The sequence below is a fragment of the Sceloporus occidentalis genome, unplaced genomic scaffold (assembly GCF_023333645.1).
Source record: "Sceloporus occidentalis isolate IW3139 unplaced genomic scaffold, rSceOcc1.0.p SCAF_207, whole genome shotgun sequence".
In the NCBI taxonomy this organism is placed as follows: domain Eukaryota; kingdom Metazoa; phylum Chordata; class Lepidosauria; order Squamata; family Phrynosomatidae; genus Sceloporus; species Sceloporus occidentalis.
In genome coordinates this window covers 1,000,587-1,144,619 of record NW_028317187.1, presented here as the reverse complement: position 1 = coordinate 1,144,619, position 144,033 = coordinate 1,000,587, and the positions used below count along the sequence as shown (strand labels likewise).

Sequence of the window (144,033 nt, the reverse complement as noted above, 5' to 3'; positions counted from 1 at the left end):
CAACAACCTCTGGTTCTGGTTCTGGTTCTAGCAAAAACTCATCAGTCATACTCGTTCTTCCACGAATAGCCCACTAAAACTATTCCCACTTGTACAGAATTCTTGACTTACTAATTAATTGCTTACCTTGTGACTTCCCATGATTACGGATCTCAGATCTTCATATATTTCTCATCATAGTACCTATCGGAACTTAACCATAAATTGTTTTACAAGCAGAACGGTGGTTCATATGGAAGGAGGTCCTACATCCCAGGCAACCATTGAGTTGGATGGGTTTAAAGTGGTGTAAGCTGCTATGTATGCATCTGCAATGCAATATTTTCTGTTGAATACGATTAATGGCTGACCCTAACTATTTTACAGTTATGAATCCAAAATTGTGTATTTACTGGTATTTTAAATGTGTTTCTTTGTTGTTTTATGCAAAGAAGCCTACAGAGAATACTGGTTAGTTCAACACTGTCTGGTCACCAATTAAATCGTATTCTCATGCAGTGTTATTATATGACATTTTCTAAGTATCAGCAACACAATTATTATTTACTTAAACATTATGCATGTTATTTTAATACATTTACCCTGGGCCCTAGAGATTTTAAAAAAACGTACTGGGGGAGCGATAGAATCAATTTGTAAACTTTAGTGGGTCCAAGTACCTTCCATTCATTTATATAACTACTCATTAATATATATAATTTAACCCCAGTTTAAGGTATCTTTTTTTTTTTCTTTGCTCTTTATCTAATGTATCGGTTTTGTCAGACCCTTTAAATGTATGTACTGTAAGAACCACTGCTTATATTGTTGGGGTTACATAAATAAAACCTATTAAAAACTGAAAAAGGGGAATGCTAATGGACTTTTGAATATCTTGTTCTCAGCATCAGTTTTATTATCAATTTGTAGCAATCTCTCCCAGCCAGTAGATGGCAGGGGTTAACCATTCCTGTCCAGTATCTTTCGACAGTAAAAGTTAGTATTAAATCAAAGGGGGATTTTAAATGGACAATCTCAGCTCGTAAATGAAAAAATGCTGAGTCGGCCATTAGTGATCATGGTCAGATAAGTGTGATCTAATGATTGCATCAGGGTATTCTACAATGGACAAACTGATTGGAGTTGTCTTTTTTTCACCTTGTTAACTATGTAACCTTGGGTATTAAGTAAAGTGAACTTGGATGCAATATTGAACACCGAGGCAACCCTATAATATAAAGAACTAAGAACTATTAGCAGTGGTAGAGTTTGATGGGAACTCAAAACTTAGCTTTTAGCAACTTGGAGTTTCGTAAAGACCCAAACACAACTCAGTGAGGCAGGTCTTTGGAATCACGGGGCTCAATGTGTAGAGTTCCTGAATGTTACACCAAATTGAGGGTCTGTTTCCTAATTCATTCCAAAGTAGAATGTGATACTGTTGACCGATGTTCTTCGAGTAAAAAATAATCACATACGTTTTTAAGACCTCAAACATCAAAACAAGCAGAATAGATGGGCTAAAACGGTTCTTATCTGCCATTACATTCTATGTTTCTATAAGCTTATGTAACTGTGAATGTTAGTCCATTCAAACGTATCATAAATCTCTTTGGTCCATGGGACCTATATGGTTAAATATCCATATTTTGCATGAGCTCATTTGATTATTCATAGTACCTTCACAAACTTTCAGAAGACCATCTTAGCAGCCATTTTGAATTCACGTACGGTAAATCGATTCCTCTAATTTCAGAACAATAATTAATGTTATATTGTTGTTTGATTTATTTGATTTTAGTAAAATATCTTGTACTTAATCATCATTTAATAACTTAACAGAATGATTGGACCATTGCTGCTTGAGAAAATACTGGGCTTATTAGGCAAAGTCTGGCATGTTAAAACATCTTATTTCATCATAGAGTATATACCAGTGTAGCCATGATGCGTTTTACAAGTGAATTAAGGAAAAAATCATGGAGTATGAATTTACATTTTCCACTAAACCACATCTTTTATGGATTCATTATTTGTATATTGTTTTTTCATTTTCTATGGCTGCTAATTACACCAGCGTTAATTGAAAGAAAAAAAGTAGAGGCAAACAAAATATAGCAGCTAACATAAGCATTTAAACAGATTGAGAATAAAATTAATTTTTACACCAGATAGAAATAGTGGAAACATTTTTTCTAAGGAAACCAATTACATTTGTGATATTAAGTAAACTCGCTCTCAGTGGCAGTATGAGCAGATTTGACTGCTAGGGTTAATGGTTTCTGGGTGAGACATACCAGTACTACTTGACTTTTACTCTTTAAGGACTAAATGTGGTTTAAGAAGTCTACAGTCTTGGTCTTTAAACCCCTATGGGGCTGCTCTGTTTGGTGGCTGGGGTAGGGGTCGGCCGGAGGAGGTCAGGCTAGTTACCCAGGGTACATGGCTAGTCATTAGTTGGAGAAGTGGAACCAGGATGTGGTAGGGACCAAAGGACGCTTATTATTTTTAAGTATAGAATTATGGTCACGTTTATGGGCCACTAGAGATATATGCCCCCCCAATATAATGTCAATTTAACGGGGTGTTTTTTATAGTCTCAAGAAAAGGGTGTAGAGGGTGATAAAATATTAACCCTACATGGGAGTAAAAGCCCACATATAAATTATGAGATTATTGGGGGTAAAATGCAAATCCCATGCCTGGTGAGATAGGGGGCGTAGGTGGCAATAACCCCCTGAGGATGTGAGTTTGTTACATTGGTAACTCACGGGTTAATTAATCCATGCATTGTCAATTAGACAGCCCTGCAGTCCAGTGTTATTTATTGTGAATGAAAGTTTCCAGTAGTAAATACAGAAGTTTGCTTTTGCAAATGTACATGTACCTTACGTTCATTGAATGGACCTCTTGCAGAGGTGGTGGAATGAAGTTAAACATATTTAGGATAGAGCGATAGATAAATGTAACAGCCTCCCAGTAGAAGCGGTAGAGGTTAATACTGAATCTAAAGTGAGACAAAGGGCTGATTAAGGTCTGAAAAAAACGACTTAATGGGCTGAATGGTTCTGATCTGCCAGCAAAGTCTATGTTTTTTAAAAACTTTATCTAGGGAAGGAGATAAAATCAGAGAGGAAGGCTGTTTCTGGCGAGGGCAAATTGTTTCTTGAATGCCGTTAAAAACTTAAAATCTACATTCCAGCCACAGGAGTGGGTGGCTAAGCATCATGAGAGTTGTAGTACAGGAGTCCCAAATGTTACCAGAAACCCCCCAAAAAGACCCATGGTGCCAGGGTCCATTAAAACCCGCGTGTAAGTGTGCTTGTGTACACATAAACACGCATGTATATGTAATTACTGTATATACAGCGTGTTGAAGCTTGGAAGAGTTATTAATGTAAGTACACATTGAGATGTCTGTCTCCCGGCACTGCAATACTTTACATGATTGCCTACTTCCCAATTAACAGTGACATAACATTAAACAGGAAAGGGGTCAAGTTTCCAAACGCTGCATCGCAGACCACCCGCCGTGCATCCAATAGCTGCATCATTGTGGCAATTAAATGAAAACAAAGCCCTGCTGGGCTAATTACTTGCACTGGGACTCCCCATATGGATCATCTGATACTATGCAGGGCAAATCATTGCTCACAGAAATGCTTTTGTTTTACTTAACACCCCACAGAGTGTTACAGGGCCCTTTAACACAGCGCTGGTTAACCCCTTGTGCTAGAGGTCAGGAGTTGGGTGATGGTGCATGTAGGAAAGGCAATTGCCCTGTGGGCTGGTGGGGGTTGAGTGATCACCAAGAGAGGCTAATTGTAAAGTAGAAGCCTGTACCATAAATATGTTTAATTGAGAAGACATGAAGAACATAAAACTAGGCTATTTTAATACTGACTGTTTCCCTCGCTGTAGTGAGTTATGGTGTAAATCGCATGCTCTCTATTTGTTTTTCTGGGAAGGATTGCCCTCTCAAACAATCTGCCCCTCTGCTGCGACGCTACTCAATGGCCAGGTTACAAGGGGATCTGTGATATCCCCAACCGGCCCATTTACACTATAAATGTGATGCATTAAATAGAACTTTGCATCTTTAAAACACAGAGCATATGATGTCATTTCCCGGCACTCCACAATACGAACGGCAGCCGTGGCGGGGCAGCTGGAGGTGCTGCCCTTAGCCAGGCCATACCTGGGAACTTTATGGCTCCGGCTACCCTGAGCAACTACCTAGTTGGGACAGGAAGTCCTGCTGACAACAGTGGGCGGTCCTTATGACATCGCGGGACGCGCCACTGTTCAAGGGAGAAATAGGGGGGAGTGGGGCGTGCCAAAACACCACTGCCGCAACCTGGAGTTTTTCGGTGGTGACCCGGAGAATCGACACCTCTCACGGAGTTCCCAGGCATGGGTGGGAGCTATGGCAGCCCCCATCGTAAATATGCCCCTGCTCTATACACTTGTTTAAGTCATTGATATTCTCCTGTGAGTTTATGCATTCTACATACTGCAGGGAAGTACTTTATACACGTAGTCCGCAACCTCTATTGATTTCACACCAGGATAGGACCGTCAGCCCGTGACCCTCATTGCCCGCAAAAGTGGACATTGGGGCAGCTCTTCAAGATGGTGAGATGGTGCCCAAAAATCAAGACTCTCCTGCGAAAAACAGGATGGTTGGGAAGTACTCTGTTGGCTGTGCAATAAGCGAAGGGGTGCCCTGCCCGAGGCCCTATAAGAATCTTAATCTCTCTCTCCCCTAACAGCTCAGATTTAATTAGAAACGGAAAGTAGATTGCAAGAAAATATATCTTGAAAGCTATGAGTAAAGTCTTAAATTATAGCCCTTTGACAGCTTGTTATTTTTTATAATTGCTGTAGGCGTAGGCTTTGCCTTCTCTTTTATGTGTTTACATAGGTCTAAACCTTTCCTATTTCATTCCCAGTGGTGACAAGGCTTGCGAAAGTATGTGGTGTGTATATAAATAATTTAATTAAATCAAATAGTGAATTATGGAAAAGTGGAAAGCGGGACTGTGTCTCCTAAATATGGACACCCGGTAGGTATGATTTAGCTATACTTAGCCTTTCCTTCAAGGCCAAAAGAAACCAACCAGTAACGACAGACCTCAAGGCGCACAGCCTTCTGGCACTGAAGGGGTTAACTAAAACCCTATCTCCTTCCTTATCCTCCCAAGGTAATCTTATCTCAGAGCCAATCTGTTTTATAACTCAACAAAACTCAATATCCCATTCCGCAATCCATTGTAAATAAAATCGTTAAGGTCAATGTGCAAAAATATTCACTTTTACATCCAAAAGGCTTTTCTTTAATAAAAAAAACTAAACATTTAATTGGTCTAAAACCTTTCACATGTTTGCTTTTATCTCGTTAATGTCATAAACTTTATTACACCTTTAGAGTAGAAGTGCAGTTGATAAGTTATAACACACAACGATGCCTTTGTTTCATTTAAAGCAGAGTTGAACCAAAAAGGTCACATGAATTAAACTTTGGGGTCACTTAGAAATGTCCTTGAGTTTGAAAGAAAAACAAATTGTGTCCGTTAAAATAACATGAAATGGATGAGAAATCCAACACAGACGGGGTTAATGTTGTAAATGACTACTGTAGCTGAAAACGGCTGTTTTTTAATGTAATCTCTTCATCGGCAGCGTAGAGAGACCCTTTATCACTCTCATCACTCCTGTGTTCCAGTGGCCCTTTATCACTCCCATCACTCCTGTGTTCCAATGGCCCTTTATCACTCCCATCACTCCTGTGTTCCAATGGCCCTTTATCACTCCCATCACTCCTGTGTTCCAATGGCCCTTTATCACTCCCATCACTCCGGTGTTCCAATGGCCCTTTATCACTCCCATCACTCCTGTGTTCCAATGGCAAGTTGAGTTCACTGATCCAAGTTTAACTTTAAAAGGCTAATTTATTGCAAGAACACCCTTTTGCAATTATGTTACAGCCAGAAATGTCCTAATTTTCCATGAAAACAGTTAAGTGACCCCAAAAATGGATCATAAATAGTAAGATGGCTGAGCAAGAGTTACATATAAGCCCTCACATAGTTAATGGCTGATCAGACCCGTTTGGCTAAGTAACCACTGCGATTCCCACCATGGTCAGGGAAGGACTGGGTCAAAATCCCAGTTAAAATGGAAAACAGAGTCACATAAAGGGAAGGTTATATTCAACCTGGCTTTTGTAAATCCTAATCTCTATATCGTGCATTACTTGTTATGTCCAGCGATGGCGCTATATACATATATATACATATATATACATATATCTATGTATATAGCTATATAGATATAATTTAATGACATTTTTCCGCGGGATGAATCAAAGCACTCTATAAGGTTTTAATACATACAGTGACTACGTTACATAGTGTCTAAATGACTTTACCCAAATAAAAAAATGTTGATTTGGAACTATAATTAAGGAATAACGTTTTGGGGAGCAATTCTGGGTCAAATAGAAATGAGGGCAGAAAGTCTCAATAAGGGACATAGACCTAATAAAAATATGCTGTTATGCTAAAATTGTAATATTTACCATGGCTGAGCTAGCGGTACGTATACCAGGAGTCGAGTTTGGCTTAACACACCTCCTGCATGGCAACTAAAGGGGGGAGGACAAGAAACGGGGCAAATGTATATGGAGGGATTCTGCAAAAGGGGCAGACTCTGTAAATTTAAAGGGACCATGCAGCCACCATCAGCATGAAAGTGGCTGGGGTTTCCCTATAATGCTTTGTAGAGCTGATGAAAAACATTAATCAATTACAGACAGATTCAGGAAGACCAAAAATAGCACACAGATTCTCACCATTCACCGATTTAGCAAAAATATTTGTTTCATTCTCTGGATAGGTTACATTTTTCTCACAGATTTGGTTGCGAAAGAATTATGTGGAACGGTGTGGCCAGAACTGCAGAACAAAAGCAAAGGCTGGGTTGATAAGAATGCAAAAGAGAACAAAGTTCAGCAGCTGCAAGAGAAATCGATATGGTATAGATCTAGTTCACCGGCTCTAGTTCACCGGCTCTGGCTTTATCTGGTGGCAGTTTTATTGAACTGATGCTGGTGAACATTAACCAGCGCTGATCTCCAGTTAAACGCTGAAAATAACTTGCCCTGTTGCATGCAATGGTCATGCGTGAGTAAAAGTGTTCTGGTTCATGAGAAATGGGAGTATTAGGATTATGTGATTTATTGGGAAAATATGGGCAAAGCTACCTATATAGGTATTCCAACAAGTGATGTGCAGAAGTAAGTAGGATTTGCATGAATCACATACAATCAGCATACCTGGGTTTCATCCCTACTCTCTGGGTAAAGTGCGGCTTCTCCGGGACTCCGGTTTAGTATATTCATTCTTCAGGCAGTCGACTTGTGCTTGGTCATCCCAACTCCCCACCCAGCTTCTGCCCATCTACTCTTAAGCACTTCCCGTTCTCTGGTTGATGCCACATCCCAAGGAAATGTGGAGTTCTCAGCAGGGAACCCTTGGAAAATAGACATGCCCAGACAGCCTTTATGTGGTAGAGAGTGGGAGAGAAATGAGTGGAGAGTAGGCGAGGAGCAGGCATGGTCAAATGCCACCCAACAAAAAAAAAAAAAGAGACTATGGGTCAGGTTCGGAGGGCTCCCAGTTATCCCAATGTCAACATTCAAATTAAATTTGACATTAAAGGTGCTGTCCCACCTCGATATTTTCTATTTATTTAAGGCACAGATGTCTTCCATACTATCAACTCTACCGATTGGCTCATATGGCAGCCAATGAGTCAAATTTCATATTTTGATACGAAATTGTGAGTTCAGTTTGATCCCACAATTGCTTTGTCTGGCCCCTTATTCTTAGCAGCGCAAATTAAATTACATAAATAGCCAGCGTCCATGGTTCTGATTTTTTTTTTATTACAAAACACTGCAGAAATATGACATTCAATTTTAGCTTTGGGCACACAAAGCATGCGATTATCATTCGAGTTTCACCTTACAAAAAAGGATTAGCGAAACTGTTGACAGATGGTCAAAATTTGAGTCCGAAGCTACAATTATGGTATCAATACGCATCAACACTGCTGTCAGTTCTGGACTTTTGTTTTTGAAAGAGATGCTTGAATTCCCCAACAAAAGAAAAAAATGTAACTGAAGCTGCGTGCTAGAAATATGGAAATAAATATGTTATTATACTGCGTCCAGATTTTAGGTTAAAAGCCAAACAAAAGACTTTTCACAAGACTTGGACAGAAAGCATTTCTACCAAACAGAATGAAATTACGTTATCTGCATTAACTCTTTAGTTACTATTGGTTTTGGATTTATTTTAGTATTTTTTTTCTTAATATATTCATTAAACGGGTAGTATTAGGAAATCTTTAAATGCGTGTATAGAATATTTTTGATGTTTTCAACTCCAAAATTTTCCTAAAAATAAGAAGAATAATTAACCTGACAAAATGTCTTTCTAACAAGCTCAACCTAGACTGGGGAAAGTGGCCAATGGTAACCGTCCTTAACAATCTGTAAAGGGAATTTGCCCTGGATTTGTTGGGACCCCATCACTGTTTGAGACTTTTTAATGCTAAAAACCTTCTTATTCACCCTGTAAATGAACTAAAAACTATTGAGGCCATTTGAGACATGCCTGTTAATAGCAGATTACCAGATGACCTATGTTAAGGGCCCACTTGGGAACATCTCTATGTCCCTTCAATGGACTCCAGAGACTGTGTGTGTTGGACAACAGAGATGAGCATGCCCTGGAGAATGGGGTATCGGTGTTGGACAGGGGTTGAAATTCAGCCCTGGCTCTTTAAGGCCAGCCACCTCTAAGTAACATCATAGGGACCAGACATGCCACATGAGCAGCAGTAACAGTAAGTATGCGACACCACTATCTTTCCCAGATGGCCAGTGTGGATCTGTTGCATATATTTTTTAATGAAGGCATTACAAAAATTACACTATTGATAGAAATGTTTATTTTGTTGTGTTATCATTTGAGTAAGTAACAAAATAAAGCATTTTGGCCAAGTTTTTAGTGATCCAATATATTATGACATTTTTTTCCACTTGTGGGCGACAGATGTTTACCCAGTTCACCAAAAAAGGATGCAGGTGCCGAGGACAATAAAACTATGTATGCTTATGGTCAATGGGCACATACATATAAACGTATGACCTATTTCCTATAGAATATCCCTACAGGAAAAACAATTCATTTCATTCTGAGCGTGTAAAGTGTTATAATTGGCATAAAGACGTCGGACGTTAACGAGATCCACAAAAGCCATATTTATATGTAACAAGATGACTGTTCGGCCAGCTTTTTACTTTTTAAATGTAACACGTGCCCTAAGGGGCGTGCAGGTGCACTGTGAATGGGAGCAGTTGCATTGCGGTTAGATATAAGGTATGAACGGAAACAGAGGAAGGAAATATTTCAGAAAGCAGGATATGTTATGCCTTCCCCTGAGAGACCGTAAAGCATGTGGGAAGTCGGAACCTGGTCTTTTAGCAGGAAACGGACACAGGAACAGAAAATGCATTTCAAATTTTTCTAACCAAAAAAAAACGTATATTCAAGTTATAGTAGCTGTTGATAGATAAATATAAAAAAAAAAAATAAGATCTATATTTCCAATTTTTTTTTTCTTTCAATATTAAGTTTCTGGAATATGTCCTGAACTCGAAGCATTTTAACCTCTGTTTATTCCTTTTCCCTTTTTGAGAACTTTAGAACATTAGGCATTCCTGAAACATTTTATAAATAAAATAATAGGGGGTTTTTTGTCTCTGTAAAGTAATCTAAAACACAATTTCGGAAAGTGTGTTAGACAGCCACTCTATATTACCATTTCCAATGTTTCTAGATTCTCAGTTGTTTTGAGAAACTTATTAGAAGAGCAAAGCTGCGTCTAAACTATGCAGACAGCTGTCTGCTTTAGCAACAGCTGTATATTGCCTTGCTGTATTGTGACAATGTCCATTAATTATCATGGCTGCTAATACACTAAATGTTTTAATATTCTCACCAAAACCATTGTAAATAACACAACTTCTCATAATGTTTTAGAGGCATTTAGAGGCGAAGGAGTGGACTAGTGATTGCCAGCACAAAGAACCCCTGTATTCTAAAGAGTAATTGTTGGGTGCATGGCCCTCAGAGCAGAATGACATCATACAATTATTATGTGATTACACATTTTTGCTGTATTCTATTTTTTACCATCATGTAGATAATACCTCGTCTGTGTAAAGCTGACCTGGGGAGTCGTTTATTTTAATAATGTTTTCCATATTGGTATTGGCAGCTGGAATTTAAAATCCTGCAAAAAAGGAGCAATTAGGGGATAGTACTCCATACTAAAAGTTAGAACTGTGTGGACACTTAATCAGAAGCAAGTAAAAACTGGGGCCCATTAGGCCTATTTTCTGAATTTGGGGTGGGGGGGTTGGTGTCGTGATTACTGGGCCACTTGGATAGGTTTACCCAAATACCTGTAGGATGTCAACCCTCTCCTGGTCAAGGTCTTTGTAGGTGATTTAATCAAAGAGTAGAAGACAGATTACTTGTGAGGCAACGTAGGAAGCTGTGTGAACCCCAGTAGCCCCAGACACAGGGCTCCAATGACCATTCTAGGCTAGAGAGAGATTTCCCCAAACGACACACACTGAGCCCATTTCTCCCTTCTGCACAGAACTCATCTATCGCACATATCAGAAGAGTTGGCATATGATGAAGAAGCCGTGAAAGAGGTCAGTCTTAAAGAAGACATAGAACTCATGCTCCAGAGTCAACAGAGAAGGGCCTCACTTTTAGTTTTTAGGGGAATCTTAGCAGGGCATTCAGTTTAAGATACTGTAGAACCCCATTCTTTCACTATGACAAGGAGCCTGTAGTATCGTCATGTAGCTATTGCAATAACTACTAGAACAATTTATTATCTAACCTTACATTATTCTTTTCCAAGAGATCCCCTCTAGGTAATACAAAGACGTTTTCACCAATGTTTTTGTGTCAGCCGCTATGTCTGGGTGGTCCATACATTTGACATTTTGATACAAAGTACACACAACTTGAAAAAAAAAAAAGAAACAAGTCTAATAACAAATGCCAAAACACTTGGAACACGCAGGTTTTAAACAAAATCGTGATCAGATAAATTTAAAAACATTGGCATGTATCATAATCAGCCGCGGGCCACGATTTCTGAAACCTATGTATATTTTCTTATGTCATGGCTGTGAATTTCATTCCTGGATACCACTCTTTCTGTTTTGCCCACGGTAAACATGTGCTAATCATGTTAAGCGCCTGAATGGTACATTGGAAAATAGTGTTTAGAATGATTCATATAAAAATCTAAGGCATGTTTTACTTCCAATTTCGAGGCTTTTTCCTGCCACGTGGAAAAGTTTGGTGCTAATGCAATGGCAATACGTGTCCTTCTAACACGAAAACTTTACCACACACCATTGCGGTACTGGAAAGGTATTCGCTAGACTTGTGCATGTGTATTCGGGAGAACATGAAAACGAACACGAATGTTTGTGGTCCAAACAGAATTAAACTAAGATGGAGGCAGATAAAGAATCTTTGTTTCTTCGTGCTCGTAAATATATTAGGCTAGCCTATTAGTTATGACAAAATCCCTAAATATCTCCTAGCTAATCTCCCTGGTCCCTTCCCCAATACAAGTCACTGCCTGTAGCTTAAATCTTCCGTAGTATAGCAGGGGTTAATACAGCAATCCATAGGATTGTGCCAGGATTTAAAGGACTTTAAGATAGATCATAAATCTGAAACAACCTCTCTGAGCAACCTGGCCTGGGAGGAACAGGGATTTTTGTTCCCCTGGCAAAGGGCAGGGGAAGGTACACCTCAGAGCAACTTAGCCTAGGGAGACCAATGGCTTTGGCGCCAGTATTTAAATTTCTGTAAGAGAGACCCTTCATTGGTTGATGCCAGATGAGCCCCCTGCCGGGTGACCAATAGAGTCGCTCTTACGTACCTTTAAATCCTACAGATTCCTGATAACCCCTGCTATGCTATGGAAGTCTTAGGCTAGAAAACAGGCAGAAAATGAAGAGAACAATTAATACGAAGAATGTATATGTATATTTGTCCAAAGCGCAGACTTTGCCGGCGCCCAAGTCTACTGTTCACCTTGGTTCCACAAGCATTATTTTTGATCCTCCACCTTCTGGTGTAGCCAGAATGTTCCTCATATGTCATGCCCCATTTACTATGAGATGTTCTGATCTAGCATGCTTCTAATCTTACACTTTTATGACTCGTCGTTGACTATTGTTGTTGTTTAATCATTTATTTATTTTTTTTATTGTACAAACCTTAGTAATTTTTTTCCTTTGTGCATGTCTTGTGGCAGGCTAATGCTTGTTTCCATTACATCACCACCTTTCCCACATAAATCAAGAAGCCCAGACGAGGAAGACTTCCAAAACCAAGAATCACATTTGCAGATTATGAAATTGTTCTTAATCCTTTTCACTTAATGATATGAACATTTTATTACTATGCTCTGTCCCGAGTCAGAATAATCCCTTTTTGAATGTTGGGCAATGGCTTGTAAAAGAACAGATTATTTGCTGATAGTAGAATATCCATTTGTACTATTTAGGATAATTAATTTTGGTTGGGGCCACGAAAAAGGCCTCTAAATCCATGTTTTTAGAAAGTATTGACAATTTTCCTTTTGACCTATGACTTTATATTCTGTACCACCCAGCTTGATTATTGACCCCACAAAAACAAGTAAAAAGATTTTTTAAGTCAGGATACTTACTATAAAGTGATATATTTTTAAGCATATTAGGGACAGGTTTATCTTCAAAACTGTTATCTCAAATAAAAATATTATAAGCCTTCAACAACGATGCTTGCTAAACAGGCGTTAACTGGTTTTCTCCTCCCAAAGAAATAGCTATCTCCGCCATTAGGCAGGCCAACAGATTGGGCTCGATCAGGGCCGGCCTTAGGGGTGTGCGACCTGTGCGACCGCACAGGGCGCCATGGTTGCAGGGGCGCCTGACCGGGACTTAGATTAAAGCATCAGTTTTTTTTTTGTGTTTTTTTTTTTAAACTTTATTTAACATCATTCATGTTAAATAAAGTTTAAAAAAAAAACGATGCTTAAATCTAAGTCCCGGTCAGGGGCGCCGAGCGGTTGCTCGTGAAGTTCTCGGCAACCGCTCGGCGCCCCTTACTCTCCGTGACTCCGTCGCTGTGCCGGCATCTCATGTTGAGCGCCGGACTATTCCGGCTCTCAACATGAAATGCCGGCACCGCAGCAGAGCGAGAAGACGGATGCCTCCCGCTCTCACCGCAGGACTCCGGCAACAAGGTAAGTGGGGGGGGTGTAGTTTGAAGGGGCAGAGGGGGGGTGTAGTTTGAAGGGGCAGAGGGGGGGTGTAGTTTGAAGGGGCAGGGGGGGGTGTAGTTTGAAGGGGCAGAGGGAGGGGGGTGTAGTTTGAAGGGGCAGAGGGAGGGGGTGTAGTTTGAAGGGGCAGAGGGAGGGGGGTGTAGTTTGAAGGGGCAGAGGGAGGGGGGTGTAGTTTGAAGGGGCAGAGGGGGGTGTAGTTTGAAGGGGCAGAGGGGGGGTGTAGTTTGAATGGGCAGGGGGGGTAGTTTGAGGGGCGGTAGTTTGAAGGGGCATGGGGGGGTAGTTTGAAGGGGCAGAGAGGGCGGGTAGTTTGAAGGGGGGGCGCCAGAGGAGTAGTCCGCACAGGGCGCCACAACGCCTAAGGCCGGCTCTGGGCTCGATATATTGGAACTCCAGTAAGAGGATGGAAGAATTGTTGGCCTAAGAAGAAAAAGCCCTCCCTGGAAAGGTCTTTAGTGGACTGCAAGGGCTGCACTGAGCACCATTAAGCCCTCTAGTGTGCATTTTTCAAAGCTATGGGCTTCAGGGGACACAAAGGCCCTCAGAATATAGAATGGTTTTGACCACATAGAACATCATTTGCACACCATGGAAGCTGGTTCTAGGAATTCAGCTACTGCTACAGAAATTCTAGGTCAGTCCTTCTCTCTGTAGGCCGTTCTGTAGCAGCAGATGTTATTCAGTTTGAGGGATTAGTAATTTTCTAACATTCAGTAGAAGTGAATGGCCAGCCGGCTTTGAGGTAATGGCCAAGTAGGCTTAGTACGCTAGAGTGGTGATAATTCTCTGCTAATAGTACAAGAAATATAACCTTGGGTATTCACTAAATTTAGCCTGTGTCTGACTTGGGTAAACTTGCCAGCAGAACTCAGCACTTGGGACCCTGGTGTGTTTAATGGCATGTGCTTTGAGAGTTGCTCCAACTAGCAGAACCTTGGATAAAACTCACTTCCAACATATCAATTGCCGTATTCCCCAAAGGAACCATGAGTAACATCCTGCCATCTGGGCTTCTCTGATACTGCTGACTCCATGTCCGTATTAACTATTGCCGAAATCTGGTCATGAGTAATGTGGTGTGACCTCACCACGATGGCATTCGTCTTAGCACATGTAGCGAGGATAGGGGGCTAAATGTTCCTACTAATTGTCTTAGTATAAGGGCTAACTGCATTTTCCCCAACGAGAGGTGGTAACCCTTAAATGAAGCCCCTTTGATGAAGTTAGCTGGTTGTTCTGGAATACTGAAGGATAACCGCCTCTAACAATGGGTTAACCAGAAAGTACAACAGAAGCATGTGGAAGACATCATGCTCACAATTTTCAGCATAAGCAGGACTAATAGACTTCTCCTATTGCCAGGCACAGCCCCCTGTAGCTCTACAAATTAGTTCTAAGCCCCTGGGAGCTGTCCATCAGCAGCTGCTCCACAGATGGATAGGCCAAAATTAAGGAACATCCATCCGAGCAAATTTGCAATTAACCCTTTGCCTCTTGGAATATGATGCCTGGCTGGTCTTGGACTTCAGAATTCTCTTTTTCATCAGCCTGCCAACTAACAAGGGTTAAACGTGTGGGTGAAATTGAAAATATTCATTGGGGGTAATATTAAACAAATAGAGAATAGAAATACCTTACAATGTCACTGAATGTTCTTTTTTTGCCCAGAACATTGAAATAACATACTCATAACCATGTCAGAGTCAGCAACCTACATAGATAGGCTAGACGGCTTAATAGATCTAAAGAATTCTATTGGTGAGGACTATACTGAATCTACACAAAGGGACTCTATTGAAGAAACCCTTGTCTCTACCAGGTGCATCCCACAAATAAAAATTCAGGAGTACCTAGCAATAATCAGCTTAATTATTTACCATATCGATCTCCGACACACCTCTCTGAAACAGAACTTCCCCGGCTCCCTCCGTAATTGTTGGTAATGTTTATGGTGAGCTGCCTCGGAAAGATGAATTCACTAGGATCTTCTCAAGTTTCAACTGGAAACCCACTTATGCTTGGAAGTTGATTGGGATTTTTTCCAGCAGATACCAGCAAGATCTTCATTCTGAGATGTTTCTGAGTTACAGCAAAGATTGGGCAACCTAAATGTACTTAGTAAATACAGCCCCTGGGGGTGAGCAATCAGCTGTTGTAGGACTAAGATCTACTTGGTTTAAGTGTTAGGCGTTAACATCGTAGACATTCTGCAGGTCACATTCTGGCCACCTACCACCGAAACCTTCGAGCCTATCTTATCATCCGTTAATGAAATAAAAAAAGGTATAAACGCCAACGTAACCCTTTTCAAGCTTTCTGAACATTGGGCTGTGGCTTTATAAAATATGATACATTTCTTGGTACCAATTATCCCAGTTTGTGGATTAAGATGGGGAGATTCTCAAATAAATATATGAATTGTGCAACCGATCCCTACATAGAAACACAAAAGTTGGTGGTGGAAAAGACCCAATCCGCCAGTATTTTCCTGAAATAAACACTTAAACATTAATCAGTCCTTGGTCTTGTCTTAGAATTCCCTCACTGTATTTGCCATTACCACTTCTGCTGGGAGGCTGTTCCACTTTTCCAAGTATTTTTAAGCAATAAGATTTACAATCTAAAACAGAAGGATCCCTAAGGAAGGATTCAGAACAACCATGAGTTTAACCCCTTAATGACAAAGCCCATACATGTACGAGCTCAAAATGCATTGTCTTCAATGGGTTTAGGGACCTCCCATTGTCCTTAAGGTGTTAATAGCGTGTTATTATACAATGTGCAAGGTAGATAGGCTTTTCAATACATTGCACACCCCTGATGTCACTGAAAGGGTTAAACGTGTGCTTCAGGAAGTCTTAATTGAAATTTAAAAATGGGAAACAATAAAGACCAGAGGTGTTGTTTCTTTGGTGTCGGATTGTGTGGGTGGTGAGGTTTATTTAACAATCCACTAATCTGCATCATTGTATGTCAAAGGAATTAATTTGATACCGTTTTGGAGGAACAAAAGGGAAAGCCAAAAAAATAAAGAAAGCAGCCGCTACTTGGTACAATTGATCAACATATAGTATGAAACCTAATACAGGCGCGCAGACACATGGCATCAGGGGATCAGATCATATTACCTCTGATGCCTCACAAACTACCTGAAGCAGAAAATCAAGATGTTTATCGCCAATAACTCTACCGTTGCTAATATGAATAGCAGGGAATTTTTTTGTTCTAGACTGTTGTGGCCTCTTTCTGTAAGTGACAGGTTCTAGGAAAATGTTCAGTGGTATGTTGGACGAGGCGAGGAACGGTGATGAGATCAGAAATATAAATAATATATTGAGTATTAGTGCCATAGTTATGGGGGATGCCTTAAAGCCTGGTTGCTTAAACTGCTCCCACAGACCAACAAAGCGGCAGAGGACCTTCTCCTCTTCTTGTTGAGTTCCAGCATATGATGTCATATCCCTGTTCTCCAAATGAGTTCATGTGCTTCTTTAGTACACCTTGGTCAGTTTCTAGTTTGCTACCCTAGAAAGCCTTGGTCGGAATATGCTACTGGTCATCCCATCACCAAGAAGTGGGAGTAGAAAACTATAACCAGGGGAAGACAGGGGTAGAAAAACAGCCCTGGCACTTTAAGGCCAGCAGTCACTACGTTACGTGCACAAGGCCGTGCCTGCTGCCACACATTTAAGGTAGCTGTAGCAATGGTAAGTGACCAACGTTATGTGGCACCGGACATTTACCTGGCTTGCCAGATGACCAGTCCGGAACTAATTACAACAGAATATCCCACTCATGGGGTCACTGATAAATTCTGTTCTAGATTGCAGGCACAAGATGTTGGTAAATATGTGTTTGATCTAATTAGTGGGCTTCAAAGGATTTCCTAATGGCCACCAGTCTGATTGCCAACCTATAACCTCCGTTCTATCACATCATTGAAGAACTTTACTCATACATGACTTAGATTAAGGATACTAGTTTTCTGCCTATCACAAGCAAGTTTAAATTCCCTTATTGGATTAACCTCTACCATCTCTGCTGGGAGGCTGTTCCATTTATCTACCACCCCCTTGACAAAGTAAAATTCCCTTACATTACATCTAAATTTATAATCCTCCAATTTTAGACTATGGCCTCTTGTTCTAAAATGAAGGCTCTTTTAACTAAATGCCCTATTAGAAACACCATTCCTAGCTCCATTTAATGAAATACACTTCCCCAAGACAATGTAATTTTTTAAATTTGTATTTGTAATTGCAGCTTGCACCTAGGGGCTCCTGAGTTGCTTGCTTAAATTTTCTTATCAAAAGACCCATCTCTATAAAGCAGTTTCAGGACATAGTGAACAAGATGTTGATGCTCGGTATTTTTGTTTATTTTTTTTAAGTGGTTTCATCTGAATGTCAAAAATGTGTCCTTTGTGCGGTCATTGTTGCTATAAGTCCATAAACGGAGTTATTTTTAACCTACAATTATATGTTTTAAAGCCCAGACTTTACATTTAATGGCTATATATGTAGAGGGCCCCATTCATTAAAATCTGTGGCTGGCCACGATATTCACATGATGGTGGAAGACAAAATACAGCCCAAAAAAAGAAACTATGACTTAAATCTATTAAAAGGGAAACTATCACGCTTTTAGTACCCTATTTACCTTTAAACACAGCTTTAGAAGAAGTAAAATAGTTCTGGTCAGCGCCAAATAGATGACAATTTGAAGAAAATTGTATGTTCCTGAAGGCTCAATTGTTTACAAATTGGTTTGATTATGGATCATATTTTTCTAAAACAAAAAATGTCTTATTTTGCTTTCAATCTGTGTATATCTCTCAAAGTTCAGTGCTCAGTTAGTGGCATGAGAAGAAAGCCATCATCCCCAGGATGTTCACATGTACAGTTCAGCTAGTGCATGTCTTCGAAAAAGAAAATAAATATACATTAAACTGGTATCAGTTCAGTGATGAAAATCTGGGTGGACACCACTAAATAGAGTTACTAACTTGCTTGTACCCGCCCACGAGGAACATTATTCTTGCTTCTGTGGAGCAAATTAGGCAACATTCCAGTAAATATGTCAAATCTGTTAAAATAGTTTGCTCTTAAATCTTAATCTCCTAATAACCTTGAAATGAGCCACTTAATGCTATTTGACTCTAAAGCTTTGTAATGGCTTCACCAATGTTATTTTTATATTTGATCTAGGGCCCATTGCCATACTGGGAATGACTAAGCAACTCCGGCACTTTACGGATAGCAGCTGCCAAATGATGTACGTGTGGCTGCTGGCAAAATATATGTGGACACCAGCTTAATTCACATGGTCGCATTTTACACCCAGTGTGTCAGATGACCAGTCCGGGCCTGCTGAGGCCTAATGTATAGTGAGATCAATGTGCGTGCACCAAATATCTTTGGGACCACAATGATAATGGGGTATTCCCAGTACCTACTAGTCCAACATATGCCATCCAACTTCAAAAATAAATTGTGGGTGGAGCATAAGCAGGATGGGTTTAAGTGGGTGTGGACTGGCATAAGCGGGGGAGGTTTACTTTTAGCCACTCCCATTTGTCTCCAGCATTTCGACTCAACACAACTTTTATAGGGAAGTGTTTACTTTGTGAAGTGCACAAATAATGGCAATTAGCTTTCAAATAATCGAGTCTCTGTGGCCTTAAGTAAAAAAAAAGTACTGATTAAAATGTATTTAAGAATCAATTTTAAAAAAATGTACTCCATCGCAAAGAGGTCCTGAGAACTAGAACACTAACCCGGCTGAACAATGAGTGTCTTGTCCTCTCCGGTGCTAAATGGCCACATAGTGAATTGTCGACATTGTGAATGGTGTCCGTATAGAGTGACTCGGTTGACACCTGGCCTCTGCTGCTTCGCTACTATGAAACCAATATAAAAACGCAATGAAGAAAACATTTGTCTCCTGCTTGGTAACGGCGATAACCCACCGCCGACACAATAGGTTTGTTTCATATTTCCTCTCGTTTGGGGAGAGAGAGAGCATTAGGAGAAACAATGTTTCATTGTGTTCCGTTACTGCTTCTCTCTGCCCTGAATATGTGCAGATCACTAGGGGACAGGCAAATCCTGCTGCTGTGGACTATAATTCTCATGATGCCCAGGCAGCCCAAAACTCGGGGGGAAAAGTAAACGTAAAATAGTTGTTGAAGGAGTTTAATTTCAATCTCAGGGTCACACACTCTGAAATGTTGCGGTACATATGTTTGGATTGCACGCACAGCCCATGTTGGTGACAGTACACGACATATAATAAAGTAGGAATACAGATATGACATACATATGATGTCATATCCCAGCACTCTGCATTAGTTCCCATGGAAACGACACTAACGTACAACTGGGCAGATCAAAGCCCAACCATCCCGTTGGGATCAGGGGTGCTCAAGTGAGGCCAGCAGCCCAATAGATGAAAGGACCGAGGGGCTGCCGCCATAGGCCTAGGCCGCTAAACCGAACCCCACTAAGGCCTTCACTTGGGAATTCCAATTTCTTTCATTCTGTAGAATTTTGTTTTTGGAAAGTTTTGAAAAGTTTATCAGATATGTTATTATTCCTGGAACAAAAAAAAACCCCTCAATACCCTTAGAAGCTAGAGAACGCTTACGGAAGAACAAGACCCTTTAATAGTTTTCGCTAGCTGGTGTTTATCCGTCTGGATTTGCTGAACTGCCGTGATCTATAGTGGCTCTTGTTTGAAACCGAGTAGTTTTGTCTGGCCTGGATCCAAAGAATTAAAATCCCCGTCCGAAGCCTATGAAAACAATTTAAATTTCAGGCCGTGCCTCTCTCCCCATGATCGGTAGAAATTGCATATTTGCCAGCAGGAAGCCATTTTCCAAAAACACCTTATTTTTCGATGCTAATACAGTATCCTTTATACATTAAACTGTCCTCTCTTAACAGTATCCTTTGAGTTCATTTCTTTAGAAGTCTTTCTTTAGACTTGGCCAAGGGCAAAATTAAATGTATACGGAAAAAAAACTCATGCCAGTGTTTACTACCGAAAAGGGAGTTAATTTATTCCACGCCGGGTACTTCTGATCCCTGCAGAATGAGTATGGCCTTTGTGTTCGTAAGTGATGATTCTTGCAAACCATATTATTTACCTTGTAATGAATTGGACTGGATAGTTTTTTTTCCCCATCTGTTGGATTATTCATGAATGTTTGTGTATAAGTAGGACACTGTTCTAGTCATAATGATCCAACTGTGAATACACTACTGTATTTCTTAGTATGTTGTGCTGGAACGGGTCTGCTTTTTCCATATGTCTACACAAAAATGCGTTTGTGATCGTGGCAAAGCTTAAAGTCCAGCTGAATTCATTATGGTGCCTGATTACCATTAAAATTCGGAGTAAACCCCCTAAACACCATTAGAATGTGAAACTAGGTGGCTCTTAAAGTGTCTAGTCCCTAATTTATTGTTAACGCATATTGAAGTCCGTTTTACGTGGACGTCAGCGCATTTTAGTACATGAAAATTGGTGCATGCAGCTTTTTCTATTGAAGTTTGGAAATGGGACTTATTTTCCTACCCGTGCTGCCTGCTTCTACAGAAAGCAAGAGGTGGACCTCCGCCTGATTTTATATTTCCAACAGCAAAAGAATGCAAGTATCAGTTTGCATGCAGTAAAATGCATTGGGGTCCATGCAAAATTACTTATATATATATATATATATATATGTTTTATTTAAATATCCCGTATGTACTTTACATGTATACTGAGCTGTATAATAACCTTCTCAATGGCTCTTGGACTCACATCTCCAGTGGGCATTTATGGCTCCTTGAAAGTAACGTACATGGGGTGAGGCATCTATATATATATATAACATCTGGAGAAATATGCCCCTTACTGCGATATCAAACATCATTGAATATCATATAAAGGACCGTAACATGGCAAAAACGGAGCTCAGACTAAGCTATTAATCGGAGCCCGTGCACAAGTCAACTAATTTATCCTCTAAGGCTCTGCGAAGGTCCAGCAGCAGTTTATCCTTGTCAACAGTATAAAATCTTTCTAGATTCAGGTGCCAACATCATGACCGGTTGTGGCAGACAGGCCGGGACTTGGCATCTGATCTCCTGGGCAAATGCCCACTGGGCCGGTGCACAAAGCCACCACTCACCCTGTCTGCAAGACTGTAAGAGCGTAGCAAGGGCTGCATGTCTTACTGGTCGCTGCCCTGAAAGCCGTCACCATCTAATGCTTAACCATCAATCATTTCTAATATATTTTTTTGGGTGATTTTACCTAGTTTGGCTGATATTTCTGGACAATAGTATCTGCAGCTTTTACAAGAAATGTGCACACCTTTCAACCGGCATTTTAATTTAACTGCAATGCTGATAGGCTGAGTTGTCCTGGTTTTATTTATTAGTTTTACAGTCCTCCCGGATTTTTCTGCTTGGCTAAGCTACTGTATAAAAAAAAGATAATCTCCGCTTTTAGGAGACTCCACAAAATGAGAATCAGATGAGCTCAGTAGCTTAGCTGTTGGCAGGCATATCCAAAAAATGTTCCAAGACACATTTTTCCAGATTTGTTTTTGCAGGACTATGTGCGAATTTGGGACTTTTTGAAACTTGACATCTACATTTAATTGCCAGAAGCAGGAATGTAACTTATAATTTAGCCAAAGGCAATTTGTTTACAGTTATTTTAATACGGTTATACCTGTTTCAGTAACTTTATATGGCGCTTACTTGTATGTTTTATGGGATGCCTCTATGACGTTTATAGGTCTGTGACACCTTCTCTGACAGTTTAGTACCTTTGGAATACAAATAAGGGTTAAAAAAATAGACCTCACTCAAACAGGGACGGGCAAAACAGAGTAAAAATCTCCACCAGCACATCTCATCCATCTAGGCAGTCCAGATCGGAAATTTAGGGTAGCCTTAAACTGCGGCTTTTGTTAGTTTAGGCATGGTAGCAGAGGCATAACAATCATGGTAGCAGGGGTCACAACTGCAACCAGGCCCACCAATCTAGGGGGCTCGGTGACCCTGGTGATAGCGCCTTTAAAAGATGCTAATTGCTGGTAACACATGCTGGATCAGTTTGGGGGCTAAGATGGAACAGGGAAGCTATTTGAGGCTAAGATTGCTCAGGCAAGCTGGGGACAAAAATGGCACAGACAGGCTGTTTGGGGGCTATGAAGGCACAGACAAGATGCTTGGGGGCTAAAATGGGACAGAGAAGTGGCTTGGGGACAAAGTTGGCACTGACAAGCTGTTTGGGGACAAAGCTGGCACTGTGGGATATGTTGCTTGGTGAAGTTGGGGAAGAGGGGGGCACACTTTTGCAGTAGTGCTCTGTGGTTTTTAGTTATGTCCCCTGCATAGTAGGTATCCTTCTAGGCACAGTGAGGAAGTAGATCCACCTTTCCAGGGGAAGTTCTAAAGTGCTCCACAAGCAAAATAAAAGTGAATACATTGAAAGACAAATACAAACTCCAATATTGTACCATCTGAGAACAGGCAAAGCTTAATATTGCCTCCGCAGAACCCCAACATAGCTTCTTACACATATTTACACTAATTTGGCATTACAAGGAAAAATATTTCCATCAACATTTCAGAATGTTCTCAACTGAAATGTCAATGCAAACCCCCAAAACAAACCAAATGTCATCAGCATGAGGAAACAACCACAGACACGTTTGCTTGGACTCCATCTTTGAGGTATTGCTGATCTTTCTCTAGGTAGTCGTCTGGACTACTCTTTTACGAAATATCCTAAGACCTAGGCTCAGACACATTTCTATGGTTAAGCAATGTAAAATGGTGTGGTTGTAAATGGTGAAGGACTAAGCTCTGAGAGACTGTAAGAACGTAGTGTATGGCTGCTCATATCTAGTAAATCGTGAGTCTCATGAGTGAACATGAGGCCATCCCTGTTCATATTAAGCTTCTAACATGTATCTGTAGATTCGAACATACCAATAAGGTAACAGTTCGGTTCAAGAACACAGGAAATGGAAGGGTTTCCATAAAGTATAATATAAATCATACATAGTAGAAATTCTCCTTTTTTTACATAATCCCATGTTTAAATATCATGTTTATTTGTCCTGAGACTATAACACCCTTTTGATGGACTCCCCCGGTTCAGCAGCAATGCCTTTAAGATTGCGTATAGGGCACACCTCGGTATAAACATAGGTGATCTTTTTTCCAATGTATGCATGGCAAATACCGAAGTATTATTAGTACTGTTGCTCCCCCACAGTGTTTATTTAACCTTTTTACCACTACAAAAGAGAATAGATTAAAAGGTGCATCTAGTAATCTTGAAATCCCTCGTCATTTCACAGTTTGCTGTTGTACTTAAAACCAACGTGCTTTGGCACCTGAGCAAGTATCCTAAAGATGCTAGCTTAATATGAATCACATCATTCTTAGTTCCTTCCAGACCACCTTCAAAGGTGTAACAGAAATAGGCTGGTACGATTTAGCAACCCCATGCATACCGGAATAATATTATGTTTGTCTAATGATCTAATTATCAGAGTACATGGTGCCTAAATTTAAAACAAAACATAAAAACAAAAAAAACCCAGAGAAAGTGATAAGATAAACACTTACTGCTTAATCTAAAAAAGACAGAAGGAAGAGATAATGATATACAGAAGAGGGACTTATAACAAATATTATAAGTGGGGAAGGGGAAGAATGTCTGATCTATTCACTAAAATCTAAGTTATCTTTTGAGATAACTGGCCTACATCAACAGCACTTAGCAAACCAAACTCAAATGCTAACTTGTCTATTCCCCACGAGTCTAGCAACTGTGAAATGGAGTTTCTCGGAAGTTGCAATTTAAGTTTCTCACAAGTTGAGTCCAGCAGCAACTAAGTCAAGTTGGTCAGTTAGGTAGGAAAGTTGCTCCAACGCAACATCAAAATCCAACTTGACTCGTCACGAACTAGCCTAGAACTGGTTAAACTCTTGATAAATCAAACAGATTAATGGAAAACTATATAAATATATTAATTTTATAAAATAAGAATTAGGAAACAAACACCATTTGTATGTAATTACCCCTGCTAGACTTATATCATTCTCCCAGAGGCAATGGTCATTTCACAATCTCCTTTTAATATTTTGTTTTTTGACAGGTTTAGGCCAACTCAACTTCTCTTGACGAGTTAAATCAACTTAACTGCCAGCTCATCTGTTGAATATCTAAAATGCAATGCTTAACCATTAAAACTCCACAGAAGTCGAACTGGGGTCAAATTTACTTTACCGAGCCAACTCAATATGGCTTCTAACTCAACTCAACCTTTAGTTGAGATGGTATCAATAAAAGGACAGGTTCTAATTGAATGAACTATTGGGTTTTTTATATTTACGTGCATATATCTCTAAAACATTATACGATTTGTATCAGATATACAAACATATATGGAAAAACACAATATAGATACAGCGGTTTTACAAAAAGTTCATCTAAAAATGTTCACAACACCACCAAACTGCTGAACGAACTGAATCAAATTTGGGAAATATGATTATTCATACTGACACTCATACGAGGTAGTAGTTAATATGATTAAACACACCTAAATTTACCAAAATCCTTTGAAAAGGAATGTGTAACAGAAGGTGGGACAGCAGAAACCATCACTGATTTGCAACGTATGAGATAGATGATAGGTCTCCTAATCTTCTTAAATATTTTAATCCTGAAGCATTAGTTCTTTGAAGCGGTGCTGAAGGAGCCGTATCAATGCTATATAAAAAATAAAACACACCCAAACCACCTGAAATAACAAAAATAGACAGGCCCTTAAGACATATTTGTTTATCCTGGATAACTATGAAAGAAGTCAGCACTTTTGTTCCGGAGGAGATTACAAAAAAGGGGGAATCATTTCAAAACACCAACTTTCCGACACTTTAGAAAGAATAGCCTTATGGACCATTAGTGATTTTTTATATGCTCATCTTCATTGCTTTTTAATTATAAATTGTTGTTTTTTAATTTAACAATTATTTCTTTATAGTTTTCTTTTTTGTACAGTTATTTAATGAACTTTTAGCTGCAACAAGGTGAAAAGTGCAACATGTAAGCATTACATAGGTCTCAGAGGGTCTTGTTGTAGGAGACCCTCAATAATTACATTTCAAATGTCAGCTCGCAGGACGTCACTTACAGCTTCATAGTTTAGTGAATAATACAGTTGTAATTAGTAAGAAATTGGGCGAAGGAATTGAATTAAACACACTTTTGGGGGTTTATTCACTTAAAATCATGTTCCTTTAACTACACATTATAGACATATAATATTTTATAAATTCAGTATCACAAACTTGTTGGGGTTCTTCCTACAAACTGTGTTGAGGATCCTCCTTATCAGTATCCTGAAATGTATCTAAATGGTTGTATCTTGGAACACCTCCATCCCTCAAGATTGTAAGCTTGACCCCAAATCTCATTGTTTTTGCCTTGACCTGATGGTCTGAGCGGGAAGAGGCAGGTTCTCGGGGCCACACAGCCTGGAGCTGACTCCTTCCTATTCTCTCATATATAAGATTCTCAATTGATTATTTTGCTACCAGTATGTTATGGTTGATATTACTGCTTGCATGCAGGTGACTCAATTAAGTGTATCTATAATTAATTGCAAGTCATGGTTTCCATTGGGACCAGTATAAGAGCCGGTTATAACACTACATATGGGCTAATAAAGGGTTGCCATTTCAAGAGACTCAAGGTCAGCTCATTCTCAGGTATTGCGCATTTGTGCCACTGATATTCCTTTTGGAGGTTATATATATACAGAAAGTAGTAACTTTGCATAAAGACTGTTCTATTATAGCAAATATGATATGCATTGCATACTATGTAGTAAATAAATATATATTGTACGTTAGTAGAAGGAGATGTCTTCTTAGTGCCATTGCCTGGAGAGCTCACAAATCCAGGGGGCAAAAGAAAAGCGACCTTCCAGTTTCCCTACTGTTGTAGAGACCAAGAGCGCAAACTGCAAGCAGAAGCCCAACCAACATACAGTAGAAACCTTATATTGAGGAGACATCCTTTTGTTCCAAGACTATAACCACTGACGACCACAAGTCACAAATTGAATTTTAGCTTTACGACCTGGCTATAGGTAGCAAAATCCCCGAAAACAAGCAACTACACATGTATGATGCTGGCATTGGTATGATCAAAGGAGCTGGAATAAACATCATGAGATCATGGATAACTTCGCTAGACGTTCTGCCAAGTCCCTGCCCAACTCGGGTATAAAGGCTTGTTTTATCTGTTCTTTAATTTGTTTGACACATTATGTGAACTATTTTACTAATATTTACAAATACTCATTGATCCGTAGCACAATCGTTCCACTTTAAAGTCATCAGTCATGATTAATTCCGTAATTCACCGGCTGCACCATCTCAGCCACCTCACCAGTTTGAGAAACCACTATATGACTTACCTCCGGGGCAAGTTCCCATGTTTACAAGAAAGGATTTGGCTGCTATTAGAAAAGGTTTACATGCCATAACTGCACATTTTTCTTCATGGCTATTAAATGTTTCCTTTTCGACCAAGTTACATAAAATTGAAACAAAACAGGGGTCCATCTTCTTCAGCTTTTTCCCTAATTAAATCGATCCTGATGAAAAGGGACTAAGCTCATTCCTAAATTTACCTTGTAGGCTCAGGGGGTTTAGCAAATGTTGGAAAAACGAGAAACATTTTTTACCTAAAATTACCCCAATCCACATTGTCCTCAGGGCGTTCACACAAAACAGACAAGTGACGTGTAAAAAAAAAAAAAAAGACACTTTTATAGAGGATCAGGCTCCTCTTTCTCTCTTGGGATTAACTAAAATCATATTTGTCATATACCCTTTACTGTACAGCTTGTTCTTTTGCTAATAATGAAACCACATAGCGGTGCGTACTTTATTTAGTAGAAAGACTGAGATTGCAAACAATTATTTTCACAAAATTCTAAAATAATAAATTATAATATTTAAAATTAAATGTGCTTCCTTTCAGCTAGAAGGTACGCTTCTACCGTGGAGTTTTTCTTGGCAATGTTCTTGAGCACTCATCAGGTAAATAGAATATAAGAGGAAAGACATTTTTTTAAAAATCACAAATGTATTTTTGTCTTTTTTTAAAAAAATATTCTTCAAATATTCAATATTGTATTTTTAAAACGTTTCTCAAAATAATTAAACATTTACAAATATGTGTACTAAAAAAAAATTAAAATGATAATCGTTTTTAAATGTTTTGAGCAGCTTTCGTTAAAAACATCTGGACTCGGGCAGCTGCGAAAGCACTGTATGCTTTATGATTTTTGGATAATCCCTAACATCCACCCATCCCATAAACCCTGTTTATAGGAATTAATTTTTTTTTTGGGGAACAGGAAAAGTCTCAAATACACCAAAAACAGCACCCCAGGGAATATAAGCAGCTGTTCCCAAAAAAAATAAACCACAGAGAAGCTTACATTCTTATTACAGCCTTCAGAATAGATTATCTTCATATTCGCTTCATCGAGCGAAATTCGTCGGTATGGATAAAACAAAACACACCTGGAATTTCACTCTAAAGAGAAAAAAAGTAGGTAAAGAGAATCGGCCTAAAGCAATCAGTCTCACCTATGAGAGCCGGTAACAAGGTATGGTGATAAATATTATTTCTCTCCCGGTGAAATTATTTATTGGCTGCCATACGCTTTGCGTGTGCATGAAATCTTAATCGTATCTTAGTCTGCTAAATAAACCTAGCGTTATATTGTTGAACTGTAGGAAACATTAGAGCAACTCAAGAGACCTTTATACTATAGCACGTTACAATCCGGCATTAACTCGCCGCGGCGGCAAATCCACGGTGGGCCGACGCGTTTTCCTGTAGCGTCTCACGACCCTGAAATACTAAATGTCTGTGCTTTCTATAGCCGGTTAAGACGGACTGGCGGAATAGGAACCCCAAGGATACTAGTCATTAAATAATGAAGGTTGCTATTACCGTAATTGTATATATCACCATTTAACAAACGTACCTTGGAGATATGTCAAATATCATAGAATGGCATTAAGAAATCAATATGATGTGTGATTATTACATAGAATACCATGTAATATGTGATACCAGATGAGGCCTGTTCAGTCTGCCCATGTTTTCCTTTCTCATAGAGTTTACACTCTTTTAAATGGGCAATCTGGAAATCTGTTGCCGCAATAGTAGCCATCGGCAAACCATTATGTGAATTTATAGAGTGCCGGATGATTCTGTGTTGCTATTAAGATGGTGGGACGGTGAAAATTAACATTTAGGTTAAAACGGACAACATTAACGCACAATAAGATATCCTGGTACAGAAGGGGGGAGAGAGTTCTGCTCTAGTGAGCTTACCATCTATTAGACAGAAAGCCATGGTATAATGTCAAACCTGTTTCATGTCATTTCAAACACCGACGTTGGAGCCAAAGTCCTCATAGCTTATTTTATATATGGGGCATTTCATTGTCTTTTTTGCCCAAAGTAATAGTTGTCTGAAACGAATTCTGTCTACATGGGTCCCATGCACAGAAACAAGTCATTTTTTCCAGATCCTCGCCATTAGAGAGACTTTGCTGGATTTTATTTTAAGGAACACTGCAATAAAGGCATTGCAAGAAGAAAAAAAAAGGGTTGGGGGAATTAGGAATCATTGAGGTCGGGCGAAGGGAATAAGGGCAGATGATGAAGGCTCAGCGTTAACCACCTGATCTCATTGTACGGCTTGCTGTGAGACGCTTGCGCTCTGTATATTCCTGTATATACCGGGCTGTTGATGTATGTGTTCTGTGTTGCGTCACATTAAGCCTTGTAAATAATAAACTCAAGGAAGACATTGAAGCAGCGGTATGAAGGCGGCACTCTCAGGGTCATCCACTTCCAACCCTCAGTCATATGGAAACGAAGAAGCTCGTGGAAGCATGTGTAAGGAACCCAAACGGGACACACTTTTGTCTTTGTGTGCAGGTCTCAGCCTTAGACATGTACAGATTGGCACAAGCATTCTTGTATTCAGTAGACAGAAAACTTCTCTTCTTTGACAGAATCCGACCTACTGTCCTTCAGGGCAAATCTAGCAATCAATGCGTTGTCAGAGCAGTGGTGTGATTAATAGGCACTTTCTCTAAATGCCAGATACAAAATATTAACGAGAAAAAAAACAAGGGATAGTTAGAGACTTTGCTCAGAGAGAGAGAGAGGCGAGTCAAAAAAAAATCTAACGTAAACAATGCCTGAAGCGAAGATTGTCGGTGACCAAATAGGAGATGAGATCATGGACATACACTATTTGCTTAGACACGGACATTGATTATTATGGTGACGTGCAATAATAATCCATCAGTCACACTGACAAATTAAAAGCATTCCAAAACAAGCCATGTTTAGCATAAGCAGCCACTGTACCTTCAGAGATACCCGACGATAGCTGCTTTGGTTATTTGATATGTTGTTTATAGCAGCGACATTTTAGAGACATTGTGTTCATCAGAAAGGATTACCAAGCACAAAGAAACTTACCTACTTAAAGGAAAGTAAGGATTTACAGATTGTTTCCCCAGCTTTGGATGAGGGTGTCAGAAGAATGTATTCTTCATTCTCCATTTATTACCCCAGTGTAAATTAGACTCGTTGGCCTATGATGTTACATTTGGTACCTTGCATTAATATGATCAACTATTTATTTTGAGGTTTCAAATTCTGTCCAACTTATTTAATATTTATATACGTTTAAGTAGCAACAATAGAAAACAAGAAAAAATAAATTGTTGAAAGATTCAAATTCAATCTGTTTTTATTGAACAGATATTTTGTAACAAAAAAATATAAAAAAGGCACTTGATATACATTAGATTTACAATAAGGTCAATAAAACACTGCATCCTTTAAAAAAAAAAAAAAATCATTTTGCTTCAAGTTCACATTTAAATTTCAAATATTGCCAAACTTTTAGTGTAGAAAAAAAGATTCGCTAAAAACAATACTAAAAATGAGTAAAAATCGTGTTAAAAGCAACATATGGTTTAAAATGGAAACACAAAGGATAATGAAACTGAATGTTTTATATAAATATATATATACGCATGGCTGGAAAAATAATTCGACCTATTCTGGTTAGGTGCTTTTTGTAAGTAACTTTTTTCCTTGAGAATAGTACATTTTGGGTTTTTTAGGCTTTGATCATTTAAGTTCAGCATAGAGTTTAGGTTGAAGATTAGAAAGCCATCTTACATCTTATAAGGGTTCACATAATAGCCAGCGAGGTTCTCATCACAGTGTTGGTGCTCAGTATTCACAGACTGATATTAGGAATCGATGGAGTGAGGTTTCTATGACTGCCAGGACTTGCCACCGTCAAACTCATCTGTTCTGATTAAGGCTCATCTTTTGAACAACCCTCCTCCTACACGGAGATTGTCCTTGGGTTTACAGGGTGGGACAGAGTTTGGTCGATAGAGCTGGCTGGATACAGGTTTCTTTTTCTTCTTCCTAGATGGATCTTGGGCTCCTTCCTTTTGAGGTGGTGGCACGTGAATTGGTTTCCATGGAACGGGATTATAGAAGCCTGGGGCAGGATAGGAGCATCCGTCATAGTATCCTGAATAAACAAAGAATGCATGATTTGAGGAAACCACAGTGTGGTTTTTACACCGGGACCTGCGTGCAAGGAGTGAAAATCAAGGCAAAGCCTCTATAAGAAAAACTTTTGCTAAGAAGAAAGTGTAGATCTGTTTGGATATGACCTTATCGACTGTTACTACAGAATACACGAGTGCAACTAATAGTTTCTTTTAACATGTGCCTGTTACACAAAAGTTTAGCTGACCTGTTAACTTGACATTTGGTTACAATACAAAATAGGTATCTAGAATTAGGGGGATTACACGCATTAAATGCTGTTCTAGCCTCAATATTTTTCTAATGTTAAAACAAGTGTGTGGATCAGAAATTAATAGCCAGTGCAGTGTTTGTTATTTTGGTGGCTGGGGCATAAAGAAGGGAGACCCCAATCCCAAATAGTATTACAATACTTGTACATCCGAGTGTCTTAAATAAAATCTTTTCCCAAGACACAGGCTCCATGTCTAGGGTGACATCTCCAACGTTACAAAGCGGACTATCTTCATTATGTACAGGAGATCTGAGCCTCTCTCCCCACCGTAATGTTGGTGATGGCCTCTCACACACAAAAAGGTCATCTCTAACATCACCCAAGTCATGGAAACTAAGAATTTCAGAAGTCTTTAGAAGAGTATTTATTTAATAGACGTCTAAACTTTAATACATGTCCCTCTCCATATTTATATAATGCATACAAACACGTAAAGATTATTCCCTTTTAGTAATAAGCTTCCCCCGGCGTGGCACATATTCATCCCGCAGACCAAACCGCCCTTCCCCTAAGCATTCACAGCATCGCGCTGACCATCGGCATTCTCATGCACAGATACCCAGACGCTGGCTGACAGCAGGAATGTGTTAACCTCGCAATAACAATACCCTTCGCACATCGGGACACTGCGCCAAATAGATCAGCAGACCTGAATGCAAGAGCTCTGGTGTTTGTCATGCTGTATACGGGGCAAAGTGTTCGAGACATCAGTGAAAACTGTCAGCAGGTCATGAGCTCCTAACAAAGGCATGAGAAATATGCTCGTAACTCACAGCTATGTATACACTTGCTATACATAATATATATATATATATATATATATATATATATATATATATATAATTATTTAGGACAGTAGATTTAATTTCCCTTTAAAACCATTTTCTATAATAATAATAAATTAAAAAAGTGTGGTGTGCCTAAAATTGTACACCAGGAAAGACATGGAAATAAGCCGAAAGGAAATTAAACAAATCCATATGCTTGAACGTAAACAATATAACCTGAAACTGGAGACTATAATGGAAACGCACGTTGCTTTAGGCCATGGCTAGAGGGGAAATGTTAAAGGCAACCGATCAGTGAATGTAAAACACCTTTCAATCCCGATATTTTATTAATTGAGCCCTGCTACGCTAACTTCGCAATAATGATTTGCTGAAAAAAAGTGGGGTGTTATTTATTATACTCCGTATTTCACCCTCTTCAGAGTAATTGGCTGCTTTTATACATAAAGAATAGAATTTGATGGCAGATAAGAACCATTACAGCTATCCAGTCCGCTACCTTTTTTGTTTTTGCTGTAAAACCTTCAAAGTTGTGTTATATTCAGGATAACCATATATCTACGCCATGCATTTTCAAATTCCCTCAACATGACATCATGCAATTACACCATCTACTTTATTGGGGAGAAAAAACACGATCCATGCATGTTTAAGGTCTGCCCGTAAAACAGGCATGGTACTTGTAAAGCTGGCAACAATCCCGAAAGAGGAGGCTCGGGACTTCTGTCAACTCTTACATAAGATAATTTGCATGGACTGGCTGTTTTAGGACTCCTAAAAAATGTTGGATAAAGGCAATGATCTCTAGTACTTTCATCTCCAACCAAAACAACGCTACCTACCTATGTATACATGTCTTTACCCACGTGCAAAGTCTTCAGCTAAACACTATCTCACTTTAATCAGGACAATTACACAAATACGGTTTGTTATTTGTTAGCGACACAGGACAATCTGAAACTACATAAGGATGCACTGAAGTTACGAGTGTAACGAACTACAAATTCGAGCATGTTTTGCAAAAACTTTAACACAAACGACTAACATTTATTTTCAAACAAAACGCAATACATGGTATCACAAACCTGTTAGCTTGCCGTTTGCGTAACCATAGCTGTTTAACGGGGCCCGGGGTCTGGTCTTTGCCCGTTCCACCCATTCTTTAAACGTCATCTCTGCCTTCTCTCTCTTTTCTTTCTGCTCGGCTAACCGTTTCTCCTCTTCCTCCTGAAATAACACAATGGATTTCAGTTTGCTACTTTTCTCCTTTCTAGTCGCCTAACACTAAAGAAAAGTTGGGGACTCTATTTTTAGAGGCAAAGGAGCAAGTGACATTTAGTGGCAGACGTGCAAATGTCTTAAGAACGTGATTCAATCAAGAGATCGATCTGTCAACTGTGGTCCCCTATGCTGTTCGGTAATTACAGATGTTCGTACAGCTTGCACAGATGTAAATCAACTCTCTAAAAAAGCCCACCTCTACCCCATTATTCCCTAAAAGGACAGTATGAGTAATACAAAAACATAAATTACAAAAATTCCAACCTTCTCTTTTCGTTTGCGTTCCTGTTCCTCCTCTCTCTTTTTCCTTAACCATTCCTGATACTTCTCTCTGCTCTTTTCTTGTATTGTAATTTTCTGCATTTCTTCCAGTTCCTTTTTCCTTTGTGCCCTTAGGAGCTGCTGCTCTTTTTCCTTTTTTTCCTGGTGAAAATAAAGAAGAGACTCGGTAAATCACATTTTCTGCCACACAGCAAAAGCGTTAACGACTACTTTGGTCAAAAAAAATAGCCACTATGATCCTTATAGTGCCAAGCCAAAAACAAGAGTACAGCTGAGGCACAGGTCCCAACTAAATCTTGAGACGCGTTGTCACTCTTGGCTAGGTTTCACCAGAAGTTTATGGTCAGACGGTATGGTTGTCTGAACGCGTTAGGGACTCCTGGATGCCTGGTCTCCACCAGCTGTTTCATATGAAAACTAAGAGGGCCATTTGGACTGGTGGTTCCAGCCAGTAACATCTGCAGAGCACAAACTAAAAGGGAGCGTTAACAGGAGAGTTGTGGTTCCATATTCTAGACTTCAAAACAAAACTATCAATGTCCAACCCTACTGAGCTTTTTTTTTTTTTTTAAAGTCTCCTCAGACATGGACGTTATACAGGGACAGCTCGGGCCTTCTTTCTGGCCAAACTTGCCATCGCGGACCTTTCATAATGAATAGTGAAGTGAGAGAGTTAAAATGACAACTCTCCTGACAACTCTCCCTTTAGTGAATAGACCCCAGATGGTAGCAAATTTAGCGAGGCAACACAGACAAATTCTGGCCCTTCCATAAGATTTACGGTAATTCCAGAATGCCCACAATTGGGATATAGCTGTTAAAGGTGAAATTAAGTCAATGCCTAAGGATATGCTGTTTAATTTCCTACAGTTTTAGTTCCATTAAACATTAATGTACCGTGCCTTACTTCTTCTCACTTTCCCGGGACAGCATTACCACAGGCTTGCATGCTCAGTACATACATCATGTTAGAAGCTTATTATAGGGGCTTTCTGGATTGACAAGCTATCAGCTAGTCCCTATAGGTATAATAAAACTATAGTGTGTTTGGTGATACACAACAAGGAAAAACATCCATCCTCATCCCAACGCTTTACTAAGGATAGCCTCTGTAGACACCTGGGACCTGCAAAAACCGGAACGGTCCTCTTTGCTGATCTTCCGTCTTGATGGCTTAAGTCTCTTGGGTCTTAAATAAATATCTTGAGTTGGACTTCTTTATAAAAGTCGTGCGCATGCTTTGGAGACTTTAGTATCCCTTTAACAGGGAAACGTTAGACCAGATGGGCTCCTGTACCGAGAAAGAGACCACAGATCGGGGGCCAGAAGCCCCATTCAAAATCTAAAGCCTACGCCATCATATTAACTACTCTCGGCAGTTACCGTTAGCGTCCTTGAAATGATTTCCCTTGTATGAGTTACACAGAGTTTTGCACTTTCCGCTACGCCCACAGATGAAAAAAAAGACAAAAAAGGGAAAGAACAAAAAAAAAAAAAATGTCATGTTTCCATTCAATAAGCATTTAGTGTATATTTACCCTGACTCAGGACTCAACTATTGCATGCGTCCTCGTAATCCCTCATTTCCTTTTTATTTGTCCTCCTGCTTTCATTTTAGGAGAACTAGAAGAGTTTTATGATGTTGACTGATTTGCTAATTATACCTTTACAAATGGCCCCGCCGGTTTCTTGGAGCCACATTAACGATTAGCAGACTCTTTTTCCCGACAAGAGATAATTGTGCTTCTTTCAGTGTTAAACCAGCATTAAAAAGGCCTTAAACTGGAAATCCGTATAAAACAATCATTTACATTCCTTCTACGTTTAGAAAGAAGACTCTCTTCATGGTGCTATAATCCATAAGAGCATTATATATATATATATGTCCTGATGAAAGTCAGTAATGACTGAAACGTCGACTTGACTTTGAATAAAATGAAATTGTTTATTTAAAGACCTGGAGTGCTGACCATCTTTTTGAAAGTGTTTTTATATATATTATATATATATTATATATATATATATGCAAATACCCAGACAGATCCACTGATGTATAGGAAGCAATGGGAGCGCTTGCAGCTTATGCGCACGGTGGAATCGTTGGACTTTCTACCCAGCGCGTTTACAGAGTCAGCGATGGAGCCGACTGCCAATAAGTATTTCACCAGCAAGGAGAATAGCTGGGGGGGGGCAAGCAAATGCAGACCCCCCCCCATGCATTTGGAATGGGGGACACTGCGCACATTTAAAGGGACCTCTCAGCTTCCATATGCATTAAAATACATTTGGAGGCTGAAGTGTCCCTTTAACTACATTCCCTATGGTTCATCGGGCAGCTGTAGAGCTACAAGTTTATTCGCCCTGACCGGATGGGACCAAAGTCCAAATGCTTTTCTTTATTTTGTTTCCATGGAAAAGGTTAATTTTTACAAGGTTTACAGATATGCAAAATATCACAAGGTCCCTTTGCTCAGATTTCCTCGTCTACAGCATGCGCAGAAGTAGTTTTACAATTTGCTGCCCTAAACGAGTTTTGGCATCTATCTACAATTCATTACAAAAAAGGAAACAGCCAAAGCCGCCATTTTTGTCATACACAATTACAATTTCCTCAATAATTTTCTACAGCTGCTTCCTTTTAAAGGGAAATCACATCAATCAAAGTAAACTGCCCTTAATTAACAAAAAAAGGTTATTTTTAAGCGTTTCCCATGGATCCGATCTTTTAAAACACACATTACTGCCTCACCATTGAAAAAATGGTAGTAGCTCTTTATGTGTTTTTTTAATGAAAACATAGACAAAAAAAGTTACAATTACAATGTTACGATTTTAAATTCATAGCAAAAAGCATGTCTATATCTGCATTTTTAAACAAATCAAAGCAATGATGATTATTATAAATATATTTATATACACACATTTTAAAGAGAACGTAATGCTCTTGAAGGTGCTGTTCCACAAACATTAATTAACCTTTCTAGCCTTTTAAGCAAATAAACCTTAGCAGATCCTTAATTTTTAATCATATTAAACAAACAACACTTTTACGGTTCTATGGCAACAACCTATCAGTGCCTCTGTTCCTATCTTATGGCAATTAAGCATTCCCTGGGGGAAAGAAAAATACGAGTGAGGAAAAGACTTATTTCCACGAAAGGTTTGGATATTCACCAGTACTATGAAGGATATTTACGATATTTCCAATAAAGTGGTGTTATCTCGTCGGTTAGCCATTCACTTATTACTTTCATAATTCAATTATATGTAAATCAATGTAATATTTTATTGCTATGATTTAAAATTGACTTTTTAATCACCGTTTAAAGAGTTAAACAAGTGATTTACATTATTTCTTGTTCCGCTGCAAAATATATATAAATCATAGCTTTTATACAAATGACATCAGTCCTAGATTGTAAGCTTGTTTGAACAGGGCCCTCCTTACCTCTTGTTTTCGTAAGTCCAATTGTCATATTATTCGCTACTCTTTTACCTGCTTACCCATTGTACAGAGCTGCGGAATATGATGGCGCTATATAAAACAATACGCATAGAAATTAGGGAAACAAGAAGGAGCAAAAAGCGTTAATTAGATCACGTACAGTAACTATCGCCACAGGTCCTGTCGGCAAACTGATGATGGCAAGTGAATCCGACAAGTGCGAGCCCAGCACCTTCTGGCTGTAATACTCTAGGTTTCCACTGGATCTGCTTGTACGAGGATATTTAAAAAACATCTGGAACGACGATCTATGGCAGGGGCGTCCAACCTGCGGCCCTCCAGCTGCTGCATGACTACATCTCCCATAATGCTCTTTGAGCTAAAGGGCTGGCTGAGGAGAATGGGAGATGTAGTCCTGCAGCAGCTGGAGGGCCACAGGTTGGACGCCACTGATCTATGGAAAGGCTGCGGTACAGCGAATAGTCTGTGAGAACAAAGTACAGGAGGGAAGATTATTTCAAAAGAGGAGAGATGGTAGAACAAATCTGAAACTAGAGGTTCAGAAGCTTAGATGGAATGATAAAGTTTTACTTTGTTGAAATGGTGGTAGATTAGTGGAACAACCTCCCAAAAGAAGCGGTAGAAGCTAAAACAGTGAGACAGTGTAAAAAAATACACGGGTTAGGCAAATGGTTCCTGAATCTATGACGATATCAAGAAGTGATTAAGGTTTGAGTCTTTAGAGCAAGTAAAACGGGCAGACTAGACGGGGCCGAATGGGTCTTCAATCTTTACGGCTTGGATTGCATGCTCTGCTGTCACAGGTCTTGGAAGCAGAATTTAAGGTTGGGTCAGAATAATCGCTAGCACAAAACCAATCTTCCAGGCACTATGCATTCTGTAAATCATGTAAGTAATTGTCTGCATATCAGGAACACGGCAGCTGAACAATGGCTTTAGTTAACCTACAACCAGATTACCTCTCTGCACAAAGCTGGCACCTACTTCTATAGCATTGTTTCCAAGTACACGAGGGGCCGGGGCCGTCTAATAACGCCGTCACACCTTCACATACCGAGGCTCTGTTTAAACACGCAGCATACAGCTCATAAAACACTACTGGGACGGCGATACTTCAGCTTCTGCCAACTCAAACATCAGCTTCATACTCCATCGAGACCATTTGAGCAGGGCAAGATGTAGAGTATTACTAAGTGCAATGGAGCGGTACCTATGCCTGCCAGGCCTAATATTTCCCAATGATCTATAGGTTTAAAAATCAAAGGATCAGTAAAGCTATGTTTTGCTTTTAAATAGAAGGTATAATTCAACCTACAGGTTCTGTTCGCTGAATCCCCCATATGCCAAAAGACTCCTGTCTTAGATGAGGATAAGTTGGCGCTGCGTTCTTCCAGCGTCCAAGATAAAACAGCGCTACGTAATTTGATGGCACTATATAAAACAATAAATAATAAGAATAAAGGGGATCTGAATCGGTGACAGAACCCTGGAGTGGGGAACACATAAGGAGAGCTTATGACGTTATTGAAAGCTATGTTTCCCCCCTTGTTGATGGTCTGTGCTCCATGTTCATACCCAAAACGCATTACAATAGTACTCCAAGCACGTGATCTATTCAACTATCTATTCAATATGTATATTTATTTCTCCATGTGTGTGCTAGTTATATTTGTAGCCCAGTGGATAGATAAAGCAATATACTGTACCTAGAGAGGATCATGTCTGAAGGACAGAAGAGGATGATGTGTCTTGCTAATTCAAATCGAAAGCTACAATCTGGATTGGTTTCTGATAGACTGGACATTTTGGGGTTATATTGTATCAAGGACAGCTTTTCCCAATTCTTTCACATATACCTCATACAACTGTCCATGATGCAGAGGAGTAAACAAGGAATAGGAAGGTGGTAAGTCAAGGTCTCGTATAATTACTCTGCACCACAATATACTATCCAGACGACAGAACAACTACAAATGGATGAACCAGTTTTGTGAGAAATGTCACCAAAGGACTCTTTTCTTAATAGTTTTTGAGACAGGAAAATGCAGTTCAGAATTTTTAGACCTGAAACACAACTCAACTATGGTGTGGAAAAGGTGTTTTTGAAAATTCTCCAGTATAGACTCCAGAGAAAAAGAAAACGTGTAAAATAATAAAGAGGCGTTTGACATAAAGGCGCAGTTTGTGAGAGCAGAAATGTTTCAAGATGTATGGCCAAACTTGGAAAAGGTACCAACGCAAAGTGGAGATAGAAGCGAGGGAGCGAAGGGCAAAGTAAGGAGAAAGGAGTAAAAGGAGGGGGTAACGGCAACCAGAGGGAAAGGGAGAGTACTGAGTAAAGTTAACCGGTGGGGGAACGAGATGGGTAGGAGCTACCAGGGGAAGGGGAGCGGTGGGGAAAAGGGTGACTGATCGGAGCAAAGAAAAATAAATTGGAGACAAGGTGGCAGAAGGTAAGAAAACCTGACGGAAAGCCAATAACAGACGTGGATAAAATTACACAGGACATTGAAACTGTCTGTATGCCAAGTATGACTTATACGGCAGACATGTTTACCTCATTACGGTAAAAGATGGCAGCTCCATCAGCAACTACACAACAGAGATAGATTGTCCACGACATGAAAACAAACATTCCAAGTATGAAACATACATACCTTAAAGCAGTACATATATAATAAGAGAGAAACAGAGTTACTGTGCTGCAAAGAAATCTCTCACTTCATACTTGAGTGTAAGAGTTAAAAAAAAAAAAAAAAACAGTATTTCTTTACCTGTTCTAGTTTTTTCTGGACCCACTGCTTGTGTTGCTCCTCGGCCAGTAACTTTTTCATTTCTTTTTCCTGTTGCAGTTTTAATCTTTCTTCCTCTTGTTTTAGTTTCTGTACAAATAAAGTAGACATAGAGATTGTTTTCGCCTTTGGTAGGGAATACTAAATACAATAAAAACATCCATTTGCTTCTATGTTATTAAAACCACTGAAGAACTTTGCTCCTGGTGAGGAGAGCCTAAGCTCCTCTCTGTCTAATGGGACCAACGGGTTTGATTCCAGGCTGACAGATCAAAACGCAACCAGAAGGAAACAATGTTTAAATAGCCAAACCTTATAAACCAAGTAACCCCACTACAATCACTCAAAGGGTCTCAAAAAAAGTACTGACCCATGGGTCTGTTTAATACGTAGTAGTAGGCATGTAGGTCATCTGGACCACTGATAGCTTGTTAGGTTATTCCAACTCAGAAGGTAGAGGTTTCAACTTTCACCTTCTGTAAATATTATATACATATGTAAGGGTATTACTCCGAATCTTAAGATCCAGTTGAGAAGATTTTAAATTACATGACTTAGTAGCACCTGTGTGAAAAATCCTCCTATGGAACAATGTATTGAACTCTGTGAAAGGTTAATTGTATTTAAAGGGACGGACTAGCGTCCTGTACAGCCTTTCCAACCGTTGAATGAATATTAAATGACTCTGTAAGTGCTGAAGCTGACTGGCGGTGCGTAAGAGTCCATGTGCCTTCAGCCAAACACATATCTTACAATATAAAGCAATTGAGCAACAAAGAAAGAGAACTCATAAAGGGCATTCTGATGAATCCTTCTATGCATTTCTGTGCAAAAATAAATAATATAAACATGACACTCAACTATCTTTTGTATTCATGTGCATATGATGGGTGGTTCGTCCCTTTAACATAAAGGGGTTTATTCATTAAATTTGGAGCTGGCGGGAGAGATGTGGCTGTGACCGCCTGAATTCACTAAGCATTATAATGGGCAATCCCTGAAGAATTTATCTGCGAGAAGAGCGGCGCTGACCCTACATGATGCATAGTTTAATCAGAGTGTTGGTATTGGTATTCATTTAAATATGCTTTATATAAGGCAATCCATGCTATTTTTCGGGACAGCCTCACTGGGGTTGGTCCCTCATAATGTATTGAAGCCAGTGAGATGACTCTAACTCTCCTACCAACTCCCTTTTTAGTGAATAAACCCAATACAGTGGTCTCATTCCAAATACACAGGATCAATGCTAATGTAACCACCATACATTTTTTAAGGTTTTTTTTTAAAGGCACATAGCTAGCTTATAAGGCATTTCAGGAACTATATTTATTCCCTATTTTTACCTCTGATAATTTATTTTCCAACTCAATGCGCATTTGTTTTTCTTTGCAAATAATCCATGTCTCCCAGGGAGTAAGATTCAACTCTTGCTGCGATAATTCTGAGGCCTTGCTGTGTGTTCCATTATCTTGGCAATCTGGAGACCTAAATAATAATAACAATAATAAAATACAATAATATAGTATGGTCTTAGATGACTGATTTAGCAAATGGTGACGCAGTTTACAATTTGTGTGAAATAAACAAGCAATCTTTTGTAAAGTTACTGGCGATCTGAGCTTTTTTTTAACGTGTATTTACTTTCTTGTATTGAACCTTTTTTTATTATTTAGGTTGTTAAGATAAAGAATGCATAATTTCAAATGTCATTTCATCTCCAGATGTCCACATCCTGGAACCATCACTGAAGAGCTTCTGTATGGTCAATGTCCTACCTAAAAATCTCATCAGTTCTATTACATTACTCTATTAATACTGTTCAGCTCTCACACTATACATCAGTATGACAGGCTATACACGTATTAAAAAAAGATGGAAAACATAATTTAGCAGCAGCAGCTGTTCTTTCGCAGTGAGATCAAGGCTAATTTATTAACTGGCCTAGCTGATGAGAAGAGGAGACACACAAGCTGGCCGCTCCTCTTCGATGATGCCTTCTGCGCAACCACAATTGGCGAGTATGGCTTGGTTAGCCACAATTCCAGTAAACAGGGATCAAGGCCTGGCTTTGATTGAGCCACGCTTGAAGGATTCAAAAGTATTCTCAAGTTAATAAGCATTTTTACCCTAAATACTTTTTCCCAACTAGCTGAATAACGTATGGGATGATGTGACCCCTAAAACATTTTGCATAACATTATCACCTCCATCCCCATTACATGGCATTCTATGTTAACTGTGAAATGAACAATGGTGCAGTTAGATGCCCACTAAACATTACCTTGGTTCTTCATCTTTAGATCTATCTGTCGTTACATCCTGCTCCAAAGCTTGATCCTCGTCACTACTCTCAAAGCTGTCATGGTAGATGGGTGACAGCAAGGAGTAAGTAGAGTGAATTGAACTGTTGAGGTTATGGGTCTTGGATCCAGTTTTGCTTTGCTTACGAGGAGTGGAATGAGAGCGCCTTCTGCCAGAGCGTTCACAGCTTGAGGTGAGAGACATGTTTTACCTTCCCAGCAACTAGAAAAAGAGAGCTCAGTATAATAAATCCACATTTATTACGGTATTCCCATCAAATGTCATTATGGCTTTTGGATACTTTGGCCCTAAGTTACTGATTAGGATTTGGTTTAAGTAATATGTGAACGCTTATCGAAGGTTAAATAAATATGATTTATTTTTAGGAAAATAATAATTTTAACGTTAAAAATTATTATGATATTCCAACCCCCCCCCCCATTAATCTTGTTATTTACGCAGACTCTTTTGAGCTTTATAATTAAATGTAAATTGATAATGCTTCTGGGTTAATCTATAAAGAAAATTAATCTGAAAAATGATAACGATTTATTTCTTAAATAATTATTTCTTCTTGATTGGCTTTTTCCATGTATTAGAAGCAGGATCACCTCCAACTGCAATAATCGCCCGTTTGCAATAAACAGCTGCAGACATCTGGGTTCCTGATACGTGTAAAAATATATTCTTTCATTTTTATTTATTTATAACGCTTACATTCATAAATGTGGGAGTTTTTTGTGTACAATAACTGTGTTTTCATTGAGATGAACTCATTTGGTCTTGTAGATTATATATATATATATATATACATATATATATATAATCTACAAGACCAAATGAGATCATCTCAATGAAAACAGTTATTGTACACAAAAAACTCCCACATTTATGAATAATGTGGGATATATATATATATATATATATATATATATATATACAGACGCATATACAGACATATATAGTCCCTGTTCCAAACTTAAGTGTATATATGAAATATGTAACACTTTACTGTGTAGAGATAATATATAATATATATATGAACCAATAGTGTTCATTTCCTCACTAGTATCACAGTATAAATTATTTTTATGTGCTACATGACAAATAGATGATATATTATTCCCACAGACCTGTTTTCTGGGCATATATTATACACAGGAGCTACACACTGGGTTTACCTCAGACTTCTGACATAAGACTGGGACATACACACACACATATATAATGGTGCATTTTACTCGTTGGTGATATGAGCGCCGTATCTACCTCATATTTCCCTCTTTTATATATCTTAGTCCCCGCTACCTACCTGGTCTTTGCCCACACTGAGGAGTCTTCATCAGAAAACCGTCAGAAACAAACAACAAAAAGACAGAAGCCAGAATGCAACATGGCCGCGCAGGAACCGGATCCCGTCTGTCCTTGCGAGAGCAAGCCAATCAGAAGGCGCGTTTTCACGCTGCACACCGCCCCTCCCAGAGCTACCCGAGGAAAAGAAGCAACCGTCGGGACGTTTCCATAGCAACGTGTAATGCTGCCGGAGCGCGGCTCTATGGCAACTGGCGGCTGATGGAGTCGGTGGCGCTGTGTGCGGGGAGGGAGGGCAGACAGGCAGACAGGCAGACAGGCAGGCAGAGGGCTGGGGGCTGGGGGCTGGGGGCTGGGGGCTGGGGGCTGGGGGCTGGGGGCAAGGGCAGACAAGCAGCAGGTGCGCACTGGCCTGCCCTTATTTTGCATCTCCTTTAGTGCTCACATTCCATTATATAAACAAATTCTTGGTGCTCTAAATGGTCACCATTAATCCTGAATGATGTATATAATTTATATACATTTTATATATTATACACATACATACATATATTTATATATATGCCACCTACACACACACAAAAAGTTTAAAAAAAAAATAACATTTATTACTTGAATAATATCAGAAATTATATACATTAACCCATTATACTTGTCAGATTAATAATTTGTAGCAATGTCGTTCAATTGGTCAACAGTCAAAAATCTATAATTTCAAGATTTCCCTTTTACAATAAAATTGTAATTATTCTTGTCCCAAAATAGCTTAATATTCTGCTGTCATGGTAACTACAATAACTTTAGGTTCTCTCAATACAAATATTTACTTAAATTGTTGTTCTTTTTTGTCCTACAAGAACATTTTAACAATGCGCCTGTAGCTTTTTCATTTGTTCTTAAAGGCAATAAAACCTGTAACGCAGAATAGATTATAATATAAAAATCAGTAATGTGCATGTTCTAACAGTTTTTCTGTGACAAATTGTTTAAGGTCCTCTTGGGATAACCAGGGGATCAGTGATAAATCCTATGCTAGGTTTCCTATTAAATGTGATAATCTTTTAAGTAGGATTCCCACAAGAATGAATATGCTGGAATATCTCACAACAATTAGTTCGACGGTTGAACAATGTTATATTTATTTATCAAGGAACTTAACAAAAGGCGCTAATCACACTGGCGCCGCAGTTAGAATACCTAAAATCCCTTTGGGTGTGTAGAGCAATTTGTGTGATGAGTCTTGGTGAAAGATACTGTAATCAAGGGAACTTGATTGCAAATCCAGAAATAAGAATATCGCAATATTTCTACAGAAACTCAATTCATAAGCGCATCCCTTAAAGGAACAGTTACGCATTTTTTAAGGACTCCTCCTTGATGTGTCCTCATGGTGGGAAGAATGTATGTGAAACACTATGTGGAGCTTCCCGACTCTACCCTTTTCAATCTGATCCGTAGGCTAGCATGAGATCATGCAAGACAGATCCAGTCCTGAACTCTAAGCAATGTCCTGCCTTAAGGTTTTATACCTCATCCTAAGGGACATATTAACCTTGGGAGCTGCCTTAGGTCTGGTCAAGGGCAGCACCCCCAGTTTCCCTCTCTATGGTTGTAGTCCTCGTGTGGAGCAGCGGGATATTCACGTCACGTTCTGGAGCTCCATGCCTTTGTAATGAATCCTGCAGTGTAAATATGCCAGTTTGGACTGAGTAGTGGCGCATCCTAGGGGCAGACCACCCAAGAGAGCGTTTGCAGCAATGGGACTGCACCGTCCTAGGTTCTAAATACATCACTGCTCAGCCTTACAAAATATTATTATATATTGTTTAATATAGCACTATTATATTCCATAGCACTGTACAATGGGTAGGAAGGACAAGTAGTACAGTGAAGGAAAAAAAAATATTTGATCCACTGCTGATTTTGTACGTTTGCCCACTCACAAAGACATAATCAGTCTATAATTTTAATGGTAGGTGAACAGTGAGAAACAGAATAACAACAAAAAATCCAGAATAACGCGTTTCAAATAAATTATACATTAATCTGCATTTTACTCAGTGAAATAAGTATTTGATCCCCTATCAATCAGCAAGAGGTCTGGCTCCCAGGTGTCTTTTATACAGGTAACGAGCTGAAGTTAGAAGCACTCTCTTAAAAAAGTGCATCTAATCTCAGCTTGTTACCGCTATAAAAGACACTTGTCAACAGAAGCAATCAATCAGATTCCAAACTCTCCACCATGGCCATGACTAAGGAGCTGTCCAAGGATGTCAAGGACAAGATTGTAGATCTACACAAGGCTGGAATGGGCTAAAAGACCATCACCAAGCAGCTTGGTGAGAAGGTGACAAAAGTTGGTGTGATTATTCGCAAATGGAAAAAACACAAAATAACTAACTGTTAATCTCCCTCTGTCTGGGGCTCCATGCAAGATCTCACCTCGTGGAGTTTCAATGATCATGAGAACTGTGAGAAATCAGCTCAGAACTACACGGGAGGATCTTGTCAATGATCTCAAGGCAGCTGGGACCACAGTCACCAAGAAAACAATTGGTAACACACTATGCCATGAAGGACTGAAATCCTGCAGCCCCGCAAGGTGCCCCCGGCTCAAGAAAGCACAAGTACAGGCCCGTCTGAAGTTTGCCAATGAACATCTGAATGATTCAGAGGAGAACTGGGTGAAAGTGTTGTGGTCAGATGAGACCAAAATCGAGCTATTTGGCATCAACTCAACTCGCCATGTTTGGGGGAGGAGGAATGCTGCCTATGACCCCAAGAACACCATCCTCACCATCAAACATGGAGTGGCTCAAGAAGCACATTTAGGTCATGGAGTGGCCTAGCCAACAACATGAGTGAATGATTCTGTATTTACAGCTCAATTTAAATGTGTTGGTAAACAGGACAAAGTAATTTTCTGTTCACCATACTAGAGGATCAATTGGGGGTTATTTTGCCACTGAACATCTTAATTTCACACATTAAGTGAGTTTGTATTTTTTTCAGTATGTATAAGCACATGGGCTGATTCACATCCCAGTTTTATGTTGTTTCAAACTGGATTCCACATGGATTTGTTCACCTCCTTCCATCTCATTGGCCACTAGAGCTGGCTGAAATTTATTTTCTTTATCTGCAGCAGTGTTGAGGTTTTCCTACTTCTTTATATCCACTGAGAACTATACCTTAGTGTCCCTTTTGAAGAGGAACAGTTTCTATTTTGAACCAGCGACTCTTTCCTGATGTTATTCAAAATCGTTGGCAGACTTATTTAAGTCACTATTGGCAGGAGTAGTTCCAGAAGACTGGAAGTTGGCATCAGTAGGTACTGCACAAAAAAGGTAGCAGAGAAGACTCGGCCAACTACACACATTACTTCAGTGATTGGAAAATTATGGGAACCATGCTAAAGGAAAGTATAAGATAATAGATCAGAGAGGAGCTGTTAATATCACCTATCTAGATTTTAGTAAGGTATTCAACGGTGTCCCCCATAGTCTTTGGGTTTAGATGTCAAATTAGTTGCATGGATAAGGCAATGTTTAAGTGATAGGAGGCAGAATGTTGTAGTTAATGGTGTATATTCAGAGGGAGGACTTGTTACTAGTGGGGTACCTCAGGGATCAGTATTGGGACCTGTACTTTTTAATATTTTTACTAGTGATATTACCAGAAGGTCTTAATGGTAAGGTAGGTCTTTTTGCAGGTGATACAAAGATCTGCAACAGGGTAGATCTTTCAGATGGAACAAGTCAAATTACATATCATTTGACTAGTTTAGTATGATGGTCCAGAATCTGGTAGCTTCAGTTTACGGTTGCTAAATGTAAAGTAATGCACTTGGGACATAAAACTCCTAAGGCAGAATGTAGCATCGGGGCACTGTTCTGTCAGGGATGTAGAAGTAAACAGACAATGCAATAGAGTGTTGGAAAAAGTAAGGAGGAGCAATGCTAGAACAAGATGTCATAGTCTAAAACTAGAGCGTCAGAGGCTTAGAGGTAATGTAAGAAATTTCTACTTTACTGAGATAGTAGTAAATAAATGGAACAGTCTCCCAGGGGAAGTGGTGGAGGCTAATACAGTGAGGCATGTGATAAAGCTATCCTAACTATGGGACCAGACCAAGGTTTGAATCTCTTACATAAGGAAAAATGAGCAGACTCGATGGGCCAAATAGTTTTTATCTGTCATCACAGATAAACACAAATACCCTCATTAAGTGGGGAATCGAGCCCCACAGAACAGATGAAAATCACCTGGAAGCTTTTATTCTAGAAAATCACAGCTAAATGATTCAATCTACACAGGTTTCTTGTTTTTTTTTTTCTGTTTTGTTTAAGAGATAATTGCTACATATGCACCTGCTCCACATTCATTGTTGACTGAAAAATGCTTAACCATTGACCAGGTGGAATTGAGCCAAGGTCAGCATGGTTGATAACACACAAGAAAGTGAATATGAACAAAACAACCTACAAAAACACATCTAACGCAGGTCAGTAATTGCTTTAAAAGTCAGGAGCTGACATTCCCTGGAATGTCGTTTCTGAAATGCCATGGCATGATTTTTTAAGATGATCATGCGTTGCTACATTGTGTAGGGTGGCACAGGTTCAAAACAGGAAAATGTCCTATAAATATCAATACATATCACATTATGCTTTCCTGGTTATGCACAAACCATCAGTTGTGTCGGTAGTCAAGACTGCTAGTAACCTCACATTTATATAATATTATGTATAAAACAGGACAAGATACAAACAAAATAACTGGGGTTGGGGCATTATAAGGGTCAATACTGGCTTCTCCAGCGAAGAGGACTGACTTTGCCTTGAATAATGCATAGTTCAATGGATAGAGAATCACACTGAATTAACCATGCATCATGCAGGACCAACCAAGGCCATCTTGCAGGAGACACACACTGGGGTTGACCCATCTTAATGCAGCAAATTAAATGGTTACTGCAAACCTCTCCATTTAGTGCATAAACCTTTCTGCTATGGGCATTTTCATATTCACGTCCAGCATGTATTCACAGCTTCATGTTTTCCCCACCCAAACAACACATAGGCTGCCCCTTTTGTCTACTGATTGAGGGGTTGTTTGTGCCTGAGCTGCAATGAATTGACACATTAAACTGAAAAATGAATCAGTTTCACTCAACTTTTGAGAATCGAAGATAAGCTATTATGTCAGGGCCAGACTGGGAATGACAGGGTGGTCTTGGCACTTTAAGCCGATGGATGACATAATGATGATGGCTGAATACGAGCTACCGCATGCTACGCTTTTATACTCATGCAGCTGTGCCCATCAACCCACAAAGTTCATGCTTCGATATGGCTCTCAGAGCTTGGCACTTTTTGCATGTACTCATAATTCATTAAAAGTAGAAGGTGAGTTGACGAGGTGAGTCGTGTTTGAACCTTGCAGGGTGAGTGTCATTGATTTTGTAAACCTTTTGGCGAGAGGACGTCACTAAATGTGCCACCATATCGTCCTGAGTTCAAGTTTGGGCAAAACTACTGTGCTTTCGGTGACATCCTCTCCCCCAAAGTTGACGAAGATTGAAGAGGGGGGACAATATAAAAAAGACAGAAGATGAAGAATGAGATGCAGAAGTGGTTGGGGGAAAATGTATTGAAACAAAGAATGGGAACGAGTGTGAGTGAATGAGAGCCCCACATATTTTGTACGAAAATTCTGAGCTTTTTGCCACATTTTCATCCGTTTCATATGGGTGTTGGGCCTCGCTTTCATGGCTTTGTACAAATCGCCAAATACCCTCAAAATTTGGTATATTTGCAATTTGTATGAATCCGAATGCAAAAGTCTAGTAGAGGTTAAAAGGGAAGATGAGTGGGATACAAATCAAAATAGATTGTAGAAAAGACAATGGACATATCAAAATGTATGTATAAAATAAATTCTGGCATGTTTGTCATCCCAGACACCTCTCTTTAATAGCAATTTTTTTTTTAATCAGCTTCGATATATGGAGCTTGCATGACACACTTAATATTTTACTTATATCCTTGGAAGTTATCTGACCTCTTGGTTATGTTGGTCAACGTAAGCCAACATCCCCAAGGTTACTTCGGCATAAGTATTATGTAAAACAAGCAGATTGGCCAGATTTATATTGTAAACAATTTTGTGGCGACGGCAGACTAAACAAATGGTTCTTATGTACCAACAAAGTAAGTGTTACTGTGTATATGATGCCAAGGCTTTCTATATTCAAACTCCATTTATCACGGAGTGCCACCTGCAAAAAAAGTCATATCAGAGCAAACTCATCCAAAGCCACTTTAATACACAAAAAATTATTTACTTGTTAATATTCTGTCATATAAAAAAAAATTACAATATACAGAGTATAAACCCCTCCCATGATTGATATACAACAATTTTTTTATCACAGAGATAATGTACAACAGGGTTTATTTACAACGCAAAAAAAAAAAAATGTATATCAACAAAATTTATTTTGCTACTGGCAGCCATTATAGTTTTAGGAGGTAGCTTTCATTGACAAAATAAACCGAAGCCATTTATCCCACCAGGCGCGCTCTCGAATAATTTACAGTACAATATAAAAAAAGTATATACAGCTGAATTTGTAAAACCATATTCTAGCTTCACTTTTAGGAAGGAATGTCTCTAGAGGAAAAACAGGCATGTGGAAAAAAAAAAATCAATAAATTGTGCTTCATTCGTACATTGACTTCTTACATTCAACCGATCTGGCAGTTAGAGAAAAATTGTAAGCGCTATTATTGGATTTGTCATTTACAGGTCCCGAAGTGAAGAGATTGTAAACGAAAAAAAAAAATGAAGTATAGAATTTACCTTATTGCTAACATTCAAAGCTTGGTTCTGGTATAGAAAATACCGGATATGCAGTTAAGTGCTCATAAAATGAAATAACTGTATGAAATTTAGATTAGTATTTATCACACAAACCACGGATAAAAGAGACCGGAATTGTGAGGTTTATAGATGTACATATAACCAAGATGATCTATATGGTCCTTTTAGACCCCAATTTTTTTTTCCAATGTTATATGAACACCCTTGGCACAACAAGAGTAGTAATCTACATCAGATGGATTTGTTCCTGACTATATCAACAAAGAAAGATCAGAAACAAAACTATTTCATATTTTAAAGAGGTTGTAAATTTAGCAGAAGATGGTAACTTTTAGGACACGGCTGTGGTAAGCGTGACTAACTGGCAGATATAAATCATTGAAAAGGAATGGCTTTTAAATGGTTAAAAGCTAGCGGAGGTTGACTATAGTTGTAGATTTTTCCAGGATTCCCTCTCAATGTTAGGAACTGTAGTTCATATGGTAACATATGGAAAGATTGGCGTAACATATTCATACACGCAGATGCATCACTGTAATTCTCTGTAGCACACTATTTAAACATAAGTTATAATTCGATATCAAGGAGCTTTTGACAGTGTATATAACATATGCCTGCATATATGGCCACATGCATCTGTATTATGATGCAGCCAAGCCCTTGATACTGTTACAGTCCAGATAAGATACTTTCTGTCCCCATTCAATCCCTCGGATGAGGGTTAGTGTCTACTGCGTAGACTAGAAAGCGTGAACTGATCATTTTACTAAGCCAGCGTGCCAAATTTATATTTGTGCCTACATACTTCCAAACCTATTGGCTGAACTTGCCTCCTGACTTCACAGGCCATTTCGTGAATACGATCCAAGATATTAGTTATAAAGTTAGGAAGATAAAAGGTTCATATCCGCTGCCCGACTGTAATAATGTATGATCCGTGTCCTGTTAGCCACTTGGCCGAAGGACTCTATGCCGCTATCCAGAGGGTTTGTAACCCGTTAATGACAAACGTACACGTACGGGCTCAAAATGCATTGTTTCCAATGGGTTTAGGGAGCGCCCATTGTCCTTAAAGGGTTAATACAACTCCTCCAACCTTATAATTGTATTTCTCATTGTAGTTGTCAGCTCGTGTGACATAAAATACTAGATCACTTGTACTCTGCTTCTGCCGTTTGTTTTGTATTGTTTTCCTTATTCTGTATTGTGCAGGTCAACGCAGCCCGTGTATTCTCAGGTTTTGTTTATATGGTGCTAAGACAAACCAGACATCTGATCACACTATCACGACTAAGGGAATATTCCGGTTTGCTTTTAGGCTTGCAGTATATTACCTGAGTTACTAAACAAGAAAAGAACATGTCTGATAATTTGCTGTATCAAAATACAGCATTCTAAAAATAATAACTGATGCTACATTGCAAGAAAATGACAAAATATCCCTCGGAACAAAGCTACATTACGAGACAAGACACACATAAAATGACATGATTCTGTATAAAAATAAAGGCACCAAACACTGCCTTAAACAGATTAGAAGGCAGATTTAGGTACAAATTTTGGTTTACAAGTTATTTCTAGTAGGGGCAAACACTGTTTTATCTGTCCACGTCCCTGCAAGCATCCGGCTGGCAGGGTACGGTGCAATGCCCACCGCGCACCTCACGGAAACAGGAAGTTTAGCTTAGAAGTTCCAGAATCCTTCTTATAAGAGACGTGCTTATAAAAGTGCTCCCTTGCCTTTAGGTCATGACTAAGTTGTGCTCTTTCAGGATTGCTATACTCTTCACAGAATTAAGTGCAGAAAGGTGGGTTCAGTCTTTCATCCTTGGTATGTTATATGCATATCGAACCAACGGAAAACCCCGGCTCTGATAAAAACAAGCCCGACCACAGGCTTGTACCTGATCTGAACTGTCCGACACAAAAGAATCTTCCTCGTCTGCACAATCTGAGTGAGCGGACTGCGTGCCGAAGTCTGACCAACAGTTCTCAGGTCGTTGGTAGGGTACAACTGCCAGGGTTGGACAGCTTTGAGATTTGATCAAGTGTTTACAAGTAGGAGAGATCTTTAGGAGACAAGACTCGCAGTAGTCACATACTGCGAAATTGCCTTGTAGGTGTGTGTACATGCCAAAGTCATAGTAAAAATCTTGAGTGACCCTCTGAGCATTTGTGGAAACAGTGACCGAACCACTTTTCTTAGTCAAGTGCCATCTCAATAGCTTCCAGTCTTCCTTAAATTTGGGGTTGAAGAAAACATATAACACTGGATTGAGGCAAGCAGGCAAAGGAAAAAATATCATGGTGACAGACTTCATGATTTCAGGACTAATGGAGATTGCAGTTATCAGTGGAGCGAAGGAGAAAAATGCCACCGGGCAAAAGAAGATGCAGTTGGTGAAGATCAGCCAAGCAACATGCTTTATCATGCTGGACTCTGCATTCTCAGAGAGGTCTTCTTTCTCTAGGGAGCAGTACAGTTTCATGTAGGTTATCACCATGATGAGAAAAGCACACGAGTTAAGAAGAACTAGAGTTACAGTAAATCCTAAAGAAGGATTTTCCCCTGTAGGGAAAGGCAGACAAAGAGGAGAAGCGGAGAACTCTCCAACATGAAATAATGGCAGGCAGCCAGCAGCTACAGCAAGCAGGAACGCCACAAGTGAAGCCACCTTAAATTTCTTTAAATGTTGGCTCTTCTCTTTCTTAATGATATCCTTGGCAGATAAACTCCGTTCAATGGCTGCCAGGGTCAGGAAGAAGATGGCACTCTCTGAAGCAAAGATTGCAAGGAATCCAGCCACTTTGCAACCATTGCCCGTCTCCCACCATATGCCAAATTCTGCAAAGCGTCCCCAAGAAACTGTATCCAGTACGGTCAAGATACCAGTGTATACTCCCATGAAAAGATTGGAGATGGATATCAGGCCAATGAGGAGCATGGACGAGGACAACGAAGAGCAAAAGGAAAATATAGTCAGGATGACAATGAAATTGAAGATCACAGCGCAAAGGAAGATGAACCACACAGTAAGTCTGATCATCCAGCTACCGAGGAGGTATTCACATGGTTTAAAGGCACCTGAAATGAAAGAAAATTCAATTATACATTTTCAGAAATTATATGACATTATTTGAACAGAAACTGTAAGAATACAGAGCAAAATCACACATTTGCTATTCAAATCACCTGTGGATGGATTACAGTGAATAACTGTTTGAACGTGTTCTTTATCATCTTCTGTGCCGATGTAATCTGGATCAATTGTACCTATTGAAGAAAATAATTGTTAGAGATCCACGGGTTTTTCTGCCAACCATCAAAAGCTTTTATGATTAATTATGCCTTGTAATAGAGTTAAACCAAGGAGAAACCAACACTCCAACTTCATATCCAGTATTATCATGTGAAGTAATCCCTTACAATACTTCACGCGTTCAACAGAACACTTGATTTTACCAGAAGTGGAATCTTTAAGTTCATTTACAGAATCCAGTACAGTTTAGCCCAACATCACAATGGTATATTTCCATATTATGGTTTGTAAAGGTCCCACACCCTTTAGCTATGATTTTGGGAGAAAGCTCGATGCAACTTAGGCTAAATCCCTTCGTCGTTTACTCTTGCTTTCATGTCAATGTTTGAGTTAAAAAAAAAAAAAAAAAAATGCTTTCAAAAGGGAGGAAAAGACAGAAAACTGTGCCTCGCTATTCACAAAAATATTCCAGATTGAAATGAGCTTTAAATCCTTTTATTGCCAAGGATGCATGCCCTTCAGCATAAATGTGCTCAGCAAACATGCTGTCACACCCAGTGTTCAAACGATGATCAAAAAAAGAGTGACATGAAAGAAAATCAATGTACCTTGAGCAGAATTAAACAGAAATCAAACATAATTTAACGTTACATGATATCACTCTTATATAAGTAAATATGTTTCTGGCTCTACAGTTGTGTAGCTGGAATCTGGTGTATGTACATATACTGAGCCTTTGGACGCCACCTGCTCAACACCGTGTTACACGTTATGCTAAATATCTACAAGACAATGACAACCTCATTGGCCCAGAAACCAAGGCCACTGCGCACAAAATGCTTACTTGTTACATAACCTGGCTTTCAGTTCCAGCAGAATAAGTAATATTACAGAAGTATTATTATTATTATTATTTTTTTTTATTTTTTTTTTTAATTACCCAAGAGATCTGAAAGAGGGTTCTTCACGTTTTCAGCTTTGCACACAACATCAAAAGGCAGGGTAGAAAAATGGAACACGTTAATGGTCTACTTATCGAAAGGCCAAAATAGTTTGGGTTCCATCTTCTAGTATTTACTAAAATGGTTAAATGACCAAAATCTGAGCCTTCCGGGTAAAACTTGCCACGCTAACTAATATAAAAGCTTCAGCATAACAAGCTCCCTGTGAGTTTAACGAGGTGTCAGCTCTGGGCAAAATACGTGTTCTCCTGAAGATTCATTTTATAATGCCTTGGACGTGAAGGTTTATTTTTAAACACAAAAAAGAAGTCACCCTCTCCATATTTGAGAAATACCTTTCTCATGGTCCAACAGAAGCCTCTGATACTTGGAGGCATCATCATCAGTAGCCAAGTTCAAGTAGGCATCACAGCCAGAAAACGCACAACACTGATAGGCATATGGGACAGATACAGAACTACAAAAAAAGTGAGAAAAAAATATTGTAAAACTGTAATCAATTTTCTAATGATATGAAATGTTAAAATAAAAATGCAAACTCCAGTATAAGACGGCCAGATGGTTTTATGGACCCTAACATCAAACCGAAGCAAGAAAATCACACCAGCAGTTAAGTCGTCACCGTCGTAAAGAGACACATCTTAGATCCAGAAAGTCATTTTTACAAGCCTTGTTATTATGCCTGTAGCACGTCTGTGCATTTTTAACCACAGTTTCAAGGAAACTGTATTGCCAGCGTCATATGACTTCCCGCGGAGTCCTTTTAAACTACAGTATAATTTTGTAACAGTTAAAACAGAAATTTCATTTTATGGGATAGTAAAGCCTTCCATTATCAAGTTATTCTTTGACGCTGGCAGCGTTCCAGAAAGTTCAGACAAACTAGTCTTGAATTTCATTTTTTTTTAGCTGCCTTTAAAAATAAATGGCATATTAAAAGCTACCCCCCAATGCGCTAGAATGTGGGTACAAACTTTGTCCTCAAACTGTACCGAGGCCAAAACCTGCTCAGATAACTCTCGTACATTTTTTTTCTCCCTAAGAGGTAATGTTAACCCAAAAATGACATGTTAAAGAGCAGTCATTGTATCCCAGCCAGGGCCTGACTGGGGATGACGAGGCGGCCCTGGGACTATAAGGCCAATGGCCGCCAAAGTGCCGGATACGCGGAGCCCCATGTTACGTTTCTATGGTCGCAGTCAGGCATATCCCAGCCAGCAACGTATCTGCCACTGGAGCTGCACATCTGCCCTTGGAGACAGATGGCCAGTCCGGGCCTGATCTTAGCCGTTTGTAAATCCACCAACTTTAACACTTTACTATCTATCCCTTTTAGAGAGGGATACAAGCCATACAAATGGATGGACAGAAATTGAACACACGTCTTAAAGATGGAATTTTAACCACGTTACAAAATGCAATATTAACTTAAAATATACTATAACTTTATATGGGCCCATATAAAGATCTAAAGACCGTTTACCGTAGTTTCAACAAGTTCTTAGACGCCAGAGATTCTTTTAACTTGGAGTTTCCCGTCAGTTTCAGCTGGTTCAGTCCATGGAGTCCTTCGGTTGGAAACGATGTCAGGTCATTAAAACTAAGGTCTCTGGAAAGATCAATAAAACGATAGTCATTGCGACAGTATCTTCAGTCTAATCCCTCCTTTATTGTTTAATTAATTGAAATAACCAAGGAGAGAGTCTGGGTTGTGTTTAGAGTCTCTGTTCACCAAATGTTTGGTCTAAGCTCCTAGAAAAAAGGGGCAATTAGGGGGGAAAAAGAGGGACGAAAAACACATATCTCTAGAATCTCTGTAAATGTTACATACTCTTCAGACTAAACCAATTTTAAACCTTCAATTGTCATTCTAACGTCAATTACTATACTTTCGAGATATTGTACCCAGAGGGATCTTCGGAATTACGAAATACTTTCAGAAAGTAATCCTCTTAACGAAAAAAAAAAAATGACTCCACAGTAATTTCATCAAATTACAGACCCTATTCCTCGGCTGAAGAGGCCATAAGAGGGGGGGGGGGGAGAAATTACTTACAGATTCATTATTGATGTGAGTGTGATGAAGGCTTCATTGTGAATTGTTTGGATCAAATTTCGACTTAGATCTCTGCAATTATTAAGAAAAAATAAATCACTCATTAGTACAGCGATATCGGTTACAATATCTCAACTACTTGCTCTGCTTCCTTAATCTAATACAATTTCAAGTAATTTTCAATGGCTCAAGACCAAGCATCTCAATATCTTGTTTCTTAATAGTGTAGTTGTGTTTTTTCTAAATATTTAAAAAGATAACTCCGAGCAGAACTCGGAGCGGAATGATTTTATACAATTGAACATTTCTAGTATACAATATGATTAATAATAAAGAAGTATTCACTATTTCAAATGACCAGTATTTTACAGCGCAGCTAGAAGAAATTTTAAAAACTATAACGTTGAGGCTAAACCAAAATTTGAATTTTTGACTGATCGGTTTGGATAACTTCACAAAAAAAAAAAAGGTTTTGGGATTATTTGAGTTAAATATTCCAGCCACCCATCTTTACATTTCTTAAAAACTCTTAATAACCAAAGGATTTGTACTTACAGTATACGCAGAGATGTAAGGCCTTGCAGTGACTTGTTCAGAATTTCTTTGATTTGATTATGCTGAAGATAACTAATTAATTCAGAAAGAGGGGAAAAAAAAAAATACAAATAAAAATTAACACCCAACACGCTATTATTCCCTATATTTTTATAGAGTAAAAGCAGAATAAATATATGAACAACATACTTGGAAACTCTGTATTTGGCCCAAATTATTAGGCATTTTTTACTTTAATCTTTATGGGGCAATTAATGCCGAGATGTGCAATTAAATCAGCAGTTAATGGTATCGCTTTTGGGAAACACAATTAGTATACTTACACCTCCTTTAAGGCATTGCAACCTTCAAACCCATGGAGCTCGGTGATCTCATTATAGGACAGGTCCCTGAAGGGGGGAAAAGCAGGGTTTTCTTATTCTTCAAGTACAGCGTGGCTGTACCTACATATCACATTATAAGAAATAATGTCTAGCACGTATCACACAGATAATAATGCATGGGAAAGTTACCAGGTGGTTTTAAATGTAATTTTTTTGTTGCCAATGTTGAGCAGATAAGACCTTCACAGATCCTCTACTTCCTGAATCACCAAGAGTTGAAGGTCTTGCTGGCCCTGACAGTTTTCGCTAGCTTTGTACAGGAATCACCATCATAGATGTTCCAAAGTTCAATGTTGTGACTTTGTCCATGGTGTTCTCTATCTAAAATCAAGTCTACCACCTTGCCTGTCCATTATCCCTGAAGGAAAGACTCAGATCGCCTTGATCTCGTCTTAGATTCAGGAGCCATCTGATGCATGTATTAGCCTCTACTACTTCTGATGGGAGGCTGTTTCATTTATCTACCTCCCTCTCAGTAAAGTGCAAGATGAATTACAGAAAAGGTGTTAGAATTCTATCTAAATATTAAATACTGTGGAAAATACCTTAAATTCAGGAAGTGAACAAAATTGCTAAAATCTCCTCAAACTAAAAAAAAGTTTTGCCTTATGCCCTCTGAATTTTGTTTTACTACAAAAATTTAGCAAGAGGAATGAAAAGTGGAAGCAAGAGGATTATATGTGAACTTACAAAGTTCGAAGCATCTTCTGCTCTTGGCAAAGCTTCAGTGGAATACTCCTTATCTTTGTGCCTGTCAAGGTCCTGTAAAACATATCAGACGTGTATATTTAAACAAGATGGAATGATAACAAGTAGAAGGATGCAGTGCAGATCTGCTGTGATTTCATGCTGACTGCTCCATTAATATGATGACAAAACACAAGCATTCAGACAAGTGAATGACATCAGATTTTAAGTGGATGACAAAATCCCTACATGGGAACTTCTCAGGTTTGACTTGGAGTCTCCAGGTGAAGCTCTGCTTCCCCGGGGTCTTCCCTCTTCCTCTAAGCAGGACAGCAGGGCTTGGTCACGCCACTTCTCCTCCTACTCCCAGCCCATTTAAAGCTGCCTGAGGCTAGTCCCACCCATGTGCATGGGTAGCCCGCCTCCATGCTCTGCTAGCCCTGCCCCCTTGGGAAGCCATTGCCCTAGAAGTGTAGCCTACTCTGGGACAGATCACAGCTAAACGTTTACAGCTAGAATATACTTTTACCAATGTATTTACTACCAAATGACCTCATTTATCTCGCTTGATGACACATTAGCATGCCTTGGGGAGAATGTACTGGGATAGAGTGCTTGCCATGGCCTTGTACACCTGGTGGTGCCGACTGACAAAAATGTAAATGAGTGCAGCACAGCTTAGTTTACTAAAAGAAAGTGCACAAAAGTTAGGGGGAAAAAATTTGGCTTTGCAGCCTCTTTAATAAACTTACAGACTTTCTAGGTTAACAGTTCCTGTCAAGTTGGGAAACCAGTGAACATTACTTGCTCCTCGAATGACCCTAAAAGACAATTTATTAGAATCAGCCTTGAAAACACGCATAGTTAGGAAAGAAGATTCTGTCAGGCCAACATCTCACTCACATCATTCAACAACAAATGACAAGATATGAATACTGAAAAATGAAAAAAAGCGTAACATTAAAAATGTGGTTGAAACAAGTTATCATCCAGAAGACACGCTGCCTAAGCTGATCTACCATAATGACATTTTCCTCAACCTTTCGAAGGTCATTGGTTCACCCTGGAGTTAAGCAACTTAATTATAGAAAGTAGACTGCTGTGTCAAGTACCTCACTTCACACATTGTAGAAAAGGGTAGACAAGTACTTACAAGAAGTGGAGGTCTGATAAGTTCCGAAACGCTGAATTCCCAACGAAAGACAAAGGATTATCATACAAATGTCTGAAAAAAAGTCAAAAGAACAGTTCATTAATGGAATGGCTCTACAACAGTAAGCAGGATATCCTGGCAGGAGTGAGCATGACCAAAGAAGTCTACTAGTCAATGCTTGATTCAATTGAGAACCTTCTCAAAATGAATGAGATACATTTTTGAACCCATTAAATTTGATTTCTTAGAATACTGCCAAAACACGTACATATACTTTTATAATAAATATAGAGTTCAGCTGATGTCATTAGTCTCACTTACATAGTTTTCAACAATGGATTTCTCTCAAATGCTCCATCAGGGATGGTTGTTATGGAATTACTGTGGAAGCTCCTAAATAAAACAATTTGGGAAAATAAATTTAAACAACGCACCAAAAACATTTTCACAAACAGCTTATATATAGTATATAGTCAACATCAATTAAACCATTAGTACAATATTGCTAAATTGCCCCCTTGTCCACACCCCTTGCCCCCCCCCCCAAAAAAAACCAGCAGTACTTACAATTCCTTCAAATTGTGCAGCGACTTGATGGCATCAGGGAAATCAACAAGGTTGTTATAATTGAGGTCCCTACAACAAAATTAAGAAAGCCGTTATCTATGAACGATCTTCTGCAGAACGTAAATGTATGGCAAATTGTAGACGTCAGCATACCAGGGAACTTCCCAGGGTAGGCTACTCGGAGCGCTCCCTTTTATGGGGGAGTGGCTTTATGAAAGGGGTGGGGCTTGACACGTCGGGATGGGGTTGGTTGACCTTAAGAGATAGAAGACAGCAAGGGGTAGGTGGGAAGTGGGGGGAATAGGCGTGGCCAAATGCCCACCACCACCAGGAAAATAAACTGATTTGGAGACGCATGGAAGCTGGGCTTCATCCAGAGACTGCGGGTCAAACCTGAAGAGTTCCCTGGCTTTTGGAAACGCTGAACTTTCTATAACATTTGTAGAATAGGCTATTTTGTAACCCAAAAGTGTTTTTTTTTTTGTTTTTTTTTTAAAAATATTTCCCTAAAATGTTTTATCCCTACACATGGCAAGAAACAAAGAAAAAAATCCACTAATTTCGAAGGAAAACTGTTACTGTGACTTTTTTCACAGCAGACATTCCTATAATTCTGGCCCAAAAAGAAGATCGTGTTCTTCTGGTTACTCCATTAAGAAGAGATAGTTTCATACTTATGGTATATCGCTATATAACAAATACATTTAGTAGTAACTTTAGTCGTTAGAAGTTTATATCAATATTTCAAAGTATGTAGCTCCAAAACTGTGACTGTGATCGTTCAGAGAAGGAAAAAAAAGAGGTGGAGGAGCTAAGACAGAAGAAGCCATTTGTTTTTTAACCTCTAATCCCCAGAGCAGACTGGCACCGTTGTGGAGTGTTTACTGATGATATCAACAAGTCTTTTTGTTCTTTTAGTGATAACTATATCAAGAAAATGTATGTTCAAATGTAGTTATCAAGGCTATTGCTATGGTTATGCCATTTGAAAGCAAACAGTTCTTGTGTAAATACACACACTATTGTATATACTTTTGTAAGAGTACAACAAACAACGCCATCCATGTGAATCGATAACGAAAAAAAGAAAGAAAAAATAAGGAAGGAAGTTGAGGTAGATATGATTATGTGTAAAACAGGCAGGGTTTCCAAAGAAACGGTAAAAACATTTCTTTAATCTATTTTTAAAAAGCCATTTAATAAATCATATCTAGTTATCTGTTTTTCTTTGCTAAAATATATATTTCCCAGCATTCATATGGCCTCTACTCCCAGATGGGCCGCTTGTTGTACTGGTGCAGGAATAGGAACAGGGTTTTATGGCTGCCCAAACTGCCCCTTAAAATTTATTTTAAAAAATTCAGTGTAAAATACATTGTCAACATAGTGTTCCTTAACTCTCTTAATCATTGGTAGATTTGTTAAAGTTTATAAGTATATGTGGACATCTGAATTGAAAATAAAAGGTTGCATAATGTATAATAAAAAAGTAGCAATAAGGACAATAAACTGCCATTATAACTTTAGGTTTCCTATTAAGATTGTACGATAAAGTTGTTGGAGTTGACATTATTTCCGCTCCTCTCTTCTGTCTTCCATCTTTACCCTCCCCAAGCACCTTCTCCCACGCAAAATAGCTGTGTTTTCAACTACAATGTTAAATTTTAACTTGAAAGGAATTAAAAACTCTATTTTTATTGCTACTCCCTCTACTATCTTATCAGTGATTAATATTTCTGAATCAGCCTAGAAATTGTTGCTTGGTAATAGTATGGGTTTGTAAAGCCTCTCCGATACTCCCCTGTAATCCGATAAGATATAGCCCTACGTCTGTGAATAGAAGGATATGAATACAGATATTCTTAAAACTTGTCCCATGTAAAAAAAAAAAAAAAAAAAAAAAAAAGTTCAGTGTAAGGTTTTTATTATAAGGATTAAACCCACCTTTCAATGAGCAAAAGTAGATTTAACAATTTTGGGCTTTTGAGGAACATGCAACTAAATCATGTTATATTTGATTTTTATAAAGGCAACTAATTCAACAAATACACTTCCACCTTCACTAGAATGTAGTAAAGCTGCCTTCTGTGAGGCATGGTAGAAAGGGAAATATGGCTGCCCTTTGGCCACCGGCATCACATGACCTTCCGGTGCTCATTCATAGAAGCCCCGGCGGAAGTGCCACTGGCTGCCTCCATTAAGCACCAATCAATCTGAAGCACGGGGGACAAGTCTAGGAAAGCACTGGTAAGTCAGGGGAGGGGGCTTTAAAGGACTTTCTGGAGGTAGTGGCATATAAGGGGTTAAAAGGAATATCAGGGAGGCAGAGTGACATATAGGGGGTTAAAAGGAATATCAGGGAGGCAGACTGGCATATAGGGGGTTAAAAGGAATATCAGGGTGGTAGAGTGGCATATAGGGGGGTTAAAGGGAATATCAGGGAGGCAGAGTGGCATATAGGGGGGTTAAAGGGAATATCAGGGAGGCAGAGTGGCATATAGGGGTGTATAAGGCATATCTGGGGGGGCTGCCTCTGCCTCCTGAATCTAACACAAGACCTTGGGTCTTCTCGGTTGTCAAATTCTGTTTTTCTATGTAAAAAAAAAATAATTCTGCCCACTTCCTGTAAGTCTTCTCGTTAAAAGCATTAAACCATTTCTTAAGGCATATCTTTGCAAACCCTACAGCAACAAAAGCTGGAGTGGGAGGGAAGCATTATTTGGTCACACTACATAATCATCACCACAGAAATCAGATTATGCATTAAGTATTACTTACAATATTTCCAGGTTATCCAAGCCATCAAAAGCGTGCGTTCCGAGAGTTTTTATTTTATTGTTTTGAAGATGTCTATATTAAAAAAAAAAAAAATGTAAAAAAAAATGTTGGTAACAGTTAACCCAAAATAAATATTGATGGTATAAACATTTGTAAGACACCAAAACACTTTTTTTTTTTTTTTTTTAATTACAGCACTGTACTATATATTATAGTATTTTGTTTTTATTGGAGCCAATATTAAATGGACAAAAATGAAGAACCGACGTGGTCGGATAAAAACTTTTACAAAAATTGCCAAGAATCTTTGTAGCAGAGATAACCACAATCTATAATTATTTTTGCGTGTTTTATTTTAATTGGGAAGAACACATGTACTGTCAGTGACGCTTTGCAGTAGCGACAAGAAGGCAAAACTTTAATTAAAACATTTTTACTATGGGATAAAAGCTGTTCCTAGTGTCGCAAACGGTTTGTATTTTTACATCTGTTGTAACAGAAAACAGGAAATGCCAGTAGTAATGGTGGTCTGAAAGTACTTCATTACTGGCGGGTGCAGGGTTTTAAGATTTATATATATTAGTCCTGTCTCCATGGAACCCCTAATAATTCTGGATAGATAGATACTTACAGAACGACAAGGCTTGAAAGGTTTGAAAACGCATAATCGGGGATGTGGGTGATTTTGTTGAGCGCCAGGGTTAAAGCTTGAAGAGATGGGAGATTGCCAAGTGGCCGAATTGGGACCTCTGTCAAGCAGTTGTCATCTAACCAAAGATGGCGAAGCTGCACCAGACCTTCAAAGCTGTCATCGGGAACCGCGTCAATATGGTTTGCATCTAACCACCTGCACGAGACAAACAAGATGAACAAACAAAATCAGAACAGCTTCCTTTAAGGACACCAAATCCAGCTTACTGGATACAAAAGAGAACATGCTCAAGTACTCAAAATAAGTATTCAATCAGAAGACAAACTACTTCCTACCAAAGTATATTTAAACAGACTGAATACTAAATATTAAATCAAGCCATCAATACATTGAAATAACACCGGGTGACTTTGGCGTGTGGTGGTTCTTTATTAAAAGTCGTATTCAGCAGTCACACACCTTTGCACTGTTTTTGCTTTCAAAAACCAACGTACACAATTTAACTTCTATGACATCCTGAAATCTGAAAACAATCTCAGCAACCGGAGCAGACTTTACCAAGATCTCCTAGAAAGATGATTAATCTACGTTTGCAACAAATGAATTTGAGCTTTAACGTGGATCTAAAGAAAACACAATGGTGCGTAATTAAAATAGCAATATACACAGTATAAATATACTATATGTAAACAGAAACACACCTTATGTGTAGAATATTGTGAACTGGGGACAAGGCGGCACTGGCACTTTAAGGCCGGTGGCTGCCAATAATATCCGTATAGCCGACGGCTGGATATGAGAGGCCACACACAATGTTTTATGATGGATAGTATGGCTTCATGGTGGCCAAAGGCCCATGATGGCCATTGTGGGCCTAGTTGTCAAGGCTGTCTGAAAGTCCTGTTTTCATAATCTTCATGAATATTTCTCCCCCATTGAAGCCTTTCTGCCCTGTTGATTAGTTCAGACGGTCTTTGTAAAGATGGGTGTAGGGAGAGAACACCAGGCCAGGAAAATGGTTAGATGCTAGCTGTGCCACAGGCTGCCACCGATCTCGGCTTCCACGAGCTTCGCTTTAAAACCAAACGCTTCCAACTTAATTTTAGTGAATTAGTGACAGAAATAGCTGCCCTTTAAACTCACTCATCCAAAGCTATCCCGTTTTAGGGAATTTTAAGTTACAAAAACCCATGTTGCAGCCTGAGGGACCAATGATCCGTTATTCTGAAAGGTCAATTTAAATAAATAATAAAAAGTCAATAGGGACTTTTTACAGGTCACATCTCAAGTCCCTCTGGCATGATACGGGTTAAACGTGAGGGCCAGACTCACTGTTATTTAAACAAAAAACACCTGCACCCTCCTGTCACGTTTCTGATTAATGGCTGCATTGCGCATGCATTAAGCTTCTCAAAACAATGGAGAGGGAGAGACAGAGAAAGATTGATCGACCATTTCCAGATCACTGATCCTACGCCTGAAAAACGAAGATAAAATGGGCAACAGTCACAAAAAATGTTTCTTCCTCAAACAAAAAAGAAAAAAAAAAAAGCCGTTCATAGCGATTTTATTAATGACTTCACCGTCTCAACGGGAAGACAGGTAAAAGACTTGTTGCCATATTGTCTATACCGATCCTGGAGCCGATTTAAGGCAAAAACATTTTTATAGCGGCTGATGGTCGGTATGTTTTATTAAATAAATCTGTGAACCAGTGTTTGTACTCAAAAGCGGTCCACTTTCACAGATTAAAAAAAGGTAATATATATAATGATATATAATATGGTATAGCAGATTCATTTCTGAGGGGTATTTTTAATGTATACTTAATACGGTTAAATAAAAATAAATCTCTCACCTTAACATGACAGAACGAATTACAGATTTCTCCAAGAAAATCTCCAAATTCAGTTAGGGTTATGCCACATGATGTTAAATATTATAAATATTTATAATATATAATAAATGTATATAAATAAATTATAAATATAATAATTATAAGCATAGTCCAAATACACAGCTTCCTATTTCCAGTAAAAAGTTTAATTAGATTAAAAAAAAAAAAAAAATGTTGACTGTAAAATCAACATAGCAGAAATCTCATTTTAGCACAAAAGGCAAAGTCTCCTAATAAATTAAAAAAATATATATATTTTTATTTATTTTATAACAGGAGAGGAAGAAAAAAAACAAACAATGTAATACAATATTCTATTTTAATATAATGTTAATGCTCACATGTTCACAAAGTAAAAACGGAATAAATACAGAGTATTACCGGATACTTAACTTCAAGTAAGTAGATAACATGCAAAATGTGTGACCCGCCTAATGATCTTCTAAATTCATTCCCAAAATAATGATAGAAATGATTTTTTTTATTCTTTCAAATACATACAGGGACAATACCAGTCACACTCTGATGACCCGTTCATTGATAGGACTGTCCAAAGAACAAGCAGTCATCCATTCAGACATGAAGAAATTAATTTTCATCTAACGCAGTAAAAAGGGTTCTGCGCCGTAAGGGCAATAAAGATTTATTACCCGCAGACAGTGCTATGAGTTTCAATAGATCCCTTAAATATGGGATGGATCATTTTTTTCAATGAAAAATGTTCAGGATGTGATTGGTTATGAGGACAGGAATAGCTTGTTGATGAAGTGCATAATCGGATGCCATTTTGGAAAGGGCGTCAGTGTATGGGTTTTTTTGCTTCCTTCATGGTCAGCAGCAAGGTTGGACTTAATGGACTTGTGTTTTTTCAACCTAAATTATTATGTAGCAGTTTCGGACAAGAGTTGGGTAAACGAGGAATAGAACCTATAAGCCTCCCTTTGCTGAGCTTGAATAAACTTGTAAAGGAAAAGAACCTTATCTAGAAGATTCTAGAGTTTGATAACCGACAGAGTACACAAACATACCCTACATACGTGTGTCTCTCATCTACTAAAAAAAATGGAAATGTATAAAATAATCATAAAACGGCAGAACTCAACAATGTAGATTGAGGTGCTAATTTTCTTCTACATCAACTCACTTTTCATTCCGTAACAAGTTGCTTGGGGCTTAGAAAAGCGTCAGCATTATTTTTACAAGGAAATAAGATATATTCTCAAATGCATTATTGATTCAAAGCTGTGACCTGAAAAATGACTTCTTGAGTAACCGCACCTGCATGCCACTTACCCAAAGTAAATAAATAAATCCTGTATTGATGAATCATTTTTGCCAGTGTTAGGAGTACAGAATATTTAACTTACTGCGTGCCAGAACAGATTGCAATGCAATGAGAGATCATCACCGTGCCCGCTATGGGAGTTAAACAGTGTTACACTAAAAATCCAAGGATTAAAATGACCTAAGGCTACATTGCGTGAACTAGAAAATACCTGTCTTTCTTTTGCCATTCCAGATTCACGAACCTCCCTTGAAGATCAAACGAAAGATTTTCCGGTGGAATAAATCCTTCAAACATCAACAAAACATCTCTATTCTTTCCATCCGCGAATACACAAGAAGCTACGTCAAAATATATACCGAGTTTGCAAAGTCAAAAGTACAAGGAAAGATATTCAATTTCTACAGCAAAGAGGCTTGTGGAGGAGAAGGAGAGCAGGACCGTGACGTTTGGGTCAACACTGAAGAGATGGGACCAGGAGTCAGTGACAGCCAGTTAAAGCTGCTGGTCTTATTTTAGACAAAACATTGTACTAAAAGCTACAAAAACCTTTACTAGCGTTTCCGTTTATATAACAACCTATCAGTGTGTGTGTTTGTGTCACATGACAATAAAGGGTTCCCAGGAAAATTATGACTAAGGAAAAATCTTACCCAAGCAAGAACTTCTTCCATGAAGTGTCTAGATACCCTGCGTACTGTACAGGGATTAAGTTTGTAGTGCCTGGATATGTCTGTTAACTCTACATTGGAACACCTTGGTATCCATTCACGAAATCAGCTTTAAGCTGATGAAGTACAAATAGATCATTCTCCTAAATAAAAAGAGTTCAGCCAAATCATAACATTTTGATTCTTCTACATTTTACATAAATAATCGGAAGAAAAACATACTCTAATTCAGAGAAAGCCTCCCTAGCTTCTTCGTTAACATATTTAATAAAGGTAAGGCACAGCGACAGTAACAGAAATCCACAAAACCGAATTTCTAAACCGACTATTTATGTTGCTTCATACTTTTAATTTTTTGTTTGTTGCCGAGTTAAACAGAAGTATACTCTTAATTATTTCCATTGTATATTCAACTGAAACCTGGCATGCCACCACCTAGCTGTGCAAACACTACTTTCTGTATGAGGATTTGGTTCAGCAACCTGGTAGGTCTCATGGAATAGACTACTACGTGCCAAACCTACCAACCTAAAAATGTTGGCTCGACATTCTTCAAAAACATTAAAAACTTTATTTTCCTAAACAAAAGCACCTTTCAACAGAACATGTCCTCATAGGACACAAGGGGCTTCGAGGTGTTCAGAAGAGCTGATGGAAACACATTTTAAGGAGTCACATGAAATTAAAAGTGGATTATTGCCTTATTAAAAATTGTAATTAAATGTGTAATGGAAAAAAACAAAGCATGGCGTGTCCCTTAAGGAAAGTTACATTGGAGACATTGTGCATTAATTTCACCTAGTGCCAACAGACAGGACCATGAAACATTTTAAAAATTAGGTACTTTGTTGACGTTCTTCAAGGTTGTTTAATTAGTCAAAACAGTACACAGCAGATTGAAAGTAGACATAAGTCATCGGTTCCTAAATTTGGATCCAGTTATATGTAAATGCCACACACACACACACACACACACACACACACACTTGTATTGAAACACTGTGTAAAACTGAACTGAACAGCTACACAACTATGTAACTACTTTTACAGATTCATTTGAAAGCTCCTTGTGACTAACCACCTAGTGACATTAAAAATTAGATTATTATCTAAATAAGAAGTGATTAATCATTTTTAGAATTCATTTTCCAATATTTCCTTTGAGATTTTTTTTTATTATTATTATTTGATAAATTACCCCTTTCCTATCTCCCACCAAACTATACCCATAGAATGTTTTGTGGGTTGTAGATACGTTCTGCAGTACAACGAAGGGCGGCCCTTACTGCATGTGTATAGAGCGTCCAAGGCAGGTACACATGTTCAAATGCTTGTATCACTTATAGGTTTAATAGGACTAAACCAGAACTGGCCATACATGAAATTATAGCGTATTAAATATGTGGTAAGCTTGTAGGTTTCTTCAGCTGCAGCGCAACGGTTTTATTTACTCTTCAAGATCGTGAACCCAGCCATTTAGGTCAAGACTGTGCTATAAGGACGGCTTCACTTTCACAAGATATTTATAAAAGTTTGCCACAAACGTATAAAAGATAATAATAAATTTAAAAAAAAAACCAAAGGATTTATGTGGTCAAGTAGAAGCTGTAGGTCCTGCTGTAGGAAGCCAACCAAATCCATTTTAGTAGACCCAACAGCTATGTGGGTTTAATGCTATACAACCCAATCAGGGGACTAACAGTCTGTTTTACACATTACAGTCCATTATTTTATGGATTTACAGCAATCTCAGAAACAAAATTTGATTAAACAGTAGAAATGCTCCCTTCCACCTTTCAATATTTTTGAAAAAATCTAGACAGTAATTAAGTTAGAAATACATTTTAATATTATTTGTACGTAATAATAAAAAAAAAAAAAAAGCGTTGTTTCAAAAAAACACTTACAGTGACTGCAAAGAAGCCAACCCCTTTAACGCTTCGCTTGGTACCGTCTTCAGTTGATTATTCTGAAGAGTCCTAAATGGGGGGGGGGGGGGGACACAATGTAGAACAAGAGACCATATTTAACAAAATATTGCCATTATGATCATTGACAGTACAATAAGTTTGCAAACTAAACCGTTCAGCCTGGAATAGCATTGCGTTAGAAATAGAATTTAGCGATACAAAGCCTGGTTTTGGTAGAGGTCTAGGCTTTTTTCCATTATTTATCCTCTGGGTTCAAAAGAGTTAATGCGAAAACACGCTGCTGTGCTGACAGAGTGGAGGGAGCATGTAATTACTAAAAAAACTGCAGAATTACTTACAGAACTTTGAGTTCTTTCAGGCCAGACAAGGCCATGGGATGGATGAAAGAGAGGTCATTACCCGCCAGTCGCCTGGAAGAAAAATTGTAATAATAGAGATGTGGGAGTAAAAACAATAGATAAAAGAAAATAAAAAACACTTTGCAATAAAAAAAAATAAAACTCTGAAATGATTGTAAATAAATGCGTAATTTATTACATTGTAGCAAGCAGGAATGAAGAGGGGCACGGTTTATCCAAATTGGCGCTGGAGCAACTAGGAGCTATTAGCGGAGATTCACAGAGACTAATGTCTTTTCATTGTTATGTTGCCAGCGCTCAATCAGGATGTTTCATAAACCGTCAACAATAAAATCTTTTGACCTTCTTTAAAACAAAGATCTTCAACAAGATCTTTTTCTTAACCCATTGGTTTATGAACACAGACAAGATTTTTCATTGGAAAATGGAGGCTCTTTCCATACATTTAATGTAACCAGAGGCTTTATCAGCATGGGTCTCTTATGAAATATTCATCATACAGGACAGCCCTGACCTTAAATGTGGCCTACATTAAATTGAAAAAAAAGTCAGTTAAGTCAATCTAAGAAACTCCAAGAAGTTAAAATAATTTTATAACAGTAGCAATTTATCCCAGTATTTGTTTTGGAATTGGTATAAACATTGTCACATTTAGACCTAAGGCACCTAACCATATGGGGGGGGGGGGGGCACTGTTATAGGGATGGCAAGTCACCCGCATGATGCCACCCTAGAAGAAGCAGATATCTCCAGTTCTTTCCATCTTAGTCACTGTATTTGTGCAGAAAACTAGGATATGCGGCAAGTCATCTTTGCCAGAGAAGGTAAGGTCTCTGCTCCTTCTACTCCCTACCACCATGGAGGATCATAAAAGAACAGGAGACAAACTTCACATTTTTTCTCATGGTTCACACTGCCCTTCGTTGGGGCTTGAGTGTCGTCCCACCTAGATACATTTGGAGTGAATTCAGTGCCCACAGCACAACTACCCCAGGATTTTAGTGATCAAACCTGCCAGGGCCCAAAGCTTTCAATAAGGTTAGAGTTAATTTCCCAAATCCCCGATTATCACATATGGAATAGACAAGTACATAAATTGACATTAAAAGACTCAGATCCCTTCTAGCTATGAATTCCTATCCGCATAGAGTTTCCCCCCTCCTTTTATTCTGCTTTGCCTGCTTCCTGATAAACATTCCCCGTGTGGTCCAACCTTTGCTGCACCGAGGCTTAAATATCACAAGCCCTTTCCTCAATGCAGAATTAGAGAAGTGCTAGAATGCGGCACACCTAGCGATCCAGACTACCAAGCTGCCAAGAAAAGATCGATTTACATGGTAAGATGAGCACAAGCAGATGCCTTCCTTCCTTAGAGGAGTTGAAGCTGGTCTGAAGCCTCTTTAGATTTGGCCAAGAACGCTGTAACCAGTGTCCTCATTTTTCATGTCCATTAAAAGCGCTTAAAAATTAAACAATTATGGGCCGATCACTCAACTTCAGTAATAACTTTTCATATATGTAAATGCACAATATTAATGTAGCTTGATAAACATATATATTTAGCTAAAGATCTAAAAAAAAAAAAAAAATCTGGAAAAAAATAAATACACAAAATGTAAACATTTACAACTTGGTTTCACTGGGAAAAGAAAAACAAAACAAAAAAAGGGGCAACGTCTGTTCCGGACTAGATGGCAGGAAACAAATGTGCCGGGCAAAAAAAACTGTTTTTAAAGTCTTCCACAAAAAGAATGACTTATAGGAAGGACTGGTCTCAGAATAAGAGGGTTGAGTGTTTTTTTTTTTTCCTTGTTTATTCTTAGATAACAGAACATTTGCAGAAGAGCCTTTCCAGTTGTGTTGACAGATGTAAACAATGCATCAATTCATTAACACTTGGAACAGACTTGGGTTATCGCGAACTGGAAGCACAAATAACGCAAGCCGATGCCAGAAGGAAGTTCCCTATCAAGCTTGTATGTTACAGGTAAACTAGCGATAAAAATAAATACACTTCAGGCCAGCAACGGGATGTCCGATATATATATATATATATATATATATATATATATATATATTTTTTTTTTATTATTATTTTTTTTCCCCCCCTAAGAAATCCTTGCCTGAGGTTACAGATGAAACCGATTGAATGGGCCAAGCGGATCTCTACCTCCTAAATACCCCCTCTATATAATTTCCATCGTTATCTGATTCCACACAGACACAACAAACAGTTCTTATATCTTGATAAAGCAACTATCCAAGTTAAAGAACAAAACAAAAAAGTAACTGCTGTCACTAAAGCGGTGTGTTGTGGAAAGAGACAAGCTGAAACCTAGAGAGGCAAGCTGTTGCGTGACTTTAATGGAGAGACGTATAGCTTACCTCAAGGCAACTCCTGTTTACTCGGCACGCTAAACCAACGAACAAGAAACAGAAGAGTGTAGTTAATTCGACTTCCGTTTCTCCTCTCGCTGGCAATCTTCCAGGAAACAGGATACAACTGGCCAAGTGTGCAAAGGTTTTGCTAATATGTCTGCCAAATATTACTAGGTCGTTGATGGACTAACTGCCGTATGAGGGTCAAGGACCTCATAATTAGGGGCAGAGGAGGACTAAGCCATTTTAGCTACACACACACACTAACAGTTGAGATAAATAATGCCTTTGGGCTTAGGAAATACAACGGGAAGCTTTTGTTAGCCCAGGGGAGTCAATTTAATAAACAAACAGTAAAAGCATTGAAGATCAAGGCCTTGGCTGATTATATACAGCAAAATAATGTAATTGTCTAGCAAATACTGTATGCATAAAGCTTAAAATGCCTAGGCTGCTTTACTTAAACACAACCAAGAAAAAGAATTTTTTTTTAGCTTCATACATTTAAAAATGTTACTGGAAAGGAAAGGTAACCAATAGGTCAGCTGCCTACAAAATAAACGTGTGCGCTATTAAAATTATTTGTTTGGGAATCAAAACAGTTATGAAAAAAATGTTTCAAATTCGGGTCATTACAGCCCAGGGCTATTTTGGAGTTTTTGGTAAAGGCGATATTTTCTTTTCGTTACATTCCCATTCTTGGATCCCAATTCTAACGGAAAATCTTGTGGAACTTTTATTTATTTATTTTTTATCACCTTAAAACTCAACATAGTCTCTCTTTGTTTGAATTCCTTCTCTGTTTGGAAACTTCGGTGTTCCTGCACAAGCACATTTATTAAAATCGACCAAAAACTTGTGCCGTTTGTTGATCAACATTGGTGACATCTTGTGGCAGGGCCTTATAATGGTTGCCTGAACCAATCAACAATGATCAGCAACTTAACTAAATCACAGAGATAAATTGACGGAGATTATTAATCAAGCTGGTATTAGAAAAAGAACATATATCTATCCCTACAAATATAAGGTGGGTTTTATTACATCAGTATTGCTTGTTTTATAAATTAAATAATATCTTTAACATGTAGAATACATATGAAAAACTGTAAAATGTAGGATCTGGGAACAATAACCGATTTGTTTAAGTGTCTGAATTTTTTTGCAGCGAGTTGCACCGCTGAGCAATTTGCTGAACTATCTGTGAGGATTAGCACAGCTGTAATGGTGGGTTTAGATTTCAGGAAGAGTCTCCATGAGATCCCATTAGGGGTTATATTAAGAAATAGGAGCAGATCTGTAAGGAGAGACTCCCCAGCCAGACCCCCAAGAGATACACAAACAGAACACGTGTAAATAGATTTTATTTTCATATCGGATATTTACAGGGATGCTTTAATGTTTTATTTCTGCCACATTCGGCCACAGTGCCCCCTGCTAATTCTGGATAATATAAAGCATATTAAAATAATGCAAACAGATGACATGATCTCAGTTATTTTGCTTCTGTGAACATTAATATTGTCAGCATTCCCAAACAAAACAATGACCAATGGCTTCTCCAAAGCATCCAAGCGATGGAGAAAGCTGCAGATAGACCAGTATGATCAGATGTCGCTTCCTACAACCGTAATCCAGAAGATGGTTGTAGGTTGTAGTCTTTTTTTTATATCAGCTTGATTCTTCCTCTCTATCAACTTATCTCTGTGATTTAGTCAAGCTGCTGATTGTTGATTGGTTCAGAAAGCCATTATAAAAGGCGGGTAATAAAGCTAATCCTGCCACAAGCTGGCACCAATCTCGAAAACACACTGATCAACAAACAATGGGGGTCATATCTTAAGAAAGGATGGGCGAGAACTAAAGAACTGTCCAAAAAAATGGAATCTGGGACTCTGGGGTTTATTCACCAACACTTTGAGGTGAAAAGCCCAATCTCACCAACTTTTTTCTAATCTCCAACATATAGCTTTTTTGTGAATTAACCCCAATATTCATTCACATGAGTTCATAGGAACCACCGATAGGTATCGGCCAACAAATCCAGTTAAACAATTAAATCCCACTAGGCATGTAAAGAAAAACATCGGAACTGGTCAATGCATTGCCCAATCTTCCTGGCAATCAAAACAAGGCATTTCATCAGGAGACTAGAATCCTGAATACAGCTTGGTAAGGGAACGCAGCATCTCATTCCTTCGCTAAAAAATTAAATATGTTTTGTGCTCTAAAAGGGTTAAAAAGTATAATAGAGAGACACAAGGCAGGGCAGGCGTAAATATCAGTTGAATATTCAGGCAAAACATAAGTTCAAGGTGTAAAGCGTAGGAGCATGTAATAAGTACACACTTGTAATATGTTGTGTTCAAATAGTTCTTCACATATTACGAAACCAAGACAAATATTGCAGGCACCTAGATAACACTTCTCAGTCTGAGAGGAGCCCAAAGTGCGGCAACCAGCAGCCTGGGTACAATTTTATTTTAGCAAGCAGACCAACAGGGCGGCCATGGGGCTATCAAAAAATAATAAAAATAAACTAAATTTAAAAAAAAGACACCTTTTGTAGATGGATTCATGTGTAGTCAACATGTTGCCAAAGAAAAAATTAAATCATATTAACCCACAAAGGAGAACAAGCCATTAACAAAATGTGCCTGGATGCCTTTGGTTAAACGATATAAAAGGTGCATCCCTTAATTAACAGAAAGTCGTGACCAACCCTGGAGAGTCAACAAGACAATGGTTTTCTTGCATTCTAAATGCTTTTTAAGCATTGCCTTTTGTCTGAATAAAAGAGACAGTCATCTGGAAGTAATTTGCAAATGTCTGATGTATCAGCCAAAAAACAAACAGTGGAGACCACCGTGAGCAGCGGTACAGGAGGAGCGGGGTACACGGGGCATACTAGGGAGGAGGTGTTCTAAATAATGAAAAACAGCATTCCAGGTTTGGCTATAATTCACAAGCCACACCTAGCATAGATGGGTTAGGATATTCACATTGTGTCCTAAACCTGTTTAGTATAGAAGAAAAATGTTAGCGTGCTAGGTTTGGAATGTGAGATTGGGCTTGCGTATTATGAAAAGACTCCTATATAACAATTCACTGCTTGGGCATCCAAAACTACGGCAGGGGAACAGATTATCATCACGGAGCACTAACTCATCCACGTGTCCCTGCTCCCTGTCCACTTCCCTCCTATTAAGAGTTTCTGGGGATAGCTCCACCTCCTACATGCCGCCAGCCCTGCCCACATATGAAGCCACGCCCCTAGAAGAGGGAGACCCCCGGGTACCCTGGGATGTTGTAAAATATCCCAATAACTTGCCAAGTCTTTTAGTAACAAACTACCACCGATTAGGTCCACTTTTTAAAATATTTCTATTTATTTTTTGCTAAGTGGAAAAAGATCAGATTCATTATAAAAATACCCTGCCTGTCACACCTTGCAATGAAATCCAATTTCATACCAACAGTCATGCTCAATGTTTTCCCATTGTATAAAGCAGGGCATGTCAGTCCAACTCTAATTAACGCAAAGAATGTGTTTATTGCGTTAATTTTAGAATTTGGGAAGTAAAGTCAACATTTTAATCAGACAGACATGTTTTGATTTAACATCCCCGTGGAATTTCTTTCTGAAACACTAATTATCTTGTTGTTTTTCTATAGAAATTACGAGCACTGACCACACAGGGTTATTTGACAAATCGTAAGGAACGCTTCGGTTTGCTTCTCTTCCAATATGTTGTCAAGTCAGCCCTAACCGAAGTCAGTCGGAGGACCCGTTCTAGGAATTGTAGACTTTAGGCAGAATAAAAGTTTACCGGTTATAAAAAAAAAGGCTCCCACCCACTTAGATAATGTAAGCACTGATTAGTTTCAACCGACACTAATAAGACTCTGCGCGAAAGTAAATGGTTGCAATTATAGAAAGTAACTCTTTGAGACTTTCATACTATATCTACGACTATATAGACCTATAATATAATAATATCTTTGAGACTTTCCAACTATAGGTATATCTAACTATATAGATCTATGTATACGAGACTTTCCAACTACGGTATATTAACAAAAGTTAATATAAAGTGTTCAAAACAATGTGTTTAAAAGGGACACCAAAATGTGCTACATTCCCATACTTTACCACTGATGCGTAGAAAACAATAGATTAAAAGACATGTAGTTACCCAATGAACATAGACTGACGGGAGATTTGGAACGATTCGGAACTATTTGGACCTTCTAGCCTACCAGTTCTCAAACCATTATTAGTCCTTGGTCTTGTTTTATCGCATGCATGTTCAAAATTCCCTCACTGTATTATCATCTACCACTTCTGCTAGGAGGCGTTTCTACTTATCTACCACCCAATTCCAAAGGATAACATATGGTGGGTAGTCCTCACGTACTTGACTGATGGCTATTATGAACAAAACTTTTTCCATGCTAGCCACAGATCAGTTTTGCCGACCAAAGTTCTTCACAACTCCGATTGATGAATGAATCACGGTCTACTGTACATTCATCTTATTGAACAGAGCTTTTGGAAAGAGAAAGAAAAAACTACGTTGTTGGGGTATTTGAGATGCGACTTAAAAAGATCCTTCACTTTATCATAGAAAGTATTGACATTTTATTTACACATGAAATTCATACTTACAGCTCTTCTAGATATGGGAAGCCTCTAAATGCTCCTTCTGGCAGCTTGGTGATATTGTTCATACTGATATCCCTGTTAAAAAGAAGAAAGAAAAAAAAAGGTCAAAAATATTTTCATTAAAACTGTATGCTCGATATCACAAGTAAAACAAAGATATTGTTTGTAAAAGGTTCTGATTTTTTATTCTATAGATACCCCCAGCATAGTTTTAACAGATCTGGCCACTATTTACAGCTGAAATTCATCAAACATTGCAAATACATGGAACAATCATAAATATTAACTAATGTCACATGGGTGATAACAGGCAGGAGGACTCATTATCCATATTAAAAGGGAAAAAAAGGTTATTGCGATCCCAGAGAAGACCTTAATACCCTTTAGTGGGACAAAATATTAACGGAATGAGCTGTAGGCAACAGCAAGCTTTGTGACAAACATTTAGCCATTTGCTCCATAGGTACCACCGACTTCCCCAATGAGTTGCCTCGGAAAGTGATGTCCTCGACACCTTGTCTACCCCGATACATACATTTTTAAGACCTTAAAGACTTTTTTTCTGTGCTCACAATGTCACCGGGTTACATTAGGAATTAGTGGTATATATAACCCCACTTCTGCAGGTTGTGGAAGGTCTTTGTATTCTAGGAAGTATAGTTCTGTCTGTATTTTGACAATCTCATGAAGAACCATTAGATAAGACAGAGGTCTGAGATGAAACTCATAGAATCATATTTATTAAGGAGAAACTGTAGCAGTCCAGGGTCAAAGTGCATAGATAAGAAAAGTCAACAGGACATTTCCCCACCTGTTCTTGATAAATGCAAAGCGTTTCACTCGATACACATAGTTCTATGTATTTTACATCTGATACAGGGTTGACATCTTGTCTGGGAAGAAAAACTCAGCCATGGCACTGACTGGACAGATAGTTAATTTCCTTGAGTTAAGTTTTACCGGTACGCTAGAAAAACACCAGTTGGGTGAAAGCTCTAGTTTAACAATTCTGGTTTGGGTATAACATGGTCTAGTAAGATACATTTTTCATGTAGACCAGAGTCAGCTGTGGCCAAGAAACACATGTTCTGTATCCAAAATTAGTTCCCAGTTATGATTTATAGACTAGGTTTCAATGGTGCTGCAATGAAGAGACCTCATATGTTTCTGTATCCGTGGTAACCACATAAAAAACACAGAATGGGCAGAGATGCTACATCATTACCCAAATTACTCAAAAATTATGTGAACCGCAAAATCTTCAATGGCGTGACAGCAGCAGGGATTTATGTGCTAATTTGTTGAGCTATATTGATCTTCTTGTGACCTGTGAACGTTGGTTCGTGGAGATGTTCCAGGAAACAAATGCTGACTGGCAAGAGCCAACACCTCTTAGCCAGCTGGACAGAAATGACCGCTGTGAGGAGCCAGGTAAAGAAACATAAGTGTTTCAATAGAAAAAAGAACGCACAGGACTTATTAGAGATTTATTCACGTATGGTGAGAACGTCTATAATCTGTGCCCATATTTATAAAAGGAAAGAACATTATGTGTCTTTGACCTGCCCCTTCGTGCATCCTACAGCGTGTAGGAGAGGACAAATCCAGGTGACCAGTCCTGGGGAGCTCTTCGGTATAGTTATAGGTAGTTGACTGAAGCAGAAGGGTCCTCTATATGCAAAACAAGTTGTGTTACGCATTACTAAAATTTACGTGCGGGAGCAAACTGTAAAATTGTTTTGCATCCACAAATTATCCAAGGGCCACAACATCACCAGAGATTGGGCAACCACTCCTGCCTGTAAAAAAAAAAAAAAAAAAAAAATGGCCAAGAAATTTCTGCTGCTTGCCTCAAGTTTAAACCACGACATTGGTACGTTACTTAAAAAGTATAGGACACGCCAATGTACCTTTCACGGAAAAGCTGTTCCCAAAATACAAAAACCATAAACCACAAACCCTAAGAGGAGGACATAATCATAGAACTTGCATACGAACATATCATGTTACCATTTAATCTGGCAGGACTCCCACTTTTAACAACTTTTAACAACTACAATCAGCTGTCCTCAGGCTTGTGGCCATAACCCACAGAGGCGTTTTGCACACTGTCCTTGGTGGGCTGAAGGTCACAGCAATGCTCCACCATCTACAGAACCATTTATATCAGAGTCGTCCAACAGACAAAAGTTTTTACGCCACAATTTAAAATATCACCCTCTGTATCTTATTCTTGCAAACCCGAGGTTGTGAAAACAGGGGTTTTTAAGTCTAAAGTCCTAAATTAATACAGGATACATTGTTGAGTGGTCGCGTTGTTCATGGTGTTGCCTTTCACCCAAAAAAGTAGAAAGGAAGGAAAAAATTCAAAGGCTTTAAAACAAAATTAATAAAAAATATTTTTTTCCAGTAAAATTTAACTGGTTTTAAAGGTAAATCTTTACTCCTGAAAGTAAAAATCACCAGAAAAAGCTTGTTCACCGTAACATAATAAAAGGACGAGTAAATGTTTCTCTTTATAGTAGGCCAGAAAACCTTATTGGCACAAACAAGGTATGCAAAGACACTTCTGGGATGGAAGCAGCTAAATGTAAATTATGGTACGCGTTCACAAATAGTGTTTTTTGGAAACCGAAAGTAAATCATTGAGTGGTTCTGGAAAAGAGAGCCAACTAGATCTCTGGTACTTTTAAATTAGACATGATGATGGTTTGGAAGCACTGGCCTAAAATACAGTCTGCCTTAAAAATGGAAAATATGCTGTATGCATTAGTGGTTTTCTCCCCAAAAATACATTTTAAAAATAAGGGGTTATTTATAGGTGGTGTTTTGACATGGCCATGATGAAGATTCCTTGTATCATAGCAACGTTTATTATAGTGTTCTAGAAAATATTGTTTTGGGGGGGGGGGATACATAAATATGACTAAAACACGATTGAATAATCTCAATGCTTGGCTAGATTTTATATAGGGGTGGGGATAGGGCATTATGTGGGTGGAGCATTTCACCCAAGGGTGCCCGCATGTACCCAAGCAAGCAATCCTTACTTCCTTTGCTTTCAGTTTTCAGCAGTGGGGATATTCATGAAACTATGTGTTTGCGCGGACGTTCAGCGCCATGCCATTTACCACAAAATATCTCACGCAAATAAATGTATCACTTGTCCAGCAAGAGGACACAAAATTGGTTAATCTGATATTAAAGTTCCACCTACATGAACAATCCTGCAAGAAATTGTCTCTCTCCAAATCCATTTCATTTAGACCAGACTGCTGGAAAGGCTGCAGTTAATAGATTGAGGGGTCAGGCTCCAGAGATAAAACTCATATTACAAGCCTAACCAGAAGAAGAAGAGAGGAAAAACCATGCCACCCTCTGGGAATTTCACAGACTCATTAGTACAAATTATTCCCTGGCGCTCCCATCAATATAATTAAAAGGTTGGCCTTTTCAGATTACAGAGTCTCCTTAAATACAATTTATATTTAACATCCATTGACCTGGATGGATCGAGGATGAAGTCGGAGTGCCGGCACGTTAGGACACATAGCTTGACCTGCTCACCTCCATCTGAAGATCTAAGATTGCTTAGGGGTAGGAGTTTGCCACTGTATGCCAACACCCAAACGTAAAACTGAAACCATATATAAAAATAATTTGATATCATCTATACATTTGGTAGCACTGGGCTAACCTATAAATCAGAGTGCCCAGCGACCCAGTTTTCTCTGGATAGTCCGATTAAGACGCCACTTCATGGAAGTATCTCTTGAATCCCATCAAAGCCTAAATGCGATGAGTACCTCAAAGATTAATTGATCTTTGATCACCTCAACTTTATTTCTTAAATGACAAATACATATGTTTGCATTTTTTTAATAATTAAAAACGCTCAAATAGAAGTAAAATAAAGAGCGTATGTAAGGGGCAGGACAGTGACACGTTCTCCGCGCTTGGCCTGCCACGTTTGTTTGTTGATCCACCTAGTGCTTACAAAAAGGTCCGAGATGGTAAAAACCTAACGTTAAGGAGAAAATAAATATTAGCAAATAAAAAAGGAGTTGCTGACTCGGAGCCAAATTGCAAAGCAAATAATGTGAACAATGTCAATTGGACCAAGTCACGTAGCTTTAATTTGTAAGAGGGTGATGTTCCTTCGAGCTGCAGCGAGCTACACGGTCAACCTCCACCCAAGACACAAAGCAAATATGTTTAATAAATCCCAGCAAGCAAAGCGTAATTAACATCAACCTGTTCCAAACCGTGGAGGTAGAGAAAAGGCAATTAAAAAGGAGTTGAAAAGAGCACAGGGTAAGCACCCTTTGTGTATGCACCCAAATGTCATGCAGAATTAGCTTTCACTAAAGGGGACATCCTGCAGCTATGGCTGATGGACGCAAATAAAAGGTCCTTTACGAGCAGACTAAAAACAATGACGCTTGAATACTATTCTGTTAAAATATTACAGAACGGCAAACACCAGATCAGTTCAGACATCGCAGTCCTGGTTTGATCAAGACAGTCCCAACACTGGGACTTGAGTCCTAAGTCATGGAAGCTCCATTCAATGCCCAGGGTGTACTGTGGGCAAGTCAGTGCCAGGATCTAGCAACATGGTACTGCTCTTGTAATGCGCTAAGCTTGTTAATGGCTAAGCTGCATGTGGCATCATGATGGTGGGACAATTAAGACCAGAGTGAAGTCGCATAAAATATATCTTGCGACCGTCCAATAAGAAACACCTGCAAATAGGAGGAACAGAAGCCTCTTTAACTGGGCTTTCTCTGCAAAGTGTATTCCAGGGATGTAAACGGAGTCCAAAGTTTAAAAAAAAAAAACTTGAGAAAAAGACGTAGAAATAATCTAGATTGTAAGATCTTTTGAGTAGGGCCCTCCCATTTCTGTAAATCATTGTTATATACTACTTGTGTTGTCTCGTTTACCCATTGTACAGCGCTGTGGAATACAATGATGATTAACAAATTCCACATGGTACAAAAAAGTAATGTTACAGTACTTTAAAAACAGGAAAAAAAAAAAAAAAAAACAAGCCCAACAATGACAAAAAGCATGCGGATTAAAGATTAACCCTCTAAAACCCAGCAGAGAGCTCAAGGAATTGCAACGTTCTGCGCTTCACAGCCTCCTCAAAGGGTTCCGTTCACAATAAATCTTTTTATTTCCCAAGTATTGCAACAGTTGCAGTAAGAAAGAGGTAAAAAAAGCCTTTTTTACAATTCAAAGATAACAGCCATCACAACACCCAGTGTTAGGGGGGAATCCATATTTTCCTTAAGCTAAATCAACGAGCAGCTGCCCTTTAAAAGAATGGTCAGGGGGGGGAATAACAGCCAATAATTGGCTTCTTTCACCTCCGTTAACCACAAACAAAAGTGTCAGTTATGTTCAGAATGCACAAAGTGCACCAATGGACAGCCAGCAAATTTGGCCAATGGGGACAGAGGACAAATAACTCAGTAGCATTTGTTCTCCCCCCCCCCAATTCTTTTGTTGAGCATTTCAAAGCCCTTAATTAAGACCTGCACAAAGAACCCCTACAGGCTCCGCTCAATAAAGAATTACACGCCTGTTTTGCCGAACATAAAGGGAGGTAGAAAAAAAATTGCCATTTATTCGCTAACTTGGAAAGCACTTTAATAAAAAAAAAAACAAAAAAAAAAAACACCTTAAAAAGATACTACTAGATTTCTGCTGGCAGCTGCAAAACATACAAAATACGTATTACACCCAATGTTTCCATTTTAGTGACTGTTCAATCCTACAAACGGCAAACAAACAGGTAACCATTTCCTTCCCCTTCAAAGGTTTGAACATTTTAAGTTAATTTGTGAATTAAGTTTTTTGTTTTTTTTATAAAAAAAATAAAAAAGTTTTTAAAATGTTTTCCTTGCTTCACAGGCTTACATGGAGCCATTATGTCTGCTGCCCACAGGATTAAACGCAACCTACGTATTAAAGCGCTAGAAACTACATATAGAAACGTTAAATCTGACAACAGATGAACCATTTGGAGCATCCAGTCTGCCCATTATTCCTGCTGTAAAGATCTTAGATGGAGGATAGCTTTAGGCTTATCACAACCCTACAATGGTGGCTCCCCTCAACACGGATGGCTCAGGTGACGGGAGGAAGATGAATCAAAGAGTTAATAGCACGCCATGCTTCGGTATAGGGAAGAATAGGTGGCTTCGGTATTTTATTTAAAAATAAGGCCATAAACGAGTAAGAGAAACACTCCCTAAGTTGTAAACTATAATCAAGAACATCTTCCATTAACCTACAATTACCCTGGTGTGACCCCTTCCGTGCCTACGCCTCCTGCCAAAATCCATGATGCAACCTCGCACAAGCATAGTATTTATTTCTAAGTAGGGGAATAAATATGCACCATCTTTTGGCATAGAAATTATTTTTTAAGCACACACACAAAAATTGTTGCTATGTGGGCCATACAATGGCCTTCAGCAAACAGTACATATACAAAGAATTGCTAGCCCTTCTGGCTGTGAAATAGTTGTGGCAAACATACAGACTGCTTTAACCCTTTGTTTTCGTGCGGGCAATGCGACTCAATGAAACAGCATAGCAAAGCGTTAAAGTTAACCCCTTTATGCACAATAATGTGGAGTATGCCTGTTTTAACTGTTCAGAAGAGTTGGCTTTTGGACCATTGGTGACTACGTATAAGGAGCCATTCTAATTCCAGCATGGCCTGGTACGCAGCTGGTCTACAGCTTCCACATATGGGTTAATGAGGTCATTTGTCATCACAGGTAAAAGGTCTTCAGGAGAATACCTAAAAGCAGCCAACACCCCCCCCCCGGCATCTATTTAGCATCAATCACGAGGCAGTATTCTCAGAAAGACAAAGATATCCCACGGTTTGCGCTTTCAAAGATGCAGAGCTGATTGACAGACGCAAATCTCCAGAGAACCAAAGTGTCACACGGAGTTCTACATGGAGGAAGAGGTTGAAAGGCAGCCGTTCGGTGAAAGAATAGGGCCTATGAAATCCTATGCTGACGCAGGTCCCTCTAATGCAGTGCATGCCTCATGTAACTCGTGGAATGTCTTCACTTTGTACCTGATGTATAGGTTCCTCAAGGAGGTGAAAAGCTTTGTTATACTTGAAACCAGGAAACGACAAAACAAGGTCTTGAAGAAAACAGTGTTCATTTAGTCCTACCCTGCCAGGAGACATGTCAAGAACGGTTATGCCTACAAAATTCTCCATTCTATGCTTTAGAGACTATAGCTTCTAACAGTCTCAAAGTTGATGGTGCAGACCTGACAGCTATGGAGCATTCCAGCCAGCGCCCCAAATTCTTAGGCATGTGCAGACGAACTTGGGTATCAAAGTGGGACTATCCCTCTTGAGTTGGGGCACCTTGTTGGAATGACGATACACGAGCACGGAAGACCATGTAGTCCATAGCAGTCAGACTGCTAGTAGTTGACTCTCCTTGTGCTAAAGGTTAGATTGTGTGATGATGCAATTGGTATCACGCTCCACATCCATCTTTTACACCACCAGGCGATCCTTTGTAGAGAAAATGCTTGGCTATACTGGGTGCACTGAAATTTAAAAGGCCACAATACAAACTGGCATTCAGTTTATTGCTCTTTGGAATGTTTATCGTAAAAGACTAATCAGCGTAAAGTACTTGCCTAGATTTTATGCTATAATTGCGAGAGACAATGACAACTTTGAAACACACAATTATGCGCATTTACAGGGAGATAGATATGTTTTCACTTTTTAAATCACACATGCCAACAATCCTGAATTGACCAGGATAGTCGCAACAACCATAGACGTCAGGTACTGCAGAGTATGCACAGGGGGCAAACATAGGTTGTTGCGTGAACACATACAACCCGCATAACACGAACATAGCACACTGTGATGTCTCAACTGCACCCATGTAATCCAAGACCCATGTGTGATGTCATCTCTATTTATCTGGCAAATGGCGGGCATCAGGTCTTGGATTCCTACACAGGTTCCTGGTGATGCCTCACCACCTAAAAATACAAATAAATTTAGCTTTATATGCCGATTCAGCATTAAAGTGAGTAATTACATTTAACAAAAAAGTCTAAATAATAAATTAAAATTGCAGATAGAAAAGGAAAAAAAATAAAAAAATAAGAAAAATAAACTAAACCGACAAACTGCACAGAACCCATTACTAACTACTATAATTTTTATTTTTTAGCCCAGGAATCAATCTGTGTAGGGACTTGAGTTGTTGTCAGCCCTTGCAGGTACATATCACCAGACATTAACCTTTTAATCACGGAGCCTATAACAACAATGCCATATATTCTTTTTTAAACCCTGGAGGCTATACTGGGGTTGGCTTATCTAGGAGATAAGGGGTAATCTCCTTTTATTCTTTCACATACATTTAAATGAGAGGAGAAGAAAAGGAGGATGACCAAAGCCACAAAAAAAAGCTTTTCATTAGAACTAAGAAAACAGAGGGGCTACATGGATCATGTCACACAATAGATACATCTCTAAAGATGAATAAAAGAAGAAGGCACCACAAGCTGAAATTTACAATTGTATTAATGCACCACAAAATGTCCCTCGTTGGGTCCCAAATCCCTCTGGCCCTCTTTCCTCCCCTGATGTCCCTCCTGCAGCCAAGCAATAGCTTGGGGGTAACAATTACTCAGCCTTGCTACAGTTTCAGGTTGGACCGGTAGATAACAAGGGAGTGGAGGTTAAGATATAAATCATGTAAATGCTAGTCTACATATCATGGTCCTCACTAAAAACAGAGGTCCTCTTTTTTTTTTTTTTTCTTTTTTTGATGTGTATATGACGGGGAATAAAATAATTAAACACTTAAGGCTAGTTAATTAGCCCAGTAATTATTCAGGAAAATGTCACTTAACGTGGGATATCGTTGATATCCAGCATTGGAGCAGAGACATGGTTTTCGGGCAACATTTCTATTATATTACTATTATTTTTATAATAACATTATACTCCAGAGCGCTGTACAACGAATGTATACATCTGAAAATTACCGTATTTGCTCAATTATAAGACGACCCCCCAAAATCTGAATATTAATTTGCGAAAAAAAAGAAAAAGCCTGAATATAAGACGACCCTATAGGAAAAAAGTTTTACCAGTAAATGTTAATTCATGTAAACTATGTGAACAATTGTTTGTTAATAAAAGCTATGATTGAGAAAAATATTTTGTTTTTATTTTCTTTTTTTACAACCTGCCCCCCCAGTTATGCACATCTGCCCCAGAAATGCCTTATACACCCTATATGCCACTGTGCCCCATGATATGCCTTTTGACCCCATATGTGCCACTCTGCCTCAAGAATTGCCTTATACCCCTATATGCCACTCTGGCATTTAGGGGGTTAAAAGGCATATTATGGGGCAGAGTGGCATATAGGGAGGTATAAGGCATTTCAGGAGGCACAGTGGCATATAGGGTGTATAAGGCATTTCTGGGGCAGAGTGGCAAGCCTGGGGGCAGATGTGCATAACTGGGGGGGCAAGGTTGTAAAAGGCATTTCACAGAGCACTCTGCCTCCAGAAATGCCTTATGCCCCCCATTTAACACTCCCTCCCCCTCCCTGCTCCAAACTTACCGGTGCTTCTGAGTCCCTGGTGCTTAGTCCGGACAGCGTGTAGAGCTCTACCCGATTCGCATACACAACCTCCGCTGAATCGGGTAGAGCTCTACACGCTGCCCGGACTAAGCTCCAGGGACTCAGATGCACCGGTAAGTTGGGGGGGGGGGGCATAACACAGGAGGATCCAGGTCCCCTGCATCGCTGCGGGGGATCTGGATCTTAGTCTCATAGTCAGACCTATTTGAGGTCTGATTATAAGACGACCCCGATTATAAGACGAGGGGTATTTTTCAGAGCATTTGCTCTGGGAAAAAAACTAATCTTATAATCGAGCAAATACGGTAGCGATCCAAAGAAAATATCAGAGGGTTTCATTATTATATTAATTTGCAAAACTTCTGAACTATGGAAGTAAATTGGATATAGACACAAGGGGGGAGGGGTTAAAAAAGTATCTCAAACAAGATGACAGATGGAATAGATGAACTTCTCATTATAAATGGGAGTGCAGTTCATTTGTTATGCTGAAGGTCTCTTTTTGTTTAGAGATTTGGCCTTAGATAAGCAGAAAAGTCATCAATAACCAGAGGAGACAGATGCCAGAAATGTTTCGATGGAAGCCACGCCTTGAGCCATCATGCCTGAACACACGCATGAACACCTGTGTACACGCACTGCGTATTAACTGGATATAATGTTACGCCAGCAAAACATCCCATGTTCTTTGTTGGTGGAGGAGGGGGGCTTTTGGAACCTTACACTAGAAGGCAGAAGCGGATGCAACCAATGGGAATCTGCATTTCTGATTTGATTGGCTGATCCAGTGATCCAGGTTATGACCTCACCAATATGGCAGACGGTGTACCTAGCTATGGTTGAGTCAAAGTGCGTGCGGATGATGAGTAGGCAAAGTGTCCATACTGGGACAAAGCTTTTGGAAGTCGTTGCTTATGGGGCTCTTCACAAAAAATTTAGCTCCCAACCCCCGATTTGGCCATACACACAAATTCACAAAGGAATCAGTTTAGTGACAAAAAACAATCTTCAGATCTACAAGAATTATCCAAATCACTGTACAGCCCGAGGCCTACAGGACTGACAAGACTATTAAGGCCTCTTATATACTACACATTTATACCGTTCTTCATACACAGTGTAGAAGACAAAAGAAAAACTTTAAAAAAAAAAATTCCCTATACTAGGAACATTGGTTTGCAGGAAAGATTGAGAAACAAGAAAATTGCTCGTAGGACAAGGTTCCAAAATGTTACAATGGATTTATTTTTTTTTTCTGATACATTTCACCAGAATTTTGAATACAACTGAACGTAAAGCAACGCGGAACCTTGCAAAACATTACAAAATATGTCTCACTGGTTGTGGGGCTAATTCATAGTTTGTTCCTGGTAGATATTTTTCTAGAAGCGTTCACAAAGCAGCTTTTACAAGGTATACAGGAGGAGGGCCAACGTACTTTGACAAAAGCATAAATCACGTCGTAGGACAGCTTCAGGCTCTGCCTAGTTTGGAAATGCTTACTGTGCAACAGTGTTTCTCCAAACAAACCAAATGTGACAAGGGCCAAAGGGCAAGGAAGGTAATTATTGTAAGGAAATCTCTCACTAAGCCTGAACCCTATAGGAGGGAAGAATCGGGGTTGCGTGGAGGAGCAGGAAGGTGAATATGGTAACAAAAATGTGGTTTATCGGCACAGAATTCACTTTAAAAATAGATTAAGAATAGTAGATTGTAAAATCACAACTGCGTAGCCTTCTTTTCCTTCTCCGTCATCGTTGTTTGTATTATTGTTTATATTATCTTTAAGGTTTTTGTTAAATTTTTGTTTAATTTTAATAGCGCTAAGAAACCTACCGGCACAATGAAAAACAATTGTAATAAATATAAATAATCATGGAAGGTCACAAAGCCATAAAAGGCCACTCACGCCCTGCTATGGACAAAATGCAGCCACTTATTTGTTATGGTTTTTTTTTTTACTTTACACAATTTAGTTTATAAAAATATTTCCTGCTGTTTCTATACACAGCAAACATTTATGGCTGCAAAAGTTGGCCGAAAAGATGGGCATCATGGGTGGAAAGTGGGACAGATGGATTAGAATTCCAAAAAAAGGGAATGTACTGCTTAAAAGAGGGACACTTGGGTGGAAGGTATGGCACCATGATGGCATATAACTTATGATCGCCTTTATATCTCGCTTTGGATCATAAAAGATGTACTGTCACGTAGTACAAGATGATATATGGGGTGCCAGTTCTGAATATTTCAAAATATTAATCAAATCAATCCGTAGACTGTTTAAATATAATAAAGGATATCGACTTCCCCAGATTTTTTTTTTTTTATAAAGCTGCTTAAAAAGAAGCCATAAAAGTTTTTGTTTCAACTTTAAAACTTGTAATACTGAGCGCTGGGAAATCTCTGCCTCTTGGTTTACCAACATGCAGTTAGATTAAGTCTTCATAGGTTTCATTCTCAGGAAAAAAAATATCAGCACAGATAAAAGATATACAACAACAAAAAAATATTCACAAAGCACGCAATATGATAAAAAAATAAAAAAAAATAATTAGCAGAGACATATATAAGAGGGGGGGCAGACTTTGTATGCTAAGTCGCAATGCCTTCTGGGTAGAAATAGCTTCGTAGTGCAACTTCATGAAACATTAACCAGGTTCGTCAATAGAAAGCCATCAATCTCAGAAGGCCCTGGCAAAACCAACAAAAGGTAAAAACCTGATCACATGCAAAGAATTCTCACAGAAAAAAAAACTAAAAATTGCCATCTTTGACATTTTTTGTTTTGTCACCATAACCAATCCTTAGAATTCCAGGACAATAGTGAAATGAAATGAATGGTGAGATCTAACGACATTTGTTACGTTATTATATAATACAAGCAGGTACACGGGCTGGAGAACCAGCTTGCTAGAACAACCAAACATATTTATATTGGATAACGCTGCAAAAAAAAAAATGTGAAAAAATTATTAAAACACACACACACACATATATTTATATATTTCTATTTTTACGGCGCAATTTAGTTAAGAAAAAAAAATTCTAAATACATGTAGCCTAAGATAAACAAATAGTTCGCCCTCAAAAATGTTTTAATAGTAGAACCAGTTTATAACACTTTCGGTGTCAATACGCTCAAATAAAGATAAAAAATAAACCCTTGTGCATTTGTAATATCAAGAAACGCATCCAAGTTATAGATCCAACATGGCCGCTCCAAGCAACCACGGTTCTGTAAAGCAAATTCATTAATGTCCCCCCAAAAACATGGCAGCTGATTCTGCAAAAAAAAAAGTTGGTTACGGATATGTACGTATTCCTTAAATGTAATCTTTCTGGAGTTTTCTTTTGAGTTATTTAGAAAGGCTTGAGGGGCCACTGTAGAACCGGAGGTCGTTTACGGACGTATTTTATATCCCAGCGCCAAGGTGCTGACCTGGGTTGAGGAAGAGCTATCGAGATAGTCTGCGGCGGGCGTTGCTGAAGCTTCAGCATCCTGTCCTCCACCTATCATACCTTTTGATTGCCACCTGCCATTTGGGTGTTTAAACAAAAAGATGAAAAGAAGCAACGTCTTCGGAGACACCCCCGCACACCTTAAGTGGTGCAAGACAGCCCTTATGATCCGCCGCTGCCTCTCGGTTTAAAGTTTCTCTTTGAAAGTTGTATAAATATCTCATTTCTGACTTCTGCTGATTTTGCTGAATTCACGGACATCCATAGAAATCTGCACCAATTGATCTCCTGAGGAAGCCCAAAGGGCGAAACGCGTAGAAGAAAGATTCAATTGGACTTCATTTTAACTAAATGTCTGCATATGCACTTTGTGCATGAAAAATTGTGAGTGCATTACCATTGGTATATACTCTTTCACCTAAGATACTGCACTATTTTAGTTTATATTTTTTTAGATTGACCTAGAAAGAATATTAAAGTTTTTTACAGTCCTCATTGATGGGTTGGATTTGCCTCTTTCACTTGTGAGTGCAACATATCACTTAATAATTAGCATTTGGACATACCATCTACACTATATTGTTTTTTTTGTTTTTTTCCCCTATATATGCACCTGCGCCCCATACATTTCTGGTTTTCTTAAATATCTCATACATGAATCGGACTGGCAAAAAAAGTAGAAAGTTTAAATATTCGAACAAGAAATGGGCCCGAGGCCTGGTGACCTTACAAAGGAGAACTCTTTGTGGGCAAACAGTGGCCAAACCGTAGTTTTTACCCATAAAAATGTATAGTAGAGTAAAATTTGTATAAACACAGAAAAACACAAATTGTTGTAAAATGGTGGAATTTGGTGTTTACAGGATCAGATTTTATAGATAAATATATTTTTTTTTTCTCACAATAATATAAAAACCATTGTATGATTGATAATGGGGAAAAAAAATCATTATATTGTAGCATGTAAAAAAAAAAATTGGTAAATTTGATAATGCAAATAAAATAATGTAATAAATAAACATGGCTCCTTTGCCTTCCCCCGCCAACCAGAGAGATATTTCTGGCAGAACTGGAAATTTTGCAAATTTATAGAACACAAGAGTAAGCGGCAAATCTTACCCGACCTGCGGAATATTTAACAGGCTGACCGAGTTCAATACAGATTTAATTGCATTCATGGGTGTAGCTCTCTGTATTTGGGTGCACCTCAACGATCCCTCATGTAAATCGGTTCCACAATGGGGTAACCCACAAAAAAAGTGGAAAAAATTAGCCCTCAAAGTCTTCTATACCGTAGGGACTACCACAGATCAAACCCACCTTTCACCAAATTCTAAACTAAAAATTCCATTAACTATCTAACAGACTTAATCAGAGTAAAAAGTGACATTTGCAGATTTATAACCGCAAAAAGGAATTCAAAAGCGGTCATGAGACAAGATAAATCAGTTCCCCGGTTCAGACACGCACAAAATTGGTCAACAAAACCCCTTTTTGGTTCACCGGTATTTAAAGGAACCGGTACGGATGCCAAATGGTCGGCAGCAGGTGATATTTTTTAAGCGGTGGGAAAGTTAGCAGGCAATCGGACGGGAAGGGGGGAGATAAAGGAGGGCTCTGGGGTTTTCTCACAGGTTTGACTTTACCCTGTCTGTGAAAATATTTAGCGCCCTGAAGCGAGGAATGAAACGGTACCGAAAGAAGGGGTCTGCAACACTTAGGTGTCAACTCAGTTTGTGGCAGACTAGGAAGCCAAGGGATCAACCAAAAAAGAAGAATTCCCTACTCTGCCCATTGCGGGTTTTTTTTTTTCTTATTTTATGGTGTCGAGAAATTCTCAGAAACCTGTAAGTTTACACTCCAGTGTTAAGTGGGCAATATCCTTTGGAAAATGTCTTTGTGAATCAAGAATATACAAAAATTTTGTTTTTACATCCCTTTAAGTGCCAGAGGGTTAAAAATTATCTTTTAATTTAATAGGATTTTTCCCCACTTTGCATGATTTTTTATTTTTTTTTTAATCATGACAGAATTAAGCACCTATTCCAATTTTAAACTGGTATTACGCTTTAGTATTTTTCATATGGTATGTATATTGGGGTTAAATTGACCGATTCCGAGCACCTGAAAACTACAAGCCCTATAATAATAATAATAATAATAATAATAATAATAATGATTTTTTTTTGTTATAATGGAATTTTGATTAAAATACCAGATAAATAAATACATTTAAGGACGGCAGGAACGGAAGAGTACCCAGCCGTGTGCTGCTGCTGCTGCATGAACACGCCATCAGGTATTACATGTTACAGTCCAAACGTCCCGACTTGTTAGCGCTTGTTTGTTTACCTTTAAATTCCTCCGTCACGATGCCGATCAACCGTGTCTGTCCAACCGCCAAGACATACATGCTGTATTAGCTCACATTTATCACAACATAGAACCTCATTGACCTATTGTAGCCAAAGCTTTTCATGAAGGCCAATTATATTTTCCCGAAAATGTATTGTGTACCAAATGCTGGGCAAATCAACCTGCCCCCCCCCCCAATCCACCAACACAGTATATATGAGGGTGTAAATAAGAGATTAACCTTAAGCCAAAACACCAACCATCTAGACCTCCTGGTTGGCAAACACAAGCCAAGACCACACATTGTCGCACGGTAAAGACAAAAAGTGTCTTGATCTGAACTCCTAATACATTGCAATAAGCTTGTCAAGGTTTCTTAAGGAACCTACAAACAGTACGAAGTGTATTTTAACATCTTGGGTGCCGGAGTGCACCCAAGAACAATGTTTCTCACTCATATGACTCCGTTCTACGCATATATCACGTGCCGTCGAGGGGGTTTTCATTTTAAACAGATGAAAATATCTATATGTTCTACTGCAAAGTCAGATCTGCCGGCACCAGCAAAAGGTTATTTCTCTGATGCTGCAGGTTCTTGCACAAAGGAGCTTACAGTCTAGATTTCCCAACCAAAGATATTAGGACGGCAGTTGACAATGCAGCATCTCAAGGATCGTCAGATGGAAATTGTGGTGGTTCCTATTTAAGATTTAACACCACAATGAGTTCTGTTGCCTGATGCATCAAACGTCTATACAGGAGGGTTATGAACAAAGAGAAATTCTGGTGCAAAGTCGACACAATAGTCAGGAATGTTGTGTTGGATGCCATGGCGATTGTACCACTTTTACCACTCTGCAGAAATGCGGTCCTGTATTATGCGAGCCATTCCATTAACAAGCCACAACTGTTCATAAAAAATTATAAGTCTTAATATCTTGTCATCAGACATTTTTATGTAAATTAAGAACATTAACATTTTTTTTTTTATTAATCTTCATTAGCTGTCATACTGAAATGTTTCAGAGACGTTCATTCATAAGAAATAATGAAATAATGAGTAAATAAAAAAATATTCACATTTGAACTAGTAGCACACAGAAACAAAATAATATGTCAGGCCATATGGAGAGAAAATATAAAAAATAGAAATAAAAAAAAACAAAAAAAAACATAAAACCACAGCATGCTAACAAATCTGGAATTCTGAACTGCCTGTGATCTGGAACAGGAGGAAAAAATCATATTGCTTTATTTTTTTTTTATACAGATTTATTTGCATGATTAAAAAACTCAATTTGTACAGTATTTCAGTATAATGGGAAACTTGCGCACACGCTTCACTAAATAGATCCAAACCTCCAAATTTTCTTGATTGTTTTAAAGCACGAGTTCCGCTTATTTTTTTTTTAGTCAAGGTCAACTTCTAACCACATTTCTTTTTGACATCAAGAGACCATCAACCCACATCTATTCTATTTTGCATCTGCAAACATGGCTTCCTGAAGTATTCGAGCATTGGGGTATTCTGAGCGCGGAGGGCCAAGCCCCATTCCAGAGAGAAAACTAATGAATGAAAACCTTACAGAGTTATATTTGGACTGTAGGCTACGTGTTGGCCAACCTTACCCTAAACAAAAGGCTCTATAACCTCGAACCTATCAAAATATAAACACATCTTCACCATGATGGTATCTACTGAGGTCATCTTGATCAAGTGCATGGCCAGAGCAACAGAGAACATATTCACGCCATCTTATTTTTACGACGGAGTAGGGTAATCGAAGTAGAAAGGTAAATATTTTATAGACTCATTTACTCTACTCATCCAGCCGATTGCAGCGGCCTAACAGGGTTTGAGGACACGTCTGTCCTCATGATCCTCAAAGGATCCCAGTTACCCTCCAGGAAACATCACTTGCAACTTAATGTAACCGTAAGACCCCATAAGGTTTCAGAGGAAGACATGGATACTTAGTCACAGGATATGAGGCTCCATACACGGTAGAGCAGGGGAACTGTATCTATTGTTCGAGTGAAAGGCATTGGATGTTAGGTTGATGAGCTTTCACCCTGTTGAGAATATTGCATGTTTTCCATAATGCCTACATACCAACGCAAAGGCCTTTAGACACAAACATAGCATAAGACATTAGCCCAGGGGGCCTGTCAGACTTTTTAAATTCCCCTAAATAACTTGCAATCACTATTAGGTATTACCTAGAAGAGGGTAAGCACCTTTTTTTTCCCAGACCGAACTTCAAAGATTTAGCTACTGTATCTCAAAGAAAACGTTCAAAACTCTCAAAGTTTTTGTATTAAATGACTTGGAAAACCTGCGTCAGTTTCTTCTTTTAACTCCAACGTCCCGAGAAACTAACATTCCAGTTTATATATAAGAGATGCAAATATAACACATTCATATAACCTGGCACTTGACACGGGGGATCAAAACATGACACCTCTGTTTCAAGTCATTGCTCCAAAAAGCTGACTGAATAGTTTATTCTAACATATGCCAATGACACCCATGTCTGGGTGACACGCGCGTTTCAGCGGCACGTAGTTAATTCACACCTACCTAGTGAAATGTTTATTATACTGCAATAAACTTTAATTATTCCGTTTGTGAACCCCAAATATATTACAATTGACTCCATAATATAGAATCTTAAAAGGTATAGATACATCCAGACATCCACAGCATCTAACCCATAACCCTGCGCAAATGTCAATATGGTTCCTCTAATACTTTGGGGAGCAACGGGTTAAAACATCTACCCAAACTGGGGGGGGGGTCTCAAACAGGTGTAAACAGCGGCATAACTCACACCCACGACGTACATGTTTATATGTAGATACAATGAACCATATCATCTGTGATAATCTAACCTAAAGTCCTATTAATATGGCAATGAAAGGGTTAAATGGGCAATGAAGAGGTTTATTTTTACAGCATGGTTTGGCTTTATCAAGAAGTGTCCCTACTTCTCATTTGTCACACACACACACACACACACACACACATGTAAACAGCACCAAGGTCTGGCAATGCGCTACAACAATTAACCCTTTAAGTGCCAAAGCAAAGAGAAGCGTTTGCTTATGCCACTGGCAATGAGTGGGTTACGTTATACTAGCCTTTCTGAACTGTTGGGCTTCTGTTATTAACAGGCAATTAAACAACTAGTGGTTACTGTACACATCACTAAGTAAATGGCATTTTTTTACCCCTGAGCCTATAGAATACGGTCTGCCATCCTGTCTGCCATCGTAAATGACATGCCAACCTTTCCCAGGAGCTGACTGACCCAAATCGCCCTGTACTAAGCATGGATCTGGGTATTTAACCCCCTAGACCGGATAGTATTGCATATAAAGAAATAAAAAATTATATCTGATACACCAAGAAATAAACCAGAACGTCCATCGTTCTTATATTTCTCAAAAAAAGTTGGATAAATGACCAGCTATCTACAATATTCTATAGGCAGTTCTAGAAAACTTCCTGGATAGTGGCAAGTGACAGCCAAAACAATACAAATATTTTTCTATCAGTGTTTCCTAATAGTTACATAAAAGCTAAGTAAATATTTATCAACCACATAGTGATGAGTAATGGGGGTTAATGTATACAGTAATGATTTATTTATAGAATGAAAGGCTACTAGCAAAATAAGGTTATTTCAGTGTCAGCGGGTGGCTAAATGGGGTCTGCAATGTCAGGATGTGAATGGCTTCACAAGTCCAAGTTGTGTGTGTGTATATATATATATATATATATATATATATATATATATATATATATATATATAGTAGTGGGTATTCCTTCTTGATTCACATTGTTTTAATAACAATGATATTATTATTATTAAGTAATAATAATGGGAATGAATACATATTCTGTATAAATGATTTGATTATTATTCATGATATTATTTATGTAGAATTTAGAAAGAAAACATACATTGCTTTTATTACTATTATTCATAATATAATTTAGAAAAAAAACATTTTATTATTATTATTATGAATAATGGAATGAATACATATTCTTTCTAAACTCTATTATGAATAATAGTAATAATAAAGCAATTCATGTTTTCTTTCTAAATTCTAAATAAATAATAATAATGCGAATGAAGGAGGAATACACTGGTAGTGAAGTCAGTATTTGTTGTACAATGCAGAATACAGTCACTAATATTAATGGGGTTATAAATAAATATCTATTAGAAGGTATATTTAAGGAAACTTAAAGAAAGTTAACTTAACCCTCTAGAGGCCAGAGAGGTGAGAAACACCTTGAATTTAACCCTCCTCGACCTTATTTTAGATCCCGGGCCATTGAAAGCTCACCCGAGCCAGGGGGAAGGTACATTGTTTCACCCTTCTGCCATACTTACAGAAAGTGAGTGAAGGCGCTGACTCCTTGGGGCACAGCGAGCAGTCCACTCCCGGAGCAGTCCACTCCTCCATCCCCGTCACATCGGCATGGCACAGGGCAAGGAGAAGGCGAGGAAGCCCCGCTGGGCCCACCTGAGCCAGGGGCCACCAGGCATACAGACAGGGCTACTGCAAGCCACTTAGGACAGATCATCATCAACAGGGCCAGTGGGCGCCACAGTATGCAAGACTGCTCCCCCTGCTCTATATTCCTGTATTGATAGGGGGCCCCGGTGCGGAGGCAAAAGAAGAATAGTCCTATGGAGGGGATCCCTCCATGCAATGTGGCTCCAGCAGCAGCGGTCACTCTGGATCCCTGATCACTTCCAGACTGGAGATCCTGTAGCTCTCCCCGTCTCCTGCCAGCTTTCCCTCTCCTTTCTTGCAGGCGATCGCTAAAACAAACAAGAGGAAGGACCGTGCTCTGCGCTCCCTCCTCCTCCTCTCCTGCTCCTGGAATCGCTCTACAGATACAATGTAACCGCAGCCATTCCTCTCCCCACGCAGCCGGCCCCCATGCTAATGAGCCAAGGTGCATGCTAATGAGGGCCTGCTCCTATTGGCTGCCTCGTCCACAGAGGCTTTAATATGCAAATTCCAGCACAGGCACCATGGTGTCCTCTGATTGGTTGCAGAGTAAACGGGAGGTGGGGGGCCTGGGCTTGGGCTCTGGGAATGTCATTTCTTTTATTGCTGGATGTGGCTGGAAAGATAAAAAGTGTGTGATCTGCACATCAGCCTGGCCTCCACTCACTGGGAAACATTTACATTCTTCATCAAATACTTCCTTCCAGTAAAATATTATCAGAAATGGAGCAAACTCCCCCAGTATCTTATAATCCCACTTATTTAGATGACTGAACCCTACAACAGCCACCTATCTCCCCAAATATACTTATAGGGTCCCCATCACATAGAAACATAGAATGTGGCGGCAGGAAAGACCCGTTTGGCACGTCTAGTCGTCCCGTTCTTCCTGCTGTAAAGACTTGGACCTTAATCACTCCTTGGCAGAGCCGGACTGGTGAGGCGAGACAGCCCTGGCGCTTTAAGACCAGCGACCGCCTGCTGGTGTATGTGCGGCCGACAGCTGGATATGGGTGGCCACGTGTCAAGCCTTTATGGTCATGTAGCGTGTTGCTTGGCACATCCAGATGGCGGCCACACACTGCAGCACATCTCATGAGTATGGGGCGCTGATGGCCAGTGGCCCACCTCTCAACCTCCAACCTTATCCAATCGGGACCCCAGGGGGCAGAGCTTGAGATGAAGAGCATCATCGGGCTACTGCACAAATGCGCACAATTCAGCACATGCATGGCATGTCCCAGACCCCGGGGAATAAATCCCCTTCTTACCCCTATGGGTGGCATGAGTCTTCCTCAACCTCAGCTCCTCTACCAGAGGCCTGGGAGTGTGAGCGTTCTGCGTGGTATCTTAGCGGTTCCTAGCTCTGCACTCTTTTGGACAGAGTGTTCTGATGTCGTTCCTGGAATCAGTTGGAGACACTCTCCCAGCTTAGGAGCCACAACCCCGAGAGCTCCTATGACCACTGGGAGCAAGTGGGCTACTGGAACAAACCATACATGGACAATATATATAAATAAATACGTAAGCAGGAGGTTAAAGGAATATAATAAATAATCACATTATAAATTATCCTAAAAATATTAATTAGATATTTTGATGTTTTATATGAACCTGAAATAATCTAAAAGACAATAAAACGACATCTTGAACATTAGATGGCCAGGTGAGGCTGCTGGTTACACAGCCCAAGCCCAAGCCAAGCCTGCAAACTGACGGAAAGTCCTTGCGCATGTCCGTATGGATTGCTCTACGTAGCGATGGGAAACATCATGGTTTCTTTCCCATAAAAACATGTCCGCTACACCTTTAAACACACATCGACTCAAACAAACCTACAAAAAGGCACAGAAATAACAGCATTCAGCCTTTGTAGTCTATCTTTTTGAAATACTTGTTTTGATGTCATCCTTTCATGTTCCCTCATAAGTTTAAGGCGAGTTTTGGGTGGAACCAAGCGTAATTAGTATCGCCCAGCTGTGGAGGACATAGATTTATGTTTTTGATGTTGATTTTTGTTTAGTTTATGTTTTATTAGTTGTCTAAATAAAAGTTTTAGACTGAAAGCTTCTTCATTTCTCCTGAAGGACAAAGGCAGAACAATAGACCCAGACAGGGGATAATAAGGTAGCCCTGGCACTTTAAGGCCGGTGGCCTCCTTATGATGTAAATGTGGCCAATGGCTGGCTATAGCGTGCGATTGGTCATATCCAGCCAGCGAGCTGGGGCGGCAGAGTATAGGGAGCTGTTATTTATATAGCGCCAACAACTTACAATCTTGTCTTTCCCATGATGCTCGGCGGCCCCACCATTGGAAGTCTTTGCTTAACTACATTTTCATTCAATTAAAAAACACAGTTTTACCGTTATTTCAACTTTTTTTTTATACCAATTCTATGTCCCAGTCGAAGCTGTCGTGTAGTTGGTGGGTTTGTCATAATTTAGAAAGCATAAAGTACAAAGATCACCAATGAGGGACAACATTCTTTTTAGGGGGAGCGGCTAGGGGCGGGGCTTTACCAAGACTATGTATTTGACCATGGGACTTGATCATGAAATTGGGTAGGTCGTTGAGTTACAATAATGTGTTTTATTTTCAAAACATGGTTTATAAACCCATTTTCTGTTGTTTATAAACATTATTGTGACTTTTAAGGCTGTAGAATCCTGCGATACCCTCATTCCCAGCAAATGTTCCCAGCCCATGCTGTTAAACAGGTCTTGAGGTGGCAACCAGTACCACGGCACAGGGAGGCAACCTCGGAATACAGAAGTCCTCTTACCTAACATTCTGTTTACATGAATTAACATAAAATTAGCGATCTGCGAATTCCATCTTTATTCAGCCCTGAAGGTTCCATTGATTGATCCGAGATAAGGCGTGATCTTTGTGGTGCAATTTTCTTTACACATCTTGTGATAGGATTAAGAGTAATTAAAGATTTCACTTTGCATTAGATAACGAACTAAATAACAGAATACACAAAATAAAAAGTACAATTTATCAGTGATTATTAGCCAGGAGTGTCAAGGGCAAATAGTGCAATAAAATCATGTTTAGGCCAAACAAAAAAAAAAGAAAATGTTTTTCCTTAAGATAACTCAAGCTTGATTTGTGCAAAAAATTCCCTTTTTCAGTGATTTCAGTTTATTATAATCGAGTCTTGATACCAATTTAAAAGCATAAAACTTTTTTATATATGCTTTTACAAAGCCCCTTTGTTTCACAATTTGATAATTTATATACGATTTTACATACAAGGCTTATTTTTTTTAAAAAAAATTACTGTTTCCAATTCTTATCATACTAAGGACTATAAAATTAAAAAAAATGAAATTGGTTAAATATTTTTTTTTTTATTTTTACTAAATGACCGAGACAATCCATGTTTATGCATATATATATATATATATATATATATATATATATATAAAAAAATGTCCAAATAATTAAACCTGGAATCTAAACGTTTCCATGAATTACATGACAATCCTGTCTCGACTATGTAATTTGTAATAGATAGTGAAACCAGTGAGCTAAAGGGTCCCCATCTGATGTTTGGCTTTACAAGGCTTGAAGGCTCCTGATGAAGACCTCTGTTCTGCTCTAGGACTGCCCAACAGCTATCAGCATTCCATAATCAGACATGGTCATTATCCAGGACACAATGATTTTAGGGAAGCCACCATGGCTGAAGGGACACAGCCGGATTGTTTGCCCAAACACTTCACAAGCATTCCCATTGAGAATTAAGTTCAGCGATGCATGAAATCCACTTTGTCTTTGGGTCAGTCTACAGGCTGTTGGTTTTACTGGCCAATAAACAGATATTTTTACAAAAATGTTGGAGCCCGGACGTTGGCCAATGTAAACTGTCCTTACTCTATACCAGGGGCGTCCAACATGCAGCCCGCGGGCCAAATCATGCCTAGGTTCCAGCACTTACATATCCAACCAGTAAATGCTAGAACCTAGGCATGATGGGACTGTGATTGCTGTCAGCAATCACACTCCTATCATGCCAAGTCAGCCAGTACATGCTGAAACCTAGCTAGCTGCCCCCCTTGTGTATTGATGCAGCCAGCAATATGGGGTCTGCACATCACTTACAGCCACCCTGTACCAGCATGTACTGGCTGACTTGGCACGATAGGAGTGTGATTGCTAACAGCAATCACAGTCCCATCATGCCTAGGTTCTAGCATTTACTGGTTGGATATGTAAGTGCTGGAACCTAGGCATGATGGGACTGTGATTGCTCTTAGCAATCACACTCCTATCATGCCAAGTGATATTGCTAATGTTTTTGTCCAATTGTGGTGTGTTACCTACTTTTATTAAAAATGTGAGTTTTTTTAATTATTTTTAAAGGTGGGGGTCATTTTCGGTTTTGGCTAAGTGAACCCTGAATGTTTTGGTCCAGAATTTTCATTTTGGTGCATCCCTAGAATAAATAGAACGATTTCATTTTTAATTATCCTGAATTTGTAGTCACAAAACTTTCTAGGCCCAGAAATCAGTGAGAGGAAAAGTAAAGGTTTTGTGTCAATTACTTTATTTTAATCTGCATATTTTTTTTAAAGGCCATATTTTCTCACAGTGAAAAACGAGTGCGGCCCGCGCACGTATACAATTCTGATGAAGTGGCCCACTGCAGAAAAAACTTGGACACCCCTGATCTATACTGTATATAAAACACAATTCTAATTCAGCAGGAACACTGAATTTGTTGCTATGGTGATTACACCATTTTGCACTCAACCTGCTCACTTTCCATAATCACCATTGTACTATTGTCCCCAGTAGTTTGTAACATTTGCATACAGAAATAATAGAGAATAGATGGGTTATTACAATAAGTAAATTGGCGCAGGACATGCACAGCTTGAGGTTAAATGACACTGAGGATCTATTGTAAGCATTATCCCGCCGAGCATAATATACTCCACAGGTGTGCTCAGGTTGCCTATGGCTAAAAGGAACCAGTAGCCACCTCTACAGTTTCAGGCTTGTGATATTCCAGAACACTGGGAATCCGTTGAATCAGAGTGAGTGCATGTGGTGGATCTGGCTGTACCAGCAGCGCCACTTATGTCCTCTGGCAACTGCGAACTAAAGGTAATTAGAAATTAAACAATTCAATAATTGTTCAATAATAAATAGGAACACCATGAAGCCACAAAGCAATGCACCTATGTGGGAACACACGGCTAAGAGGTGATAGTGAGGTCTTGTGGTCCATAAAGGTCATAGTCCATCATCAACTAAGAGTGACAGGTTGTCTACCCCGGTTTAGATCTCTGTGACCTCTTCAGCTCAGTGGTCACAAAACAGAGTAGATGCGAGAGCCGTATTGTTTTCCTTGGTCCCATTATATAGGTATATCAAAGCTTAAGATCATCTTTCCATTCTTCAAGCCCCAGAGCCACCACAATTCCTCTACAAATCCACCGGCCCCTTTATCTCTACAGTTAATTAAGGATTAAAAGCCGTGTTTCTCACTCATTAACCCTGCGCTGTCTATGTTATGTAAACACGAGCTCCAGATCCTTTTGTTTCGGAGAATGCTAAAGATCTAGACCTACCTGATAACAGTAGCGCAATTTAAATCCACTTCAATAGGAAGCATTGTATGGCTACAATCCCACTGAAAACCCAACAGTAATATAGCATTAAATGGATAGAAATAAATATAAATATATAAATACAAATAAAATATTTTCCTGCTGCTAAATTCCAGATTTTAAAATTGTATCCAGCAAATATACAACCAACATAACTGCTTACATATAACAGCAAGCCATTACCATCATTGGTAGCTTACATGATTATTCCTCCCCACTGTGCTGTCATTTATTATTGTCAATTAGCTCAGGCAGCTTTCGTAGGGGAAAATGACTGGCTAGAAGTGGCTCTGCCACGACGTTTAGCGTTTAAATATCTTCAAATAATTTCTAAAAATAAGCAAATACTGGTTTTGGTTAAAGAATTTAGGTATGCTTCAAGCTACGATGGTGACAAATGACATCACAGTAAGTCTTTTAGGTTGACACAAGTCCCTCATCTTCATCCTTGATGTTGATCCAAAAGTAGGCAAAAAAAAAAAAAAATATTGGAGATTTCCAATTGTGCCTCAAAAATGGGGAAAAAATCATTTCTTGACTCCAAAATAGCCTCTGATTCTGTCTGGATCAATAAGCTGCGATCAGAATCTAAAACTTCCAGGTCTTGCAGGGCTGTTCCCCCTTCAGTAAACAACACACCCTTTATGCCCCACGACAAGTGGCCGTCCCTCTTCTTTCACCCCGATTCTGAATCTTCGATATTGGGAAGTTCTTGTTGATTAGAACATTCTGTCGGTCGCCAAGGTGCTTCGGAACTTTTTTAATGAATAAACCCCATCGCTGGTTCCAGCTTCATATCTCCGGAGCACACAACTTCCCAGTAAGCTCTCTATATCTTCAAATATAAAACATATACATTTAACCCCTTCATGACAAAGCCCGTACGGGCTCACAATGCATTGTTTTTAATGGGTTTAAGGACAACCCATTGTCCTTAAGGGGGTTAAACTCCCTATAGCGTCTGTTCCTTGTCAATCAGTTAAAAAAGCTCAAATGACGGCGGCTGAGAGTAGTGGCAGCCTGTGGCAGGGCTAGCATTATCTAATCAACTCCCTGTCCTTAAGTTGTCCCCTTTCTGCTCACTCACCCTTACAACGGCTGCCCGAAATAAATTTACAACCCCGTGCAACTTACTAGGAGAGAGAAAACAAGCTAAAATTGCTAAATTGTTCAATTCCTAGTAGCCCAATCATTATTAGTCTCTGTATTGTGATTATTGGATATGTTCAATATGTTTTGCCAATAAAATGCGCGTAATATATATATATTTTTTTACATCTTTCGTTACATGCTACATCACGTGCCATGGTGACAATAAGTCGTACAAGAAAAGCATTTGCCGCCCATATTTACATCATTATTTTAATTCAAATAAATTTTCATCATATAAAGCTATGAAACGCACTACAAACAGCTACATTTAAACAAACATACGTGGATGGCTAACACATTTTGGAAGAAATAAAGTAATGGCTTCCAAAAAAGATTACCGGAAATCTTACCACTTACAGGTAAAAACAAAAACGTCCGAGAGTCTTCAGATTGACACAAATTACTACAATCATGCAAATTTATGGTGATTTGTTGATACAGATGATTGGACAAATGTTTGCTCAAACACAAAGCAAAGTTTACGAAACACATAACAAAGATCATCGAATTTCCGGTAACGTCAAATTGGGTTAAAATAGTTCATCTTGTTGATTTCCATGATGAAGGGGAAACCCTGGAGAAATTTTCCAATGAATAAGTTTACCCTATAATATCAGGAGATTACATTTCATTTATTTCAATTATTAAATTTAACAATGGCATACTGGCATAATTTAACTATACATCATTCGGGGCCAGCTTTACCTTTTTTTGGGGAGCCGAATAGCCCTCACCTACGTTTCTAAGCGCCAACTCGTGTATAGACTCATGTTTTAGCGCGAGAGACGAAGCTAGGAGCCAAAAAAATTTAAATAAATAAAATCGGGAAGCCGTGGCGACCTGGGATTCGTCAAGATGAATCCTATCAATTTTGTTTGCATGTCCTCCTCCACATCTTGTACGTTTTAAAAATTAATCATTACTTTTTAGGTGTTCCACAACGAAGAGAGAAATCCAACTTTAAACACTGGGTCAGATATAAACTTCAGCTAAAGAACAAATCAGTGAACTAGAAAATAGTGTTTACATTTTATTAGCCAACTTTTAATAGATGATTTTGATAAAAAAAAAATTACAAGGAATATCATTTCTGCCAAGATCCCCTAAAGTGACTTGGAGTGCAACTACACCTCTCAAACAAAATGTATTCGCTTTACCACGCCAATGGAATGGTTACAGAAATCTTGAACTTAAGAGGGAAGGGGGTTAACTCCGTACAATACGCTCAATTTCCAAGGTAACCTTATAAAAAGGGGGGGGGGGGACACAAAGAAAAACCCCACTTGATTATCCAAGCCCTAAGATGTATAATCATAACCTTACACACAGTACAAATTAAATGATTTTGCCTACTTTTAAATTACAGGCTGTAGAATAAATATTAAATTATCCTAGGCTTACACAGTTTCAAAACTGATTTCATATATCAGTACAAATGGCCTAAAAACAAAAAAAAAAAACACATTAGGACACATACACTAATCCGAGTATGTTTATTGTGACAATTATTATTATTTTTTGTAGAATCTGTTTTATGGGTCCACATTAAAAGTGTTGTGTGCTGATATTAAGAAAATGTATATAACATAGCCCCCTGGAGGCGAATAGCTTTTTGTTTCGCAAAACCAACCTTACCGGGGTCTACCAGTTTAGCCGTAAATAGAAAAGTACGATGTGTGCGGCAATAGCGCCACCCGGTGGACACTCATTAAGCGCACATTTCTTCCTGTTCCGCAGACCTCATCTGCAAACATGTTTATATATCCTTGGCCAAACTAGCAATATTGGTTTTCGTAAGACAACCATTAGCAATTCTCTATTTTCCAGTTTTCATCCCGTTATAAGCAGAATAAATGATGCTCATTATAAACAAGCAACAGCACCGAAAACTGCTCTACTTACAGCCACAAAACATTTCTAGGAAAACAAAGTAACTTGTTCTGGAGGGATAGAAACGTAGTTTTTTTATGCAACAAATTATAGAGTAGAAATACAGCTAGGTTTTTATCTTAGAATGTAGTTTCACCTATGATTATTGTTGCGTGTTTAAGCAAGTACACAAAAATAGGGGTGGATTTACTAAACTGGGAGTAATAACATTGGTGAAACATTACCATCAGGCAGCATAAAGAGCTGTCGCGGCTTGGAAGAGAAATTTGCCTGGACTTTTTCCAACTCAGATGACTTCCTAACCACGTGTAGGTCCAAAAATACGATAATTCCCTAATCTGCAGTGATGTAATATTAAAGGGACGCCTGCTAACTGATTTTCAGTATTTTAACAAAAAATATACGTACTTTTACAGACATACTGGGGATATCAAAACTGGGGAATGGCTTAAACCGGAGCAAACTCTACTATACAATCCACAATATCCACTGCGACACAGACTGACGACGGACCCGTTGTTTGGAAACAGTTTACAAATGCAAATTATCTTTAGCATATGAAAAATTCTGAAGATTTAAAAAAATGGGGTGTGTAAAAATTGCCCTGTAAACATTTTTTTTTACATTTAGCTCAGACATCAAAAGGCAATGTTCTCGGCTGCAAATTCTCCTGATGATGTCCATACATTCTGCGAGTTTCGAGACTGTCCAGCTGGGATCTAGAATGAGCGCAGCGTTGGTAGTCCACAGGGGAACCCAAATTTATTGGAGAGAGGAATATAAAGTCTGTGTCTCGTGGATACAACATTTGCTCTTAGTTTTGCTGCCTACGTTTGGCCGATCTCATTTTTTCAAAGCGGGATTCCATTTCTTCCAGGACCCTCGGGGTGTACCGGACCACCAGCTTCACCTTTCCTTGTGCTGCTTTTAGAAGTTCCACGGCTTTCTCGTGGTGCTCACCCTCCACGCTCTGTGGAACACACGGGTTTAATAGAATTAATTATATGTTTTTATTAAAACAATTCAAAAAGATTATTTATATCTCAGAATAATAAAATAGGTGAATAAGTAGTGGCCCTACCTGCTATTTGCTCTTCGGCCTTTATTCAACATGTTACCAAAACATCTGGATTTTTATTTTATTATTCTCTTTAATTAATAATAATTATTTAATTTAACATAAATCACACATCATTTACAGATGGAACACACCAAATCTGATTTTCCAGTACAAAGGCACTCTTCAGAAAAGAAAAAAATATATATATACATACATACACACCAATAACTCAAAGCACTGAATACAAAATATTTTAACCCCTTCATGACAAAGCCCATACATGTACAGGCTCACAATGCATTGTTTTTAATGGGTTTAAGGACAACCCACTGTCCTTAAAGGGTTAAACAGCAGAATAAAAAAATCCGGCAAGCACTTTCATGTTATAAAGCAGGAACCTGTAGTTCCTGTAATGTTCAGTATAATGTGGGCCAGCTCAAACCACGTATTTAATGAATAGTAACGGGATGGCAGGCTGCTCAAGCTCAAAACGTGGAGCACCCACTCCAACCGCGAAGCAAAAATAACGCCGGCACTCCTTAGAGCGACGGTCATGCAATAATTCCTGTATTAGGGATTGTAGTCCGATATTAGAAATATATATATATATATATATATATATATATATATTGTAGGGGACAGCTCACGCATGGGGCGGCAATGACAGTTTCACACAGGTTTCCAACGTAAAAGCGTGTTTATTTAGATGTTGTAATCACAGAGCACCTTGTAAACAAAACAAACTATAAGCCTGTCCGGCTCTAACTAAACAGCAGGATACCTCTCTACAAGACTAAGGTCTGACGCAAAGCAAAGTAACCAGTTTTGTATGGGGTAAAGCTTCATACCTGGTGGGCTGCAGCGCTGGCTGTAGCTGCTCCTTCATTCAGTGTCTCCCTCCCTCTGAAAACCTAACAGCCCTTTCTTTTAAGGCTTCCTCCCCAGTAACGAGCTTAGGAAGCCTCACCCGAGAGCACCTGGGTTTGCTACCAGGCCTGGCTGAGGTAACCAGGTGAGACATATATCCCATCAACCACTCTCCCATACACTTTACCACAATATATATATATATATAAATATCAAGTGTTGAAGAAAAACCACACCAGCCACTTAAAGCGCCTTTGCTGCGAAACGCGTTATCAAAACTCAAGGTATTAATCGGACAAAACGGACTCCACACAATGAAGGTGATTTTTTGGGGGGAAAAAGAACTTTGAATATTTGAAAATAGATTTGAAAAGACCGCGTTCCCTGGGAATCCCATTATCATCCAACAACCATAGAAGTAACTTAATTGCGGAGTCGCTCTACGCATCTCCAGCTACGTCGCAAAGGAACCAAGTAAACTTTCTTATAATGTTTATGTCTTCATTCAAAATGCAAGGATGATTTGTGGTTTAAGGTGTATTTGTGTCAGATGTCTCTACACGAACATTCAAAAAAAAACCAAAAAACACTTTCTTACCACGCCATTGACCGAAAGCAACTGGTCCCCCCTCTTGAGTCCTCCGTGTCGATCCGCTATTCCTCCGGGGATGATCCGAGAAATATAGATGGGGGAGTTTTGTTCTTTTCCTCCCATTATGTTGAATCCGAGACCCTCATCTGTTTTGGGAAGTTCGACGACCCTGGGGTGGGAATGTCCTTCGCTTGCAGCAAATGCAGCCACGGTCGCCTACAACAGAACATATCAGAGAATTTGAGGACAAATGAGAACTATTTAGCCCATCTACTCTGCCGCTTTATCTTAATGCAAAGAATGAAACCTTAATCAGTCGTTAGTCTTGTCTTAGATTCAGGAGCCGTACGCCTATCCCATGCATGTTTAAATTCCCTCACTGTATTGGTCTCTACCACTTCTGCTGGGAGCCTGTTCCACTTATCTACCTCCCTCTCAGTAAAGCAAAATTTCCTTTACAGCTAAGCCATTGATCATGTCGTTTTAGATTATGGCCTCTTGTGCTAACATTCCCATCCTTTGAAATCAGCTCCTGTATTTGTTAAATCCAGTGGTTGCTTTGTTTTTAGAATTGATGTATAATGTTCTCATAGGTGGGTGTTCCATATAATGCACAAAAGCATTGCTAAGAAAAATAACAAATTCTAAGCAAATGTAGCGATCGGCGGCCGGTTAAGCGGCAGGAAACCAGAAAGTTAATGAACACGATGCTGAAAAACACGAAAAGCTTACACTTTATTACAAGCGAAGGTTTTTATAGCGAAAACAGACCGTAAAACAGCAGTTTTCAAAGCCCTGTCTGTTTACGTACACGGCGTGGGATAATAGCCTTTTAATAATACGCAGCCGTTAATTAAATTCTGGGGTATTTTAGTGTTTTCACAATGTAACGGCCACCTGTAAAACTCATTAGAGACAAACACATAACCCTTAACTGCTTACCGCAGGCACTACTACTATTCTGCCATCCCTCCTACCATTCTGTAGACGCTTTGAAGTCCCGTATATCATTGCGGCCATTTGTTTCACTTTTCCGGGTGGGAAAAGGGAAGCAAAGGATACAAGCGGTCGGGGAGGCGCAGCGCTTTGATGCTAACAAACGTGAAATTCACTTTATACCGCGTGAAAAGCTGCGTGTTCGTTCTATTTTTACGGGACTTCGAAAATCACGCCTTCTCATTGTCTTCCCCCACTTGTTTCTGGTGACACGGGAAGCATATGTAATCCAACTAACATGTATGTGATGGTCGCTCAGCCATGTGCGCCTCGTGTCCAGGAAGATTACTTAAGACAGTTATGATTACATTGTGTTAATAGACCGGAAATTCCTTAAAGCCGTAGCGTCACACTTCACATTTTCCGCAACTCCATCTGTTAACGCCCAGACTGTGGCATTTAGGCGTTATAGCATAATCATTACCTCCGCTTCGGTCTATACTCGTGAATCCATGAGCTGCCGCTGTATATTTTATATAGAATTTTTTTTTTACGCATTTCTGGCTTCAAAAAGCTGTTTAAAGTAGCAATTCTGCACAAAAAAAAAAAAAAAACCTTGTCGGAGACAAACTGCATTTTTTTTCTTTGAATTTTCTTAATGGTTGCATGAAATGATATGCAGGTGTTCTCTGTGCTGAAGGCAATAGAAAGTCATGACAGTATCCCTTTAACCCGTTCATGACAAAGCCAATACATGTACGGGCTCACAATGCATTGTTTTTAATGTGTCCATTGTCCTTAAGGGGTTAAACCGTGATGCGTTGAGGCACACATCAGTGGGACGGGGACGACCTTACCTTGGCGGTAGCATTAGCTCGAACTTCAGGGCTGTTGTTGATATCAACGGTTTCATAAACATGTTCGTAGACCTTGGAAAGCAAGAAAAACAAGAGAAAACGTGAAACAATTACAAGCTGGCAAGCGAAGGCCATCGTGGCGTCAGTATTGTTATTGTGCGTGAAGTTCACTTATTTTTATCGTCTCGGATTGGAATTAGAAGCGCTACGGAACCTGCGGGCGCTAGATCAATAAATGTAATGACACAACCACTCTAGATCAATAAATCTAATGACAAAACAGGAGAACATTGGTGGCCCGCATTTCCTTGATGTACACGCGATCTCCATCACATGTTGTTTATATGGCAACCGTTACTGGGAAGCAGGTAGACGTCGGTGTTGAATGATCCGATCGTCGATTGGTTAGTGGTGTCACCGCCACAATCCGTATTGACAACTGCGATAGTAAATCTAATCAAACAATTTTATTTTTCCAGAGATCCAGTCTCATACTCCAGGTTAAGAAGAATAGACATATGCGGCAGGGGTCATCTACTACCTCTCTGATGCAACCCCCGATCTGCACTATTCCTCCATCGCCTAGTCTGCTTAATAGGACACTATAACTAAACGCAGCATTAAGAACATTATTTCTAGTTGTGTGGAACACCCAAAGCCTTCCCAGGAATAATTATCGAAGGATCGCATGATTGTCGTATGACACAAAAGCAGGCACTCATAGGTTGTTCCTGCAGAAATGGAAGGTGTTTGTTTTTTTTTGTTTTTTTTTAAACATTCTGTCCTTTTTTGCAGACGATTAACGTTCACAGAGGAAAGAATACAATGCTTTGCTAGACAGCTCAGTTAATATTCTGTGACACGGCACCTTTTTAGAAATATCTTCTGGTTATTACACTTTACGTATTCGCCGTAAGGCAGACTCCTCACCTCTCTCACAGCATTGCAGAAATCGCTCTGAAGAACTCTCTGCAGCGCGTGTAGTTTATGCGGGGGCACTTCTCCGCTCCGCTGCAGCTTCTCCAGCAGCTCGATGGCTCTTATGATATCTGTAGATATAAATAAAATAGAATTAAAAGAAAAATTCACACCAGTGGCAAAAAGCTGCGGCACTACAACAACGTGACCCTAGAAGCAAATCCCAACAAACCGACGTCTAAAGAAAATTCACAGCTTGGCGAGACCCTTTCCAGCTTTCCTCCGCAGGCCGAACCTCTGATGAGCTCCAGAGGAACCTGCAGTAATCTGCTGTCTTCTTCTTACATTCAACTTCAACCTCAAATCAGCGTTGACCGAACCGTGAACCACTAAATGATCCGTCACCTGGGGATCTGCAACATCAAAAGCACTAGAACGTGCCCAAACCTCAGACACATTGTGGGTTTTGGAAATGGAGGTGGCCAAAACAATCGCCTGGCCAGACAGGCCAGACAGGTGATAGGAAGAGGAAAGGGGGCAAAGGAAAACAGAAAGCGAGTTAATAAATAAAATATAAAAAAAAAAGGCTTAGTAGAACTCAGCCTCGGAATTTGAAAAGGTCGGAGATACGTTAAACCCAACAATACGCAGCAGTGATGAGCTGGCTAAATCCGGCCCGTACACGACAGCCTTCCATTTTTTTTTTAGTGAGTGATGCAATTATCCTTGAATTAACCAAATTATAATGCTGACGGACAAAAAAAATAATAAAAAACCACTGTATTAGACAGAAAGCCGTTGCCCGAGAACACGCAATCACTCCGAACAGCTCCCACCTAATATCTGTTCACATTCCAGCCATCTGCTTCACTGTGAAAATATACTATAAAGATATTTTTTTGGAGCCGACGGCTGTCTGACGACATTAACTCTTTGTTGTAGAAATACGGAGCCCACAGCTGCATGCACGAAGGTCCTCTAACGTACAAACGTACTAAATCAAGGTTCGACAAAAGGGATCTACAGTTGCTGCTGGCCAGGCTGAGGCTCATGGGAGTTGTATCTAGGATGAAAACTATAAGCTACGTTTAACCCCTTGAGCGCCAGCTTCATAGAAGATATGTCAAGAAAACAAAGTGAGCCAACTACATATCTCCTATGTCGCGGCGCTTAGTGTCCTCAAGTAGGCGATCGCTTACAAGGACATTTCTGTGCGTGGTTCCTGTCGTCTGCAAAGCCAACAGGCAGCCCTTCTTCTTCCTCCCCTGGCAGTAGTCTCACGTGTTTAAGTGGACAAGCGAGACGTCCGGTGAAGGACGGATGCCTGATGTTTAAACAGACACTCCGTCTGGGGACAAGGGGAACTCGCCAATTGGTCTGTGACAGACCAATGCCTTCTGCTCGAGTATACAAAAAAAAAAAAAAAAAGGTCAATATGGCTGCTTGTTACTATGGTAACCAATGCTGCTACAAATATGTTTTATTTATTTTCGTATAAAGAATATGGGCTGATGGGTTTGCGCACAGCTCTCATGACTCGCTGTTTCTGCATTCTGTTTTATCCTAGATTTTTGCTTTAGCATGATAGTGGAGTTTAACCCCTTCTCATTAAGGTATCTATAAATACAGAAAAGAAAATTCCCTTGCTCAAACGTAAGCTATAAAGGTTGTCGAAGTGTAACTAGCGCAAAACAAAAGTTCACTCGACCTCCCAACCCTCGAAGGGTTACATGTCGCCTAAATGTGCGTTATCGGAAAGGCAAGATCTGGTCATCTAACCAGAGACAGCGTATCCGTATGGTGACGGATGTGCTATAAGCAAAATCCATTAAAGATGAAGCTTGTAAACTCTACACAAATCCATCAGCCACCAGCCTGGAATTAATTTTCTTTATTAGGTTTGAAAAGCGATGCTTTCTGACCACCTAAACAGAGCTTTTTAACTCAAAGACGCTCACGTGAGGATAACCTTAAAGGTACTAAAGCCGCCTCTCAGGCCCGATGCAGTTTTGTCCTACAGAACTGATTATTCGCACAGCCCCTGCCCCAAGGCGAGAAGTAACACGGCCTCCGATTTCTGTACCGTGTTCAGCATCGACTTCCACAACATTCATCATCATGACAGCTCTGGCAGCCTGGGGAGTTAACAATGACCTCTCTCATACGGTCCCGCGTCTGCACGCATGTAACATGGCAAATCATACGGACTCTAGAACCATGAAGGAGATACAGTTCCGCTTGTGCAAGGTTGGAGGCAGCAAGGTTACGATGATGTATATGTGTATATAAATTAATTGCTCAAAAGTTTGGGGTCACTTAGAAATGCCCTTGGTCTTAAATGAAAAGCACATTTTGTCCATTTAAATAACAGGAAATGGATGAGAAATCCAGCGCAGACAGGGTTAATGTTGGAAATGAGTATTGTAGCCGGAAACGGTTTTTAATAGAATATCTTCATAGGGCACAGAGGCCCTTTTTACTCCCATTACTCCTGTGTTCCGATGGCACGTTGTGTTCACTAATCCAAGTTTAAAAGGCTAATTGACCGTTAAAAAACCCTTTTGCAATTACGTTACAGTGAGAAATGCCCTTGTTTTCCATAAAAGCAGTTTAGTGACACCAAATGTTTGAGCAGTAGTGTGTGTGTGAGTGATATATATATATATATATATATATATATATATATATATATATAAACACACATCGATCAGCCATAACATTATGGCCACCTGTCTAATATTATGTAGGTCCCCCTTTTGCCACCAAACAGCCCTGACCCGTTGAGGCATGGACTCTACTAGACCTCTGAAGGTTCGCTGTGGTATCTGGAACCAAGACGTAAGCAGCAGACCTTTAAGTCCTGAAAGTTGCAAGGTGGGGTCTCCATGGATGGTCGATTGGAACAGCTTGAACACGTTGTTGTGTTCCTTAAACCACTCATGAATACCGTGTCCATGTAAGTGTCAAAGTAACATCCACATGAATGGCAGGACCCAAGGTCCCAGAAGAACATCACCCAAAGCACCATACTGTCTCGGCCGGCTTGTCTTCTTCCCATAATGCATCCTGGTGTCATCCACGTGATGTAAAAAAACGTGATTCATCAGACCAGGCCACCTTCTTCCATGCTCTGCTGTCCAGTTCTTGTCTTCACATGCCCATGGTAAGAGCTTTCGGCAGTGGACAGGGGTCAGCATGCTACGCAGCCCCATACACAAACTGCGATGTTCTGACCTACCAGAACTAGCACTCACTTTTTAAGCGATTTGAGCTCGTCTGTTGGATTTCACCACACGGGCCAGCCTTTGCCACCCACGAGTCAATGAGCCTTGGCTGCCCATGACCCTGCGTAGCTGCAGACCAGTCAGGCGGCCGGTCTGATGAATCACGTTTTCTTTTGCATTGCGTGGATGGCCGAGTGCGTTACTTACTTGGAGAACACCTGGCACCAGGACGCATCCATGGAGGTCCCACCTCACAACTGGTGCCGGATATCACAGCACACCTTCAGAGGTCTACTGGAGTCCATGCCTCGACGGGTCAGGGCTGTTATGTAGACAAAGGGGGACCTACGCAATATTAGGCCGGTGGTCATAATGTTATGGCGGATCGGTGTATGTGTGTGTATATATTATATATATATATATATATTATATATATCCTTATTGCTCTAGAACAAAGCAATTTATATTTGTCAGCATCTGTCAAGCCTTTTAGCGTCCATACCCACTTCACAAATAAATTGGATTGGCTTAGAAAGACACGACAGGAGGCAACAAAGCAGATTAAACAACCAAAGAGAAACTCTAAACTCGTGGAGGTGATGATCGGTACACCGAGAACAGCCGGCAGATATGCCGATAACCCAGCGGGCCTGACCCCCTTCTGTCACAAGCCGGGCTGCCGAGCAATCCTTTGGGGTGTTCAGTACCTGTAATGCCCGACAAGCTGGTAGTATGAGGAGCTTTATAATGAAGCAGCTAAAGAAAGAGGGAATTACAAATGCCTCATTATAAGCCACCGGTTATAGGAACCGTGCTGCTTTTAACCCAGATGCAGATATATTTCAACCATAACATATGATGTCAGAACACCCTCATGCCTCCGTTACTGAAACCTTCCGGTAAATAAAGCATTACTAGCTACTCCGATGACAAAACGCTAACGTTACATAATTATAAGGGAATGCGGACAGGGTGGCAATACAATTACTGTGACCGTACGAATCGGTTCTAATGGCCGGGACCCTCCGGTCGCCGTGCTGTAAAACGGCCGCGTTACGCTGAGTACGGACTCCAGTACCCGATCGCCCAGACACTGCTTTAATGGCCCTGACAGGGCTGCTCCACCACCCCTCACCTCTCTCAAGCCGTATAGGTTCACCGGCCGCCGCCATCTTCTCTCCTAGAATCAGTGACAGCTCGGAAGTAGCGGAACGGAAGTGACGCAAAAAGGGCGGAAGTGTGCGCAGAACTGAAACATATGTCAGTTTATATATATATATATTTACATATATAAAGTTAAATCTATAATATATATATTTACATATATATATTTATATATATATACTGTTACATCTATTATATATATAAAATATAGATATATATTTATATATATTTGATGTATGCATATATATAAATATTTAAATATATATGTAAATATATATATATTATAGATGTAATTTTTATATGTAAAATAAATAAATATATATATATATATATATATATATATATATATATATATATATAAACTGGCATATATATATATATATATATATATATATATATATATATATATATATAAAAAGTCCAAAATTAACAAGTGCACTCCAAATACCAATTTTCTGCCCGGTGCCAAGTAGCTGTAGCAGTAAATCATACAATATCCAGCAATAGTTACCGGCATGTCCTGATGAAAGTCTGCAATAAATAGACTGAAACGTTGACCTGAAAATCGAAGTTTTTCGTGTGGTTATTTAGAAAGTCCCTGGAGTGCCGGTAACTATTGTTGGATATTATATATATATATATATATATATATATATATATATAATTGTGTTTTTATATATTTATATATATTATTCCTTTTTAAAATATATATCGGTTTGTTGTCGTAAGTCACTGGCCGGCCATGTTCATGATGTATGCGTGTGTTTGATTTGCTCTTAACATGTATGCAATCAATCATGCATGTCCTGTTTTTTTGCAGTTAATAGCGGGCACGTTTTTATACTGGACCCTTTCGGGAAATGTCTACATACTTGGCCTCACTAAACCGTCGCTATGTGCATAACTCTAAATCTAAAAACATTACTGGCCGAATACTTACGTTTGTGCAGACTTTGAGCTCTGTTTGTAGCAGTAGAATGGCTGAAATTAATTTAATTTGCATTAATAACATATTAGCGATGCGTTACTAATTACGAATGTGAAATCACATAGAGGCTGTCCAAAAGCACAACAATCTGACCCAGTGGGGCTGGATTCCATAACAGGTTTATTTAGTCCTATATTGTTCTATTAAGACTATTTTCACTAGGGTTCGGATAAATTCAAAGATAAAACATCTTATCGACAGATTTCCGTCTTGAGGCTTAAGACAGAAAACATTTTTCTTTCTGATTACAAAAAAAAGTCAATAGCTTTTGTTTCTTTCTGAACATCTTATTGACCATAATTTGATTTCTCTTAATTAAAATATACTTTCGCTATAACCAAAAGCTCTCTTTTCTTTTTAAGGTCAACTGTGAGCTAACAAAATCACTAAAGTGGGCATCCCAAGTTTTCCATATTTTGTTTGGAGTATGAAAATACAACCTTTGCCAATTAATCCATAATTTGACTTATTTGTATGCAGATTTTTATTTATATTCACATATTTTAAGTTTAATTAAAGAAATAATATGATACTTCTGGTGGCTTCCAAGGTACGTTCCTGGAGCGTAAGGTTAGATTTTGTATGCCAGGGTTAGAGGAATTGCTACCAGATGTATACAATATTACTCCTAGATTAATAAAGACCAAAGTCCATTATTCTTTATATTTTTTGTATGTTTTTGTTGGTTCGGGAAATAATATATCTGTGGGAATGGGAAAATATTCTTCCTGATTCCAAAAATAATACTCATAATTTTCCCAAGAGATTTCCTTATGACTGATTACAATAATTCTGTATACCCTTTTCTAATAAAAGATGTCCACACCTTTCCTGGAAAATATTTAGTAGTCCAGGCAACACAGCACTTCCTTGGTTGTTTGTTCCACGTCTTTCTATGAATCAAATAAACAAGAAATAAATTGTTTCCTTAAGTTGAAGTGTCATTTCCGCAGATGCTAAGGAGAGATCTGCGGCGTGCAAAGCCACCAGGCATTCGATTTTGTAAAACCTGTAATATAAATGTAGTTGGCAATGATTCCCAACTCAGATCTCCAGTTTCCTTTATGAATTATCTTGCAGGTTTGGGAAATCTCTCGAAATAAAATATTTTACTTTATGAAATGGTAAACATTCCAGTGTTGCAATTATGTAGCAAAACTGATGTTTACAGAACTGCAATGATATATATATATATATATATATATATATATATATATATATATATATATCCCATTTAACACTCACTATACTGAACTTGGTCTTCTTCAAATTCATCATATATAGGATATTTCTTGGTCCTACCTTAAGCTATCTGCATGGATATTTGGTGGTATTCTGGAATATTAGGTTAATAGAAAAGGGCGCAGGTAAGCTACCTATTAAAATCAAGTGATAACCATGTGCCAGATGGTGTTGAGTCTGCTATCTTAACGAATTGTGAAGTGACAGGGGTCTAGGTTGAGACACTGGTTGTCAAAATCCAAAGGTCACATCAGGAACAGCAACAGCCAGAAAGCCAGATGGAAAACCATAAACTGAAGCGAGGGAGACAGTAACACTGGAGCCTGACTTGGACTGGGATACAAAAGGAATCAGTCAGGATTTTCCTGGCTCACCTTGATTTGCTAAGATAGTAGAAAGGGTGACCATTGTTGCTCTGATGGGTCTCCCGCCAGTTTTTGCTGGCAACAGGATTAGCTAAGCACCTCAATGTCGTGGCAGCAACAGTGAAATGTGCTTCAGTGACCCTGTGTGGCTCCTCTCCGTTGGGTCAATGTCCGCCCATATAATATATATACCCTTATTTAAAAGACCTTAGGAGTCGATTAACAATCGTCTCCTAAGCTTAGACTGTGTTGACGAAATGCCACCACAGGATGCACTGTGACAGCACCGGAGAGCCATTTTTACCCCAAAAAGCCTGCTTGTACCACCTTTGCCCTCAAACAGCCTGTTTGTGCAATCCTTTTACCCAAACTGTCTGCCTGTGCCATATTTGCTCAATACACAAACACACATCCACATCTATGCAAACACCAACTTATACATACATAATCATTCATATTCCTTCCTGCATCACTGTACCTCACCTGCAGCTTTCTCTGTGGCATTCTCTTTTTCCAACCAGGGGAAGCAGGAACGAGCAGGGTCACGTAACTTTACATGACTCCTGCGTTCATGCTTCCCATGGGTGGTGACAAAGGTCAGCTGTTGGCTCTGTAGCAGTTGCAACCCCTGTGACCGTGGTTGTTGCGGACCCAAGGGGCAGTTGGCCTTTTTGCCCTGAGTTAAAAACAGCCCCGACAAAAATGTAAATTTTATAACTATCATTAGCATTTTTGGTATGATGCTAGCACAGAAAAAACATCATTAACAATGCTAGGTCTATCGGTAGCTCATACACACATATATTGTATTACGAATAGATCTCTTTATTAGTGAGTCGTAAAAACCAAAGACTGTAAATATGGGTAAAATGAACACAACTATTTGTATTTGTTATTCAGCATCTGTGGATTATTGTTCTCATGCGTTAGATAACACTATTTTCCAGATGATTATACCTGTCATTTTGCTGTGATTAAAATACTGTCAGTTTTTTTTGGTACTGTGTAATTTCCCTTGCGTAGGATCCTGAGTTTTTCTTGTGCAGAGGATAACCTTATGCACCGTGACCAAATGAAATAACAAGATGAAAACTGTAATTTAGAAAATAATGGTAAATATTTTTTTTCCAACACAATTCATTTTAAATTAAAGCAATTATAAACTGGGCTTTTCAAGTGGACTCTGATGCAACTGTTCTAGAATTAGTAGGTCATATCAGGAGTTTCATGATGGTGGGGATCCACAGGGTTCACTTGTTTTGAACCAAGCTCTATTGGCATAAACATAAATACTACTTTATGTACCATGGTAGAGTCCCCCTGGCCACCTGCCCCTCATAGGAACTTATAAACTAGCACACGCACTCACTATAAGACAACACATACACACGTATGGTAAAACACAACCATTACAAGTTTTGTTGATATTGGAAGTTATTTAATTACGTTAGCATTGGTCCTGCCCTGGTTCTGAGCAAGTTCACCTGATTAAGGTCTACATTTGAGGCATGGTATTGTAGAAACAAACATTGACAGAACCCATTCTTTTAACCTGATTTTTTATGTTGATTTATTTGGAACCAAGTATAGTAAACATATAATTGTCTATTGTTTTGTGTTCTCTGTATGATTGGCACTGTTTTTTTAACCTGAGTGTCTATAGGTGGCCTAGAACCAACTCACCAACTCCAGAACTCACCAACTCCAGAAAGGATCAACTCAGATGAGCTACTCATGCTTTATTAAGCCTGCTCTCCATAATGCTTAGCGAAACCACTTCTATGACTGTCAAAAAGGTTTACCTCTTTAAATCTGCATTTTACAGAGGCAACAAAAGGGTTGGCTCTTCGTATTGAATAGTGAAGTCAGAGCAAGCTTTCAAATCCCAAACTCAGAGTGATACTCATCTTTTACCCAACATGCTCTTAATCTGGCTTTTACAGCATAATTTCTCATGGCACACCCTCCTTCAAATACTTTCCACGTTCGCCACCACCCATCATTCACTGTTGCTTTAATCACTTCCTCTGGTTTGCTGTAATGGAGGTCACAAAATGTCACCATCACAGGAAGTGCATAAGTGCTACATTTCCTGCTGTTGACCTATCTAGTTTGGATAAATCTGTATATTACCAAGGGGACTAACAAACATTACCATGGTAACATGGCCCATTGAATGTGATATCCTTGACATCTTAAATAAAACAATCCAAACAATATATATTCTAATTATATTTCTGAAGAACAACTGGTAACATTGTGTTACCAACATTCCATCAGATAACATGAACATTTGCGCATTCTAATAGTATCAACCTAAAGCGGCTAGAATTTCTGCATATTATATTATACATTTGTATTATTTGAGCCTGAGACTAGCTTAGCGCACCGACATTTTTTCTTTTCCCTGTTTGCACATAATTGAGGTTGTTGGCTCCTCATCAGTCTGGTTGCAGCTTGCTGTCCAGGGGTTAAATGGGAGGAGGTTTAATTGCACCTCCCCCAACTCATTAATAAGGTTTTGGTAGCAGTATAAACTGCTTTGTGTGCCCACTATGTAGGAGGTGAGAGTAGGATCTCACCCTATTGAGAGTGTGTGCCTTGACGTGGCGGGTGAGCTTAATTATGCTTTGGCCAATTCATATAACCAAAACCTCTCATTTATATTATGTTTATATATTTGTTGCCAACTTTATTAGGGTGAGAAGCGCAGACAGTATTTTGTTTTTTGTATACATTGTACAGCCAACACACTGTATTTGCAGCATGCTCACACTGTTTGGTAGGCCTTATATTATACATTTGTATTATTTGAGCCTGAGACTAGCTTAGCGCACCGACATTTTTTCTTTTCCCTATTATATATAAAACAAAGGTAATTAAATCACTTTCGATATCAACAAATACAGAAAGGGCCCTTACTTACGGTAATTACAGTTAAAAATATCACATACATGTTAAAAGTACATAACTTACAGTATAAACAGAAGAAATCTACCAAGAACAGACAACTGTTTAATAACCTGCCCTACTATGTGTCCTAACTCGACAGTGTCTCAGGTTTTGGCTCACTTGTGCCATTACAGAGGAACGATCTTAATCAACCTATCAGTCTGATCCTGGCCACATGATGAAATATGAGGCAAATTTCCAATGCGTAAGCTAACCAACAACTCCAGACATACATTTCAGGCTGTATGGGCCTCATCGGTTGTGTACAATTGGTATCCCTGTAGGCACATGTGAGCAAGGAAGTCCACATCTGGCCTTTACACTAGCAGTGGAGAACAAGAGACACCAGAAAAGTGAAATAATAATAGCCACAACCTCTGGCTCATTTGGGCCCCATGATGTATTCTGGTCTAGGCTAATTACGCCAAGGGTGGCAGGTCCAGGCGGGGCAATAGTCCCCCTGCTGCAAAACCAGTATCATGCTGCTCAATGGGACGGTTTCAGGGGAGATCTCCTCAACCGGCCCATTTACGCTATGGAGGCTGTGTCCCTATAGTTTGTCTAGGAAGGCACTGTGTGTCTTTAAGACATGTAGTGCAGTGATATGAAGTCATATCTAGGTGCTCCATGTCTTAAAAGCATGGCGCACCTTTTTAAGGCAGTGTAGACTCAGACAAGGAAGAGTGGCTGGGAGCGCAGAAGGTAAATGCATTGCTACTTGTGCCACTAAACTGGAAGTGGAAATGCCTCTTTTTTTGGTTCTGGACTGCCCTTGTGGGCAGGATGAGACTGATATGTTGATATTTCCTCTGTAATGGGACAAGTAAGATAAAACTGTCTGTGTCAGCTATCTATTCTCGGTGGAATTATGAACCTATTTGTGTGTTATTTCATCCTTCGGGATCTCATGGGGTCCACCTCAAATGTAAAGGTACGTTCAGAAGTGGACATCCTTCCTCACTTGTGTCTAGAGGAATATCAACCTCACCCAACAGACAAGACATATGAAGGTTAAAAGATGTGTCTGGGGCTGTTGGCTTCCTCATATAGAGGAAATGTACCTCTTTTTTCAGGTCTAGAATCAGACTGATAGAGCAATGGAGATTTTTCCTCCGTAATGGCACAGGTGAAGTGAACCTTGAGATCAGAGTGTTAAGCAACTGTTTGAGTTGTTCTAAATCCTACTCTGTGTTATAATATTTTCCTATTGTATATTATGTTACTTATGTAAAACCATAACAGGATAAATATTTTGAATATGGGGATGTATATTTATATATATATATATATATATATATATATATATATATATACACTGTATATGGTACTTCTACAATATTTGTACATAACATCATATTGAATGGATCCTTAAAAACTATTTCTAATGATTAAACAATGATATATGGATTAAGGTGGAATATGTATTTTTGGAACTGTCAAATATAATAAGTAATAATATATATATATATATATATATATATATATATTAATAATAAATGCCTATGGGTGAGAGACCACCATGTCCCAATGACAGACATGCATAGCACATGTCAAGTATAAGGTGTTAGAAGCTTGATTTATTGGTCCCCTTATACTTTTATGAGGCCAGCCATAACATTAGCACTCCTAAATTCCCATTAATTGATTTTGTGCCCCCTAGATGATCTAGCCACATTGTTTAAACACAGTAAAGCCAAAGGGGCCTTTATAAGAAATCTTTCACTAAGTTGTCCTTATGATAAACAGCATTTCATTAAGAGTCACACAGTTAGTCTCACGGTCAACTAGAATATAGAATTTGAACGTTGACCCACAATTAAATCAAACTTCCCTTCAAAATATAATATAGCTTGTCATCATTATTAGCATTCACCAACTTGGAAAAAAAAGTTAATTTTAGAACTTAGAATTGTAGAACTAGAAAATGTTTTATCCTAAAAAATGCTTTTAGTGAAAGCAGTATAGATGACCAGAAGGGTAAAGAAGTCAGCTGCAACTGATTCATAAACTTCAACAGGGTGAGATATGTGATTACAAATTCCAAATTTTATTCCAATAAAAATAAAAACATTCCTTGGCAATAATAAAATAATAGAAAAGGGAATGCTAGGTAGCCAGTCTACCTAATACGTTTTGTACCCAACACTGGGGTACATAGGCTGTGATTAAGTACCTCGGCATTGGGTACGAAACACGTTTAGCCTACTGGCTACCTAGCGTTCACTTTTTTTCTTTAGCAGCTGACTTCTTTACCCTTCTGGTCATCTTTATTAAAGTAGGCACAAGACACAAGCGAGTTCAATTTGAAGCAATTTGGGATTTTTCTTAGTTGTCCAAATGAATATAATACTCAAAAGCACTACTGAGAAGATGATTCCATCAGCCTTGGCTATCTATGCAAACAAGAAACAGAGAACTTGACAGCAGATAAGAACCATTCAACTCATCTAGCCTTTCCTGCTGAGAAAACCTCAAACATAATTTAGTCCTTCACTTAACCTCTGCCGTTCTGCTGGAAGGCCATTCTACTTATTTACCACACTCTCAGAACTCCATACATTCTCACAACAGGTTGACATTTTTAAATACAGTTTCACTGATCACCCAGAATAGAATTAATGACATACCGAGGGAAACACCAATATCATGTATGGCTGATTATTCTATGACCTCATCATACACTAATATGTCATCTTGTTCATGTATGATGTTATATAAATCAATAAATATTAATTCTTGTTGCCACTTTGGCATCTCCTTAATGGCGATACTTAAAACCAAAGTCGTGTTTTCCCTATAGGTAGGTCATATTATATGTTAGATGACAGTTATTAATATTTTCTGCTATTATCATTTTTTGCTCCCCTGGAGCTGTAGCCAAAATTAGTGTAATACAAGAAAGGATTAATTCAAAGAGAGCATGACAGAGACATGGGTGGCTTTCCAGCATAAGTGTTAGAGATTAGTAAAGTAAAGGAATTTAAACTTGCATTTTAAGTTTACTCAAGCTTATCTCTGGCAGACTGTGATCAGACTCCATAATTCTATTAAAAGGAAACATAATTGCTACACAAGTCATTTGATTAAGAATTACGTAAAAATATGCATGGTAGACTTCATTATCGCAGTTTAGGACCATCTGCCATTGAATCCATGGAACATGCTAAATCAGGTTGCCATTCCAGAAATATCAATGGCACACAGTTAAATAACAGACAATTTTTTATCTTATTTGTGTCAAATATCCGAGTTATTTTACACAAACTATTCCATAACAATTCAAACACTAAAGCAGGATTACCAACGTAAATCTGCTTTAAAGGGCAGTTTAATGACTCGGACAGCAGAAAATCTAAAATGTAAAAGGACTGCATGCATTAGAGTGCATTTGACGGCTGGTGTGTCCCTTTAATAGCATGAATGTAATGTTTTCTATTTTTATGAAAACAAAGGAAAATGTTATGGTGCAAAAGACACTTTGTAATAATTTTCTATAAACACAATGTTTTGAAATAACTTATTTTGATTTTCTTTATGCCTTGAAGCCTTGATGTTCTGCGCTAACTAAGAATCCATTTTTTTGTACGTGGAAGCTTGCATTCCAAGCTCTAATTGTTAATTATATGGATAGCCTGTGGAATGTGCACTTTTATTTTACTCTTTCATGCTCAATTGTAGTTTGTTTCATCCGATTATCCACTAGGCAAAAATATTTCCTTTTTCAATAAAGTGTTGGATATTTAAAAGGCAATTGGCTGTTAAACCAGTAATTGCAGAATATAAACATTCAATCAAAGCCTACTTTTTGCGTTTGTTAAGAAAAGTGATAAATAACTGCAAGTACGGTATATAGAAAGTATATTAAGTATATGCTGTTTGATACTAATTGCTATTTTTTTTCCATTCACAAAATACAAAAGCTAATCATCCAGTTAGAATGATGTTTAATTCTTAATATACAAGATAGGTAATGTTAAATAATATGCTTGGTGGGGCAGGGGGGGCATTTTTTCCCTGTGCAGGTCCAAAAGTCTTTAAGGAGTGCTGGCCTGACTTAGACATCCCATTCACGGAGGTGGGAGCATAGTGGAGGAAAGATAACGTGTGTGTGTGTGTGTGTATGTGTAACTGTTTGTGTGGGCATGTGTTATAGTGAGTGTGTGTGCTAGTGTGTGTATATGGCTGCCCAGAAGGTGCTCAGCTGCTTATACTTGTAGGTGTACCATGATCCAATCCTAGAAGAAGCCCTAGAAGACCCATTACCTGGATGCCTGCTAGTCTCATGACCAGGAATTAGTGTAGCCTGCTCTTCATTTCTCACCAATAAATTGCTAAAGCCAGCTTTCATGCAGCCCCTCTGTTCCTTGGTTCCATTAAGTTGTCTTTGTGGTTGGATGAGCCACATCTCTTATAATGGACATGAACAAGATTCAAACTAGAATAAAAACTCATCTGCCTATTGCTTATTTCATGACATACCCAACAGACTGGCAATTTCATCATCTAGGCAAGAATACAGGAAAACTTGGATTGAATTGGCTAACCAAGACCAAAGGCATTTCATACTTACACTTCATCCATTATCTTCTTTGTGGCGCATGATAATCAATTGTATCTTGGAACCACAGATAATGAAATAGCAAGAAAAACTGTTGCTACAAACAAAGGCCAGGTGGATGAACTGTCTGGTGACCAGGATGGTCTATAAACTGAGGGAATGTTTGGCTGTCTCTGTGCAGTCCAACATTTGTTTAATAATCTGAAACCACCATAACGTTTGTACCAGAGCCAGATAGCCAGGGCATATTATGCAAACATCCCTCTATTTCCCTGACCCTCAGCGTACCTTAAAATGTTATAAATAAGGGAACTCTGCAAATCTTCAAATATTAACTCTTTAGTATCCCATCCCAAAAATTCAGTTGTAGTGGCTCTCAATTGGCGGCTGTGACCCTTACATTCTGCTCATTCACCCCGTGATCCCTGTATTGCTGTAAATGCCGTTCAGTGAAGAAGGCTTTGGAAACCCATTATCTGCATGTGTGCAGTAGGATGTAGGACGTAGAATCTACCTTTATTTATGCTTTCTTTATAGCACTAGCGGTACAGTAGATGTCCCATGATGCGTATCCAGACACTTAATGTTTCTTTTAAGATGCTGGTTGTGCTATATGGGAGTGGATGCTGGAGACCTGCTTGATTGCTGCCCCTAAATAAGGTTACGTGTAGTGCAGTGCAATTAAATGTCATGACTTACTCATGCTAACGAATCCTCTTAAAAGAGAAGTCCTATCAAATCCAATGCTGTACACAGTAATCTGGGTCCACATTGGTAAATGTTTTATTTTATTCTGATAGATTTATGTTATCTATAGACCAGGACGCTGCCATTGTTATCAGTCGTGTCATATTTTAGGTGACTTTTCCTGCACTACACTGAGCTGATGCTTTATGGCAATGCTAATGAAGTCTGGTGGGTGATTAAGACCACAGGCAGTATTGTAAGGAATTAGAGTGTTTGTCTAGTAGACTGGGCTGATATAATGGAGCTAGAACACATACAAATGGCTAATATGCAGCTGCCTGAAAAAAAAATTATATATATTTATAGGTAACCCCAATTTCTAAAGGACGCGTTTTAACAGAGCCAGAGTTATTATTAACTTCTCGTCTTTCATAGCCAAACTATGAATGGAATAGTATATGTTCATAAATATATACAAACCACTCTGTACCTTCACACTTCTTTAATGGAATCTGTGGAATTCTTTGTTTATATCACTGAACCAAAAAAAAAATTCCATGTGTGGGAAATGAAGATGGTCTATAAAAGTAATATACAACTTAATCCATTTCAGCGTTCCAAGAAAGTGCTAATGGGTCTAGAAATCCGGAACTGAAGAGATAGACCTCTCTGTCTGTGTTGTTTTATTACCAGACTGAGAACGCACTGCAAAACTTAAACCTCTTCAACGGAGAAGAACATTCCATTAGCAGCTACACGCTGTCTGTCCTCCCTACCCCTGGGAGATGTGTAGCCAGAAGATTAACAATTTTTCATACACAGCACACCAACGCAATGAACTTGTTTAGTGGAAAACTGCTAAAAAATAGTTGGGAAAATTAATTTTTTGTTGTTTCCCCCCCCCCTAACCAGAGCTACAGTATATGCAAAGCTGCCTTACATGTAATAACTGTAAATAGGTGCCATCACCCCAACGAGGGCAGAGGTTCCTACAAATATCACCTCTTTTTTTGTTGTGAAGAAATGGAAAATTATTGGGGAAATGTTGTTAGATGGGGGACCTTGGTCAACATTCATAAGAAATATATATATTATATCACCATAGCAATAGGCAGAAACATTCTAGTGGTTGCTAGGGTAATATGACTATTTATACATAATTCTGTATATATATTCACAAATAGAATACATATATTTTTCTTGAAGACCATTTTTCATTTGGATGGCCACCACTGGCTCAACTCACTTCAACAACATGGTGACCAGCCAGAAATCATAAGTCTCTGGATCCTGCCCTAAAACAAAAGAGGAAGATGACATCCTAGTCACCAGCTAATTTCAAGATTTTCCAGTTACCAAAGATTGGGTGAAGATTTTTTCTTCTTTGTTTCCATTCTCCTTTTTTCTTTTTTTTTCTTAATTTTATTTATATTTTTCTAATTGTGATATATTAAATACATTGTGCAGGGAGACCTATTCATGTCTATAGGTTTAGTTATTTACACACAAAAAAGAGTTGTGTACATGTACAGAACTAAACAAAAGGCGAACCCCCAGAATTTTCTTGTCTCATTACTTGTATCAGATAAAAAAAATATATACCGTATTTGCTCGATTATAAGACGAGGTTTTTTCCAGAGCAAATGCTCTGAAAAATACCCCTCGTCTTATAATCGGGGCCGTCTTATAATCGGGGCCATAGTAGGTCTGACTATGAGACGACTACGATCCAGATCCCCCGCAGCTGCAGGGGCGATTCGCGTAGACAACTTAGGCTGCAGCCGGAAGGAGGTGTGGCTAGCAGCGGGGGTTGTCTGCGTCCATCGCGCAGACCTTCCCCGGCTGTCAGAGATCAGAGTTCCCCGCACCGGTGCGGCACCGGCACCGGTACGGTGAATTCTCTCTGACAGTCGGGGAAGGACTACGCGATCTTATAATCGAGCAAATACGGTATATTTTTTCATTGTATAACTTCAGCTGTATATTAGCCATTTGTTCTATCTCTGTTATCTTAACCCAATCAACTAGACAGACATCCAGATTCTCTATCATACTACCTGTGGTTACTAATAGAATGGCTCAGTCACAATTATCCAGCGGGACATTCTGAAAAATGAAAGTCTTTGGAGGAATGGACTTCATTACCATTGCCATAAAGCATAAGCTCAGTGTGGTGTCTCAGCAGGGAAAGTAACCCAAAATATCACATGACTTGACAACCATGGCAGCAACCAGGTCTGCAGATATAAGGGAGATTATAGGGGAAAACAAATACATTTTTTTTGTTAATGCCAATCGACATGCTGAAGGAGAGAAATGTTTTTTTTTCCCAAGGGACTTACTATGCATACTTGCAAAACTGTAAATGAATTGATGGGAAATGGGGAGAACATGGGTTACCATTTGTTCAGAACTTATAATTACAAGATCATTATTATATAAATAGGTTAAACCTCACACTTTTTGACTGTGAAAAGGTCATGGGAAAGAGATTTACTCTCCATTTGCATGGTGCAGGCAGCCATAGCCATTCTGTCCATGAAGCCATGGAGTTGGGGGATTAACATGATACCCTTACATCATCTGTTCAGTATTCGTGTAGCTAATTACTCACTGTTTCTACAAATGGATTTATTTCACAAGAACTTGTTATGATAAATCAGAGCTGCAATTAAAGGGGATTCCTTCTTGTATATAAGTAGAGTTCTAGAGAAGAAGATGAAATGTGATTATGCGAGATTAGGACTTTGCTGTGGATCCCATTACAAAGGCATGAGAAGTGTCATGAAATTTCTGTAACATAAAGATACACTACTAAAACAGGTGGAAACATTTTGAATCAGGGTGCACCATATTTACAGAAGAAAATATTCTATAGGTACCTTGCTAGGATCCTGAAAGCTCTCCCAAGAATTGGAAAAGCAGAAAAGAAGTATAAAGTATACAATGTTACCAACAACTAAATATATTACACACCAAGGAAAAAATTAAGACTTAGCCCAGTGTCCTGGTTACACAATTATCGGCTGGAACCTGAGTTTGAATCCTTCTGATTGTTAAGTAGTCGACTTCACTGAGATCTCAGCCCATGTTATATCTTCACCAAGCTCCAGTCTTTATACTTTCATTGGGTGTATTGTGCATGCACATATGGCGCTGTGCACGAGAGTTGTGGGTATGCCATATGGGCTTCAACCTAAAAATTGGTGGGACCTGACGGTCTCACCAAAAAAGAAGGCTTTCTTTAAATAACATTTACATCACAGAGAAGTTGCAGCCCCAGAGCTGCAGCTTCAAATATCCCCTGTGCTTCTCAAAGCAGCCAATCAGTGGCAGAAAAGTGCTCCCATTGAAATATAGATGACATTAGAAAAGCCTCAACGGCTTCATGAAATTTCTATAACATTAAGCTACATAAGTGAACCAAGACAGGTACAAACAGTTTGAATCGTGAAGCGCAATATGTATAGAAGAAAATACTCAGTGGGTACATTACTAGGCTAAAGGAACCTCATAAATGCACACAAATGTGCATACTAACAGCAGAAAATGTGTGCTGATGACATGCCGGTAAGATACATTATTCTTCTAGATGCCTTAATTACATAAAGAACCATCATCAACTCACAAAAATCATGCAAAAAGTCAGCCTAGCCATGTTGCCAAACATATCCCAAAAAGTGCTCTTCATCAGCCACTTGAAATGTTGGTAGGCTTGTTTTTACCTATTTCCTAGGGAAGATATTTTTGCTATTCATTTATATTTCACAATGGCTGGTGGTCTTGTGTAGTGTTTATGGGATATTAGTCTAGCTTTGTGTGTTTTGTAAAAACCATAAAGGGTATAGAGAGTATGGCCAAACTGGGGATGACTTGGTGGCCCTGGCCCTTTAAGGCCAGCATCTGCCAAATGCCAAAAGTGTGACCATTGTCTGATATGCGTGACTGCATGTTACGTTTTTATTCTCACGCAGAGTGCGGACGAGCCTTGACCCATGGGCCATTTGCTCGGCGTGCCAGATCGCCGGTTCAGTCCTGGCAGAGATGCTCAGTTTATTTTGATTCTTATGAAAACCAATCATATTAACAATGGACATGGATGTTAATTTAATTGTTATTATTGTTGATTATTATTATTGTTAATTATTATTGTTGATGTTCAACATCCTCTCCTATAATAGTAAATATTTTTTAAGAATTATTTTGCTGCTTAATATTGACAAAACCCTCCATTTTATTAAAATCACCCATTGTCATCCAAATTAAATTGCATTATTTTTTTAAGCAAATTTGCTTTTCTAATTTTCTATTTAGTGATTCACATACCTGCCTTGGAACTCTCCAGTTCGTGATAGGAATTAATGCCAAGTAATCCCAGTCCTTGAAAAAATCACAGTTGAAGGAAAAGAAAAAAGAGCAAACACTTAAAAACCTTCAACTACTCTGGGTAGTCTCTCTTACTCATGCTTTCATACTCTGTCTCGCTCTCTCACACCGCTCTCACCCCCTCTCTCTCAGTGTCTCCCTACCAACCTTCTCTTGCCACTAATTCTTCTGTGTTCTTTCTTCGTCCACTTCTCCCAGTGACTCCTTTCTTCGTCCCCTTCTCCGTGAACCTTCTGCGGAAGGGCGGAGACTCTGGACAAACCCTTTCCTCTGTTTGGAGGAACAGGGAGAGGCTGTCTCCGTGGCTCTACCCTATTGCAGAAGTATTCCGGGAGGCCAGAATAATGAAGACTGAATAAGAGACGTGTTTTGGAACCTATCTGAAAGAAGACAGAAGAAGAGAACGGGAAAGAACAAGAAGGCAAGAGAAGAATCAGAGCTGTGGGAAAGGAGTCATGGACATGGAGGGGGAGAGCGGAGAATGTAGGGGGGCACTATACACTTTCTATATACACTTTACACTCCTCTCTTTTTCTGCATGATGCCCATTGGAAATGCATGCCCACATGGTATACTCACCGCCAGTCAGCTTTGGCTCTGGCTAGGCATCTGCGTGTGGGTCTAATGAGCCAAACACATGCACAGAAAGTGCTCCCATTGATTTCCGTGCAACAGTGGCTTTCCTGCCAGTGGTGTGAGAACAGGACCATGGAGGGGGCATAACACTGCAGCTGTGGAGCTGTAGCTTACCCTGAAGATAAGTGATGTATTTTTTTTTATATATTTTTATTTGTCTTTTCAACAGGTTTACAAAATCTGGGGAGAGGACAGAACTGTTAAGGATCACTGAAGATAATCGGAGAAACAACGTCTTAAGCGGGTCTCTCTACCTAATGTATCGGTTTACCTTAGTCTGTCAGTTCTCGTCTTGTCAGACCCCTTGAATATACGGATTGTATTAAGCGCTGCATAGATTGTTGGCGCTTTATAAATAAAAGATAATAATTATTTAATAATAATTAAGCAGATACACTTTTTCTATGACAAGAATATGAATATGTTTTAACCGCTGGGCACCCCTTTTGTCTCTTTCCCCCATTTTTAAGTGTGGAATATCGTTGCCAAAGTCTATACATGTTGTATGACACCTGCAGGATCCTTGCTGTGTATTTACAGCGCTTTTAAAAACTAATGATGACCTAAGAGCCGGGTCTTAAAGGCTCTCCTTTTGTGAGTTAAATACCACAAGGGGGGAATATCCTTTTTTTCTACGTTTGATCTTTTTTTTATTCCTAAATGAAGAAAACATATACCATATCGTCAATCTCTTTCTGCCAAAAGATAAGGATATCAATTACATGACATATGTGCCCTCACTATTACGGTATTATAAATTAAAACACAATTAGAAGGTGGTGGGGAAAAAAAGGAATACACTACAGGAGTGGGGTTTTTGCTGCATTATTTAAAGTGAATGCGTTAATTGAAATTTATTCTGATGAGCGTCTAGCACTTAATTACGTTTTATCACACAGCGTACAGAATGGAATCGCAAGTACAACCACAACGGAAACACCATATAGTGCGACATTAGGCTATGAACCTGCTGGCAACAGGCATATATAGCCCAGACAGTGATGTCTTTTTTAACAGGTTTAATGAATGCATATTAAAGTACTTTGCGGAGCTTAACTTCAGAGATGTTTTTATGTTAATAACCAAGCAAAAAATCTTGGTTAAAAATGTGTATAGGTGTAGACGTGTGTGTGTGTGTGTGGCGTTAAAATTGGTAATGTGGAATGTAATAATTTCTCCTTGAATGTACACATTTATTTGCACATTTTATAAATATGTATAAATAGGACTACTTAAAAAGCACAAAAGGAAAGCACAATCTCTGTATGGGAGACTGCTTTTTATTATTATTATTATTATTATTATTTGATAAATATCGGATATATCGGAAAAATTCAACCATTATTAAGGTATAATTTTATACTGTTTTTATTAGTATTAGCCTAATTAATACTTTAATAAGTAACCTTAATACTTAGTGAACTTTGTACAATGTAATTGTATAACAAATGACATCATTAACAGAGAGAGAAAAGGTGCGGAGGGCCGTTACTGTAAAATAAGGCATTTTCCGCTTTTCAGCAGCGAGGCTGAAGATCTGCATGATTGAATTGCTTGGTAAATATGATCCATGGGTTAGATGTATACGTCATGTACAAAAAACCCCATAAAAAGTGAAGAACAGACAGGGAATCTCTCATCTGCAGTTCACATCATCCATTATATGATTCCTGCTCCATGACTTAATTTTCAGAGCCTTCTGTACATAAGTTCATTTTACTTTTGGGTCATGGGTTTGTTGTGTTAGTCTGGAATGGTTCTCAATGCAATAAGCAGACCTATGATCGCTCACATGCGCTGTCAATGAGACGACCAAATACACCTCCCAAGGGGTTGCCTTGCTGCCTTGGGGTATATAGCTCTGGAAAACGTGATTTACTGATCAGCTGAGGCTTTTCTAGCTCTTTGTTCCCTGCAGCAAGAAAAAAATCAGGAAGGGAGGAATTCGCTGGAGTTTATATGTTAAACAAAAATGAATTCATATCACAAACTGTAGCCATAAGAAATCAACGGCCGTCCAAAAAATGATTTAACTGAACAAGTCGTGCAGTTTTTACAATTCAAATATAAAGTTTTCAGCTGTTCTTTTTTCCCCTGCATTGTACAGACATTTTGGACATAATATATAAATGTACTGGGAATTCCCGGTTCCAGGATAGCATTATTATTATTATTATTATTATTTTAGGGGTCCTATTTCCAATTGATATGTCATGTGCATAGGTCCTATGCTATCCTCTTTAGGACAGACAGTCCCTCTATGGAGCCTTAATCCATCAACCCCTCTTTCTTCCCCTGATGCCCCTCTTTCCTCCCCTGATGCCCCTCTTTCAGTGGCGGAACTACCGGGGTCACAGGGGTCATGACTGTGACCGGGCCCTGGAGTTCTGCCACTCAGGGGGGCCCAAGCAGGGCCGGACTGGCCCACCGGGATACTGGGAAATTTCCCAGTGGGCCGGCAGACTCATGGGCCCGGCGGATCCGGTGCCAGGGGCGGGCTGGGCAGGGGGGGAAATCTAATCTAAATGGCCGCTGCGTGCTGACCCCGCTGGCCGGCGCTACTTTAATACTTTATTTATTTATTTATTTTTAATATGGCAAGCCGATCCGGCATATTAAATAAGTAAAAAAAAGGATTAAAGTAGCTCCGGCGGGAGGCATCAGCACGCAGCGGCCGTTTAGATTAGATTTCCAAGAATCTGACGGCCGCATAGTGATGATGAGACTGAGAGCAGTGTGAGGGGTTAAAGCTCCGCCCCCTCGCACTCAGCCTGCTGGAGCACCGGATGTCGGGTCACTGACTTCCTGTTAGCATAGAAAACTGAGCAGCTACCAGAGGACGGAGGACAAGATGAAAAAGCCCCAAAGTGGAAGAAATAGAAGGTCAGTAAACTAATTTATTTTTTGTACAAACTGTATAATGTTTTTTTGTAATTTTTTAAAATAAAAACAATCAGTATGTGTGTGTATATAAGTGTGTCTGTGGGGAACAAACAATATAATGCTTTTTTAAATTATTAATTATTTTTAAATGATTAAACAAAAAAAAGAAATCTCTGTGTCTGTATGTGTTCACAAGTTCAGCTCCCTAGTGCCACCTCTGTCCCCTTTCAGCCCCCCCATGTCATTCCTGTCCCAATTCCACCCCCCATGTAATCTCTTTCCCCAATCAGCCCCTGTCCCCATTCAGCTCCCCAGTGTCGCCTCTGTCCCCATTCAGGAGGCAGAGTGCCCCATGATATACCTTTTAACCCCCTTTATGCCATTCTGTCTCCAGAAATGCCTTTTAACCCCCTATATGCCACTCTGTCTCCAGAAATGCCTTTTAACCCCTATATACCACTCTGTCCCATGATATGCCTTTTAACCCCCTATATGGCAGAGTGGCATATAGAGGTATAAGGCATTTCTGGAGGCAGAGGGGCATATAGGGGGTTAAAAGGCATATCAGGGGGCAGAGTGGCAAGCCTGGGGCAGATGTGCACAACTGGGGGGGCAGGTTGGCAAATAAAAGGAAATAAAAACAAAAATGTAGATAGTGAGAAGGGGGGTAGAGGGGGTAGATGGTGTGAGAGGGGGGTAGATGGTGTGAGAGGGGGGGGTAGATTCAGTTGGGGGGGGCTTAACAGATTCTTGCACCGGGGCCCTGATGCTTCTAGTTACGCCCCTGCCCTCTTTTGTAGGAGCTCAGAATGTTTTCTGGGTATGAGAGTATCACAGGGTTCTACAGCCCTAAACGCCACAATAATGTGTATGGGAAGAGCAAAAAAATATTATAAATGTAATTGTGCAAATAAAATGCATTTTTCACCGTCTATATACCTTGTTTATTTATATAAATAATTATCAGTCACAGTCACATAAAAGTCTAAGTAAATGTTCATTTGGAAGCTCGTTTGCTGTTTTTATTTATTAACTGTACAGAGAAATAGTGTAATTTATATGATTATAAAGAGTATTTTTCAATGAAAATGTAAAATTATAATCCATCCATGGCTGGTGTATGGCTAAATGCGTATAAGTAATGTATAGACTATTATATATATATATATATATTGATATAAATATCCCCATTACCATTATGTATACTGTGGGGGCAGCTGTCTTAATATCCTGTTCTTGGCCTCTGAATACTTATCCTCAAATAAATTATTCTTACATTATTATTTTTTATTGCTGGAATCTGCCGACCTTTGTAAGGATGGGTTGAGAAGAAGAGACTTTAGAAAATAAACACAATTGTTTACCCAGGTTTGCCAACTTTTGCCACATATCACAGCTTCCCTGAGGTGGTCCTTAAAAAAGGTAAAAAAAAATATCTCCAATTCAATGACCTCAATTGAAAGGGAAAAAAAACACACAGACTATAGTTATAAAAGGTATAAAACCTCTACAAGAGAAATCTCTTTAAAGAGAAGTCCCATAGAAAAATAATTTTCTCCTTGAGCATAAACCCCAGCGCTGTATGCAATCATGTAGACCAGTATTCACAATAAACTTCCTTTACCTGCTGACCAGGAGGCCGCCATTCTTGTCAGTCATGTGATATGTTGGGTGAATTTCCATGCACAAACTCCACACTGAGCTGATGCTTTACGGCAATGCTAATGAAGTCCGTTCCTTCATAGACTTTCATTAGTCAGAGTGTCCTGCTGGGTCATTAAGATGGAGCAATTCTATTGTTTACCACATGCAGTATGATGAGAAGTCAGGGTGTTTGTCTAGTAGATTTGGCTCAGATAACAGAGCGAGAAGGGGATTACCCTTTAACTAAAGGAATTTGTATTATCCTAATTCCTATATTTGCATTTGCACTACATGTGGTTATAAGACGCCTCTACAGCGGCTTCAGTTATTGGACCTGTTATCCGGCATGCAGTCATTGGGGAAACAGCTGTCTTAAACAAATATCAAACACACATTTTTTCCCCCCCAAGTACGACAAATTCATATTTTCAGTTCTGTAATAATTTCACATTCTAGATTTCCTCTTGTTGCCATATACTTAATAATGCATGGCGGCCATTAACCAGAAACACACCCCAGGGTGCCCTTTGTTGTGTTTTATATCCACAATCAGGTAGCTCTATCGTGACATAAAATATTATAATATCCTGCCTATTAAGATGGCCTCCATTAAGAGCATGTGTTTTGCCACGTATTATAGTTCTCGGCAGAGTCATATATAGCGGATACAAATTCTTATGAAATATCAATATTTGCACTTTTATGTTTTTTTACTGTTTCTCATATTATACGACTGCTTTTAGTAACGGTTATAACTCCTTAGTCCAAACATTGTTTCATTTTCAGGAGCTAAAAGCAATTGGTTTTGCTAGAATTGGTTGTTATATACATGGATCTCATTGACAAGTGGACTTTTAGCCTTGTTGAATAAGTAAGCATGCATGTTCTCCTCTGGTTTTAAGGATCAGGCGCCGCTTAAGGATATTCCATATAGAAAGTCGTACAGAAACAGCAGCCAATCATTATTCTGAATTTCACGTTGGAAGCCTCCTTTGCAGGAAAATGCCTGCGTCTTCTGTACTCAAAACGTATCCATAATTTTGTATTTGGTGTATGGCAGCATTGAATAAGTTATACGCGCAAGAAACAGTTAATATAAATTAACATGTATTATTAAAAAATAGTTTTAAATTGATTAGCCCACCACTATGTCAACGTACCCCAAGCTTGCCGAGTCCTATGTAATTTTTCATGGCTATATTGCTTACCAAGGAGCTGAATCAATGGGACTGCCTGCATTTTAACCCACTGAGACGCAAGCAATTTAAAGCCTTCTCTGGACACCATTAATGAGGCACCTGTGAGGCAGGAGGGGCTGCTTAAAGGTTCTACTTTTTAGTAGAGCCTAATTGGAGTCGAAAATAGTTTCTAATATGTATGACAAATTTTACAAAAGTAGCATTTTTTTTTAAATTAAGTTTTATTTAAATATGTTGCTCTTTAGAAATAAATAAAATGTCATACATTGCTAAGTTGCAGTAAATGGTACACAGGCTAGGAATTATCAGTAATACCTCTGAAAATATATATTATACAAATATGTCCCCTAGTCGACTAGTTGAAAAAGAAAAATCATAAAATAAAATCTCACTGCACCTTTTTCGTATTGGAAGCCGTCACGCATAAAGTAGAAGTGTAAAACATAAATAAATAACACTCGTCCAAAATCATTAAGATGCACACATGGCAGTTTTTCTTAAATACATAATTATTATTATTTTTTTTTTACATTAATAATAGGTTACATTTCCATATAAACCATTTATTGTGCAGTTTCTGTAGTTTCTTAGCTCACTTCTCTTTCTTGTTAAAGATTATTTGCTAAAAAGAAGCTATTTTATTAGTGTTGAGAAGCCATGTTGTTATAATCTATGTGTAAATGTGTCAGGTCAGCCTCTTGTCAGTTTCCTTACATGAAAGCGAATTATATTCTTCAGCTGGTTCACAAATGCTCCAACTTCTAAGCTATTAAAAATGAAATCCTTTTTGTGGTCCCATGTTGCGAAGACCTTAAATCCAAAGTCTCGTAATTAGGGAATGGATTTACCCAACCAGATCAGATCTCTCCACCTGTTCATTTGTTGTTCTCATGTTCAGGGACTTCCTGAGTACAGAGGAGACTTGAAATGTCAGGAGTTCCAGCAGAATAATGAGAAAAGGGTAACCACACATGATGGGAACAGTGTGGTTAAACATCAGGAAACAATTTTTATACTGAGAAAACATTGGCTGCAGGAATACAATGGGATTAACGTTAGCTTTCTGGATATTTAGTGCCTCTTATATACACTAAAAGTAATCATATAATATAATGTTAGTCTTATGGAAATTCCACTGAGTTTGGTGATATAAAAAAAAGTTTTACAGAAAAGCATAACTTCAGTGTACTAATAACAACTCTCACTGCAACACATTCACAACTCACCTTTCTTATACACCATGCACACCCAAGGAAATAACACACTGGCACACATTTCAGAAGAAGGAAAGAAAGAAAAAAGAAAGAGGGAAAAAAGAAAGAAAGAAAGGGAGAAGAGAGAGAAAAAAGGAAAGGAAGGAAGAAAAGAGAAGGAAGGAAAGGAAGGAAGGAAGGAAGGAAGAAAGAAAAGGAAGGATGGAAGGAAAGAAAGAATGAAAAAAAGAAGGGAAAGGAAGGGAGGATAGAGAAAAGGTTGATTTGCCTTATTTTGCTAATCCAGTCCTACCCTTATTCAATTGCTTGCTACAAATGAATTGGATGAGAAGCAGAGGAGGTGACAAGTCCAGGAGGTATATCTTGATATCTTGACCTGACCATGAAGAGCACATATATCATCATTTACATTAAAGCATTGCCTACCAGCATCAGTTTTTGAACAAAAACCTCTCCTTTAAAAGAGATGTACAATCTGGCCTTTTCTGGTAGATCATAAATATCACTGGCACTCGTTGGGTGCAAACAAGTACCTGACAAGGCAAATGCAGTCTATGGTCATCAACTAGAAATTTCCACAATTTAAGTGAATTTTTATTGAACAATGTCAGGGTTAGAGATTATGCTACGGGATTCATTGAAACATACTGCATTAAATCTGATGATACTTTAATATTTTAAAAAGAAACAAATTCACTGCATCACAGCATCATGTTATGTAAAAACATCAAATTTCAAGTTGTGTTTATTCCCCTAACAACAATACAGGAAATTATCCTTTTATTACATGTTTCCACCTTCAATAACTTAATGTTTTCCATCCAGGACTCAATATAATATAATAGAAAATGCATAATCAGAGCCAGAAGTCCAGCCTCGGAATTCCTGTGGGGTCCAAGGTCTGATTCTGTTTTTGTTGATTTCAGAAGAACCTTGTATTGTTTTTTTGGCTTTTATACCACCAAGAACTTCTTTGTTCCTTCTCGCAAATAAACATGGAATTGCTGTGTTTGGGATATGAGCCTTTAGAAGGGTTTCATACTGTCTACAATGCCTTTTTTTTATTCATTGGTTGCTTTATTGGTTAATTTAATTTATTGGTTTTTTTTATTGGTTCACGGTTTGAAGGAGACTCCAGTTCTTTGGCCAAGATGAATTCAGAGATAATCCTTTATATTAAAATTAACCAATTATTGAAAACACATAGTATTAATCATGGCCAAAGCAGCCGATTCAGCTGAAGAATATAACTTGCTTTCATGTAAGGGAACTCGACCTGACACATTTACACATAGATTATTTTGTTTTGGTAAATTTGGCCAATTGCTTAATATTGAAGGACGCCACATTGTGTTAATGCCTCACAAATGTACATAATATCAGCGCATGAAAAAGCTTCTCATTTCCACAAAGGAAACGTTCTCATGTGTGGAACTTAGTTTATTTGCATATTGAAAAGTTGATGCAAAGTATGAAGAGAGCCCAGTCGGCTTCTAAAAGGAAGGACATTGTTTCACTTAAACTAAACGTTAACTGCTTTTACTTCTCACTCGGTCTCTCCGACTCTATCCATTTATTTCTCCGTGTCTCTCTATTTATCAGGTAAAATTTGTATTGACAAAAATTCACTTTGCCTTGTAGTTCTTGCTCTGGACTTCACGGTGGCTGCTTCTGCCCTGGTTTATCAAACTAGTCACTAGTCCTTTAACCCTTTTAGTCTCAACCATGTATGAGATACATCCTTATACAGTGTCTTAAATATATGACCAGTAATACAAGGAGGCACAATCCTGGAAAATCTGATATATATACACATATATATATATATACATACTACCATTCAAAGTTTTGGGGTCACTTAGCTGCTTTCATGGAAAACAAGGACATTTTAGCCTTTTAAATGTAAACTTGGATTAGCGAACACAATGTGCCATTGGAACACAGGAATGATGGGAGTGATAAAGGGCCCTTGGAACACAGGAATGATGGGAGTGATAAAGGGCTGTTGGAACACAGGATTGTTGGGAGTGATAAAGGGCCTTTGTACGCCTATGAAGATATTCAATTAAAAAAAAAGCTGTTTCCAGCTACAATAGTCATTTACAAAAATGATTATACTATGTATACTATACAGATTAAAATACTAATGAATTCTCATGGCCTCCTATTCTCCTACCTTTCACCCCTCAAAGCCTTTCTGAATACCTCTGCCAGGAAAATTTTCTTAGTTCATCACAAATCATTTATTGCCCCTTTGTGCCTGCTCCTCTACTGACTCCTCATACTATTCAGAATAAAATTGAAACTCCTGACCTACCGGGCCCTTAACAGCACTGGGAACCCTATATCCATACCTGGAACTTCTTCAGTCCGGCTACCCAGAGCCTTCCCTTACAGGACGCGGCCAGGACTTCCCACTGACCGCCCAATGAGATTGGTGGCCAGTCCCGCTGACGTTGGCGGGAGTTTCCGCTGACATCGGTGGGAGTTCTTGCTGATGTTGGGGCGTTCCCGCTGATGTCAGCAGGAAACGCCCCCATTTAAAGAGCAAATGGGTGGGAGCGGGACATGTAAAGACCTGGAGGATTTGGGTGTTGACCCGGAGAAGCGGTGCAAACCTGGAGAATTCCCAGGTATGCCTATATCTCTGCTCTTATCCTCAAATACTCCGACATACCACACATCTCTCTTCAACTGCTATCACTTCTATCAATTCCTACCCAGTACTGCCCCTCACTTATTCTAACTTATGTTGACTAAAATCTCGACTATTCAAGGCAGGTGTCTTGAAAACAGTTTCTTAAATAACAGTGTAGGCCATTCAAATAATCTGTGTTAATTCAAACATTAGACGTACCTTAAATGTTAACCAGACCTAATCCATAAAAATTTATCAACACACACATAAAGTCCCCCTTACGATTGAATGTATATATTTTAAAATCATTTTTACAGCTGACACTTTCCTGAAGAAAGTGAATTGCGTGCCACGAAAGCCACTTGAGTTCCAAGGCAAGTAGGCAAAATACTGTTATTAAAAAACATTCTTAAACCTTCAAAACAGATTCATGATAATGAAAAAAAAAATGTTGTGCTGTATTGAGTAATTTTTTTAATATGTAACAGGATCGTTTTATGGGAGAAAATAAATTATTTACAATTATTGTGTTAACTGAATGCAGTTGGGCCTCAAGACATATTCTGGGTTCTTTGTCATGATTAAAATAAGCTGCTTTAGTACATGACAGAAATAAAATGTGCAGATTGAGCGCTGAACTTTGTGTTTGCATAATTCTTTTTTAAAATGCAAGTAGAATGCCAGATTTTTTTTTTTTGAATTCCAGAGACCACAAGAAATACCCTGGAACTTGGAACAGTTTCATCATCATCAACAAAAAAGTTGTTTACTAGGAAGACACTTCTCATAACATTTGTCGTGGAATGTTGGCCTTGGAAGAGATTGTCTTTGAACTAAACTAGACATTTGTAAAAAGGGGGAAATCATTCTGAATCTCATTTAGACTATAAATAGACTATACCACATCTCCCATGATGCTTTGCAACAGTTTCCAGGAGCCAGAGAAAGGGAGCTGCGGATTCTGAATTTTAAATTTGGGTTGGAAAAACAGAATTAAAAAAAATAACAACTAGCTATTTAGTTGTACGCTTTGAGTATTTGATGTCCATATTTTTAAAAATGGTGATTTTTTACACATATGAAGCCGCCCTTTACGAGACCAGGTATCACAGTAAGCATACTAAGACTTATCCACCCACTGCAAGTCCATCTTATTTCTCTTCCTGATTCCTAATTTTGTATATATTTAATTTGTTCCGGTTTGCTTTCCGATAGAGCAGCAAAGGTTCTAGAAATCTAGTGGTTAGGGATATGTCACATATTTCACAAGAAAGATCATTAAGTTATCTAGTATATCAAAATATGGTGGATAGTTTTAAAAATGTATTTATGATCTACTGGGAAATATTTTGTTAGATGATAGGACCAATAAAGTCATTTTTTTTGAATGGTTCCACATTGGATATCAATGAATTCCAGCAGCTGTCTGTGGGGATAAATTAGGATTATACTTCATTCTTTATTTCCATAACAGAAATAAAATCAAACTTGTTAAAGTGTCAGGATCCACCGGCTTATCGCCTTGCGCTGTCTTATTTTCCCCAATCAAATTTTGATGGCAGAAAGCAGAATCCTTAACATATGGAAAAATCTGAAAAAGTAGCTGGCTACGTACTGCATAGTTCAACCGTTTAAACAGAGTACATCAAAGGAACCCATTTATTTCTGTTACAGGTCCCAGAACCTTGGATTAAAGTGGACTGAAAGTGCCATGTTGTTTTAGAGGTATAGCTAATGAGAGACAGGAGCAAAGGGAAAGAATGTAGGCTTCAAGAATGGAACACACGACTAAGTACAGTCAATTCTTTTCATTTCTAAAGTGTTGACGCAGCACTTGTTAGCCACAAAGTTTAATTGAGTGTTTGCATTTTCCTTTACAAATTCTGTAGTTGTAATCCTGAACTTTTACTTGATGTGAATCAGGGCCGGACTGGAGACAATGAGGTGGCCCTGGCACTTTAATGACAAGTGTGATCAACGGTTGGATTACGTTTTTAGACTCACGCAAGCGAGCATTTCCAGTCAATGGCTGCACAATACAGCACCTGATCTCACGATGCGCCAGATCAGGTGGCCAGTTCGGGCCTGATGTGAAGTTGGACATCTTTATATACATACATTTGTGGACGTTTCATAATATACAAAACAAGTTTGAGATGAACTCACCAAGGATGGACAGCCACTACATTAGCCTGTTCTATGGTACATCCATGCTCAGGAGGATCTCATTTTTTAGCTCCCTTGAGCTATTACAGAAGAAAAAAAACACAAGGGCAAATTTCCTCTGCTCTAGGGAACCAACAACCCCAAACACACTTAAGGCTTCATGAGACTCATCAGCAGGAACTAGTTGGTATTCCTCTAGGCACAAGAGAGCAAGAAGCTCCATGTCTGGACTCACCTTTTCCTTTTCCCTTTGAAAAGAATATGCTGAAATGCCATATTAAAGAAGTTTGAGATTAACTCACCGAGCACATCTGCTACTAAAGCCTGTCCTACACATATAAGTTTAACTTGTTTTGAATGGTATTTGGTCCTTTTTGGATCCAAAGTAAAAAAAAGTTAGTCCAGATGTGGACCTCCTTGCTCTCTTCTGCCTAGATGGATACTAACTGATGAGGTTGTTGGTTTCCTGAGCAGGGATGCACTGTAGGTCAGACTATTAAGTGGCTGTCCTGTCCTTGGTAGTTTTATATGAAACTTGTTCTTTATGACATTTCATAATGTGTTACATAACCTCTATAACGAACACGTTCATTTTTTCAATCAACAACTTTTCCTTGCATATGACAAGCTCCAGTGTTGGTTTGAAGAACGCTGCAGGCAGCCATCTACTAACACCCCATGCATGTGCAGAAAGTGGTCCCATTGGTTGCAGCGGGAGCACTTTTCTGCCAGCGATTGGCTGCTTGAAGCATGCTTTAGTGGCAAGACTCATCAGGCCATGGAGGTGCAAGTGATTTTTTCTAATTTTTAAAGTTCTCATAAAGTACTGGTGGGGCCATCAGGGACAGTAAGTTTGTAACCCAAATACACATTACAAACCATTTGAAGGTATCATTATTTGTGTCCTGTGTTATTACACTCTGGCAGCTATCTCATTGTATATTTTAAAGGTTATGTCTGGTTTTATTTAGATTAAGAATGGCTCTGAATTTCTTCTCTATGAAGTAATAGCTCTCTGGACTGCTTTTATGTCTGCAAGATAAATACACTTTTAAAGATGCTGTTCCACTTAGACAACACATACATTGCTCCATCTAGTATGCCAAGCAAAGACCCCTTGGCAGACCTGTAATTTTATTCTTTCTTCGTAAGGTTTATTCACATAGCACAGACACTTTTAAGAAGGTTTTTTCAAATTCTATGGCAATAACCTATCAATGCCTGTATTCGAGTCATATGACAGTTAACTATTCCCAACAAAAATCAGCTGGCCCTGTTATGGTGCTGAAACCATGTCCTCATTTACTACCACAACACACCAAAAAACATGCAAAACAGACAGTTATTCTTGAACTCTTTTGTCGGCACTTCATTATGCCTTTGTAGTCTATTTGCTTGTAATTAATGATGCAGTACT

General features: G+C 39.0%; 3 protein-coding genes across 3 annotated transcripts; all 3 read right to left on the bottom strand.

The window, feature by feature from the left end:
• Positions 1–30,887: 30,887 nt before the first annotated feature.
• LOC149277657 (coiled-coil domain-containing protein 34-like) lies at positions 30,888–42,516 on the bottom strand. Its single transcript, XM_089502633.1, has 6 exons — positions 42,293–42,516; positions 41,355–41,496; positions 39,991–40,098; positions 33,733–33,891; positions 33,273–33,414; positions 30,888–31,105 (listed from the first exon to the last, which is right to left on the bottom strand). The coding sequence occupies exons 1-6, from the start codon at positions 42,514–42,516 to the stop codon at positions 30,888–30,890; spliced, it is 993 nt and encodes a 330-aa protein (XP_089358759.1).
• Positions 42,517–52,322: 9,806 nt separating this feature from the next.
• Positions 52,323–96,840, bottom strand: LOC149277656 (leucine-rich repeat-containing G protein-coupled receptor 4-like). The gene is made up of 18 exons (XM_089502639.1): positions 96,647–96,840; positions 76,753–76,824; positions 69,684–69,755; positions 69,322–69,393; positions 63,541–63,756; positions 62,910–62,981; positions 60,132–60,200; positions 59,886–59,957; positions 59,565–59,636; positions 59,164–59,232; positions 58,415–58,486; positions 57,665–57,730; positions 57,342–57,413; positions 56,787–56,858; positions 56,214–56,339; positions 55,066–55,187; positions 53,702–53,782; positions 52,323–53,593 (listed from the first exon to the last, which is right to left on the bottom strand). The coding sequence occupies exons 1-18, from the start codon at positions 96,838–96,840 to the stop codon at positions 52,323–52,325; spliced, it is 2,862 nt and encodes a 953-aa protein (XP_089358765.1).
• A 9,414-nt stretch (positions 96,841–106,254) lies between these two features.
• LOC149277655 (protein lin-7 homolog C-like) lies at positions 106,255–115,066 on the bottom strand. The gene is made up of 5 exons (XM_089502641.1): positions 115,030–115,066; positions 110,683–110,801; positions 109,753–109,824; positions 107,966–108,175; positions 106,255–106,410 (listed from the first exon to the last, which is right to left on the bottom strand). Exons 1-5 carry the CDS (start codon positions 115,064–115,066, stop codon positions 106,255–106,257), a joined length of 594 nt encoding a protein of 197 aa, XP_089358767.1.
• Between the last annotated feature and the right edge of the window lie 28,967 nt (positions 115,067–144,033).

Coding starts and splice junctions, on each gene's coding strand:
- LOC149277657 (XM_089502633.1), bottom strand. CDS start 42,516: ATGTCTCTCACCTCAAGCTGTGAACGCTCTGGCAGAAGGCGCTCTCAT. Junction 33,892..39,990: donor TCCAGAAAAAACTAGAACAG/GTAAAGAAATAC, acceptor TATTTTCACCAG/GAAAAAAAGGAAAAAGAGCA. Junction 33,415..33,732: donor AACGCAAACGAAAAGAGAAG/GTTGGAATTTTT, acceptor GTGTTATTTCAG/GAGGAAGAGGAGAAACGGTT.
- LOC149277656 (XM_089502639.1), bottom strand. CDS start 96,840: ATGATCTGTCCTAAGTGGCTTGCAGTAGCCCTGTCTGTATGCCTGGTG. Junction 57,414..57,664: donor TGCAATGCCTTAAAGGAGGT/GTAAGTATACTA, acceptor TGAATTAATTAG/TTATCTTCAGCATAATCAAA. Junction 55,188..56,213: donor AAGAACTTGTTGAAACTACG/GTAAACGGTCTT, acceptor CTTTTTTTGTAG/TTCTGTATCTGTCCCATATG.
- LOC149277655 (XM_089502641.1), bottom strand. CDS start 115,066: ATGGCGGCGGCCGGTGAACCTATACGGCTTGAGAGAG. Junction 110,802..115,029: donor ACCTATACGGCTTGAGAGAG/GTGAGGGGTGGT, acceptor TTATATCTACAG/ATATCATAAGAGCCATCGAG. Junction 108,176..109,752: donor GAGCTAATGCTACCGCCAAG/GTAAGGTCGTCC, acceptor GTTCTGTTGTAG/GCGACCGTGGCTGCATTTGC.